Source organism: Trichosurus vulpecula, chromosome 7, assembly GCF_011100635.1.
Source record: "Trichosurus vulpecula isolate mTriVul1 chromosome 7, mTriVul1.pri, whole genome shotgun sequence".
Lineage (NCBI taxonomy): Eukaryota > Metazoa > Chordata > Mammalia > Diprotodontia > Phalangeridae > Trichosurus > Trichosurus vulpecula.
Genome location: NC_050579.1, coordinates 195,251,830 through 195,396,008, shown reverse-complemented (window position 1 = coordinate 195,396,008; position 144,179 = coordinate 195,251,830). Strand labels below are relative to the sequence as shown.

Sequence of the window (144,179 nt, the reverse complement as noted above, 5' to 3'; positions counted from 1 at the left end):
GGAGACATTAACATTTATATAGCATGTACTGTCTGCCAGGCACTGTGGACTTGGTGGACACAAGTCAGTTGCATTGGATTCCAAGCAACGATCTCCCTGTTTTTAAGAAGTATTGTTAGGGATACCACCAAGGAAATGCATGAGCAGGAATAAGATAGACCAGTGATGAGTGACCTACTGGTAAACACAAGTCAGGTCAAGTCAAATCAACTCAACAAGTTTTTATTAAGTGCCTTCTGTGTGCCAGGCACTGTGCTAAGTGCTGGGGATACAAAGAAAGGGGGGAAAAGTCCCTGACCCTTAAGAAGCTCACAATCTAAGGGGGAGACAATATGCAAATGACTATGTCTAAACAAGATAGCTACCAGACATATTGGAGATGATCGATCACTGAGAAAAGGCATTATTAGCATTATGGGAGTTCAGGAAAAGTTTCTGGCAGAAGGCAGAATTTTAGCTGAGACCTGAAGGAATCCAGGAGGTAGAAAATTCCAGAATCCACCCAATAAACAATAAACAGAACTGGGAGACAGAGTGTGTTGTACAAGGAACAGAACAACATGTAAAAAGACCTAGAGGATAACAGGTGACTCTTTTGTAAAAACCCAGGTATGAATATGGACAAAATCCTACACAGGATGAGAAGGCTTACATGGGGCTGCAAACTGCACTGATAGGGGGATCTATGTTAAAAGACAAGGTGGTCTAGTGGATAACATACCGTAACTTTGGGTCAGGAAGACCTATGTTGAAAGTCTGCCTCAGATGTACACTAGCTATGTGACCCTGGGCAAGTAACTTAACTTTCCTGGCCTCAGTTTCCTTATCCGTAAAATATGTAGAGTTATGACCATTTTTATAGATAATAAAATCTATTATCCCTTCCTCCCAGAGTTGTAGTGATGATAAAATGAGATAAAATCTATTGTTTTTTGCAAACCTTAAAGTACTATATAAAGCCTTAGTGTTATTATTAATGTGATTATGGATCAGATGACCTAAAAATAGGTAGGAGAATATGGAGGAGAGGATTTGTATTTAAGCAAACTTGACATTGGAATACCTCCAAAATTCAAAAGAAGAATTCTGATCTTAGAATTTTAAGTATTGTAACAGACAGTGAGAGGTTATTTGGTCAGAGGTCAGGCCCTGTATTCTTTAAATAAGGTCATGTAAGGTGACAGTAATGAAACTTGTCCTGCTTGGGAATAATTTAGCTTAACTTAAGGTGACAATGCATATTCTATGAATTAACCAAACCAGTATACAGTATGGAGTGAAATCTACAATTTGATTTAATTAAGTTCAAGTCAAGGAATATTTAAAAAGCACTATTCTGGGGCAACTAAGTAGTTCAGTAGAGTACAGGGCTGGGAATCAGGAAGATCTGAGTTCAAAATTGACCTCAGATACTTACTAGCTGTATGACCTTGAGCAAGTCATTTAACTCTGCCTCAGTTTCCTCATCTGTAAAATGAGCTGGAAAAAGAAATGGCAAACCGATTTAGTATCTTTGGCACGAAAACTCCAAATGGGGTCATGAAGAGTTGGATACGACTGAAAAACAACTGAATAGGATTCCATGTGCCAGGTGCTAAAGAGATAAAGACAAAAAACCCCAAAACTATTCTTGCCTTCAAGGAGCTGATTGTCCACTGGGGGATATTTACAGAGAAACAAATATAAAATATATATAAAGTAAAACAAATTAACTTCAAGAGGAGGAAAATGACTGCGTGTCCATTGTCCAGGTTAGGGTGGAGCAGAGATATGGAGTCATTGCAAGTGGTGACCTAAGTGGGGAGTGTGCCTTCTCTGTCTGCTATATCTGCACTGTCAGGTCTATTGTTGCTAATGCAATTCTGCTCCTGTTCTGTTGGGCTGAAAAAAGTTATGCCAATTCCCCCATAATACTAAGCCCCCATGATGCTAGGCATCATAGTCTAGCAACTAATGATGGGCATGTGTCCCACTGGAATGATCTCTGAACACTCTTTTTCCGAGTAGTTCTTAAATGGATACCAGGCAGGCATAAGGACTTTGGATCCTAATTATGGGGTTTTGGTTAATAAGGTAACAAAATGACCCTGTTATTAAGTGACTTTTTTAGCTATAAGATATGGACTTTAATCAATCATTCAACAGGCATGTAAGTTTCTGCTATGCGCTAGGCGTTGTGCTAGACAATAGGGACACACACAAAAGTGAATCAGTACCTACCCTCAAGGGGTTTCCATTCTACTGAGGGGATCCAACATGTTTACAAGTAAGTCAATACTGTGTATATGTAAAATAAATTGTAAGTGATTGGGGGTGGAGTGGGGTGTAGAATTAAAAACTGAGCCACGTCTATTGAGCTAAACCTTGAAAGGATCTGTGGATTTCAAGAGGTCGAGGTGAAGCTTGGGGAAAGGTACAGAGTGGGATATGGAGGCCCATGTGTGGAGCACAGATCAATCTGATTGATGCATAGAATGCATGAAAGATGGTCATGGATCTGTCTAGGAAAGATTGTGTGGATCCAGATTGTAAAGTGCTCTAAATACCAAACCAAGGAGTTTCTACTAGCAATAGATTTTAGTGAGGCTAGGGGGAGCTAGGTGGTGTAGTAGATAGAGAGCCAGGCTTGGAGCTAGGAAGACTCATCTGCCAGAGTTCAAATCCTGCCTCAGACACTAGCTGCATGACCCTGGGCAAGTCACTTAACCCTGTTTGCCTCTGTTGCTTCATCTGTAAAATGAGCCAGAGAAGAAAATGGCAAACCACTCCAGTATCTTTGCCAAGAAATTCCCAACTGGGGTGTAACAACAATGTTGCTTGCAGCTGCTGTGGGAGTATAAGACTAATAATACCAGCACACAGGAGGGCTGCTAGCACAGGTTCTTTGATCTGATTTTCTAAAGGAAAGCAACTTTTAAAGGGGTCAACAATCTTACTTTAATCAAATACATATGTGTATATATGTATGTAAGTATGTATTTGTGTGTATATCTATATCTATATCTCTATATCTCTAGGGAGATATAGAGATATAGACTTATATCATTCACTTAGATCAGGGGAAAAATCAGCACCCTGAACTTCAGAGAAAATACAAACAGAAATTACAGGCAGAAATTACAAACAGAGAAATAAAGACCAACAGATAGGGCTTCTGTCTGACCAAAAGCAATATATACATAGGTACCAGAGAGAGAAGCACCAACATCTGGGTTTTTCAAAGCTGGGGGCTCCTTAACGGCTACCCAGAGTCTCGTCTGGCTACATCACACAAACAGTCTTCCCATGAATGAGCCCCAAAGCAAAATGCTAACCTCAGCATATACATACACTTCTTCAAGGCCAGAGGGCATCACAACCCTAGTGACCCAGGCTCATGTGACTTAGGCTTCCATGTAACTTAAGCAGGTCACATGGGCCTATGAATGGATGGGAAAGATCTTCCCTTTAAGCAAAAATACATTAACAATACATGCGGTCACGAGGAGTCAGACACGACTGAAATAACTGAACAACAACAAATTAATGAGGCTCCATACACAGATCTTTTCAGCTGCTAAAAGTGATGATCACAGCAACATTTAACTCAGAGAGGAACAATGTCAACACAAGTTTGTTGAAGGAAGACTTTTCAGTTTTTATTGGGAAAGGATAAACAGGGATAATAAGGTAATAAGTGTCCTGCAGAAACCCTTTCATATCCACAAACCCACCCAACCTATTGCCAACCACAAACTCATTTAAAAAAAAAGAGTTGGGATTACCTCCAAGGTTAGTAATTCTGGAAGCCTCCAGAAAGGAAGCTGAGTATTTCAATGGGAAAGAGGGCTGACTGCCTTTGCATTCTAGAAGATGTGGGTCAAAACCTTGGTTGTAACCCTTAACATCTGTGTGACTGGGAACAAACTAATCAATCAAGCTCTCAGTTTCCTCTTCTGTAAAATGAGGGAGTTGGACTAGATGACCTCCAAGTTCCCTAAATCTATGATCCTAAAACATTGTTATATTATAAAGAAAAAGTAGGTAACAGAGAAGGGAATTAAATAACAATGCTCATGCTCTTTCAAGTCTAAAATTCCCCATTCACTTTCTTATTTCCTGAGGCTAATGTGAATTGACCAAGCATAATTAGTGAGCTAACTCCCTCTCGTTAGTCTTGTAAATAGGGTGCCTTCTAGCGAGCGACCTCCACTTCAGCTTTCAGCATTACTTAATTTCAAGTCTTTTTCGCCTCAATTTCAGCTGTTATCTCAGTCTTCCATCTCCCTCTAGTGTCTTTGCAAGGAATTTACATGAAAAACTGGCTGGAAAGACATAGTGACCAGTGGGAACTCTAGGCTGGTTAAAGAAAGGAGTCACTATAAAGGATTTCTGTAGCACTGTGGGGACAGTCACACTTGTTCATCCTTGGAACCTGCTGCCCACATGGATAAGAGCAGCATAATCTTTGACCTACTGTCTTAGGTGTGGCACAACCATGTCTATCTCTTTTGTCCTGATCTCCATCCCAACACAAAACAACCTGCTTTCTATCAGTTAAATCTGATTCTCACTTGCTTTAATTAAATATACAAGGTGGAGAATGTGTTTTCCTAAAAGAGCTCAAGGCAGAATGTATTAGTTTTCTCATGGTCAACTACTATGAGAGGTCATTTGGCTTCTCAAAATTAAGTTAATTCTTTTAACGTGAAATTCAGGTCCTAACTGATTTTTTCCTACACCTTCTCCCCTCATTGGTAATATGTTTTAAGACAAATTTATTATTTATTTTTAATACTTATTTAAAACATTTTTTTGAGTTGCAAATTCTCTCCCCCTTCTACCCATTGAGAAGACAAGCAATATAGTATCAAGTTTGCACATGAAATCACGTAAAACATATTTCCACATTAGCTATGTTGCAAAAAAGCAAGAAAAATAAAGTGAAAAAATTATGCTTAAATCTACATTCAGAGTTCATCGGTTCTCTCTCTGGAGGTAGATAGCATTTTTCATCATGAGTCCTTCAGAATCGGATTGTTAATAAACATATAACAAATGTCAAAAGGGTTCACTACAGTATTATAGAGCCTCAGTAACAGGACACAGACATATTTTCAATTCTTTCTCTTCCATTAGGGTTAGGGCTGGGAGTCAGAATTCTCTGAATTTCATTTTTTTTTAATTAAGAGGGTGGGGGAAGTATGCTTCAGATGTGGAATATTGCATTCACTTTCAGATGTAGTCACTATATTGTTATTTTGTGTAATTGTTTTATTTTGTTACAAGAGACCTCTTAAGGATTGGGGGGTAATCTGTAAATGTTTGTAAAGTAAAATAAAACTTATCAGTAAAACTTTTTATAAAAAAGGAAACCAATTAAACTGAAATGTAGTTATCAAAATATTTTTTAAAATAAATTTTCAGCTCCTAATGAAAGAACTCTTGACCTGAATTTTAATTTTAAATGCATAGAAGAGTATATCCTGAGAGACAGCTGGGGTATATGTATATAGGACTGGCCTTAGAGCCAGGAAGGTGAGGGTTCAAGTGGCACTCTGACAAATGCTACCTGTGTGAACTTGAATAAGACTGAAGTGCCTCAGGAAACTCTAGGACTACAATTACAGAGGACTTGCTGATCTGCATTGGTAGATCTGAATTTCTACACTGGTAGCTGTGCTCAGTGATGAAACCACAAGTCTAGCTGCCCTACTCTTTGCCAAAATAAAAAGATATTCTATCCCTTGGATAAGATATCCTGTTATCTCTCAGTTTTGCCACATGAATTCTGATGGAGTTCTCCCTGCCAAAAGCAGAGAAACTACTAATTTATCATTTGCTTTAAGGATAATGTTATGCTTAAAAAATAGAGGAACAAGGAGAAATTCTATACTGATCTGATCCTCATTAATAGCAAGGAACTTGTTACTTTGGTAGAAATGATGGGAACCTCGGGAAGGAAGTGATCACTCTCTCCTAGAGTGTGAGACAGAATGTAAAAGGGCATGGTCCCAGGGGTGGGGAACTTGTGGCCTCAAAGCCACATGTGACCCTCTAGGTCTTCAAGTGTGGCCCTTTGACTGAATCCAAACTTCACAGAACAAATCTTTTCATTAAATGGTCATGTCATCTACCTCAAATGTTGGGAATTCAGACTTCAGAGGTTTCAGAGGAAGGATTGATAGGATCCTTTGGACTAAAATTCTATAGAGGAACTTAGCCTGGAGGGATGGAAGATGCTCAAGAATAAAATTCAATCAATTAATCACTCAAGAATTATTTAAGAGCCAACACCTGTTAGGTACCAAGCACTATGCTAGGTGCCAGGAATATAAGTATAAGGAGTGAAACAATACTTTCTTGCAAAGAGATGACTTCCTAATGAGAGAAGTAACAAATACATGTAAAAATATACAACAAATAGAAATTTAATAAATACAAATACAAATACAAATAAAGTAGCTAAATACAAAGTAGTTTGGGGGGAAGTGCAAAAGAAGTTGGCAGGGTCAGAGGTCAGGAAAAGTCTCTTGCAGAAGATGGAGCTTGAGTTCCATCTTAAAGAAAAAGAGGGACTCTGTGAGGTCAAAGTAATGAAAGACTGCTATCTGCTCTTCACATGATCATTTATAAACATAATCTGTTTACATATATCTCTTAAGTAGAATTTAAACTCTGAGGAGAGATACTATTTTTCATTTTTTCTTCATATGCATAGTGCCTTGCCCATAGGAAATAATGGTAAAGGCTGGGCCTATGATTTTATCGGTTTGTTGTTCATCCTATGTTGTGGAAGAGGACAAATGACATCGTTGGTGATGTCTTCACTTGAACATGAATTGGATTTAAGTGAGGCAGAGTTGAACAAAGTTGTCAGCCTCACTCTCTCTTCCACAGCAGTAAAAGCCCAGGAGTAAGATAAAAATCAAGATGACTTGCAATGGCCCAGGATGCAGTGGATGACCTTAGCATCTTCAGTGTCTGACCAAGCCCTAAGTGCTCCACAGTGCCTTCAGCCACCTTCATGGCTGTTAGAACAAATTGTTCTCATCTACCCATTCCTCCAGTGGAAGTCTTCACATTCTTGGGGGAGACATTCCCCTAACTCACCAATGGATTTGAGACCTTTCAGTTATTGTCAAGCTGGTTTAGCCTCTGTGGTTAGGGAGATCAGAGAGACCGGAAATTAGGAGATGTGTAGTAATGAAGACGTGATTTAGAGGGGTGGCCTTTTGAGGGAAAACGAGGAGATAGAATCAACAAGACTCAGTAACTCAATAGATATGGGGGTTGGGGGCAGGGTGGAAGGTGGTAAGGATAAGGGAAGAGTCAAGGATGTCTCCAAGGATGCAAATATGGGTGACTAGAAGGGTGTTCAGCAGAAAGATATTAGGAAGAGGGAAGAGTTTAGAGTAAAAGATATTGAGTCATTTTGGATGCTTATGAGACATCCAGTGGGAAATGTCCACTAAGCAGTTAGTGATATAGGATTGTGAGCTCCTGTATCAGTAAGGCAATGATAACAATGTAGATGAGAATTGTCAAAATGCCTATGTAGTTCTTTATCACAAAGTATATGAGACTCTCCCCATAGAAGGTAGAAGTAAACCATTTATTCAGACATCACAAGCCATTTATTCAATCCATCAGAGCAGTAAAACATTCAATACACAGTGTCACAACATGGAGTCTCATCATCCCCAAACCTCTCCAACCCCCTGCTGGAGTCTTCACCAAGACAAACTCACAGCACAGCTAAGTCAGCCTGTTCAGTTCTAACTATCATGATGGTGGCCATTAGCAGCCATAACTGCTCTCTCTCCCTCTCCCTCCTTCTCTCTCTCTCTCTCTCGCTCCCTCCCTCCCTCCCTCTCTCTCTCTCTCTCTCTCTCTCTCTCTCTCTCTCTCTCTCTCTCTCTCTCTCTCTCTTTCCTGTGACATAACTTCCTTTCCCTGTCAGGAAGCTCCTCCCACCACATGTGTCTTAGGCTTCCTGTGACATAAGCAGGTCACATGGCCTATTGATGGGTGGGAAAGATCTTCAAATCTAAATTGCTGCTACAGCTCCTTGAAGGCAGAAATTGTCTTCTGCTTTTCTGTGTATCCCCAGCACTTAGTTCAGTACCTGGAACTTAGAAGGCACTTAATAAATGTTTGCTATTTGATTGTACAGAGATAACTGAAAAAAAAATAAAGAAAAGCACTAATGTAATAGTTGTGGAAATTTAAGGATAAATCTTAGGATCATAGATTTAGAGCTTGTAGAGACCTTAGACGTCAAGGCCAATTTACTAGTCTCTTTTTTTAGTGAAGAGGACACTGAGTCCTAGAGAGGTTAAGTGACTTGCCTAAGTTTACAAAACCAATAATTATGTGAACCCAGCCCTTCTGCCTCCAAGTCCTGGCTTCTATCCACTACACCATGATGGATCACTCAATTCAGGTCTTTACAAAGGGAAGGTTCTTGAGTCTTCAGCCCCAGAGTGACCTTGTGGCCTTTAAATACAATTTCTTCTTCTTTTGATCAAAAATGCTAAATCTTAGTGACCTTGAGGAGTCATCCTGTAACTCACCCTTGGTTTGGTTTTCATCATCATGACAATTTGTTCCTACCCTATTATCACACACTTAGAGTTGCTCGGTGTATGATTCAGAGGTGTTTACACAATCTCCATTTTGCTAAAGGCAAACCAACCCCTTAATCACAAGTCAGATATACCTGCTTGACCAAAAACTTATTCTCCTAAAATGTTGGAACAGATAACATGTTGGCATCTTGATTGGACAGTCTTGGGGAAAAGTTAGAAAGGGAAAATTCTATATTGAAATGGAGAATTTACTGAACACCAGGGAAGGTTGATTCAAGAATATAACCACATTTTTTATGAATGGGAACAAGATGAATTTAGCTGAGTCCTAATTATGGGATAACATAAGGAGAATTGAATATGTATACCTTGGCTGGGTGAGGATTTGGGAAGGAAACCATAATTACCTAAAGGAATCTGAAGGCTATAAATGCCTGAGAAAGAATGTAAAAGGTGGAACAACAGGAAAATAAAGAGGAATGACAAAAAGGCGTTGCAGCAGAAAGGAAAAGATGTTTGGCTGTGCTTTGTCTCCAACTACAAGCCCATGTGGATGAGATGACCTCTGAAGTCCTTTATAGCTCTAGAGTCATGATCTGATGATGCTGTGTGTTATAGTCTGATTCACAGTGATGCATTCTGTAGATATCATATCACTCCTTCAGACACAGCAGGAAGTGAAAATCATAGCACCTTTAACCCACATTTGAGAGTGGCCTGCCTTTGTACTCCTCTTGGCAGAGAGATTGGTACTTATCAACAATCTTGTGTAGTGTTTCCTGGCATACAGATGAAAGAAAAATTAAAAGAATTAATAAAAATTTTAAATAAAATACAGTTTTGAACATTTTGAAATATTTTATTTTATATTACCTTAGAAACCAAGGAAAATGAGAAAAGTGCTATTTTACATGATATAATGGTTAACTGCCAGTCATTTATGAAGCAGCTGTCTGAGCATTGAGATCACCAACTGCTTAGGATAACAGTCCAGATTAACACAAATTAGAAGACACGATGAAGATTATAGCAATCTGCCTTATTTAAAGAAATCTATTGACTGATGAGCTTACCTCAAAACAAAGAACACTGTTCAATAATACTGTTTTTTTTTTAAATACAGCTTTCTTTATTTCATTAAATATTTCCCAGTTACATGTAAAAGTTATTTAACAATCATTTTTTTAAAATTTGAGTTCCAAATTCTCTCCCTCCTTTCTGTCCCTCCCCTACCCCTTGAGAAGGCAAGCAATATGATATTGATTATACATGTCAAGGAAAACATATTACTATATTATCCATGTTTCAAAAGACAACATGCACATATAACCAAGAAAAATAAAAAAAGTTTTTAAAAAGTACACTTCAATCTGTACTTAGAGTTCATCAGTCCTTTCTCTAGAATTTTCATCATAGGTACTTTGGAATCTTGTATCTTTGTCTTGATCAGAGTAGCTAAGTCTTCCACAATTGAACATCCTTACAATATTCTTATGACTATGTACAGTGTTCTTCTGGTTCTGCACACTTCACTTTGCATTAGTTCACATAAGTCTTCCCAGGCTTTTCTGAAATCATCCAGCTCATCATTTTTTATGGCACAATAGCATTTCATCACAATCATGTACTACACTTGTTCAGTCACTCCCCTATTGCTGGGCATACCCTCATTTTCCAATTCTTTACTACAACAAAAATGTCTGCTATAAATATTTTTGTAGGAATAGATCCTTTTCCCTTTTCTTTGATATGTTTGAGATATAGACCTAGTAGTGGTATTGCTGGGTCAAAGGGTATGCACGGTTTTATAGCCCTTTGGTCGTAGTTCCAAATTGTTCTCCAGAATGATTGGACTAGTTCACAACTCTACCAACGGTTCATTAGTGCCCCTATTTTTCCACATTCCCTCCAGCATTTGTCATTTTTCTTTTCTATGAACTTAGTCAATCTGATAGATGTGAGGTGGTATCTCAGAGTTGTTTTAATTAGCATTTTCCTAATCAATAGCAATTTAGAACATTTTTTTCAGATGAATATTAATACTTTAGATTTCTTCTTCTGAAAACTGCCTATTCATATCCTTTAACTGTTTATCAATTGGGGAACGGCTCATATTTTTATAAATTTGGTTCAATTCCCTACATATTTGAGAAATGAAGCCTTTATCTGAGAGAGCTGTTGTAAATTTTCTCCCAGTTTCCTGTTTTCCTTCTAATGTTGGCTGCATCAGTTTGTTAGTGTAAAACCTTTTAAATTTCATGTAATCAAAATTATCCATTTTACTTGCTTTGATGCTTTCTACATCTTGTTTGGTATTCCTTTATCTCTTCCCTTAGTGATAGATCTGACTAGTACATTTTTTCATGTTCCTCTATTTTACTTACGATATTACCTTTTATGTCTAAATCGTCCATCTACTTTGGTCTTATGTTGGTGTACAGTGTGAGATGTTGGTCTATGTCTAGTTTTTGCTAAGCTGCTTTCTAGTTTTCCAGCAAGTTTTGTCAAACAGTCAATTTCTGCCTCCAAAACCTGGATTTGTCAAACATTAGATTACTACGGTCATTTGCTCCTGCGTATTGTATACTTAATCTATTCCACTGATCCAACACTCTATTTCTGCACCAATAACAGGTTGCTTTCATGATTACCACTTTGTAATACAGTTTGAATCTGGTACTGCTAGGCCACTTTCCTTCATGCTTTTTATTGATTCCTTTGATGTTCTTGACTTTTCATTCTTTTGGATGAATTTTGTTACTTTTATAGCATTGTAAAATAGTTCTTTGGTGGTTCAATTGGCATGACACTGCACAATAAATTAATTTAGATAAAATTGTCATTTTTATTTTATTGGCTCAGCCTACTCATGAGCAGTGTTCAGAAATAGTTTTCTCTGAAGCAAAGAGCCTCATCTTAGAGCAAAGATTACTACTCCTCTCCCTTTAACCCTCCACTTAAGAACAGACACACAAGCTTGTCACTCTTGTGTCGTTAGATAAGCTTTTTCTATTACCATCTTGTCTCATAAACATTTCCGGGCATATTGGTCACCAAAGAAATGAGTTCATCAGCATTTCTGATGGTTTTGATAGCTAAATGCCTTTAAAGAGAGTGCTTACCATACTAATAAAAGTATTTCTATCATACATAATGCATGCTTGTCAGAGGTGAAGGGAGTACAATCCCTGGGTTTGCAGGCTGATTTCCTAGCTAACTAGGTCTCAGGGACAGGCAAGGGATGATTGAGATGAGGAGGGGGAGAAAAGGAGTAAGATTACATATACATATAATGCTACATGTATATCTACATACTTATATGTATGTGTATATATGCATAAGCATCATATATGTATGTGAACATTTATATATTATATATGCGAAAGAGATTATATCATGTATTATACATAACATCTATTTATATATAAATATATAAAATTATATATATATATACTTACGTATATGTCAATTTATATATACATGTGTGTGCATATATACATACACACACAATTGTTTTCCCTTTAAGAAACTGAGTCTGGAAAATAAAGGGCAGAACACTACAAGTAGGGCTAGTTCTGCAGGAGTAAGAGGCAGGGCTTCCCACAGGGAAGCAGTGATTCCTGACTCCCCAAGCCTCTCCTTATTTCAGGATGTAGAAGGAAGAAGTATGGGGAGTCTTTCTGGAATGACACTGATGGGCAGGCTTCTGGCTGCTTGTACAGAAAGCCTGTTCCATCCACAAGGAGGTTCTAATGTGACTCTCTGAAAAGATATTTGGCCTGAGGGGAAGAGGGGAAATGTAATATTGTTCTACTGACTCTGAGAAAAACTGTAAGCAAGCAACCTGAGCTTTTTTTTTTTTTTTGGAGTGGGGAAGGCAGGGCAATTGGGGTTAAGTGACTTGCCCAAGGTCACACAGCTAGTAAATGTATTGAGTGTCTGAGGCTGGATTTGAACTCAGGTCTTCCTGACTCCAGGGCCAGTGCTGTACTTACTGCACCACCTAGCTGCCCCACCTGAGTTTTTTTTTGGACCATTCCTGCCCCTTTACGACTCTTTGCCCTGCTCCTCACCAGTCTCAGGCACCCAATTCCCTTGTTTTCTCATCCTCTCAAACTCTTTATCAAAACCTAATTTCAGCCCTTTCTATCATAATAAGGTATAAAAAAACTACTCACATTCATCTAATAAGATTAACTCTCACTTATTTAGTGCCTTAAGGTTTGTGAGGCAGTATACAAACAGCATTCATCTCATTTGAACCTTGTGCTATAACCTGTGAGGGAAGCACTATAGTTTCATCAATCTAGAACCGATAGGGAACCTTAGAGATCATCTAGATCATGGCAACCTTGGCATTTGGTGAAAGTACTCTCCCACCCAGATACAAAGGACATGATTATCCCTAGAGGAAGGATTTGAAAGATGATGTTGGGGAGATGTCAATTCTGATTTAGGAAGGTTTTGGAGTACCAAGGTCCAGTATAAGTAAATACAGAGCAAAAAAGATGATAGGAAAGCATGTCAGCTTTATTGAAGAGACTTATAATTTGAAAGGCAGTCAAAGAAGAGAGTGGAAACAGGTCAGATCCATTAGACATTAGATGGAATTGAGTATCCTGCTAGGGCTTCAGATAAAGGAGGGTATCCCAACCAGTAAAGTCTGATGTTTTTTATACATTTCTTGTCTAGGTCTAGTGGGAATAGGCAGTAAGGGCAAGGAGTGAGGAAGGACTTGGGGACTAGTGCTCATCCATGCTCATTGGGAGTTGAGGAGAGTTGGAAGACTCCTGGGGAATTGGACCAGTAATGCTAGTCTTACTCTGCTTGAGTGACTCAAGAGTTTGAGCATCTGTTGATCTTCATTTAACAGGGTGGGGGATTACTGGAGTCATTGCAGGAAGAGTGTATCAGGAAAACAGTATATGCACTCCCCTACTCCCACCCCCTCTATCCAAGTTTCCAACTGAACTATTGCCCAACCCAGATGGGTGAATTATCTCCATGGCTTTCTATTCAGATAAACCAATGAGGGAAGAGACGGAGGGTGGAAGAGAGAGAAACTGATGATATATTTCAGAACATTTATTAGGCATCTACTGTGTGCCAGGTACTGTGCTAAGGTTAAAGTCTACTCAATTCAAAGCAAGTGCCACCATATAGAAGACATTTTACTAGACCTGGGGATACAAAGATGAATATAAGATATAGGCATGCCTTCAAGTAACTCATAGTCCATTAGGGGAGATAAACCAGAGACATACATGAACATGATGCAAATTGAAATATGCAATGGAGAAATATGACCAAAATGCTATTTAAAAATAGAGACAGGGATCGCTTTCAGGTAGGAGGTTGGCCACAGGATTCTTTCGAATAGGATCAATTCAGTTCAACAAGCATTAAGTATCTCTTATGTGCAAGGCACAAAGACAAAAATGAAACAGTCCCTTCTTTTGAGGTGCTCTCATCAGTACCCTAAGCTTCCTATCTGAGCTGGGAAGTTAAACTCCGAAGATTCTTTGGGCGTAAGAAATTTTAATCCAACACTAGATTAGGACGTCAAGGCCAAGAGGCAGTTTATTCAGTAACTCTTCTCCAGATCTCTGGTGCTTTCTTGGTTTTGTTTCTTAATGTTCAAACACATTTCAGCTTGTTTGCCTCTAAAATAAATTCTTAAGGGGAAGTGGGAGGTCATCCATTCTGCTATGCATTCTACAAGATGTTATATCTCTAACTCTCCTCAAATCTCACTTTCCCAATTCTACCAGGTACCATAATTAGGCACAGACTATATCTGTGATTTCATTGGTATAGAGAACCAGCAAATGAAGAAACTCTTTCTATCAGTGTCGTCTGGCATGTTCCTCTGCAACTTATAGTCTTAGAGGGTTGACTAGAACGCTGAGAAGTTAAATGACATGACCAGTGTCACACAGCCAGTGTGTATCAGAATCGGGATGTGAACTCAGGTCTTCCTGGCTCCAAAGCCAAACCCATTACATCATGATGTCTCTCTTACCATTACACTTTGATGTCCGTATTAGGGTGGTGTTGTTTTGTTTTAATATCTAATTGTCTTAAAAAACTTAGGTCTTACTCAAGTGGCTCTGAAAGATGCACATTCCATGTTGCATTTTTCTTTTTTATCTTATAGATAATGTTATCCAAATATACAAACTAGAAATACAGATCTGAACACTCCCTTTTGGATGGAGAGGTACCACCCTGTCCCGGAATGAAGCTAAGACTTGCAAGGCTGAGAGTAGAAAATTCAAGGATGATCCTTGTGACTCCTCATGAAGAATTGACTCTGTGGCCCATACTGGATACTGGAGTGACTTGCTACTTCTCAGAGGTTAAATTACTTGCCCAGGGTCACATAGTTAGTAAATATCTGAGGCCAGATTTGAACTCAGGGCTTCCTTAATCTAGGCTCAGCACTCTATCCATTGAGCCACTTGGGTGCCTCCTTAGCAAAAATAAATTCAGTAACCTGCCTCAGGTCACACAGCTAGTAAATGTTTGAGGCTGGATTTGAACTCAGCATTCTACCCACTGAGCTATATAGTTGCCCCTGGGTTGTGGTACATGTTCCAAAAAGAACATTATCAGCAGTATCTCCCATGTCTACAGAGGTTTCCCCATCACAATCCTGCAAGGCAGATAGTGAGAGTATTAGAAGATTGCTAAACTTAGCGTTATAATACCTGAGTTCAAATCTCTGCTCTGCCACTTACTACCTGTAGGATCTTTTTTGTTGGAGCATACCTCTTTGGGCCTTGGTTTCCTCATCCACGAAATAAGGGGCTTGTACTGGATGACCTCTAAGGTCCTTTCCAGTACTAGTTTTATGATCTGATGAGCCTATAAGGTTAATGTCAGCAGAACGAACAATTTCACTGATCAGCACACTACTTCCATGATTTTTAATAAATGGTAATACTTTTAGGAAGAAAAGAGATAAGAATAATGAGCAAAAGGAAAAAGGTGGTTTAATTTCCTTTTAGAAATTCAAATTTTTGTAATCATGATGATGTCTGAATAGATCACTGGATCATGGACACCTTAGAGACAATCTAGACCATCCTCCTTATTTCAGAGATGAGCAGACTGAGGCCCAGGGATGTTAAGTCATTTGCCTAAGTTACAGATAGTAAGTAGAAGAAGCAGAATTCAAACCTGGCATCTCTGATTCCAAAGTTAATATTTTTTTCACTGTACCATTAATGTTTCATGATTTATCCCTTTATATGGTAATGAATCTTCATTATTAACCTAAATACTGGAATTTCTCTACTTATATAAATTTCTTTTCTGTTCTTGGCTTGTTGTTATAAAATAACACACTGAATGACATTTATAGTACTTTTAGTGTGGAAAAGCTGATGAGTCAATCCTAGTCATGAGGAATTGGGTGGATCTTCGCTATGTTTTGTGTTTCTCTAGAATTAAAGCTTTCGCAAGGAAGTTGTTTCAGCTAAATAAAATAGATCCCAAAATACCTTAGGATAACAAAATTTCCACATTATTTTAAACGTATATAGTTTTCTTCAGAGATGTTACTTGTAAATTTAGGTAGCTATTAGCTGTTGTCACACTGTGTTTTTTGTTGTTTTTTTTTGCATTTCTCCCCCAACTTGTTGTCTATGTGATCACCAGCAAATCTAGCTGGGAGTGAAAAACCTGATCAGTCCAATTCACTGCAGTTTGACTGTGTGACCACACCTTATGATGAAAACCTGGAAATTCCAGTCTTACTGGTTCAAGCCCAATTCATCCGCAGTTCAGACATAATAGATATTAATTCCACAAGTATTTCCTCTCTTGCTTCATATCTCACATCTATTGTCCCCTTTCACTAAAGTCATTCTTAGGCTCGCATTTCCCTAGAAGAGATGGGTACTACTTGTACTCTACATGTGTATGTCTTATGACACATCCCTTGTTCCTTTAATGATTCTTTTCATTAGGCAGGAGATATTTATTTGTTTTTACACTTTGCTGACCTGCAGCACTGTTGATCCACAGAGCAGACCATGATAGGCAATCTAGTCAACATTTATTTAACAACTATTTCTTCTGTTTACTACATGTAGGATGCCACTGAGACAATTGTGTATAACATTCCACAACTACTGAGCACATAGGTGGTTGTTTTTCTCTTCTTTCTTCTTTCCTCCTTCCTTCTTTCCTTTCTCCCTCCCTCCCACCATTCTTTGTTTCTTTTGTTCTGTGTATCTCTAGAACCTAACGTATGACCTTATTTAGGAACTAATTAAGGAATTAGGAATTCTTGTTTCTGGGGCAAATTCAGTTGGAGGCCTGGGGCAGAGAAGAGCGCAACTGGTGGACCAGAGGAGAGTTTCTCCTTTTCCCCAGAGATTCAAGCCCCCACCACATTGGTGGTGATAGAGTCCTAGGAGAGGGGCACCAAAGCAATTGATGCCCTAGAAGTAGTTGTACCAGATGGTAGAGGACCACGAGGGTAGATTGTTTGGGAAGGAAGCGATATACCCTAGATGGGGATGCCCATCTTGTAGATACTTGTTTTTCCCATGCTACTTATGGCCCTGATTCCAGTGTTCTCAAATATTTTTGCTCATGGGATGATATTTTTTGTTGTAAGGAATGGAGTCACGTCAAATGTTTAAACTGGCTATACTACTGGAGAGTCAGGAAACCCCTACACATTGCTACTTACCTTGAGCGATAGTAGTTATTTCTGCTGAGTTTTTTTTTTACAAGTTCAAGGTGTTGAAGCTAATTTGTATTTGTAATAAGCAATTTTTGGTGATTTTCAAATGCTGTATTTACAATGAGAGATGATATTGCATAGTAAATATAGAACTGGCCTCAGAACCAAGAAGACCTAGATTTAAGTCCCATCTCTCATTCATACTGGTTGTATAACCATGAGCAAACCACTTCAATTCTCAGTGCTCTAGACCAGGCATCTACAAACTATTAGTCAGTCAATAAATATTTATTAAGTACCTTCTATGTGCCAGAAACTATGATAAACACTGCAGATACAAAAAGAGGCAAAAGTCATTCCCTGCCTTCAAAAAATTTATAATCTAATGGAAGAGACAACCAGCAAACAAATATGTGCAAATGAGCCATATACAGAATAATCAGGAAGTAAGTAAGAGAGGGAAGACACTAGAACTAAGAGGACTTGGGAAAGACTTTTTATAGATGATGAGATTTTAGTTGGGACTAAATATGTCAGGAAAGACAATAGGTGGAAATGAAGTGGGAAAAATTCCAGGCATAGGAGACAGGCAGAGAAAATGTCTGGAGCTGAGAGATGGAGTGGCTTGTTTATGAGACAGCAAGGAGGATCATCGCTGAATCAAAGAGCACATGGCAAGGAATAAGGTACAAGAAAACTGAAAAGATAGGAGGGGGCTAGCTTATGAAGGGCTTTGAATGTCAAACAGAAGATTTTATATTTGGTCCTGGAGGCAATAGGGAACCACTGGAGTTTATTGCATGAGGGGAGGGGAGAAGATGACATGGTCTAACCTATACTTTAGGAAAATCACAAGAAGAAGGATTGTAGTGGAAAGAAACTTGAGGTGGGTAGACCCACCAGCAGGCTATTGCAATAGTTCAGCTATTAGGTGATAAGGGCCTCTATTAGAGTGGTGACAGTGTCAGAGGAAAGAAGGGGACATATTTGAAAGATGCTACAAAAAATGAAATTGACTGGCCTCAGCAACAGATTGGACATAAGGGGCAAGAGATATGATGAATCAAGGATGACATCTAGGTTGTGAGGAGGAGGGAATGGAAGGATGGTGTTGCCCTCTACAATAATAGCTAAGGTGAGTGTATATGGAATGGAGGATGGGTTCAGGGGGAAAGAAAAGGAATTCAGATTTTGCCATGTTGAATTTAAGATATCTAGTGGACATCCAGTTGGAGATGCAAGATTGGAGGTCACCAAAGAGGTTAGAGCAAGATAGGTGGATTCAAGAATTGCCAGCATAGAGATGGCAACTAAATACATGGAAGCTGAAATAGGATGAAGGGAGGAGAGAAGAAGGCCTAGACAGAACCCCGAAGGACACCTACACTTTGATGGTATGATCTGAATGAGGATCTAGCAAAGGGGACTAGAAAGAATGGTCAGAAAGGTAGGAGGAGAACAGAGAGGAGTATTCCCAAAACCTAGATGAAAGAGAGTATTAAGAAAGAGAGGAAGATCAACATGTCAAAGATCAAAGAAAGGTAAAGGAGAATGAGGGAAGAGGCCATTGGATTTGCCAATTAAGAGACAACTGGTGGCTTAGAGAGAACAGTTTCAGTGGAATGATGAGGTCAAATGCCATATTGTAAGGGGGGTTAAGAGGAGAGTGAGAGCAGAGAAAGTGGAGACATCTACTGTAGATGGTCTCTTCAAGGAGTTTAGCCACAAAGGGCAGAAGAGACCGAGTGATAGCAGGGATGGAACCAAATCCGACCCTCTGCCTGTTTTTGTGTTGTAGTTTGCTGATCCCTGCTCTAGACAACTCTACTAAGACTAAGTTGCTAACATGCCTTAGTGTAGGGAGTTTCCTCATCCACAAGTTCCCTATATCTGTGATATCTCAGATTTACCTCCTATCAAATCAATAGGTTTAACTCCCATTTTAGGTGAAAACCATCATTTCATTAAAAGAGACTTTTGGAATCAAATAACCCATTTTCACTCATTTCTGGAATTAAATATACTATGGTTCAAACTTCAGGGGTGTTGTGGCTCATTCATTCATCTTATTTATCCCAACCCCACATTTTCTACCTATTAGACACTTCAGACTATGTCTTATAGGCATCTCAAACTCAATATGTCCAAAATTGAATTCATTATTTTTCCCCTCCCTCCCCTTTCCTCTTCTGAACTTCCTTAATTCCTTTCAAAGGCACCACCATATTTCCAATCACCCAGATCCATAGTGTTAGTATAAACCTTGAGTCATCCCTCTGCCTCCCTCTATATGTCCAATCTGTTGTCGTCTTGCCAGTTTCCACAACATTCCTCATGTATATCCCCTTCTCCCTACCCATAGCCACCACCCTAATTTCAGAACTCACCATCTTTCAACTGGACTATTATAATAGTCTTCTAACTGGTCTTCCTGCCCCAAGCATCATTCTACTTAAATCTATCTTCCACAAAGCTACCAAAGAGATTTCCTCAAGTACAGGTCTAGCTCCCTATTACCTCTACAAATGAAGATGAACTTTTTAGTTTATCATTTAAAGTTCTTCACAATCTGGCCCCCTTCTACTTCTAGGTTTGTTTGTTGTTGTTTTTGTTCGTTTGTTTTTTGCATTACTCTTATCTGTGTACTCAATAGTCTAACCAAACTGTCCTTCTTCCTCTTTATATACTCCAGTCTCCCGTTTCTGTGTTTTGGGTTGTCACCCAAGCATGGAATGAAATCCTTTCTTGCTTCTTCCTCTTGGAATATCTGTTTTCCTTCAAGATTCAGCTCAAGCATTACTTTTTTGCATGAGGCCTTTTCCAGGTCCCTGCCTTCCCAAGCTTACTTATTTATGTGTTTTGTCTATGCCTATAGAGATATACATGCATGTTCTCTCCCCCATTAGAAAGCTAGTTCCTTGAGAATAGGCACAGTTTCACATTTGTCTTTTTCTGTCCAGAAGTTAACACAGTGCCTGGTAAGTAGCAGCTGCTTAATAAATTCTTATTGATTGATTCATGGAATGTAAGAGGAGAAAGATACTTCACATATCATCTGGTACAACCTTTTATTTTCCGCATAACAAAACCAGGTCCCCAAGACAGGAGGTCACAGCCATCACTGTGGAAAGAGGACTCTAGTGCCCCAGGATACTACAATTTAAAGGGTATAATCAATGCACAATTGCTGTAGTAATCTCCTGACCAGCTGAATTATCCTTAATTACTCTTTATGTTATTTTCACATTTTGAGTTACAAAGTTGATTGAAGAGTGCTTTAGGGTGTGTTGTTGCCCTGAATACTGAACTTGCTGAGGTAAATCTCCATACACCCATTTAATGGCAGAGCCGCACAACCCATTCCTCTGGACTCCGGAATAATCACCTTTCCCACTACACCCTGGGGCCTCAGAGAAGAAAATTCTTTAGGATCTTTGTCATGATTGACACTAACATTGCTGCTGCCACAATGAAGGGACAAATTTACAGCTCACCAACACAAGAACAGTGTCTTGATCAACTTGAGTTCATTTCTACTTGTGTGTTTTTGCTGTATTATTCTTAAAAAATGAAATATGAATCTGTAAGCATTTTCATTTGAATATGATAGTAGCAAAATACCAATATCAAGTCTGCTCAATAAGAAGTAACGTAAATGCCATAGGTAAACATAGCAAAGAGCTTGTCATGTTCATTCAGACGACCAGTCCTTTGCAGGATTTCCAGTGTAAAGATGGCATTTTTCATTATACCCTGTTCTCTAGCAGAGGAGATTTGTGTTCAGGAGGGTGGGGAAACCTAGTTTTCCCTGGGATGGGGAAACCTGATTAGAATGAGGTCAAGGGTCATTGTGGGGTTGACGGATCAGGGCAAGACACATGCCTTTCCAGAGGATGTCTGAACTTGATATGCTATGAAGAACCACCAGATAGACATTTTAAAAATCAGACCTGTTATTTCAATCAACAAACATTTAATAAGTGCTTACTATGTACTGGGAACTTCCCAGTGAAGAAACACCCTACCAATTCAGGTCTATACCTGTGATGCAACTTTTAGTCTTCCTCTGAGAACTGCATGCATGCATATATGTAAGTACACATGTGTATATATATGTGTGTATAGATACATATATCACACACACATGCACGTGTGTGTGTGTGTGTGTGTGTGTGTGTGTGTGTGTATTCAGAACTGGGACGTGAATGGCAAGTCAGTCTTCCTAACTCCAAGGCTAGATTTCTATCTGCCATACTATGTTATCATTGGTTTTTAAGATAATTTTTTTTTAGTTCAAAGACTCAAAAGATCTATTTATGTAAAACAACTTCTATTTATGGTTTCGAAGTACCATACTTGGGAGTGGGGCTGACCTTAGAATAACTTGTAAAGTGGGGGAAGGGTTCAGATCCCTCTTAGCCTTTCTATCCCGTCCTTCCATTCCCTCAATGGCACTTCCTTCTACCTTTCCATTTCAATCAGATACCCAGCACCATCTAGGTCTCTCTCTTATCAAAACTGTTCTCAGAAAATGATCTGAATGTTATTCATATTAATGTGCAAATGATAATTCTATTTGTAGAGCTTTAAGGTTTACAAAGATTTTTTATGTACTTTCATCTTATTTGATCCTCTCAATAACTCTCTGAGACAAACAAGACCAAAAAAAAAAAGATAACCTTCTTTCCCAAGGATACTGGAACTCTTTAGAACTGAGACCTTAAATTGGAAGAATGGTGATAGCATTTCAGACACCTCTGGGACTCCTGAAATCCAAACCCACGGGCAGTTACTTCAGTGTTGGATCAGTCAACATGGAACTAACTCCCCTGCCTCAAACTAGAGACACAGACTAGATTTTGGATTAGAGGAACCTTTGATATTTTACATTTTCTAATTCTGTGCTTAAAAGTCTGGTGTTTTGAGATATTTGAGATGACTATCTGAGACTTTGCCTAGCATAGTATATGGCATTTAAAAGACACTTAATAAATGCTAGTTGCCTCAACTTCTCAAATGGACCTAGCATCCCAACAATTTGGAGGTCCTCCAGTGATGCAGACTGCCTGCCCATGCACTCTTTCTATGTCTTGCCATACCCAATGTGCAGGAGGTCTACCTTAATTTCTCTGGACATAATAAGCATACGAGTAAAGGACACTGGCTGTCCACCTGTCATCCATATCCCTTGCCATGTGACCAGATGATTGTCTGTCTTTGTTTTTCTAAATCAAATCAATAGGTTTAACTCCCATTTTAGGTGAAAACCATCATTTCATTAAAAGAGACTTTTGGAATCAAATAACCCATTTTCACTCATATCTGGAATTAAATATACTATGGTTCAAACTTCAGGGGTGTTGTGGCTCATTCATTCATCTTACTTATCCCAATTCCTTTGAAACTTGGGACTTCTAAAGCCACTCAGATCTTGATCACCAACTGTATAACAGGACCCAGGCAAAAGACAACACCAAGTTAATAAAAATTTCATGGGAACTGAAATACATAGTAAAATAACAGACAAGTGGTTCACACGCATTCTCAAACGGGAGCAACATCTTCCTCATTTTTTCCCAGACTGGTAGGAAAACAAGCACCTCTAAAATTCATGGTGGCAGGGAAGAGGAAGATTAAGCCTTTGCTATAGTGAACCTGGCTGTTGCTGTTTGAAAACTGCTTCTCACTATTCTCTCTTGCCACCTTTCTTCTAATGTCTCCATGGAATTTTTGATTTGGCTGGTCTGAGAACATTTACCCTAGTGGCAAGTCATCTCCGGGCTGCTCTGAATCATCTTGTCATCCTGTATGGACATAAATCTCCAGCCCCAGTAGCAGCATCCTTGCTCATCCTCTTGATACACAGTTTCTCAGGAACTAGGACGCTTTGGAAAATGTAGCATTTTTCATACTTGAACAAGTTTGCAGCCATTGCAACAATCTATTAACATTGCAGTGTACCAGGATACAAAAAAGAAATACCACTTCAACAAACTGAACTGCTCTGTGTGCATGTGAACACACATAGACAATTTAAACAATGTTTTAGTCCCTTTAAAGTATCTTCTAAGCATTTAAAATTTATTCAGTAAACATCCATTAAGTGTTTATTATGTTTACTACTAGGTTCTGGGCTATAAAGTGTTTGTTTTTTTTTAATGAAGCAGTCTCTTTTCTGAAGGAGCTTACATTTTACTGGGGATTACAAGATCATAGATTTAGTAGAATAGTGACTGGGACACTGGACCAGAGATCAGGAGATCTGGGTTCAACTCACTTGGATAAATCGCTTAACCTCTCTTTACTGCAGTTTCTTCACCTGTAAAATGAGGAGATTGGACTTAATGACTATGACGTCCCTTCTAACTCTAATCCTATGATCCCATGATCTGGAAGGCCTTCATAGAATATCTGGTACCTGCCCTGAAGCTTGAAAGAAGAGAAGGACTCCAGTTCTTTGTGACCATAAATGTAATAAAAATGGTTTTATGCTGTAAGAAATGAAGAGACAGTTTCAGAGAAATCCAGGAAGACTTGTATAAACTGATGCAGAGTGAACAGAACCAGAACAAATAACACGAGGAATATTTTAAAAATGAACAATTCTGAAAGAATTAAGAACTCTGATCAATGCAATGATTAATCATGATTCCAGAAAACTTCTGATGACAAAGGCTACCCAATTCCTGACAGAGAGATGATGAACTACTATGAAGCATGAAAAACACATCTTTGGCTGTGGTCAATGTGGGAATTTATTTTGCTTAACTCTGCTTGTATGATGCAAGTATTTTCTTTCTTTTTGTGGGGAGGGAGAAAATATAAATGCTTCATAACTTAAAAATACTTTAAAAATAAAAATGAATTTTAAAATACAGAGGAGAGAACAGAAGGAAAACCAGGAAGAAGCACAAGATGTAGAGCAGTTTTAAAAACTAAAAGTGGAAATTATCAATTATCTAAAAAGAAAAGTCATCTGTACATATTCAAAATCTGTAGCTTCATATATAGTACTCTTTTTCTGGTCTACTATGCATATGGAAATGCCCATTTTATTATATTTATTAAGTTTTTTTTTAAAAAAAGGAAGGACTTTAAGAGGCAGAGGTAAGGAAGGAGAGCATTCTAGCCATCGGGGACAGCCTGTAACAATGCAGGAAAAAGATGACGTGTCAAATCTGGGGGTTATGGATCATGTAAAAATGAATGATGTGAAATAAGGCTGAGAAGACCCAAATCTGTCAGTGTCTTAAATGCCAGGACTTGGCTTTTTTTCCTACAAGATAAAAGAAGGTATTAAAGATTTTTGTCTAAGGAAGTGACAGGGATCGTGGTTTCTCACATGTGTGACTTAGGAAGGCATAAGTGTGAAGTGTTATGAAGAGGAGACAACCTGGATGCAGGTAGACTAAAGGGAGAACTGAGAAGCAGCTCCAGGTGAGAATCAATTATGGTTAGAACTAGAGTAAAAACTACAAATGAAGGAGTAGGGTGTTTGCAAAAAATAAGGTAAAAATAAAAGGAAGTCTTGTATAGCTCAATTTCTGGATGTTTAGAAGAATAAACAAATGAAAAAATCATGAAATCTTTTAATTTTCCTGTATCATTTACTGTACATTGTGATTACAGCATAGAACTCATTAAGGAAAACTTAGAATACCAAAAAAAATGTATTTCATTCCTTGGAATCACAAAGTTGGAGAATATTCTTTCCTTTCTTATTGACAATCTTAACAAATATAAAATTTCTTAATTTATATCTCATTTTTTATTTTGAGGAAAGACTATGACAAAATAGATTGAAATAAATTCAAGTGTAGTCGTTTCTTCTAGTGGTAAGCCATAATTTTATCATGGTCAATACTATTGCTTTGCTACAGTAACTTGTTGGAAGTGGGGGAGGGGGGGGTGGGAATAAGCATTTATATAACACCTACTATGTACCATACATGGAACCATCAGTTAAATGGAGAACTTTTGAATACTGTGGATAAGTTCATTTACCTTGTTGGTATACTTTCCAGAGATGTACACATTGATAATGAGGTTGATACATACATTGCCCTAGCTAGCTCAGTGTTTAGAAGGCTCTGAAGGAAAACATGGGAGAGAAGAGCATTAGACTAACTACTAAACTGAAGGTCTTCAGAGCTGTTGTGTTCACCTCATTGTTGTATGCCTGTGAAACCTGGACACTGTACCAGTGCCATGCCAGGAAACTGAACCATTTCTATTTGAATTGTCTTAGGAAGATGTAATTGCAATGTGAATTTGAAGATCTTTCCCACCCATTAATAGGCCCATGTGACCTGCTTATGTCACAGGAAGCCTGTGGTGGGAGGAGCTTGTTGAATGAGAGGAACAGGAAAGTGCGGTGCAGGAAATGTTCAGAGCAGTTCGAGCTGAGGGAGAGCAAGGAGGTGTAATAGCTGTGCTGTGAGTGTGTTTGTGTGAGGGTTATAGCATGGTGAGGTTCCCTGCTGTGATACTGTGTTTTAAGTTCTTTGCTGTTATGATAACATGGGCTTACTGGTTTGGGGAGTTGGTTGCTGCTTGGATGGGTTGGACTTATTAGTTTGGGGATCTGGTTCTCTGGTGTCTGAATAAATGTTTTACTTCTTCTACCTTCTATATGGAGGGTCTCTTATATTTTGCAATATAGAACTACATAGGGATATTCACAATTATCATCGATGTTGTGACTATTGCCCTGCTGATACAGAAGATTCTGAAGATCATCTGGCAGGATGAAGTACCTGACACTGATGTCCTTTCTTGAGCAAAACTGCCAAGCATCCAAACTCTTCTTCAGAGAACACAACTCCAATGGGCTGGCCACATTGTTCAAATGCCTAATTATGTACCAGGCACTATGCTAAATGATTTGCAAATATTATCCCATTTGATCTTTATACTAATCCTGAAAAGTAGGTACTGTTATTATCCCCATTTTATAGTTGAGGAAACTGAGGCAAACAGAGGTTAAGAGACTTGCCCAGGGTCACACAGCTAGTAAGTATCTGAGGCTGGATTTCAACTCAGATCTTTCTGACTACAGGCCTGGTGCTCTATTCACTGTGCCACTTAGCTGACTCTAGGAAGATGAATGAATATTAAGAATTATTAGCACTATTAGCATATTAAGGTGAATTCTTAACATTAAGAATCACTAATTAAGAATCAAAATGACCAATATCAATAATTATTCTTTGAGGCAATATGCTATAGGAGAAAATTCCTTGACCTGGTAGTCAGGAGATCTAGGTTCCAGTCTTAGCTCTTCTATTCACTAGCTGTGAATCTACAAGTCTAGTATTTGTTCTTTTTATTTAATTTTTTAAAATGAACTAAAAAAACCCTATTTTTTCTTCCTCCCATATCCCCAGCCCATATTTGAAAAACCAATATGCATAGTCAAACAAAAAAAAATTACCACATGGGCAAAGTCTAAAAAAATATGTCTCATTCTCAACCCTCAGTCTATCACTTCTCTGTCAGGAGATAGGCAGCATGCTCTATAGCCCTCGGGAATCATTGGTTATTGAGTTTATCAGGAAGGAAGGAAGGAAGGAAGGAAGGAAGGAAGGAAGGAAGGAAGACAGGAAGGAAGGAAAGGGCGGAGGGAGGGAGAGAGGACAAAAGAGGGATGAAGGGAGAGAGGGAGGAAGGAGGGAGGAAGAAGGAGAAGAAGGAAGAAGGAAGGATTCATTCATCAATGTTTTACAAAATATCTCATTGATCCTCACAGCAACCTTGGGAAGAAGGTGATATTTAAATCTGAGGTAGACAGAGGTTATGACTTGCTCGGGGTCACAGAACTAATAAATATCTAGCAGGTTCCCCACCAGTCGATTTGAACTCAGGTCTTCCCGACTCTAGTTTTAATACTCTATCCATTGAGCAATCTAGCTGGCTATGCTAGCTATCAGAGCCTTAAGCTAAGACACTTCAACTCTCAGGGCATCAGTGCCCTTATGTGTCAGGGGATGTGCTACATGATCTCTGAAGTCCTTTCCACTTCTAACATTCTATGAAAATAACTAGACATTTTATATACCTTAATAGATCTATTTTCTCAAGGGAGCTTAAAAAGAAAGTACCGAAAGCTTTAGTAATTCAAATACAGTATTTCATACTCTGTGAATGGATAGTCAAGTGGCTAAATTGTCCTCTTAGCATTTTTGAATGAAGAACTGCAGCTCCCTAAGCCACTTTTAAAAGATTAATAATTAAACGGAGAAAAATTTTATCTATGCAGCAAATGGAAGACATTATTGCAGACAAAATAGATGGATTTGATTATATAAAATTAAACCATGCAGTACAACAAGAAGCAATATATTGAAAATAAGAAATAAAACAGATTAAGAAAAAAAATCTTAGCACATATCAAGAATATCACTGCTGAAAGCAGATAAATGCAACAGACTTTCCCAGACAATTTTCTATGTCAATCTAGCCCACATCTTCATAGTTACAAAATTGCTTGAGTGATTCAGGGAATAAAGATTCTAGCAGTGTTTCTTATTTGCTGAATTTCTGGAAAGAGGAATAATGTGAAACATTTGATTTGAAAAAGCAATATATTGCTGGAAAAGTCCTTCTTGAACAAGGTGTTTCTGATGGACACCATACAATCAAGGAAGATACCATTCCAGATATGGCCATAGAGTTGTTTGTCCAATGATCTATCGAATATTTACATCTAGGAACTGTAATAGTAATTAAGGTGGGACTTTTTTTTTTTTACTGTTTTCTCTTTTAGAATGCTAAAGTAATCAAAAGCCTTTGATTAAGTTTTGCCAGGTGCAAAGCCCCAAGCCCACACCTTTTTGCTGATTAGGTTTGAAGCCTTCAGGGCCCTAAGAAAGGTATATAAAACTCAGAGGTTAGCATTTTGTTTGGGGCTCTCACTCACCGGAAGAGTGTCATGTGATTTGATCAGACACGACTCTAGGGAGCCACTGGAGCCCCCAGCTTTGAAAATCCAGATGTTGGTGCCTCTCTCTCTGGTAACTATTGTGATTTGGTCAGACAGATAAGAGGCCTGCCTGTCTGTTGATAACTGTGTGTATCCACTCTCTTTATATTGTCTCTGTTTGTAATTTCTGTTTGTATTTGCTCTAAAGTTCAGGGTGCTGACTTTTTTCCCCTGAACTAAGTGAATAATATATGTATGTTTGATTAAAGTGAGATTGTAAACCCCTTTAAGTTGCTTTCCTTAGAAAAGCAGATCAAAGAATCTGTGCTAGCAGCCTTCCTGTGTGCTGGTGTTATTAGTCTTTCATCCCCACAGCAGCTGTTAGCAGCATTGTTGTTATAGGAACACATAAAAGTAGAAGCTAAATGTTCACCAAAGATATTAATTTGTGGCACACTTGAACAAAGTTCAAATAGAAGAGGAATTTGTTATTAATAGAAAGTTTATACAGATACTGTGCAGCATCAATTGCTTTATCCTCTTCACCATGCTGTCTCCAACTTGCTATCTTTCATGCTAATTCTCCTACATAATCTTTGCTGGTAACATATTGTAATGGGCTTATGCCTACCATGTACCTTCTTTAATGCTCTTTGAGAGACTAATAATAGTAATTCTTCGACTAATATGAAACTCTGCCCTGGTCTCTCTTCTTTCTCTGCACTCTTTTTTTCAGCGACCTCGTAAGCTGATGAGGTCAATTATCAACTCTACACAAAGAACTCCCAGATCTAGCCACATAGTTCTGGTCTCTGTCCTGAGTTCCAGTTATGCTTATTGGACATTTCAAACTCTATGTCCTGTGGTTCGATCAAACTCAATTATACAAAATTCAACTCATGATCTTTTCCCAAAAACCCTGCAATCTTTTCTTCCCTATCTCTGTTGAGAGACTCAGAATTCTTCTAGTCATTCAGGTATAAAACTTCAGAGTCTTCCTTAACTTCCTATATCCCTCCTTGTCCTTCCTATACCCAATCATCTGCTAAGTCTTGTCAACTCCTCCTCAATCGTCAACCTTGTTCAGGTCCTCATCACCTCTTGACTGGACTGTTGCAATAACCTTCAAATTAGTTTCTCAGCCTGCAGTCTCCTCTCTCTCCAATACATCCTCCACCCAGCTGCCAAAGGTATATTTCTGAAGCACAGGTATGGCCGTGTCACTCCACTTCTTAACAACAACAGCAATAACAATAATAACTAGCATTTATATATTTTATGGGGTATTTGGGGAGTGCTGGCACCTCTGGTGTGAGGGCTTACCAAGCCCTTTTCAGAGCTGCTCATCCACCTTTGGTGTCCTCCTTCACCCAACTCTCACCTGGGGCTCCAAGTAGCTGTAACAGCAAGTACCCTAGCATCCCCAGGATGACCTGCTAGCACAGGGTCTTTAATCTGCTTTTAAAGGAAAGCAACTTTAAAGGGGTCAACAATCTTCTTTAATTACACTCATTACTTCAGGGGAAAAGTCAGCCCCCTGAATGTCAGAGAAAATACAAACAGAGAAAGCAGACCAACAGACAGGGCTCCGACTGCTTGAGTCAAAGCAGTATTGCTATACGCTTCACATACAAAACTGCATCGAGAGAGCCTTTATATCTGAGCAGTCGAGAGGTCTGAATAGATGGCTACTCAGAGTCTCAACCAGGGAATCAAAAGATCCTTCTCATAAGCAAACCCCACCCTCCCAAAGCAAAATACCAACTCAGAGTATATATGCCTTTCTCAGAGTCAGAAGGCATCACAACCCTCATGACTCAGTGCCTAATTACAAATTAGCAAAAGGTGTGAAAGCCTTCCTACAAGCAAGCCTCCCCTAAGCAAGCTCCTCCCCCAATGGGCTTTGTGACTCAGGATATATCACAGCTGCGAGCTGGGCCAGAGCTCAAAGCAGGTCACATAGGCCTATTAATGCTTGGGGAAGATCTTCCTATCCATTAACATTACAGTAGCTATAGTATGTGCAGGGTCTACACCCTGGGTAACCATCTCAGCAGATGGGCTAAGCCAGGTTGAGGGCAACTGATAGGTCTCAAACCCGTTGGTGAGTTAGGAGAATGTCTACCCCAAGCCAATGACTCTCCCTAGTGAAATGGGTGAATGAGCACAATTTGTTCCAATGACCAGAAAGGCAGCTGAAGCAGACGCTGTGGAGTCCTTAGCGTTTGGTCAGACATTGAAGGTACCAAGATCATCCGCTGAATCCTGGGCCATCACCAGTCATCTTGACTTTTGGGCTTCAATGACTCTGGAAGAGAGAGTGAGGCTAAGGGCTCTGTGCAACTCTGCCTCACCTAAATCCAATTCATGAGCGCTGATGTCATCGGTCCTTTTTGAAAACAAAGGACAAACAACAACTATGTGCCACGTACTGTGCTAAGTGCTTTATAAATATTGTCTCATTTTATCCTTACAAAAACTCAGGGAAGTAGGTGCTTTTATGATCCCCATTTTGTTATTGAGAAAACTAAGACAAAAGGAAGTTAAGTGACTTGCCCAGGATCACACATTTAGTAAGTGTGTGGGGCTAAATTTGAGCTCAGGTTCCTCATCTATTAGCTTTTACTGTTCAGGTGATCTATAATCTATTCTAATGTCAAAACTACTTCTGTTTCTTTGTTCACTGACCTTCACCAGAAATATCCTTTATCTTGCTTTTTTTCATTTCTGGACTTCCTCACATAAATATATCTTTTTTAATTAAAAATACGATTCCATCCAACCTGTCTTTTGCCTGTCCTATTGTTTTTGAATAAGGCATGTCCATTCAAGAACATGGTCCAGTTGGTCCCAACAAGTCTCAGTGATACCTATAAGTCAAATTTACCTCCCTGCATCAGCACTTCTACTTCCTCTTAATTGTTGCCTGAACCTTAGGCATATGAACATTTGAAACTGTGGGGTTTACCAGATTCTTTCTTGGATTTTGTCTCTTCTGAACTTCTAGGTGTTTCTTCCTTTTTGGCAGATAATCTCTATAGTATCCAAGTTGGGGTATAGAAACAAGTTATTTTCCTCTACTGCCTTCTTTGATTTTAGTTTGAAAGTTTTGATTATATTTGCAAGATGCACAGCAAATCATTTTTATGAGCCTTTATTAGATGTCTAATCTCTGACCAGTAAAGTCATTTCTTTTTAAAGGCATAATCCAAAAGTCCAAATACCATTCTCAAATACCTACTTATTAGCCAGCTTACATCTCCTCAAGAAGCTTTCAGTGTGCCTACAATGAGCCTACATCCTGACACTTTTATTCAACTATAACAAACAGTTATTTCATGTACCTGTACAACGGTCTATAGAAAATGCAATATGAAGTAGTAGTAGCAGGATGTCAGCTTGTTCCAGAACCCTTTCTATCTGAGTTTCACTGATGAAAATGAGGAGAATTAAATAATTGTAAGCATATTAGCTGACATATAAGGCAGCTTGGTAGTGCAGGGGATTGGAGTACCAGGCCTCAAGGCAGGAAGATTTGAGTTCAAATCCAGCCTTAGATACTTTCTGGCTGTATGACCCTGCACAAGTCACTTAACCCTGTTTGCTCCAGTTTACTGATCTGGATGAGCTGGAGATCAATGGAGGAGCTAGAGAAGGAAATGGCAAATTACTTCAGTATCTTTGCCAAGAAAACTCCAAATGGGGTCATGGAGTGTCAGATATGACTGAAAACAACAATAAAGGCTTTTATATTCCCAAAGTCCTTTATACATGCTCATGATTTGAGTTGCATAAAATCCTACAATTATTGTTATCCTTATCTTACAAACGAAAGAATGAAATAAATTTCTGGGAGGTTAAGTGCTTTAAAACATGGTCATACTGATGAGGCTAAATTCTTTAGCAACAGTGGCATCTGAAGCAAAGAAAAAGCCCAAAATCTCTTTCAGGCCTGGTTGGCCCCTCCTGCTTATGCAGTGATGGTGGGACAGCTGTGGAGTAAGAAGTTAGATATGCTAAGAACCACACAGGTTTTAGACTGTCTAAAAACATTCTTTTAATTGTTGGTATTTTAAATGTGAGGCTGTTATCCAAAAAACAACGAACAGACATAGTATTAGAACCACTGAACCGTACCAATAAAGACGCTACAAATGAAAATCCACCAGTATTTGCAAGTGTAATAGTGGTGGATGTCCTTAACTGAAATATTCCAGTACAATTTTTGGCCCACAGTTATGAGGTGGGGGATGTGCTTTCCTTTGGAGAAATATTCAGGAAGAGGACTCTCATGAGGCCTTATTTACAGATTCAGGGGTCACCCTTGGCTTCCTGAATTTGAAAAAGATAGATGGGAGTATCAGAGAAAAAGAAGGGAAAGGCAAGTCAGAGCAAGGAAATATGACTAGGCTCAGCATCTGGGGGAGTCCTGAAGTATTCTTGAACTTCGGAGAGATAGAGCTGTATTCTTTAAATTATAGTAAAAGCGAAGCGACAGAAGAGGGAGCTGATATGGAGCAGAATTACCCCTAAATTCAAGAGTTTGGGGAAACCAAGAGCCAGATTCCAGCCTATCCCAAGAAATTAACTTACAGCCCTTGTGATCACTGAGAGCACTGTGACAAAAGAATGTGAATGACTGACAGTTTCTCAATTTTATTCTTCTGGAAGGCTTTTATTTCATTAGCCATTTTGAGAGACCTTGAGACTGTGGGCATTTGTGCGCCCAGCAGAAAATGATCATGCCTCTTGATTTTCTTTCATTATTTTAATGTCTTAATTAAATGGAGTTCCTATCAGGCTTACGATTCTTAAATTTGCGTCACGGTGTTGTTAGAATGAGAGCCCAGGTCATAATTTTCATTAATAATTACCTCGAATAGCCACATTGTACCTGAGCAAAACAAAAAGGGCCTTCAGAGCCAAAGGCCTCCGAGCCTATAGAGTCCCAGTTGCTGAGCAAGAAGTAGCATAAAAAAATGTTCAAGGGATGCATAATTGGAAAAGAGGCGATCTTGAATGAATCAGTTAATGGATGGGCATTTGTTAAACACCGTGCACCAGGCCCTATAACACATATACAAAAACAAACAAGTAGGATAGTCCTTATCCTAAAGAAGCTTACATTCTGTATTGTTAATGTATTGTTAATGGAATGGGAAGATCTTTCCCATCCCATGGCCAGTGTGACCTGAGTCACATGGAGCCTGTGGTAGGAGGAGATTGCTAAAGGGTGGAGCGTGAGTCAGAGCTGGGAGAGAGAGGAGGCAGGTAGAGAGACACAGAGCAGCAGCATGGGTGAGAGAGGGAGGGATTTTGCTTAAGGGAGTTTATCTTGTGGGGAGGCCCGATGAGGGAAGGCTTGGGGATGGCAGTGCTCTCTGCACTGGTAGTGTGTATAGATTTCTTGGTTACTATGATGGATTTGGCTTCCTGGTGTTTGAATAAATGTCTTAGTTCCATCTTCAATGAAGAGAGTCTGTTATATCTTATGATTCAAACCTGGATATTCGCTGGCACAGTCACAGCAGCCGCTGTGGGTAGGAAATGCCCTGGCACAGTCATAGCAGCTGCTGTGGGTAGGGCATTGGTAATATACATTTCTCAAAAGAGAAGAAAACATGAAAAGGGTGTTATAAAGGGTGGCAAGAGAAGGTATACTTACAAATAAAACTGGCATGTAAATCTGGTCCTGGGCTAGGTAGGGTGAATGGTCACCTATCAGAGCCTGTGGTCACAACGGCTGATTCTGAGTTCCAGGGCAGGCAGCATAAAAGATGAATAGTGTAAGTCTCACACTTAACTTGTGGCTCCTGCTTATAAAACACCCATAATTCTCCCATCCTTAAACAACCCTCCCTCACCTGTACAACTCTCTATAGCTCCGTTGCTCTTCCTAATCATAGCCAGACTCCTAGAAAGAGCTGTCTATACTTATCTACCTCCACTTTTTCAACTTCTGTGCACCTCTCAGCTCATCGAATACTGACTTTCATCTCCACCACTCAACTGAAACTGTTCCTTTTAGGGACATCAGTGATTTCTTTGTTCCTAAATTCAATGGCATTTCCTCAGTCTTCATCCTTCTTGACCCTCCTTCTGGAGACATGCTGGGTTTTTTATGACGTTGCTCTTACTACTTGTATGATCAATATTACTCATTCACTTTTCTGGGATCACCATCCATGTTCTGTCCCTTCTGTGTTGTTGTGCTCTGAGCTTCTTGCTCCTTCATTCTTCCTAACCTCCCGATTGCTCAACTTGCTTAAATCCTACAGCCTACTCCATCACTCCTCTTAAGCCACCCATAGGGATTATCATACACAAGATTTCACCATTACCCATTTCTCTGATTAGAAACTCTGATATTCCCCTCTCTGTGACCAATTATTTCACGTTTCCTTTATGCCTACACCTGTTCTATGCCCTCATCAGACTTCCAATCTCTCCACCCTTCAGTATTTTCTTAGGACATTACCGTTGCTCTGACTTCACTTTTTTCTCACTCCAAATTCAACCTGAGTCAGCCATTTCAACTTTATGTTGTCTCCTGCTCTTGAGTTTCTTCCTTGACCTATAAGTACTTTTTTTTTTTGCTAAATCTCAGCCCTGAAATACTCTCACCATTTGCCTTCTCTGTTACTCATGAGCTAGTGAATGCAACTAGAGGAAGTCCTACAATTATGTTGACTGGGTACATTACAAATTCAAGTTATCTGACCTTAACTGGGCCTCCACAGTGGCAAGATTGTCCTTTATTCCTACCAAACTGATTCCCCATAGAAGCTATTCCAAGCTTTATCCTCCCTTCTCAGAAGTCTCACTCCCTTTCCCTCTTCCCTTTTAGCTGAACCCCTTGCCTCCTACTTTACTCAGGCAATTGTGGCCTTTCAACATAAGTTCTCACTTCTATTATCTATTATCATCTCAAAATCCCTTAACATAATCTCCTACTCTCTCTTCTTTTTCCCTATACACTGATAAAGATTTTGTCCTTCTGTTGCCAATGCCAGCCCCTCTCCATATGTACTTGATCCCATCCCCTTCCATGTTCTCCATCAGATTTAATACTCAATCATTTCTCTCTCTCTCTCTCTCTCTCAATCCAACATTCCCCTATCAACTATGTCCTTCCCTACTGACTTCAAATATGTCCACATCTTCTCCAGACTTAAAAAAAACCTTCTCTAGACTATACTACCTTCTCAAGGTATTGTTCTACAGTCCTGATGGTTGTCCAAAATAGCATGCAGCCCACAATGCAATTTTATGTGGTCCACCTGTGGGTTTCAATTTTCACAAGCGAAAAAATAAAATAATAATTTGCATGGCATGGTTATTAGATTTTTAATCCCATCACTAATAAATAATCTTGTTAATTTTCTTTGGTGTTTTTAAGCAGTATTACAGTCAGAGCACATCGCATGGAATTTTCAGTCTGTGGGATGTGTTCCATCCGTACAACACTGACTAGTCAGTATGCACCTACTTTTATACTGCTGTGTTGTCGCTTTGTCATTTTGTGTTTGCTTTCATGCTTTGTGCCTTTGCCTATCATATTGATGATGTGTGTTCCCCCCCCCTTTCTATTAGTGTACTGTATTTTTTATTCTGGGTGCAGCCCTCAAATAATTATTTTATTTTAATGTGGTCTTAAGAGAACCTAAGGTTAGACAGTCCTGTTCTACATCTCTTTCTCAATCAAATTCCTTGAAAAAGCTGTCTATACTAACAACCTCCACTTCCCCTCTGCTTACTAAGTCCTCAATCCTTTGCAATCTGGCTTTTGACCTCATCAATCAAACGAAACTGTTCTTTCCACAGTTATCAATGATGTTTTAATTCCCAAATTTTGTGGCATTTTTCAGTCCTAATCTTTCTCAACTTATCTGCTGCATTTGATAACTTTCACTAGACCCTACCAACTTGTCAAGCTATTATCCTACATCTCTCCTCCCTGTTTCATCCAAATTCCTTGAAAAATCTGTCCGTACTCACTGCCTCTACCTCCTCTCCTCTTCCAATCAGTTGCCAAATCTTGCCATTTTTACCTTTGTAACGTCTGACCCCATCTCTCCACTCACATCACTACCACCTTCGGTTAATCTCTCATCACATCTGGATTATTCTAACAGTCTCCTAATTGCACTCCCTGACTTATGTCTCTCACTATTCCCTACACAATGATGCCAAAGTCATTTTCCTAGGTATTACTTCCTTTCCGTCTGTACTCTGTGATCCAGCCAAACTGGCATTCCCTTTCTTCCTCACACACTACACTCTGTTTTCCAGCTGTATGCCTTGGCAGCATAGAATCCCTTTGGCTCTTTAAGGTGAAGCATAGATACTGTTTTCTTCATAAAGTCTTTTCTGAGTCTCCCCAATTTCTAGTTTAGCCCCTCCCAAATTACCTTGTATTTAACTACTTTGTAGGTGACTATATTTATTAATTTCATATGTATGGTTTTATATATGTTTGTTGTCTTCCCCATTAAAATTAATCTTGCAAGTAGGAACTGCTTCATTCTCTGTACTTGCAACTCCAAACCTAGCATAGAGCCTGGCATATAGAAGACACTTATTGATTGATTTGACTTATTCTGTCTAGTGCCTTGTCTCTTCTCTGTCTACAATTTGTCCCTTAATGACATCATCAACTCCCACATTTCAACTATCATCTCTAGGCAATTAACTCCTAATTATTATATGTATGTACACATATCCAACTACTATTTCTCTCCTGAGCTGGAGCCCTGAAACTCCAACTACCTTTGGGAATTTCTGCCTGTGCATCCCATAGGCATCTCAAACTCAATATATCTAAAACAGAACTTACTATTTGCATCCAAATTCTACCTTTCCTACTATCTTCTTTACTCTATTAAGGGTGCCATAGCTCTTCTGGTTTGGGCAGCTAGGTGGTGCAGTGGATAGAGTGCCAACCAGGGAGTGGATAGTACTGAAGTTCAAATCCAGCCTCAGTCACTAGCTATGTGACCCTGGGCAAGTCACTTAACCCAGTTTACCTCAGTTCCTCATCTGTAAAATGAACTGGAGAAGGACATGGCAAACCACTCTAGTATCTTTGCCAAGAAAGCCCCAAATGGGGTCACAGGTAGTTGGACTTGACTGAAATGACTCAACAACAAAAAGCTCTTTCAGTTACCCATGTACACAACATAGGAATCACCTGCAACTCCATACTCTCACTCACCTTCCCCTTTTTAATCATTGCAGAGTCACGTTGACTTTATATAAATCCTACATCATCCCTTCTTCCCTAAAATCAAGAAGACCTGAGTTCAAATCCTACCTTGGACATTTACTAGTTGTATAACCTTGAGTAAATTGGCACATCTTGCTCAGTCTCAGTGTTCTCATCTCTAAATTGGGATAATAGCACTAACTTTACTTGCCTTGTGGTGAGGATCAGATAAGATAACACAGATAAAGTACTTTGCAAATCTTAAAGCACTGAATAAATATCAGCTAATATTATTGTTAATAGTTCCAACCCTTATCACTTGTTGCAATAACCTCCTAATTAGATTATCTGTTTCTAGTCTCTCCACTTTCTAATCTGTCCTCCAAAAATTGCCAAATCAATATACCTAAAACACAGTTCTGATCTGTGCCACTCCCGTGCTCAAAAAACACTCCCTTTTGCCTTTAGTATAAAATATAAGCTTCTCTGCTTGGCCTTTAAATCCCTTCATAAACTTACTCCACCTACTTTTCCAGGCAGATCATGCATTACTCCATCTCGTACATTCTGCATTCCAGCCAAAGAAGCCTACTAAATGTGCCGCATAGGTGCCATTCCATCTCTGATGTTTATGCCTTGGCATAGGCAGTCCCCCTTGTCTGGAATATGCTCTTTGGTATCTTCCTCTTGGAACCATTAGCTCCCTTCCTGAGACCTTTCCTGGTCATTCCCCAGTGATTAGTGCTCCTCCACCCCCAAATAGCTCTTTGTAGATGTCCTGTGTTTTCTTATCTGTGAATGTTTCCTGAGTCCAGACACTGTTTCACTTTGTTCTAGCATCTCTGATTTAGCATCATGCCTGGTACCTAGAACATGGTTGATAAATGCTTACTCATTGGATTGAACTGAATTGGAAGAAGCTATTTGTCACATCAGAGCTGTACTTCTCATTACATAATACCACAATATGCCCAGTGTATACTCCCATAGTTTTTATCTAAACTAGTAACAATGAATCCAAACTTGTTGATCAAGGAAAAAAACAACCATGTCAACATTCTATTTGATTAACAAATACCTAGTTAAATGCATATATTAATAATTTCAACACCTATTCAGTTCACTTCTGTCTTAACAAGTTCTTCATTTCATCATGCTTAAAAATAAAAGATCTTCCAAGGAACCATTGTCAGGGCTATGTTGGACACTAGCCCCTTTTCTTGTATTATGAGGTCATTATGGGTATGCTATTAAGAAACCAATCTGCCCTCCCTAGTATTGCATACTTTTCAAAAATAGCTGTTTAGTGACTTTATTTTCCTTCAGTATTAACTCTAGATGTTCATAGTCAAAGGTAAGAGGCCACTGTGCAATTAAAAAACTTTTTAAATAAAAAACATCATCCCCTTGTTATAGAATTCATAGCCTCTCCTTTCTTTTATTCAAAGAGACTCAGCTGACACACAGAAGGCTTCCGCCAGTCAGGCATTGGATCTGAACACTGAATATATGCTAATGATTTGGAAATTACAGAATGAAAAAGTTAGGTGGTGAGAATATAGCAATGGAGTAAGAGATGTGAAATAACGAAGAAGAAAGAGTACTGAGTTTGCCATTATAGTACCAGGGTTTAAATCCTGCCTCTTGTTACTGATTACCTGCATGACCTTGAGCTGGTGGTTTTCAAACTTTGTTGTCTTAGGATACCTTTATACTCTTAAAAATTATTGAGGTCACCTCAAAAAGATCTTGTTTATGTAGATTATATCTATTATGCCATTTAAAAAGTTTGAGAGACATAATCTGGGTAATTAAATCATTTTATTAATAATGCCAGCACGTATATTAATAAAAGGAGGGTTATTTGGCTATCTCTCTCTTAGATCAAAGACAATCATGGGGGAGGGCTCACAGCTTATATGTCCATTAGGAGAGGGGCTGCAATCAACTCTGATAGGTTAACAATTAATGAGAGAATGAATATTATGATGAGGGGCTGAACCGATTCAAATGAACTTTGATTATGTCATTTACTTCTAAGTTACCCTAGCCCAGCCTGGGCAACCCATTCAAAGAATTCATCCCCACCCAAACCTATGAAGAGCGAAATGGCTTCCCCACCTGGGTGGGGTCTGAACAAGAAAGTTAGTCCTACCTCATTATCAGTAATGTCCTTCAAGAGACTAAACTTTAAAAACCAGAACTTTAGAATGATGGGAGCTCTGTATATCCTCAAATCATTGGTTATTAATAATAATTTTTCTCATCAATATTTGTATTAGAAGTGAAAACATCTTAGTGCTCTTATAAAAATAGTTTTGACCTTGAGGACAGGGACCCATGGCCACACTTTGAGAACCACTGGTTTAGGGAAACTTTCTGGGCCCTGTTTCCCTTCCATAAATTAAGAGTGTTGGACTAGATGACTTATGGTACCTTTTATCTCCAAGGCTCTGATTCTTTGGCACAGGAGACCTAGGGTCAAGTGCTGGTTTTGCCAACAACTTGGTTGCCTGATTTTGTCCAAGTTATATCCTCTCTGGGCTTCAATTTTTTTTCAATTACCAAATATGGGGATTGAAAGCTCTCTGAGGTTCCTTTCAGCCCTGTTGCTGTGTTAATTAGTACTTTAATGTGGTTCTGAATATAGTTAGGTAATCTGTGGATCCTATGATTGGGCAATTATAATGTTGTCATAGCCATGACTGAGAGAATACTTTTCTTCATATTATAAAAAGTGTTAATGTAAATATCCCTTTGCCCTCTCTTTAAGAGTTATATTTATGGATTAGGAGACAAAATAAAGTTTTCTTGTGAAATAAATCTGCCATTTTCCCTTAAAAGCATAGATTGCAAAACTGTATTATTTTGCTTTTAAGGCATAGAATATGTTTACAATATTTTGGTTTAAACCTATCTTTGCTTATTTGTAATCAGCAGTGAGTCATGTTTTTGCAATTTCAAGAGATTTTAGTAATCTAGTTAAAGGAATTGCATAGAAGAAATACTCCGCAGGTTATAAAATAAGATAATCTTGTTTTACAGTATTTTATTAAAGCATCTGTTTAGTATTCATCTAAGGAAAAGACATCATTTTAGTTATTCATTTCAAGAAGAAAAAAAATAATATTTGTATCCTACTTTAAATATCCTACTTTAAATAATCCTGAAATAAAAAAAATCTGATTTGCCAAAGTAGGGAGTTGCTACTCATTTTACAAAAGGACTTTTTGTAAATCTCTATGTTGCTCTATGAAAGGTCTCATTCAGTATAAGGTTCATTTTTTTATTTTAAAAATTGATTTATGTTTGTATACAAATCTATTTATTCATACCACCTTCATTTCTTTTCTTGAATTCATTTTTTTTTTGGTTCCAGATTCTCTCCTTTAGTCATTGAGAAAGCAAGTAAAACAAAACCTACTACAGGCATTATAGTCAAGCAAATTAAATGCCTGCATCAGCCATGACCAAAAAGAAAATGTTTTAATCTATACTCCAAATTTATCATCTCTCTATCAGGAGGCAGATAGCATATTTTGTCATGAGTTCTTAGGGGTAATTTAAATAGAAAACTTTAATGGTGTGTTTTAAATGGTTCATTCTGCAGAAATTCAATTCGCCACCTTTGCAAAATCAGGTACATCTATATGGAAAATGCCAGGAAAAGCAGAAGTAAAGTCTTATGGTCCACTAAGAGATAAATATTGTGTGCTTCTAAAATTCCAAAAGTAATCTAATATTTACAAAAAAGTTCAGCATAGTATTTGTTATCATCTGCTACCAAAAAAATTTTTGACCAAAAATGTTCTCTGAAGTATTTAAAGCAAATACAGGTATATCGTAAGGTGACAGTATTTAAAACTGAAGGAAGGTTTAGCTTATAGTTTACATCTTAGGATCGTAGATTTAAAGATGAGACCTCAGATGCCATATGATCCAATCTTCTCATTTTATAGATAACAAACCAGAAGACTAAAGATATAAGTGGCTTGTACAAGGTGACACAAGTAGTAAGTGGTGGCTCTCTAACCCAGCACTCTTTTGACTTCATCACCTAGAACCTGCCCTACTATCTTGATCCTCAGTGAGAAATTAGGTTAATAATTCTTAGGAGAAGTAGCTGAGCTAAGGAATGGAAAGGCTGCCTCAGAGTCAGAGAGACTTGGTTGAACACAAGGCTGGCAAATGAAACATACTGTGCCGATAATCTAACTTCTCTTTGCTTCAGGTAACTCTCTAAGACTATAAATTGCTGAACAAGTACAAACAGCCATTGGTGGAAGGAGAGCAGAATTAGAATTTAGATGTTGTAAAGGACCGTAGAGGCCATATAGTCCAACACCCACATTTTACAGATGAGCTATCAGAAGGTCAAAGTGAGTTGTTTATGTTTGTATAGTAATGAATGTTAGAGACAAGATTCGAACTTTAGTCTTTCAGACTCCAGATCCAAATTTTAGTTCCCTCAATTGGAAGATCCCTTACACTAATGAAGTCACAAATCTGATATAAAAAAATGAACTACATTAATAATAGCTAAATTTCAGTAGCTATATTTATACTATGCAGCAGACATTAATACATGATTAATTAATAGAATGGTTTTACTTATATATACATATTTGTGTCTAATGGTAGGCATTTCCAGGACAGGGAGGGGAGAAGGAAGAAAAAAAGGGAAAAAAAAAAAGAAAATTACATGATAACTTTATTATATATTTAAAAGGAATAGCAAGTTGTACATGATAGATTTGTAGTTTCATGTACAACCATCTTTTTTTTTCTATTCTACTATATTATGGAGATGCTTGTTTTATTTCTTAAGGTCAGAATAAAATAAATAAAATTAAAAATAAAACAATATAACCATATACCAAAAAAAAAAAACTCCCTGAAAATTGGAATAGTCCAAACAGAAATTAATGATTTTGAAACCAATAAATAAATAAATAAATTCACAGTTTCAAAAAATAAGCATTTACTGAATACTGTTAAAAGGTGAATTTTTTGCCTTACTAAATAGTCTTTCCTGTTTCACATTTCTATAAGTGAGTATTTCAGGTCTATAGAGACATCCATCAGTATGTTGGGAGAGACACAAATCAATATTGTAGGAATAGTGCTATTTCCAAAGTAGTGCTATATCTAAGAACTGCCCTCTACACCATAAACATTACATGCAAATCTCTGCATGTCTATGCAGGAAAGAATTATCTGATTATAATTTGAGAAACATGCTTGATATACAGATTTTTATGGAACAAAAATAGGTCCACCCATTAAGTTTGAGAGTAACTATCATCATAGCATCCAGGTTTTTTAATGCCTTGCCAAGAAGCATGCCTATCCAAAGAGAGCATCTTATCTTCAATTACAATAAACACTATACCTTTCCCACATAATGTATATTTAAAAGTCAGTCTTCTCATCGTGTGGAAAAAAAGATCAACTTCCTTAAAAAAAAATCTGGATAAGAGAGGCTTTAGCACACAAATGAATTATAACTTTCCTTCTCAAGTCTTCCCATGGTATTTTGTCTGTATTTTACCTTTAATTTCATTCTACCTCTTTTCATCCTTATGTGTATATAAGTCAACAAGCATTGACTAGGCACTTCTATGTTCCAGGCACTGTGCTAAGCACTGGGGATGCAAAGAAAGGTCAAAGACAGTCCTTGCTCACAAGAAGTTCACAGTCTGATGGGAGAGACAACATGTAAACAATTAGGTGCAAACAAGCTATATACAAGATAAATTGTGGATAATCTCAGAGGGATGGAATCAGGAGTGGCCTGAAACTAGATCAAACTAGCTCTCACAAGTCAATGACTCAATTTTCAGGGTGAACATTTTCCCCATTGAAAATCTTTAAATGTCACCAATCAAGGCTTTATTTATTATACTGTTGATTGTTTAGACTTAAGTGATGAAAAAAATGTTAATAATGTAGTTTAAACTTTAAAATGTATCCCCTATACATTTTTTTGGGGGGGTGATAGTTGTTAAACTTTTACTAGCACACTCCTGGAAGGCACTCACATTAGGAAAGAACAGGAAAAGCTTCTTAGTAAAGGTGAGGACATTAGCTGAAACTTGAAGGAAGCCCTGAAGACCAGCAGGCAGAGATGAGGAGGGAGCGATTTCCAGGCATGGATTATAAACTCCTAGAGCACAGCAATTGAATAACATTACCACATTTGTATTCCTAGCATCTAGCACAAGACCTTGCACATATAAGGTGTTCAATAAGTGTCTATTGAGACTTATTCAACTTCCATTAGGCATAAATGACCACTTATAAAACTTGACCTGAAAATATGGTGAATTATGAAACATAATTTAGCACACAGTCACCACACATTACGTAAATATCCCTACATGTATATTTTCCCAGTAGCACTGGAAAAGAATCCTATTTTGTGTAATTAGGGTTTAGTATTCAAGTGAAATCACACAATTTTACTAGCACTCACAGAACTTGGAGTGAGTGGGGTGAGTGGTGGGGGGAAGTGTGGATTAAATACCTCAAATTTTTAAACTGAGAGGCACCTAATTCCCCTCTTCTACTTCCCAGTTCCATCCATTCACCTTTCCTAAGATAATAATTACTGTCCCACAGCCATAGATAAGTACAATAAAGTCATGGCAATTAGTTCTGGTCTCACAAAGAAAATCTGGGGCTGGTCTCAGTGTTCATAAATAGGAAAAAAAAAATCAGCACTTTCTTGGAGACATGTGAGCTGTCCGTTAATTGTCCCTGAGGCTGCAACCTAAAATAGACAGGCTGTAACCTATTGCACACTACTGGTCACACCTCTCTTGGGCAGACCTACCTACATGCTATTTGTAGGTGCCAATGATGGGTGAGTACCTATTTCCATGGTTGTTGGTATTTCTAAATCAAAGTCCTACAAGTCATAGAGTTACTCATCGAGTCAAAGAGGCAGCCTGGCCTCTTTGAATGGAGAGCCAGACTTGGAGTCAGACAGATGGTACTTCAAATCTCTCTGTGCTGAATTGGAAGTAAGGAAGGCAGAGGTTCAAATTTCACTGTGACACATGCTAGCTGTGATACCTTGGCCAAGTCACTGAAACGCTCTGAGCCTGGGTTTCTTCTTCTATAAAATGGGCATAAGAATAGCACCCACCTCACAGGATCATGGTGAGGATCAAGTTAGATAATGTAGGTGAAGCATCTTGTACATCTGAGATACACACACACACATGTATATATGCACACACATATATGCACATACATGTATATCTGTACTTATATGTGTGCATATATGTAAATATATACACGTGTACACATATATGTAAACATATACATATAATTATTGGGGTACATAAATGCCCCAGAAACCACAGAGTAAAAAAAATTAGAAATGTTAGTAATGATAATGACATGCACTGTTACTCATCCTTCCACATGCTAGTCATTGATTAACTACTGTGTAAAAGACAGCTAAGAGGTAAATGCCTAACAATCACATTGCCCTGCCAATCCCTTCAACAATTAAATGACCAACTAATTAATAGTTTGTCTATGGAAAGCAAAGGAATGTTGATTTAATTGGTGGCATAGTTGCTACAAAATACTGTGTCAGGAAGTAGTGTGGTACAGATAGATAGATAGATAGATAGATAGATAGATAGATAGATAGATAGATAGAACATTTGGAGTCAGAGGACCTATGTTCAAATCCCAGCTCTGCCACTTACTATATGACCTTGGGCAAGGCCCTAATGCTCTTTCTGAGTACATTATAGTCCTGATGGATGGTCTTGAATCAATAAAATTGGGAGATTTGGGTTGGATTTGTCAATTTCAGGGAAGTTTAAATAATATCACAATTATTACAGTCCTATAGAAAATATATTAAAATTTAAGAATATTCTAAAATAATAAGAATCTAAGATTTCTGTTAGATTATGTATATATTTTTAATATGCAGTATTGCATTGTATAATCATGTCATATTTATAAAATATAAGAGATTGTGAAAATTTGAGAGCATTGATGGTATAATATTCTCAAGACAGCTAAAAGAGATGAAGATTGAAAAAGGCTTAGAAAAAATTTTGGAGGCTATTACCTAATATTATTATCAAAATAAGTGAATGATCGATAATTATGTACCCACCATGCCTACTTTCTCATCTATACTAAATTTTTGTGAGAATAATCTACATATGCATGAAGGTTATTGTTGATCAAGGTTTGGAAAGAGAATAGATAGGCTTTGAAAAACAACATCTTAAGACGGATAACATCATTTTACTCATTAAATTGAGTGAAAGTTTCTAATAATCAAGAACCTATTGTGCTTATTGGCCATTGATTGTAAAACGTTTGATTTAGTGAGACAAAAATATCACCTCCAATAAGGTGTCTTACATGAGTATATAGCATGCCCTCTGGAAGGGGCTACTCTTCTAAGCCCTACTTGCATTGGTGAAGGGGGTCCCCACAGGGTGGCTGACTGCTTCTTCTCTTAGGGTGCTAGGGGGTACGTCTGAGGTGTTGTGGTTTCTAATAATCTCCTCATGAGTCCCTATTTGATGTGCTCCTCCAACAGCTGATACCAATTAGCTTTTATTAAGGGATAGTTCCTGAGAAAACATATAAGGACAGAAGTTATAAAATATCCTCCAAACCAGGGGCACACTCTTCCCCTGAATATACTTGTTTCCATGGGAGAAGTAGCATTAAACTTAAAGCATAAACATTCAGAGGCACACATATAGTGAGCACATTCCTTTTCCTCCCTATTAGGATCCCTACCAAGTTTGCTTTTGGGCACGGCATTATCTAAGTCCTCCTTTCTTCAGCTGAACTAACTCTTTGTAAGATACTGTGTCTCAGCTGACAGGACAATCCGCCGCCGGGCTGGATCAAGCAGGCTAACTCCTCAACAGAGCCAGATACTGAGATGACTACCTCTACTAGTCTTTGCTGGGATCTCTGGTTGTTGAAGAGACTTCTGACGGGGACCCTTCCAACCTTTCAAAGTTCACAGGGTTGTAACCTGGTCCATTCTATTTCCAGATGCTCATTCACCTAAGATCAGGAAAGGAGAAACATAACACAAATAAAGATGCCATATACTCAGGGACACATGGTGACCAGATGCAAAATAGAACAGCTGGCTTTTCCCTCACCTGATGGTTCACGATAATCCTCCTCACATGAAAGCTGCCAGAGAAAAGAGTGAGAGATCATCTGCTCAAACTTTGGTATGCACACTAGGTCCTGTCTCAGCCTCCATTAAGTCATTAGTCTTTCAAGCTCCTCAGGTAATTGGAAGACATTCATCAGCACATAGCACTAAACTCCTTGTCACTCATGGCCACAGGCTGGCTCATTCCATGGGCTATATTGGCAGTAGGAAGAGACAATTAAACATACCCTGTACTGTGACATATAAAAAGACTGAGAGACATAATTTCTGGGCAATTAATCATTTAATAATAATGCTAGTTATTATGTAACATTATCATATTATATATAATATGCATATTATATATAACAAATATTTATATAATATCAATATCTTATGTATTATATATAATATAATGTTAATACAATATGTATTATATATATAATATTATATAATAAAAGCATGGTCATTTGGTAGTCTCTCTTAGACCAAAAATAAGTCATGAAACCCATTCTAGGCTTATATGCCCTTGGAAAAGTGGATGTTCCTGAGGGTGGAAATCAACTCTAATTAACATGAATATTATAATGAGAGGCTAACCTATTTCAATGAGGGTCTGGGGTACTTGACTACAATCACATTTACTTCCAAACCACCCCCAACTTTATTGAGCATTCTAATCAAAGAATTTATCCCCACCCAAACCTGAGTTGAACACAATGGGCCTCCCTACCTGGATGGAGTCTGAACAATACTGAAGAGAGAGTTAATTCAATCTCATAATCAGCAATGTCCTTTAGATGCTGGCTTGGCCTAATAAGGTTTCAGAAAGGAAAAAATCCTGTCTCCCCAATATTAACAATTAATTATTTAATAATTAATTCTCTCAGGATGGAAGGATAAATCTGTGAATGCTCTATGGACTTGGCCCTCATTGGCCAGTTCCTCATTACATGAATATCAAAATCAATCAATTCTTTAAAAGATGTAGCAACTTTGTTTAAATACTCTTTCATTACTAATATCAAGGAGCAGGGGATTGGACCTATGATTTCATCAGAATAAGGAATTCCTAAATGAGGACAGCTAGATGGCACAGTGGATAGAGCACTGGGCTTGGAATCAGGAAGACTCATCTTCCTGAGTTTAACCCTGGGCAAATCACTTAACCCTGTTCGCCTCACTCTCCGCATCTGTAAAATGGGCCAGAGAAGGAAATGACAAACCACTCCAATGCTAAGAAAACCTCAAGTGGGGTCGTGAAGAGTCAAACACAGCTGAAAAAATGACTCAACAACAGAAAGTGAAGAAAATTCGCTTAATCCATGCCAGTGCCTTCTCTCCAACTTATTGTCTCAGAGACTTGCCCATGGTGTTGAAAGATTAAGTGACTGGCCCAGTATATGTCAGATACAGGACTTGAACTCAAGTCTTCCTAGCTTCAAGAACGAATGAATAAAGCACTTAAAAGGCACTGTAATAAGCCTTAGGGACACAAATAATAGAGAAGTAAGATGACACTGTCAAGAAGCTCACACTCTAATGGTGAGACCTCCCAAATGGAAGGTTTTAGCCAAAAGTCAAAAGGAAAAGCCCCGTGGTGCTTGGGGTGCAAGTAAGTCGTTAACACCTTTTCTTTAATGGGATCTTCAGTGATAAAATCATACCAGTTTCTGATGATGAACCTTTTGACAATGCCAAGGACTTTGAAGATAAGAATGTTCCTTTATTGGTCCTCAGTAGCTGTAGCTGGTAGCACCAGCAGGAGTGTATCTTTGGAATTGCTTTCCTGGATGACAGCTAAGAGGACTGGGCTGAAACAACACCATTCTCAAGGCTTTGGGATGCAAGATCTGAGGGGAGATGGCAGTCAACAGTCAACAAGTTGGCATTAACTTGCCTGCTATGTGTTGCCTTCTTTCTCTCCCTCAGGGTGCCTTGCTGCTTCAGCTGGGATGGCTTGCTTGCTTGCCCTATGCGTGGCTCTTGGTTGACAGCTGATGGGAACGGCTGGCCCCTTCTCCAGAAGAGAAGGATGGTTGCTATGAGGCCTGGGGTAAACTGCCACTGCTTCTGGGCCTGACTGTTGGCGGTACTGGGTCAGCAGTTTTTGCTGGTGGTGATGAGGAAGATTGACCTTTTCTCCACGTTTCTTCCCCTTAATGAGGGTCTGGGTCTGTAGCCTTGGGCTGGATGGATGGTTGTTCTGAAATCAGCACATGCAGGGTGACTTTTTGTTCCCTCTTCACATACACTATGCTGTGATTTCTCTCTAGTAATATTAAGCAACAATATCAATGTATAAAGCAAGGATATATGTTTACCAAAGGTGTTTTCTACTGTCATGGAGAATTTCCAGGGCAGCAAGACTGGGGAACCTGTGTCCTTCAGGCCACAAGTGGCCTTCTAGATCCTTAAATGAGCCTTTTGACTGAGTCCAAATTTTACAGTTATAGTCAAATTATAATTACAAATTTACAATTACAGTCAAAAGGCCACACTTCAGGATCTAGAAGGCCACAGGTTCCCTACCCCTGGAAAGGGAGGAAAGATTCCATATGGATAGTTATAAGAATCCTCCAGATTCTCATATTCTTGAATCAAGGCCCAGATTATTTCAGAGCCTTCAAAATGAGATCCATAATTGTTCAGAATACATTGGAATAACTATCAACACTGAGTAAAACAAGGAGCTGAAGAATGGTTACTGTCAAAATAATAATTTTTCTTATAGTTAGCATTCACATAGTGCTTTAAGGCTTGCAAACTGATTTATAAATATTTCATTTTGTCCTCATTACAACCCTGAGAGGTGTTATTATCACCTCCATTTTTAAAACAAAGGAACTGAAGCAGAGAGAAGTTATGTGATTTACCTAGGGTCACACAGTTAATGAATATCAGAGGCAGGCTTTGAACTTGTATTTTCCTCATTCTGGGTTCATCCACTGTGCCACCTAAGCGTGATAAATTACGATATTATGATATTCAGCTGGATAGGCCAAAGGGTTAATCCAACAGAATATATATACTGGACTTCAGTGAAAATATGTCTGTCTGAATGATCCTTTGCTTTTTAAAGTGGTTAATTTTGTAATGTTTCCTAAACAGTATTTCAATATTCGGGCCTAACGTGCAACTTTAGTTTGTGACTGTCATTTTAACTTGCTGTGGAAATTTGCAAGATGCTTTGCTAAAACTCTCCATGCCCTATCCTTTCCTGACAGGGTAACTGAGAGGGCACTGTCCTGGACATAGAGCCAGCATTGCCAAAGTGGGACATTGGGTGACCCTACGTTTAGGGGGAAAGGCCCCATACTTACTTCAGGGTCAAAGAGAAACTCTCCTCTCTACACTTTAAGATAAGAAGTAATGTTCCACATCCACCCAGATGGCCAAAGAGGGGAATGCTGCAATTCAGGACAAGAAAGCAAGGACTGGAAATCTTAACTTCATGCCTCAGCAATAGGGAACTGCTTTTTCCCTTTTTATCTATGAGTGCTGACCAAGGCACTAGGACCTCCAGCTAGGTCAGGGTCTGAACCACAGCTTCGCCAATAAGGAATCTTAAATATATTTCCCTACTATTCAGCTTTCTCTTTTTTTCTAAAAGAGGTATCAGGAGGTATTAGGAGAAATCATGTGATTGTCCTATCCTGGGAGCTGACAGTGACATCCCTACACTCTCTTTTGAAGTGATATTTAGGTAGTGTTAGTTATTGTATTTGACAATTAAGATCATAAAATATATTTGGTCCAACTGTAGAGAGCAGATATGTCCTATTTAGAGAAAAAAAATGAGTTCTATATTTGACCTCCAAAATTATTAATTAAAATAATAGTAATAATAGTTTTATATAATAACATTTATATATTAAACACATGATATAAATATAATGAATATTTAAAATAAATATTAGTGTTCAATTATTGGCTATTATTTATTTTTATAATTTTAAATATTTTATAAGTGAATCTTACTATAAATTCATTTATTATTTAAACAACATATTTATGCTAGTTTTATATTGCAGATAAACTAAAATGAAGAAATATTATCATTAAAATTATAAATAAATATAGTATAATAACATATTTCTATAGCTCTTTAATTTCTGTTGGTGTTCTTCAGTTGTTTAGTTGTATCAGATTCTTCATAACCCCATGGACCATAGCACACCAGTCCCTTCTGTCCTTCACTGTTTCTTGAAGTCTGTCTAAGTTCATATCCTTGTTTCTATGACACTATCTATCTCATCCCCTGTCACCCCTTTTTCCTTCAATCTTTCCCAACATCAGGGTCTTTTCCACTGAGTCCCATCTTTTTATTATGAGGTCAAAGTATTTAACCTTCAGCTTCAGTAAATAGCCTGAATTAAATTCTTTAAGTATTGATTTATTCGATCTCCTTCTGTCCAAGGGACTCTCAAAAGTCTTATCTGGAATGACAATTCGAAAGCATCAATTCTGTGGTGCTCAGCTTTCCTTGTAATTCTCACAGCCATACATTGCTACTGGAAAAATCATAGCTTTGACTATACGGACCTTTGTCGGCAAAGTGATGTCTCCTCTTTTTAGCAGTATGTTGTCCAGACTTGCCATAGCTTTCTTTCCAAGGAGCAATTTAATTTCATAGCTGCAGTTGCCGTCTGCAGTGATCTTTGAGCCCAAGATTATAAAATCTGACACTGCTTGCGTTTCTTCTCCCTCTATTTTGCCAGGAATCACCAAGGTCTTAGTTTTTTCAATGTTAAGCTTCCAGCCAGCTTTTACACTCTCCTCTTTCTTCCTTAACAAGAGGCTTCTTAATTCTTCTTCACTTCCTGCCTCAGAGTGGTATCATCTGCACATCTGAGATTGTTGATATTTCTCCCAACAACCTTAGCTCTGGCTTTTGAGTCATCCAGCCTGGCATTTTGCAAGTTGTACTTGGCATATAAGATAAATACACAAAGTGAGAATATACAGCCTTTCCATACTCCTTCCCCAATTTTAAACCAATCAGTTCCATGTTGAAGTAATCTGATCTGGTACTCCTATCTCTGAGGATTTTCCACAGTTTGTTGTGATCCACACAATCAAAGGCTTTAGTGTAGTCAACAAAGCAGAAGTAGATGTTTTTCTGGAACTCCGCACTTTCTTCACAATCCAATGGCAAATTGTTGGCAATTTGGTCTTTAGTTCCTCTTTATTTCGGTCACACTTATATGGTCTGATGGTCTTCCCTACTTTCTTCAATTTAAGTCTGAATTTTGCAACAAGAAGCTCTTGATCTCAACCATAGCTCCAGTTCTTATTTTAACTAACTGTATAGAGCTTATCCACCTTAGGCTATAAAGTATATAATCAGTCTGATTTCTATATTGACCATCTGGTGAGGTCCATGCGTATAGTTGCCTTTTGGGTTGTTGAAAAAGAGTGTTTGCTATGACCAGCAAGTTATCTTGAGAAAACTCTGTTAGTCTCTGCCCTTTTTCATTTTATACTCTAAAGCCAAATTTACCTGTTGCTCTATTAATTCTTTGATTTCCTACTTAAGCACTCCAGTTCCCTATGATGAATATGATATCTTCTTTTGGTTTTATTTTTAGAAAATGTTATAGATTTTTCATAGAACTGGTAAACTTTGGCCTCTTTGGCATCAGTGGCTCCAGGGGTGGAGCTGCAGCCTCAAGGCCACATGTGATCTTCTAGGTCCTCAAGTGTATCCCTTTGACTGAATCCAAACTTCACAGAGCAAATCCCCTTAATAAAAGGATTTGTTTTGTAAAACTTGGATTCAGTCAAAAAGCCACAGCCAAGGACCTTAAGAGCCACATGTGGCCTTGAGGCAGCAGGTTCCTCACCCCTGATTAGAGCATAGACTTGCACTACTCTGATGTTGAATGGTTTGCCTTGGATTTGAACAGATATTATTCTGTCATTTTTGAGATTATACCTTAATACTAGTTTTCTCACCCTTTTATTGACTATGAGATTATATGCCACTGCTTTTCTCACCCTTCTCACCTTTCTCACCCTTTTCTTGCCCACAGTAGTATATGTAACGATCACCTGAATTAAATTTATCTTTAATTTCTATAACATGGTTAGTTCAACAATTCAATCCACCACATCTTTATTAAGTGCTTACTTTAAGTTTGGTACTGCACTAGAGGAAGGCTATACAAAAACACAATATTGTCTGCCCTCAAGGAACTTGTTTTCTACAGTCAGCAACCAAGACTTTCTTAAGAGCTTACTACAGCAGGCACTATGTATTAAGTGCTGGGGATACAAAGAGAGGCAAAAACAAGTCCCTATCCTCATGGAATTCACATTACATTAGATGAGAAACATGCAAATGACTATGTACATACAAGATACATACAAGGCAAATGGAAGGTGATCTTAGAGGGAAGGAGCACCATTAGGGGGGAAGCTTCTGGTAGAAGGTGGGATTTGAGATGCTTTTAAAGAAGCCAGGAGCTGGAGAGGGAAAAGGGAGAAAATTCTAGGCATAAGAGACAACTAATGTAAATGCAGAGTGAAGGGATAGAGGTCCCTGTGAAGAATAACCAGTAGGCCAATGAGACCAGATAATAGAATGTAAGAAGATGGAGGTCCTTGTGAAGAATAACCCGTAGGCCGATGAGACCAGATAATAGAATGTGAGGAGAGTAAACTGAAAAAGACTAGACAGGTAGGAAAGGGCCTGGTTTTGGAGGATTTTTAAAGGCAAACTTTCAACTACCCTATAAGGCAGATCCAAGAGCAAATATTATTGTCCTTATTTTATAGATAAAGAATATGAGGCTCAGAGAAACTGTAAACTGTCCAGGGTTGCTGGTCATAGGACCAATAAGTATCAGAGGTTCTTTCACTTAACCTCATAAAGAATCATCACAAAATAATGCTTTGGAGATTCTCATTCATCCCACCCTCTCATTACCAAAGGGCTAGGTAATTGCTGTTATCCTGGATAGACCTGTTTCATATTCATGTCATTGGAAGGGAGGGGAACTCAGTTTAAGCACCAGGAGACATTATGTATGACTAAGTAATAAGGAATTTTAGCTGAATTGTTTTCCCTTTTCCCTATGGAGATTTGCCAGTGAAATGGGGACCTACTGGCTTAATTCTCTGAAATTCCAGGTATGAGATTCTGGAGCACCAGAAAACTGAGAAAATAGTATATTATCTATGTGGGCAGTAATATTCTGTATCTCCATGACCTCAAGGAATTTAACCTCTCAGGACCTTAGGTTTGTTTTTTTTTTATCTATAAAATGAAATATTTGGACTAGATTGGGGTCAACAAACTTAGGCCTATGGGCCAAATCTAGTCTGCTGTTTGTATTTGTATGACTTTTGAGCTAAGATTGATTAAAATGTTTAAATGTGAAAGTCATTTTTCGCTATTAGGTACACAAAAACAGGCAACGGGCTAGATTTGGCCCATGTGCCATAGTTTTCCAACCCTTAAACCAGATGATCTCTCTTTTAGCTTTAAATCTATATTTCCTTTAAAATCTAACAGTGAAACAAGGCCCAGTGTCTTTACAACTCAGAATGTTGTTGAATTAATACAATACAATTGTTGGGCAACATCATAAGATAATAGGCCTAGGTCTGGAGGGGACTTCAGTGTCCATCTGGTCAACCTCCTGATTTTACAGATGAAGAAACAAAGTGACCAATAATTTCAAAGGTCTGATCAGGTGGGCGATGCTTCTTTGGACTGGAGCATTAGGTTAGGAATGTTTTTGGTACTAAATCCTACGGAACTTTTCCAATTTTAAAAAGTCACTTAATTTGTATATATTTTATAGACCTTTAAATAAAAGAAGACCTTAATGATAGCTATATCTAAATCATTACAATTTAGGAGGTACGTATGAAATTATATGCTTAGTCTAATTTATAGTCTGAAAACAAAGACATCTACTTAAAGAGCAAATTTGGAAGTAAGATCCTGGCCCAAGAGACAGGGAGATTACAAATACTGGGGGAATGTCTGTGGAAGATTAGGCTGTTTTTCAGAAAGGCAATGCAAGAATACTTGCCTTCAGATACTGCCACACCTTTTATGGTCTATCAGATACTAAAACACACCATGAATAACCAAAACAGACTAAAGTTCAATTGGGTTCTGAACACATGGGAAGAAATTTCATTTCTTAAAGGCTACTATAAAAATCAGGCCCATATAGCTGGAAGAATCTTAAGATATCATCTAGTCTTCTCCCCATGATTCTGTTAAAAGCCACGGCTTCTATGAAATTAAAATGTCATTAAACATGTCCACTCATTTACAAAATATTACAACAGCCTCATTTGGTAATGAATTTCAGTGCCTTGAACTTTCCTTTTCTGTTCATTCATTCTCCTGACTATTCTAAACCCAATTTAGGCTCATAGATCCCTTCTTGGATAAAAAAAGAATTGCTGGTCAGAACTCTATATGATAATCCTTCTTATTTTGGACAAATGTTAAATTCTTCCCTAGTAATCTATTATCCAGGCTAAATCATACAGTCTCCTTTCTTCATTTTCTCAAAGGATTAAATTCTGAATGAATGAACAAGTATTTATTAAGAGTCTGTGCATGCAGATACAAAGGTGATAAAGCCCTGACCTCAAGAGTTTGTATTCTAATCATCCCTCCCTCACTCAAAACAAAGTCAACTGCAAGTCATGTCATCATTTCCCTGATGCCACGGTCCTCTTTGAAAACAAAGGACAAAGACAATAACAGCAACAATATATAGCAGGGAATGGTGGTCAGAGAAGGGAGATTTGGTTTGGGGAAACATGAATCGTGAGTGAAGCCAAAAGACAGTCAGGCATTAGACCTTTTCCAAAAGCAATGATAATATTGATTTGATTACTTTCCCAAAGTGGCAATAGGCACATACATTCAGTTTCAGTGCACATGGCAAGATGTGTTGTTAAGGTCCAGTTCTTCTGTCCTTTCATGACATGACATTAGTCCTTCAGCTCCAGATTGATCCTCTCTTCTCCTTCTCCAGAAGAATGCTGTTAAGGAAATCTCTCTCTCTGGGAGGCTGATGCCCAACTTTCAAACTTAGAAACTCTTGAAAACAGAATCTCTCAAACTCTAGATTACACATGCGGAAATCTCTGAAGAAATATCCAATTCTGTAGTCAGTAGTCTCTAACTGTACTCAGAATAAGAAACAGAAAGACCAGAGAAGGCAGCTCCAGGTTCTAGAGGTTCGGAACCCTCCTCTGAGGCCTTCCTGGGCAAGCAGAGGTTATTGGCCATGCACTTCTCCCAAAAGTCACCATTTTCTTCTCTGGGCAGAGGGGAATGGGAGACATGAGAAGGAAAGGGAGAAATGTTCTCTCTGCTCTACTTTGTTGCATGCCAGTCTGGAAGTCTATGGGATAGAAAGTGTGGAGAAAAGCAAAGTAGAAAATAGGGAGCTGTTTCTCAGTTCAACTCAGACCATTGAGCGGAAAGAACTCTTGGAGTATATCTTTCTGGACTGAACATTAGTTAGCCAATCATAAGGAATTAGCATCAGGACTTCCGGGGGTGGAGCCAAGATGGCGGCTGGAAAGCAGGAACTTGCATGAGCTTCCCACCACGTCCCTCCAAAAACTTATAAAAAATGGCTCTGAACAAATTCTAGAACTGCAGAACCCACAAAATAGCAGAGGGGAGCAGGGATCCAGCCTAGGACAGCCTGGATGGTCGCTGGATGAGGTCTATTGCGCACAGAGTAGAGGGGAGTGGAGTTCAGTGTGGGAGGCAGCAGGACCAGCCAGACCAGGAGCCGGGCAGAACAGGCCCTAGTACCCTGAATCAGTGAGCTGTGGCAGTTACCAGACTTCTCAACCCCCAAACACCAAAGACAACAGAGAAGGTTAGTGGGAAAAGCTGCAGGGGACAGAGTTCCTGGTATGGCCACCGCCCCGGGGCAGCGGGGGAGGTGCAGCTACAGAACTACAGCTGCAGTTACTTCTGGCCCCAGGCCCACGTGGTGGGAGGAATTAAGTGGTGGATCAGAGCAGGAGTGAAGAGCCTGCTGAAGATTTGCATCAGGTCTGGGTTGGTGGTTCTTGAGGAAGGAGGAGTGCTGGGGTGGCAGAGCTGGCTATATAGAAATAGCTCTGAAATCAATAGCACATCCCCTCAAGCTTGGAACAAAGTACTCTTTGCTCTACAAGCAGTCATACCCCAACAAAAACCTCAAGTTGGCTGGGAACATGGTCAGGCAGTGAAAATGCACCAGATTCAGTCTCAGACTTTGGAATCTTTCTTTGGTGACAAAGAAGACCAAAACATATGGCCTGAACAAGTCAACAAAGTGCAAGAGCCTACACCAAAAGCCTCCAAGAAAAACATGAACTGGTCTCAGGCCATGGAAGAGCTCAAAAAGGAGTTGGAAAAGCAAGTTAAAGAAGTAGAGGAAAAATTGGGAAGAGAAATGAGAAGGATGCAAGAAAACCATGAAAAACAAGTCAATGACTTGCTAAAGGAGACCCAAAAAATACTGAAAAAAATATTGAAGAAAACAACACTTTAAAAAATAGACTAACTCAAATAGCAAAAGAGCTCCAAAAAGCCAATGAGGAGAAGAATGCCTTGAAAGGCAGAATTAGCCAAGTGGAAAAGGAGGTCCAAAAGACCACTGAAGAAAATACTACCTTAAAAATTAGATTGGAGCAAGTAGAAGCTAGTGACTTGATGAGAAATCAAGATATTATAAAACAGAACCAAAGGAATTAAAAAAATGGAAGACAATGTGAAGTATCTCATTGGAAAAACCACTGACCTAGAAAATAGATCCAGGAGAGATAATTTAAAAATTATTGGACTACCTGAACGCCATGATCAAAAAAAGAGCCTAGATATCATCTTTCAAGAAATTATCAAGGAGAATTGCCCTGATATTCTACAGCCACAGGGTAAAATAGAAATTGGAAGAATCCACAGATCGCCTCCTCAAATAGGTCCCAAAAAGAAAACTCCTAGGAACATTGTTGCCAAATCCCAGAGCTGCCAGGTCAAGGAGAAAACTCTGCAAGCAGCCAGAAAGAAAGAATTTGAATATTGTGGAAAAACAATCAGGATAATACAGGATCTGGCAGCTTCCAAATTAAGGGACTGAAGGGTTTGGAATACGATATTCCGGAGGTCAATGGAGCTAGGATTAAAACCAAGAATCACGTACCCAGCAAAACTGACTATCATGCTCCAAGGCAAAATATGGATTTTCAATAAAATAGAGGACTTTCAAACTTTCTCAGTGAAAAGACCAGAGCTGAATAGAAAATTTGACTTTCAAACACAAGAATCAAGAGAAGCATGAAAAGGTAAACAAGAAAGAGAAATCATAAGGAACTTACTAAAGTTGAACTGTTTTGTTTACATTCCTACATAGAAAGATGATGTGTATGATTCATGAGACCTCAATATCATAGTATCTGAAAGGAATATGCATATATATATATATATATGTGTGTGTGTGTGTGTGTGTGTATACATATATATATATGTGTGTGTCTATGTATGTATATATGTAGGTATATATACATATATATATACACACAAAGGGCACAGGGTGAGTTGAATATGAAGGGATGATATCTAAAAAAATAAAATCAATTTAAGGGATAAGAGAGGAATATATTGAGAGAGGGAGAAAGGGAGAGATAGAATGGGGTAAATTATCTCGCATAAAAGTGGCAAGAAAAAGTGGTTCTGTAGGAAGGGAAGAGGGGGCAGGTGAGGGGGAATGAGTAAATCTTGCTCTCATTGGATTTGACCTGAGGAGGGAATACCATACACACTCAATTGGGTATCTTACCCCACAGGAAAGAAGGAAGAAGAAGATAAAAAAGGGGGATGATAGAAGGGTGGGCAGATGGGGGGAGGAGGTAATCAAAAACAAACACTTTCGAAAAGGGACAGGGTCAAGGGAGAAAATTCAATAAAGGGGGATAGGTTAGGAAGGAGCAAAACATAGTTAATCTTTCACAACATGAGTATTGTGGAAGGGTTTTACATAATGATACGCATGTGGCCTATGTTGAATTGCTTGCCTTCTTAGGGAGGGTGAGTGGGGAAGGAAGAGGGGAGAGAATTTGGAACTCAAAGTTTTAAAAACAGACATTCAAAAACAACAACAACAAAAAAACATTTTTGCATGCAACTAGGAAATAAGATACACAGGCAATGGGGCATAGAAATTTATCTTGCCCTATAAGAGAAGAAGGGAAAGGGGATGGGAGGTGAGTGAGATGACAGATGGGAGGGCTGACTGGGGAATGGGGCAACCAGAATATGCTACCAAAATGCTAGCCATCTTGGAGTGGGGGGGAGGGTAGAAATGGGGAAAAAATTTGTAATTCAAACTTTTGTGAAAATCAATGCTGAAAACTAAATATATTAAATAAATTTTAAAAAAAGAATTTAAAATGAAAAAAAAATAGGAATTAGCATCAGTTTTGGAAGCCCAGTCAGAAAGAGGTCAATGCTCAAGTCTGGGGGGGAAGGAAGAGGGAATAAGCTTTTATTAAGCTCTAAGTACTCTGCTAAGTACTTTCCAAATACTCATTTAGTCCTCAAAACAACCCTATTATTATTCCCATTCTGCAGTTGAGGAAACTGAGGTAAACAGATAGTTACAGCTAGTAAGTATCTGAGGCTGGATTTGAATTCAGGTCTTCCTGTCTTTAGGCCCAGAATTCAACCCATTGTGTCACCTAGCTGTTTATAGCTACAGCAAAGTCCATACTCTGGAATTTCATCAAGTTTTATTGGCTGGATTCAACAAACTGACTCATCTGACTATCTCCTTTTCAACTGTTTATAGGGTGGCATGTAGTCGTCCTACGTAAGTCTTGTTATTATTCATAGATTGATGTCTATATGCCTATGTTTTCCTTTATTAACTATTTTGACATCCTTGTCCACTATGACTCTTGGATCTTTTTTTTATCATATTTACATATACCCGATACTTGCCAACTCCTATTTTTGCAATGTCTCATACTTAACCTATTCTTTAAATAATAAAATGCAGCAAACATTGATTAAATATCTACTATGTGAAAGTCACTATACCACTTATTGTTTCTATTACTCCCATTTCCTAAGATTATCTCATATTCTACCTTTTACTAGCTACTGTTATTTAGTGTCACTCATGAATGAATGTGATTTTTATGCCACCCTATATGTAGCCAATGAAAATGTTAAGTATAGCTAACTTCTTAGGAATATTTGTTTTTGTCATTTATTCAGGACTTGTTTATCTCCTGTGTCATTTGATTATGTATTCATTTTTCTTGCCTTTCTTCCTCTTTCTTCCTTTTAATATCAACTTTGGGGTAATTTCCTGTCTTCATAGCACCACCATGGTGGACAGGGGTCACAATTGCAACGATCTGATTTTTGAAAAAGCTAAAAGGAAGTTTTACAACATTTGTGGATTTCTGCAATGCTGTTTTGGAAATCTCTTATAAATGCCCAAAATAACTATAAAAGAAATATGAAGGAAAATGCTATCTACATCCAGAGAAAGAAATGATAAATAGAAGTACATAGAGAATGATTTTACACATATACATACACATATGTATATATACAGACATATATGTATATATATATATATGTATACATATACACACACATTTGTGTCTAATGGTAGCCATCTCTAGGCAAAGGGAAGGGAATGAAAAAAAGGGAAAAAAAAGAAATTTATGTGATAATTGTTTTATTATATATTTAAAAGGAATAGTAAGTTGTGCATAATAGATTTGCAGTTTCGTGTGCAATCACCTTTTTAAATTATACTGTGTTATGGAAATGCTTGTTTTATTCCATAAATTAAAAATAAAATAAATAAAAGCTTAAAAAATCTATTCCCACAATTTTGACCATCTCCTCAATCAAACAATCAAACAAGAATTATTATATACCTACTATATACCAGAACTAGGAGCTTGAGATTCAAATATAAATAATGAAACAGCCCCTTGGGGTAAATAAATTTTAAGTTCTCCAAAAAGAAAAGTCTACTCAACACAATTGTAAATTTAATCTGCATTATTAACATTTTCTCTGTCCCTTTCTTAAATCTGGACAATCAACAAAACAATAAAACAAGCTATGATTTGTAGCATTTGCTGATTTCCAAGGTGTAAATCCTCAAAGAAAATTTAACAATCAGCTTTTGAAAGCTGATTGTTCAAACTGGACCCATCACCACCATGAGGACTTTACATCCTAATGGAGAAGACAAGAAGTACATATACAGAACAGATATAAAGTCAACCAAAACAAATAAATACAAAAGTATCAAAATATAGGGTAGTTTAGGAGAGAAGGCACTGGTAGATGGAGTGGGGGGGAGTCAGGAAAAGCTTCATGGAGAAAATAATGCCTGAACTGTGTCTTGAAGGAAGTAGGGGATTTTAAGAAGTAGAGGTGAGGAGAAAGTGCATTCCAGGCATGTGAGATGGCTAACATAAAGGCAAAAAGAAACTATTTATTGAAAAGCAGTTACCAAAATATTTTTAAAAAAACATCTCCATGAGTCCCAGGTTAAGAACTCCTGTTCTAGAGAAAGTAGAGAGCTGCTCACAGCTGAGTAAGGGAGTCATATGGTCAGAACTCTGATAAAGGAAAATTACTCTAAAGTGTGTAGGATGGATTGGACTGGTGACAGACATGAGAAAGAGTGACCAATTAGGAGGCTGTTGGAATACTCTAGGCCAGAGGCAATGAGGCCCTGAACTAAAGTGGAAATTGTAGTAGGAATAAAGATAAGGGAAGGTTCTAAGAGATGTCGTGGAGGTAGAAATGATAAGATTTGACAACTGGTTGAATATGTAAGGTAAGGGAGAGTGAGGTGTAGAGGGCCAGCTCTGAGAAAGTCCATTCTGGGATAAGATACAGACCAGAGGCCTGTTCTTGCCCTTGGGCTGATAACTCAGCATGTGGGCTCTCCATCTCTCCCTCAGCACACATGTGCTGCTCAGGATGAAGGCTCTTCAAGCCTCCTCGGCACACACACGTGCTCTCTCAAAAACCCCCATGGCACACACATGATAAACACCACCTGTGGGCTATTAACACAATACTGTTTACAAAAGGGAACAAAAGCAGGAGGAAGTCATGAATTATGCAAATGCCTCGCCAGTGGCTTTGTTGATTCTGCTTGCCTAAAAAGGTGTATAAGCCCTGTCCCTCAGTTAAATAAACAGAGCTGCTCTTTACTCACCCACCTGGCCCATGATTTGTGTTTTCTTTTCACTCTCGTGGCATTGGGCCATCTCCAGCCATTTCGGCACCACAGTTGCTGGCAGCAGTGAGGGACTGAGCATAGTGTTTAGAAACTTGGAAGATTGTCTTTAACATAAATAGCCTATCTTGGGAGAGAAGGGCGTTTTGGGGAAGAAAATAATAAGTTCATTTTGGACATGTTGAGTCATCTGCCTAATTAAACCCATGGGAACTGAAGAGGTCACCAAGAGAATGTAAAGAGAGAGAAGAAGCCTAGGACAAAGGTTAGGTGAACAATTTCATGCATATAACCCATTTGTCCTTATTTCCAACCATAGCCTCTCTCCTGAGCCCTAGACCAGACATCTCCACTAGCTTACTGAGTATCTCCACTTGATTATGTGACCAGCAACTCAAATTCAATATATTAAAAACCAAACTGATTTCTTCCAGAATCCATTCCTCTTCCTAGTTTCTCCCTATTAATAATACCCAGTGTCACACAGTGATTAAGTCTGTGAGGTAGGATTTGAACCCAAGTGTTCTTGATTCCAGGCCTGGTGCTCTATCCGCTGTACTATCTATCTAGCTCCTTTCTTGTTAGAGCTTCTGAGCTACTGAATTTATTGCAAAGACCACGATAACAGATATGGTAGGCCTGGGTGTCTCACTCAGTGAGGACGTATGAAGTAGATGAGGCCCCGCAGTTCAAAGATCTTATTCCATCACTTTGAACCTAGCCAATGATGTTGCAGTTATAGTGTTGTCCGCAAGACAACTGAGACAATACAGACATTTATGCAATGCTATTATGACAATTTTTTTAATAACCAGACCTGGGATCTCATGAGTATAGGGGACTTATTCTATTAATGCAGATTGTTATCTATTCTACGGTGTAAAGTCTTAAATACTTTGTTTTCACACTCAGAAATTAAACGATTTATCTAGTCATACAAATAGTATTTGTCAGAAACAGGACTTAAACCCCAAGTCTTCCTGATTCTGAGACTGGCTCTCTAGCCATGCCATGCTATCTCACATAATAACTCTTGATATTACAATAATGATAAAATTACTTAGCTATGTTTGAATATATATTATACACTGCCAGCAGCATCATTTTATAATAGAAAAGATCATGACAGAGCCTTGGAGGAAACCTATCATTAGCAAGTGTTATCTGAATGAAGATCCAGGAGAGGAGATTGAAAAGGAGTGGTCAGCCAGGTAAAACCTGGAAAGATCAGGGTCACAAATGCCTAGAAATAAGAGAATGTCAAAAAGAGGCTCATCGATAGCATTAAAGGCTTCTGAGAGGCCAAGAAAGATGAGAATTGAGAAAAGATCATTAGATGTCTCAGTTAAGAGATCATTAGGGAATTTGGAGAGATCAGTTTCAGTCAAATGATGAGGTCAGAAGCTAGACTGCAGAGAGTTAAAAATAAAATGACAGGATAGGAAGGGGGAGGATTCAAAGAATTTAGCCACAAAAGGGAGAAGAGAAAAAGAAAAAAAGATAACAAAAGCAGTTCATAAAACCACTTATTTAGACCTAGAAAGGGTATTAGAAGTAGTCTGTATCAACTCTCTCATCTTACAGATGGGGAAACTGAGACACAGTGAAGTGAAATTACCTTCTCAACATAGGTAAGAAGTTGCAAGGTTAAGATTTGAATCCAGGCCCTTTGACTTCAAATACAAGGTTTTTTCACTATAGCACAAGCTGGCTCTCTCCTTCATTTGAATGGATGCCTGAATTGTCAACTGTAAAATGAAAATGTACCTAATAAAAATATGATAGAAAATGCCATTAGATTAATATCTTAACAGAAGTGCCATAAACACTATTAATATCTTTAAGAATCTCAAGATTAATGCTTTTAAATATTTTAATATTTTTCATGTTTTTTATTATAGAAAATTAAGGAAAACACTTCACTAATTCAACCTGTCTTTGAAAGTCCATGGTACTATCATGGCCTTATTATTGAAAAGTTAAATTATACAGATTGGAAAAATTCAACCTAATCCAAGCATTTATTGGGTGCCTACTAAGTGCAACACACCTTTTGTTAGGCACCAGGTATACAGGGACAAAGGAAAAAAGTCCCTGCTTTCAAGGAACTTAAATTCTGCTGGAGAGATTAAAAATGTATAAAAACATAATTTGAGGAGGGAGAGAGCCCTAATGATTAAGGCGATCAGAAGAGGCTCTCTATAGGAGGTGACACCTGAATTGAGCCTTGAAGAAGGCTAGTGAAGAGGCAGAGATGAGAACAAAGGACATCCTGAACAAGGTCCCATGGCAGGGGATAGAATGACACTTTGGGAGAACAGCAAATAAGCCACTTTGGCTGAAATGTAGAAGGCATGAAGGATAGTATTATGAACTAAGCCTAGAAAAGTAAGTTAGAGGCACTTTAAAGTGAAGGACTTTAAACGCTAAGCTGAAGAGTTTGTATTTTATCCAAAAGATAATAGTGAGTCACAGAAGGCTATTGAGGAGGTAGAAGATATGGTTAAACTCATGCTTTACAAATATTATTTTGGGAGCTATGTGGAGGATGGGTAAGTGAGAGCAGAGGTGAGATGCCACAAGTCAAATTAAGATGTAGTTGTTGTAATCCAGGTGAGAAGTAATGGGGGCATTGGTGGTGGCTATGTAGAGTGGAGAGAAGGGGTTAAATGTGAGAAATATTGTGGAGGTAGAATGGAAGAGGGGCAGCTAGGTGGCACAGTGGATAGAACAGGGAGACATCTTCCTGAATTGAAATCTGGCCTCAGAAACTTACTAGTTGTGTGACACTAAGCAAGTCACTTAACCCTGTTTGCCTCAATTTCCTCATCTGTAAAATGAGCTGAAGAAGGAAATGGGAAACCACTCCATTATCTTTGCCAAGAAAACCCCAAATGGAGTCACAAAGCATTGGATATGACTGAAAACATGACTGAAGAAGAATAGAAAAGGTTTAAGAAATAATTGGCTATGGAGAAAAGAGGTAAAGGAGATTAAAGAGTTAAGGATGCTGAATCTATATGACTGCATTCATCAGTTTAGAGAAGAGAGCAGTTTCCTTCGAGTGGTGATGTCAGTAGCCATATTGGGAGGGACTGACAAATGAGCAGAAGAGGAAATGAAGATACTGAGTTCATGGAACGGTTTTTCCCTGCAGTGGTTTGGATGTGGAAGGGAGGAAATAGGATAATAGCTTTACAGGATTGCACATTAAGGTGAAGGGCTTTTTTGTTTGTTTTGGGTTATATTCTTTTAAGGATAAAAGTAATCTGTAGTCTTTTGTAGGCAATAGGGAACGAATCCGTGCTCATATTGGAAGTCAAAAGACCTTTGTTCTGGTGCCTAGCCCGATAAATTTAAGCAAGTCATTTGATTTCTCTCTACCTATTTTCCCATCTGTAAAATGAGGTCCAGATATTTCTAAGGTGATCTATTTCTAAAATTCTGATCTCAGTTATAATACTTTCTGGAATGAAATGTTATGTTTACCAGATGGCTCAATCCACCAGAATATTTCCTTTTTTTGCTCTGATACTAATTTCATCTAAATTTTAAGTAGCTGGGATCGGGACATGTACAACCTGATGCTCAACCTGTCATATATAAAAAGAGAACAGGTAACTTGCAACGAAGTAAATACCCATTGCACCCTTCAAATAAGGATTTGGTAACATAGAATAATTTAACTAACCATAAAAGGGCTTCCATTCCTAAAGGATATATCACAACTTAAAATTAACATATTTCATTTGACTTAAAGAGCTTTACTAAGAGATCATCTTTGAAGTGCTTATGATTGCATAGAATTATTCAGGAAAATTCCATTTGCTTCCTTTTTAGATTTCAGCTTAATTTTGGGGATTTGAAACTCATACCTAGAATAATAGATAAAAGGCAGAGTCAAGATGGTGTTGTAGAAGAAATGAGTACAGCTTAACTCTCTCATCACACCTGCCCCACAAAGATCAAGAAAATACATCTGACTGAATTCTAATTGGAAATCCAAAGGAAAACAATCACAATAAGTCATTTTTTTCAGCCTAAGCTGTCTAAGGGGGACTTACAGATAGGTCTATAGACACTAGAGACAGGCTCTGGCCAGGTTGCATGGAGCAGTCTAGCTCTCAGGGACTGAAAGAGGGCCAAGAATGGGCACCAGGACAAGAAGTACCAAGGCAGGAAGTGGTGCTAGGGGATCCCTGAACTAGCTCAAAGTACAGGAACTAGCGCCACTTGGAAATCCTGTTGTTTAGTACCTAGTTCTGGGTAACAGAACCAGTGCAGGTGGAGGAGTGGGGCTGACTTTACATATGATGGAGAGGTTGAAGCCCTCGCTGAGCAGTAAGTGAGGAACAGGGTCAGAAGCAAATAGTCACTACTTTCCTCTGATCCTAGGAGCAGGGCAGGGACTCAGTTCTAGCTCCAAGCCCACAGTGAAACCTGAAATGCAATAACCAAGGCAAGGATCCTAAACCAAAGTGGAGTTTGCAGTTCAGTCACTCTGAACCTGCAGAGCCTTAGGCTAATTGTAGCTGAGGCCAGAAGAAGTTTACTGAAACTTCCAGTCAGGTCTAAGCCAACAGTGGTCTTGGTCAGACCCAAACCTGGGTTGGGAACTTGCAGAGCTCATATGGTACGAGAGCAGTGAGCAAACTTCACCTTAAGTCACATCACTGTAGGAACACTAAAAGCTTGTGGTTCCCAAGACTAATCTGCCCTGATATCTTGGAATAACATCACACTCCATAGCCCAAGAGAGATGCAGAAGTACTCAAGAGGATAGAAGGTACTCTAACATAAAGTCCAAAGTCAAGAAGAAAGCTGGAAGAATAAGGAAAAATTTTAAAGGGGACCACCATAGAGAAGTAGTATGGTGACAGAGAAACTCAAGACACAAACCCTGAAGAGAATGACATGAAAATACCTACAAGCAAAGCCTCATAGAATAGTAGATGAGGCATAAAACAGGAATAAGAGGCTATGGCACTAATTACATTTCCCATTATTTTTGATGGACAAAACAAGGAGTAAATTTATATTCTAACTTTTAGTGGACCAATATTTATTACCATGTCGTTACATTCTTCAAGAATTGTAAGGTAATGTTAGTTCTTTTTTTTCAATCAAATAAAAAAAACCTACGTCAGATAACGAATATAAAAGTATGTCTTCCAAGGACTGAAACTTTCATTAATGGGAACTGACTTTTAAAAATAAAATTATACTGACATCTTTAGTTTTTACATTCCTAAATTTGCCTCCCCTCACCCCTTTGTGGTTCCCTTTCTCTCAGACAACCATTCTATATATGTATTCTGGTAAGATGGTGGAAGAAGCCGGGAAATTACCAGGCTCTCCCAAATCCCCCCACAAACTATCTAAAATCATGCCTCAAAGTGAATAGCATGGCAGCAATAAATAAAAGTCAGGGTAAAGCAGTTGTCCAGCCTGAGACAACTTGGGAGGATGTTAAGAAAGACCTGACCATGGGGGTAGTAGTCTAGTCTGATTGAAGTGATACCACTGAATCAACAAACAATAAACCCTGGGTACAGCTGTGTAGGTGGCAGTCTCAGGTTCAGGAACTTTCACCCACAGACAGCATGGGGTTCAGATGGCTGATCACTAGCACTGGACATGGGGCCCAGGTACACTGACCAGATGCAGTCCCAGGCTGTGGCTATAGGCGAGGAGGACCAAACATACCCCCTTGATTGTGGTCACAGAGGGACAGGGACTCTGCTGGCTATGGTCACTCACAGGAGAGCAAGATTCCCTGGTTTTGGTTCCAGGGCAGAGGGATGTGTTGGAGCTTGAAGCCTACAGAGGGACTTCAGGGAGTAAGGGCATTTGCAGTGACAGTGTTGCTGGGGGGCCTGGTCATGACTCAGGAGTGGAGAGGAGTGGGCTCTCAGAAAGAGCTTGAAAAACAACATGAAAAACCTGAAGCTTGAGACAGTGTCCCCCATACCTTGGGACTAGAGCCCAATTCTAACACAAAGTTAACAGCCAAGAAATAAACTACTAAAAAAAAAGTAAAAGAGAAAGAACCCAACCATAGATAGCTATTATGGTGATACAGAAGATCCGGGTTCAGACTTATTACATTTATCATCTTACCATATAGGAATTTAAACAGTTTAGCCTAATTAAGTCTCTTGTGATTTCTTTTTTTATTTTTTACTTTTCATGCTTCTCTTGAGTCTTGAAAGTTGTATTTTCTATTACGTTTTGGTCTTTTCATCAGGAATGCTTGAAAGTCCTCTATTTTATTAAATATCAATTTTCCCGTTTGTTGGTTTTACATTTTTCTTTGAGGCTTTGTGGCTGTTTTGACATCATTATCTTCTTCTGAGTTTGTGTCTTGATCTTTTCTGTCACCATAAGAAATTTTTATGGTCAGGTTTTTTTTGTTGTTGTTTGTTCATTTTTCCAGCCCGTTTCTTGACGCTGAACTTTGTGTTAAAGTTGGGCTCTGTTCTTGAAGTTGGGGAGGGGCACAGCCCTAAGCTTAAGGCTTTTTTGCATTGCTGTTTTCAGAGTTAGTTTGGGGTGGGAGGGTGGGGTTGCGCTGGAAGTTTTGAGTACTTTTGAGGTCGTGTGATCCAGGGAGAATTATTATCACTGTTCCCCTGCAACTGGAAGTGATGCTGCTCCTCAGAGCCCCTGCTCCCTTGTGACTGAACGTGATATTGCTCCTCAGGGTCCCTTGAGACAGGAAATGCTTTTCTCCACACTGAAACCATAACCCAGAGATGGGTATGGACAATGGAGATTGCAAACAGCATCCCATCCTGCACTCCAGGGCTGGAATAGGAGGTCCCCTGTAGCCTTTCTGACCAGTTACCTGATCCCCTTACCATCTCTTGTTTGAGAGCTCTTGAAGCTGCTGTTGCCACCTCCAAGGCTCACCACAGATGTTACCACCACATGGCCTCTGGGCCAGCCCCCACCCCAGGGTCACAGACCAGTCCTTCTGACTTTTGACTTCTAGGACATTTGTCTTGGCCTAGAAAAAATACCACTTTGATCTTTTGTTGCCTCTGGTACTCCAGATTTTGATATGAGGTGTTATTTTAAAGTTGTTTGGAGGGGAATATTGGGAAAGAGACCTTGGCTGCTTCCTCTACTCTGCCATCTTGGCTCCTCCCCTACCCCCCCAAAGTCCTCCTATTATCATTGTCTTTTATATAATTAGTGTTTCTATGAAATTTTTTACCTTCTCATTATTTACAATTTCATGATTAATTCTCCATTTTGGTTTCTTTTGCTTTTGCTCCCCAAACTGATTAATATTTTTATTATATTGTGGTCTGTAAAGGATGTTTATAATTTCTGCCTTTTGTACATGCAATAACTCTGTGCTCTAATAAATGGTCAATTTTTATAAAAATTCCTTGTGGTGTTGTGAAATATGTACATCCCTTAGTGGGTCTCATTTAGAAGACACCATAAAATCTTTATTTCTAGCTCCAGCAATTTGTTCAATTCTATATTTTCCCTCTTATTTATGTTTGTTAGATTTGTCAAAAATCTGAGAGAGAAACATTAGAGACTCCCATTCTTGTAATTAATTTTTTTTCATGAAACTAGATGCTTTGGCATTTGGAGTATATAAATTTAATGTTGATATTGGTTTGTTGTCCATAGTACCTTTAATATAATTTATTTTCCTTCTTTATATGGCTTTATATTTGGAACATTTGTTTTTCTTTGACAAAATGATTATAGCTCCTGCTCTTTTGAACTACCCTGAGACATAGTAAATTTTGTTCCATCCCCTCATTTTTATTCAATGAATGTCTTTGCCTTTTAGGTTTATTTCTTATAAATAAAAGATGGTAGGTTTTGTTTTCTTATTCAATCATTCAGTTTCATTTTATTAATTTGTTGTACCTAATCAAATTTTTAAAAGTTCAAATAACAAAAATATATTCTTTTGCCCCCACTGCCCTCTACTATTACAAAGAAAAAGAAAAACAAAGCCCTTGTAACAAGTATAAATAGCAAAACAAAATGATTTTCCACGTTGACCATATAAAATGTGTTTTCATTCACCTCTGAGTTCATCGCCTCTCTGCCAGAAGGTAGTACGTTCATTGTGAGTCCTCTAGAATTACTGTCGGTCTTTGCGTCAATCAGACTTCGCAAGTCTTTCAAAGTTGTTTGACTTTGCAATGTTGTTATTATTGAATAAATTGTTCTTGATCTGCTCACATCCCAGGTTTCTCTGCAACTCAATTTCCTTCATCATTTCTTACAACATAATCATATTCTATTACATTTATATACCATGATTTGGTTAGCCACTCAATCGATGGGCGCCTTCTTCATTTTCCGCTCTGTGTCACTACGATAAGCTGATATAAATATTTTTATATTTATGGATATAGATATGGATTTTCCTCTTTCTTTGATCTCTTTGGGATATAGGCCTAGTAGCGGCACCAGTGGGTCAGAGGGTATGCACAGCTGAATAACTTTTTAGTCATAATTTCAAATTGCTTTCCAGAATAGCTGGGCCAAGTCATAGCTCCACTAACAGTGCATTAGTGTGCCCATTTCCCCCATAACCCCTCTAACATTTGTCTAACTTTTGGTCAATTTTGCCAGTCTGATAATTGTGAGGCAATCATTCACATTTAAAGTTTGCAGAATGAAGTTTATATTTTCTCCATTTGTGTCTCTAGAATTGCTTATTTTCTAAATTGGGATTTCTTTCTTGTTCTTCCTCTTTTGAGACAATGTTTTGTTGCTACAATTATTTTTTTTAAATCTATTTAAGTCTATTCAAATAGTCTCTCTTCCCTTTGTTGACTTGATTCACCATCAAGCCTTAACCCCTTCCCATTGGTCACCTTTCCCTCTGATTTATAAGTTTAAGTTAATTTAATGATTCCTTTTTTCTTTCTTCTTTTCATTTACTTATCTGATTTTCTCCTATTTTTCCTTCATTTTTATCCAAGCAATTGATTGGAAATCATCCTTCCAACTTCTTCAGTTTTTTTTTCATTTTCTTCACCCTTTCCTAAGAATTATTTCTTTACCTTATTCTCTTCATTAATTCTCTTCCCTTTCTGTCCATTTTAAACTTTTCTTCTTTGCTATCTGGTCATATTTATCTATCCTTTCTTTAGTCTTTTTTATGTTCCTTACAGAATTAAAGCTTATAAAGGACTAAACTTGCATTCCCTCTTCCAACAATTTCTAGGTTATTGCTTATAAATCTCCTTTATTTCTGTTGCGCTTCATGCACAGAAGTTTCTATTCCTGTAGGAGGTAGAAATGGTAGAAATATCTCTGCATCTACTTCAAGCCCCTGACCTCCCCATGATCATTTTCTTTCTCATTTGACCTGAAATCTTGCCTCTGGGTCCTTGCCCTTTCACCCTACTGAAAACTGATTGCCCCTTAGTTACTCCAATTTTCCTTCTCCTGAGGTAGGCATTGTACATAGAGGCAAAACACTGTTAGAAGAAGTGGACTCTCTGTGCCCCATCTTCTATTACAGAATATCTCTCTTCCCCCATGGAAATGTTCTTCATTGAGATCCCATACCACAACTGAAATTTGGGTCTCCCCCTTTCTCTCTTCCCTTTTCTATTTCCCCCCTTTCTTCTGCATGCCCTCTTACTGAGAGTCTAGAGGAGTTATTTTCCCTTCATTGTTTACTATTACCTTGATTAGGGTACATCACAATTCCCCTAAATTTTCTACCTGCCTTCTCCCCTTTCATACTCCCTTCTAGTTTAGTCCCCTAAAATACACGGATTCATTTGTAGAGGGGGTTGTGAAGTTTAGTTCGTGGTGTCTCAAGCCTGTTTCTCCACCACTCCTTCTCCTATTTCTTTAAGTTTCACTTTCATCTTTGTGCCTTTTTATACTTTTAGAAAGAAATATCTTAATGGTCCTTCTGTTACTTCTTTTTTATTTAAACACCATAGTTAACTTTCTAGTTCTTTTTTCTCAAGAAATAGAATGATTATTTTGTTACTTGTGCTTTCCTTGATGACTGTATTTATTTACCTTTGTTGTACTGGGGTCTTTGAAAGTTGAATGATCTGATCGCACTTTTTAAAAAAAATTTTGGGTTGTATCTTGAGCTCCTTTGTTTCTGAGGATACGTTATTCCATTCCCTTCAGTGATTTCTGGCAAGTTCAGAATAGTCTTATGTTCTTTGAATTTCTTTTTGCTTATATATGAAGGCCATTCACAGAATCTTTGTCATTAGAATTAAATTTAACCACTGTGTGGTCTTGGAGTGTGAAGCAGAGGGATTTTTTTCTTGAGATGATTTGTGAATTCTTTCAATTAGTACTTTGTCTTCTGAATGGGGACGTTTCTTTGTATGATTCCTTGCTTCATGGTATTCAGATTTTTTGACTTGTCATGTTTTTCTAGAAAGCTTATGGTCCTTAAGTTGTCTGTATACATTCAGTCTTCTACGTCAATGTTTTGCTTATATAGAGATCTTTCAATGTCATTTCTTTTTGCGTCTTTTCTTTCAGATTTTCCTTCACATTGATATATTTGTATTCCTATCAATTAGGTCTTTTGCTTCTTTGGAGAAAAATTGCCACCAAAGATTCAAGTTTTTCAATTCAGTTTGTTATTTCAATTTATTATTATAAATTCTGCCCTTTGTTCCTTTTTAATTTCTTTCAAGATTATGATTTTTCTTTTAACCACCAAGGGACATCCTTCTCTAGTTCTGTGTTGTAGTTCCAATCCAAGAGGTTCTCTGTTTCATCAGGTATCAGCACACTTTCCTTTGTCTTGAAATATTTATTCAGAGATGTTTACAACCCTTTACATGGGTTGGTAGTCATCATCCCTTCTGTTGATTTACCTGGGTCTAATCTGGGTTTTTAACTGGGTTTTCTTTCTCCTGAGATCTTTGGTGGTTTTAGTCATTTTTTTTTCTTTATATTCCCCTACGGTTCATGTTGGGGAATTCACTTTTCAATGACCTCAGTCCCTGCTGAAAAATAAGTTCTTGGGGGATATAACTGATCCCAGTTGAATTCCAGACCCCCTTTTCTTTGGGCCGTGCATAGCCCTGCACAACACTTCTTTCCTACCACAGTTTCCTTAGTTCATTAGTTCTCTCTCTGAGAGTGGCAGCCTCAAGGAGGGAATCTATCCCTCATACACCTACTGCAACTTTTTAGGTAGATAGAGTTGAAGTCTGCTGTTTGTTGCCACAGAGTGGTAGGGTGAGAGCAGTGTCGGGTTGTGCTGGCAGAAACTGCTGCTGTAGCTGGGCTATTGTTGAGTGGGTCCCAGAACACATATCAATCATTGGACTGTGTGCCCTGCTGGAGTGTGGGAAATATTGGGAGGTAGGGGCTGTTGGCATTGCATCATCATATTGAGGATTAGGCACTTTGTTCATTCATATGGCTATTACCTTTTTAGCCTTTCTGGGAGTCATGAGCTGTAATTGCTCTACTGGTGGAGCATAATTTCACTGTGGGGAGATTTTGATGGCAGAGACTATTGAAAATGTCTAGTTCTCTATCTTGTTTGTCATGTGATTCAAAAGTCAAGGAACTAATTTTTTCGATGGAAAATATACTGCTAAAAATATAAGCTTTTATGCAAATATATAAGGTAGGTATAACTATGTTGTACTGAGGTCTTTGAAGGTCTCAACGTTAAATTAGAAAAGAAACCCATTATTTATACATATATAGCTTAAAGATAAGGAATTAAACTTCCAGCGACCAATATACATCTGAGTAAACTAATTAAGAGAAAAGATCATTTTTCCCACTGCAGCAGAATATTTATTGTGCAGAAATCAAGTGGCAGAGAATGAGGAGCTCAGAGTAACCAGTACAGATTGTTTATACAGATTACAAATCTATCATTATTACAGAACTAAGAAGCAAAAACAAACTGTGGTTAATCCTGTCAGACCATAACATTAGGATCTGTAGCAAGTACCTTACAATTCTTAAAATTGCATATGCATTAAGAAAAAAACACTGAAATGCCTAATTTTAATGCACAATAAATATCTTATGGTTTACAAAATTTTAAAAAAATATTGTCTGCCACAGTCATACAGTATATATCCTGCACATGCAGTTTTCACATGTCAATAAAATTTTTAGAACCTTGTTCATGCTTTTGTGTCAAGCATTACAGTTTTCAACTTTTTAATAGAATTATGTCCAACACTTTCCTAACAAATTAATTTATGTAAAATGTATATATTTTTTAAATGTCTGGACCTGTGATTTCTTCAGTATTGGGAACTCCCAGTGGGGAACTTCCCAGTGAGGTAACTTCCTCTACTCATGCCTCATTCATAATTTGTAGTCTTTGAAAAATTGACTGGGATACTTAAAAGTCAAATGATTTGAACATAGGTCTTTGTAACTTCTAGGCCAGCCCTCCATCCACTACACCATACTGCTTTACAAGTAATATGTATAAACAGTACATATTCTCTTCCCTAGTGAATTGGTCACATATTATGTATTGCATTTCAATGGCAAATGTAGTTTTATAGTTCTGTCCTTGTCTATTACCTTATGACATTAAGCATCATGAATTTTTTGCTTTCAGCACCAAGGAGTCAAGAATATTGCACTAGAATGGGATTGTACTACATGTTATTAATAAATAATACCTGAACTTAATCACAACAAAATTATCACTATAAAACTAAACTTGTATTTAAATGGAAAGAATGACTTTATAGAAAAACCTGAGTATACACTATTCACAAAACTAAGGAAGAGTAGTGGGTTTTGGAGTTAATATGACTAACATAACACGGGAAGACCCCTTGTGTATGTGGTATTTTTTAAATTAAAATTTATTTAATTTTAAATGTTCTTTTCAACAAAAGAGGTAGGTATATTTATACTTATGAAATCTGTAACAGACACTAAAATCAAAACAAGGAAAGCCTGATAAAATCAACATACTCTTTTCTAACAGCACATAGATGCAACTCTGCTGATATTGCTAATAAAGACAAGAGACGTTTCATGTTCCAATCAGACAATAATTATAATTTTTTATAATACATTTCTGACAGAAATAGAAATATTCAAGGCTACCTTTTCCTCACAAAAATTTGTTTCCCCAAAATCATTTGCATCACTGTTATTCCAACATTTGGATTGCTAAAACATATTATCTGCAACGTTTTCTTATATTCTTATATTTTCTTATATTCACCGACACCGGACTTCACCAAACACTTAAGAGTTTAGAGTCATTACCAGATTTTTAATACCTAATTATAACAAAAATGGCATATTCAGACCACTTCAGCAAGTAAATTGAAATCCAGAATACTTAAGATTGTTTATATTACCATTATGCTTCAACCCAGAAAATGGAAAGTGTTTCCTTTCAAATTAGGGCATGTAGCTGATAATTTAGACTTAAAGGGTTCTTTGTGAGGGCACATATGTATACACTAATGTCCTCATTAAACACAGTCACTTTGTGATATGGGTCATCTAGTTGGTTCAAAAACCAACTTCAGAAGAAACTGCACATATGCACAAAAAGATTTATGAAAACGCCATTATGTTTTGCTAGTATTCTACTAGCAAGAGTTTTTCTGTGAAGAACCTTGTGGCCTGACAGGTAATCTTCCAAATAACAGGATCATCCTTTAGTCTGGAAAAAATCAAAAGTTAACTAGGAGTCTTTATTGTCAAAACAATATTCATAAATAAACATCTGGGTGTCTTACCTAACACTTTAGTTAATCTAAAGGTTAACTGGCACAGAGAGAGAAGGCTCCTTTCTCCCTATTCCAAACCCTTATTTGCTTGTGTTTTTTCCCTGAAAATTTTATCAAATGGGAAGTTCCTCAGTGTCAACAAAAATTAAGGCCTGGATCCAGTTACTCTCCTTTTGCCTTTCCATTATGCTTCTTTTTTCCATTCATCACTAGCTGCTTTTCTGATTTGCTTACACCATTTGCTGAAACACCATTTGTTGCTGCTGTTCGAGTTTTTGGTGTCTTGGGGTCGTTGTATGTTTGAAAGTAGAAATTAAGAAACAGAAAAATAAAGCTGATGGCATAAACAATGAGAGCCCAGTGCATCCATTTGGGGAAGGGGCAATCCGTATAAAGAGACAATGCTGTATGTCCAATGGTCACAAAGAACTGAACCTAAAAGAAGAAATGCATAGGATAAGATTAAATTGAATGTGCACTATATAGTTATCTTTTGAGAGCAGCATGGTTCAATGTAAAGAGTTGAAGTCAGTGTACCTTGGGTTGAATCTTAGCTCTGCTTCTACTACTTTGGTTACCTTAGGCCAGTGGTGGGTAATCTTCGGCCTTCAGGCCACGAGTGGCCTTCTAGATCCCTAAGTGTGGACTTTTGACTGATTCAGTAATCAGTCTTAAGGATCTAGAAGGCCATGAGTGGCCTCAAGGCTGCAGGTTCTCTACCCTTGCCTTGGCAAATCAGATACAGGTTGTATAGGCCTTAGTTTTCTCAGGTGTAAAATGAAGGGATTAGACTAAGTGATCTCTGAGGTCCCTTCTAGCTCTAAATTTATGATCCTAGGTATATACCAATCTCACAAATGATCTTTAGGGGAAAAAAAAACTTATTCACCTAAATAAACACATCTTTCAGCACAATGAAAAAGTATATTACTAGTGCTATTTTTCCATTTTTATCAGATTTTTTTGTCTATAGCTCAATTATTTTAGGCTGTTCTAAGTTTGTTTTTGTTTTCCCAGAATTCAGAGCTATCTTAATCTGTATTAGAGGAATATACGATAGTGTCCTAAAAGTCTTAGTGCAGACCTAAGTTTTAATAGCTTTGGGGACTTTGGAGATAATCTGTATAACTAAAAATACAGTGAAACTCAACCTTATAGTCATTTCTTACTTAAGGGAGAGGTAAATAAACATTTAAAACTTTTTTATGAAGTAAATGGAAATTTGACAAATTTAAGTCCTGAAAAGATCTATAAAATGATCCTAAAAATTACCCCTAAACTCCAAAACCATAAATCATGAAGTTGTCATTCGAAATCATAAAATTTTTTTAAAAAGCATGCACAGCACTACTCGTATCATGAGAATTAAAACACAGGTAAACTTATTAAATAAATAAGTTTAAATTAATTATATAAGACTGACTTGTTAGGTAATTCGTAAAAAGGATTTATCTTATGCTATGTTTTGGACAAGCCAAAAGACATTATGTCCCTTCTATAGAACTGATAATAACTCTCCTTAAGTTGTGTAAGTCAAGTGTTTTTCTCTCCTTGGGGTGCTATCTTACCAAAAAACAAACAAACATCTTATGAAAAGTATATTGAGTTTGTAGTCACAGAATCTGGAGTGCGGCCCCATTCTATTTACTACATTCATGACCCTTTGGAAATCATTCAACCTGTCTGGGTCTCCTTCTTCATCTGTAAAATGATGAGGCTGAAACAGATAACCTCTATGGATGACAGAATTTAGAACTTAAAGGGACCCAAGAAAAATTAAACTATTTCAAATGATTCCATAATACAAAAAATATTTGTTAAGCATCTACTATGTGAGGCACCATGCCTAGACCCTGGATATATAGAAATGAAAATAAAATTCTTCAACTGCCAATAGCAAAAATAAAGATTTTTGATTGTCTCCAGTTTCACAATCATCTTCAGAACTCACATCACTGAAAAAAGGGTGTGTGTATAGGTGTGAGTGCTTATTTGTGCTTTCACCATGAGAAACAGGTATAGGCTATGAGAAAAGAAATAAACTCTCTACAATCTACTTATTTTTTGCCTTCATTTCTTTTTTCCCATTACAATCTCAATATACAGACAAGTATCACAAAGACACTTAGATAATAGGAAAAGTAATTTATACATCTTTGAAAGACATCTCTGACACCAAAAGCTTGAAAAATAAAAACTACCTGTAGGTTCCAAACAAGTCCTTCACACCCAGTATTCTGAAAAGGCTGTGTTTCCTGTTTGGTTAGCTCAGCTGTTTAGCAACTCACAGTAGAAATGAGTAGTATTTTCGGCTATGATTCCACTGATAAAATTTAATACAAGCTATGATTAAATCAAATTATAATAAATGCCAAGCTTTGAAAAACAGTCATTAGGTTGGTTTCTGGGTTTTTTAGTTTGATTGTGGGTAAATCCTTTGCTCTGGAAAACTAAGGCTACTCGGCCCATATCCTAAGAACAAATTAGTCCAATTCTACTGCCCTGTCAAGATCACCATCAAATGATATTGGAGCAGACACTGGCATTTTCTATGGCTAATTTACTTGTGGCATTTGTTTGTTCAACAAATATATGAAGAGTTACCATTTGTAAGAAACTGCAGGGTACTGAGGAAGATATAATGGTGAAAGTCACTCACAGTCACTAGATCAAGGAGCTAAGAAATTCTGGTAGAGGTGATAAAACATTTAAAAATTATAATACAGCAGTTATTTGGGAAGTAAGAACAAAGCATAGAGAAAAAAACAGGGACACAGATGGTGGGCAAAGATACTAAAGAATAGCCTTTATGCTAAAGTTTTTCAGTATTAAAAAAGAGAAACAACTAATATGGATTTAACATCATTCAAGAACTTAAAACACTGAGTATGTTAACCCTTCTCATTAGTAAAAAGGATAATATTATTATAGATTTAGAGTTGGAAGGGAACTCAAAGGCAATCTAGTCAAAGGATCATAGAATCATAGATCTAGAACTGGAAGGTACCGCAGTGGATATCTAGTCCAACCTCCTCATTTCATGAATGAGGAAACAGGCCCAGAGAGATTGCCTAAGAACACAAAGGGAGTAAATGGTAGAGGTATGATCTGAACATAGATCTTCTGACTCCAAATAAACTCCTATTTCTCTTATATGACATTACCTTAATCTATTACAATGTTAATGGGACTGTAAATTGATAGAAATTCCTTGGCAGGGGCAGGGGAGGATTGTAATCTAGCCACATAGATTAAGTTACAAATCTGATTATATCCTTTGACCAAGGTTTTGCATCCGCAACTGTTTTATTTTGCTTAACTAGATTACCAATATTTATAACTACTCACTTACTTGTTGGATAGCATTTCCTTTAAAAGTAATTGGTTTCTGCAACTTTGAACTTATAATCATTGGTCACAGGTTATGTGCTTTTTGAAAACATACACATTTTTAAGCAGGATGTCTACATTTTTCATCTGTATCCTAAATGCCATTACTCATGAAGAAAACAATTTTCTGGTGATTTTTATCATTATTCTACCCCTGCTTCTCCCTTGGCTTTGTGTGTCATATTTATGAAATACATCTTAGATTATCTGGTACAGTAACTTTATTTTTTAAAGACGGCATTTACCTGTCAGATTAGCTAACATGACAAAACAGGAAAATGATAAATGCTGAAGAGGATGTGAGAAAATTGAAACACTGCTACATTATTGGTGGAGTTGTGAACTGATCTAGCCATTCTAGAGAGCAATTTGGAACTATGCCCAAAGGGCTATAAAAATGGGCATACCCTTTGACCCAGCAATACCACTTCTAGGGCTATATTCAAAAGAGATCAGACAAGTGGGAAAGGAACCTGTATGTACAAAAATATTTATAGTAGGCTCTTTTTGTGGTGGCAAAGAACTAAAGGAATGTCTATCAATTGGAAAATGGCTAAACAAATTATGGCATATGAATGTAACAGAACACTATTGTGTTATTAGAAATAATGAAAGTATTGTTTATACTACACTACACTATACTATACCAAACTATACTATACTATACCAATGTTAAGGCATTGTTTCAGAGAAGCCTGGGAATACTTGTATGTACTATTTCAGAGTTTAATAAGCAGAACCAGGGGAACAATTTATGTAACAACAACAACAACATTGTAAAGATAAATAGCTTTGAAAGACTCAAGAACTTTGATAAACATAATAGCCAATCACAATTCCAGAGGACCAAATGAAGCATGCTGACTAATTCCTAATATATGAGACTCATGGTACAAAATGAGACAATGTTTTTGGACATGAAGAATTTTTTTTTGCTTGACCCTGAATATTCGTTACAAAAGTTTTGCTTTTCTTATTTATTTTTCAATGGGAGGAGAAGTAAGAGAAAGAGAATATATATATTTATTCATTGAAAAAAATTTGATTTGAAAACTAATCTAATTCAACCTTCTCCTTGGACTTCAGTTTCCTCAATTTTAAACAGGTAAGTTATTTGTCTGTGGTCACACAGATAACAAAAGAACTAGAACTAAAGCTCAAATCTTTTAACTTCTACTCTTGGGTCTTTCCATTATGTCACTAGGGAAAAACAAAAGGAAAAGTAAACTAAGGGTTTAAAATAAGGCCACATCTGATTTAAACATGGAAGACAAAAACAATTTAGTTAGGAAGGTAAAACAGATTTGATCAGAGACTTAAAATTTAAAACAAATACAATTACACCTATACATATGCTTATATACACAATGTTTTCTCAAGGCAAAAGTTTTTATTTTAAAAATCCCAAACACCAGTTTTGATTCTATCCTAACACACGCCTTTCAGATAAAAGTAAAAGGGAGAACTGGCCCCTAACCAACTGATTGTTTCCACCAGGATATAATCTGTTTATGTGTTAAGAAAGTGTTAAAATTCAGCAGTTATATTATTAAATGTTAACAATTTTTTCTCTGATGGAATTAGAGAAATAGCTTGGTATTAGCCAGCTGAAAATTGACTATGCCTCTAGAAGGTCTTTAAAATGCTGAGTTCTCCAACTCTGGACCTAGTGCAAGCTAGAACAAGGCTTATGGAAGAGGTTCTCTTGCCTATACCTGAGGGAAGCAGAAGAAAAGAGGATTTTTCTGCCTGCTCTCCTCTTACTGGCCATGGCACTTTGAAGTTGGGCTTTTTAAGCAGAAGAAGGCCTTGCATCCAGCAATGAACAAACACCTTCCACACAGAGAAGTAGCATTCAAATAGCATTCAAGAAGTAGGATCTCTGGCAGAAAAGAAAAGAGCCAGTGATGGACTCAAGAAAGAGTTAACTCTGGCAATTAAGAATTGAACTCTGAAGAAGTACAGATTCTAGACGCCCAGAAAAGCAATCCCCTTAACATATAAACTGATGAGAGAGGGAGGCAGGGCTCATAAGAATTATGCAAGCAGAGAAGAACATCATGGCCCTAGAGCTGTGGAGGCATGATTTACACATGTGAGACTTGCCATCATTGTACTCCAACTTTGTACTCATTCTTGCCACGTGCATTGTGTATATTTGTGGGAGAGTGTGCCCCAGGTTTATGGGGGAACTCTTTTTAGCTATGGTTTTTATTGGGGACTTATGTCCTAAAGTTGCTGGATTGCAGATTCAAAGGGACCTGTTAGTGACATAACTGCTTTTCTATGAAGACTCAGACTGTGAATATGAATGCAAGTAGGGAAAATAGGTCAGAGGGGATGTTAAATAAGAATAAAATGACTTTGCATGTTTAGTAAATGTTTCTTGACTGAAGTTGGAGAAAGGTGATTATCCTAGTTAACTCTCTGAACTACAGCCTTTCTCATTTTTTTCGATAGCATTTACTTTATAGTGCTTGTCAATTTTCCAGTGTTTTCAAAATACCTGAGGCTCTAATGTAATTGATAAGCAACATAAAATAAGTGGTATTGAAAGAAATAAGAGAAAGATTGTAGTTATGAAAATTAGTTAGTATAATCACCTTTTTCCAAATTCAGTCAAGAAACATTTACTAAATACACAAAGAGCCTTGTGCTTTGCACTGGGAATCAAAAAAGATGCAACACAAACCCTGCTCTAGAGAAGCTTATGGTCTAATGGAGTGAACAAGACATATAAAAGCAACTGTTATCAAAAGCATGAGAAATGCAAAGGAGAAATTCCTGTAAAGTGCTATGAAAATGCCTTACACTTAATATTAATTCATTTAGCTAGCTAAAAATTATGCTATTGATTTTTAAGATCTGTCACTTAACAGTTTCTATTATAGCTTAATGAACAAATCTGTTTTCATGTTTATTTCATGAAATACTTTGTTTTTGTTTAGAGAGGAAAGTATTATTTCCAATAGTTCAGAAGACATTAAAATTAAAGTGAACATGACTATTTTGTCCAATGGATCTATAATAGGGAAGTAATTTCTAAAGAATCTCAACTGCTGAGGCTAAAGAGATGAAAGGAGTTCTATTTTTAAAAAACAACCTAAATCTAATTCAAACACTTTCTATTAAATAATATTCTCATTTGGTTTCCAGAAGAAATTTAACAAATATTTTACTTACCAGCTGCAACATGGTCAAGTATCGTTTCCACCACAAATATTTCTGAATCCACGGGCCAAATGCAGCTAAGCCATAATATGAATACATAATCACATGGATAAAAGAATTAAGCTGAGCTCCAAAAAATGCTGTTGAAAAACAGAAGTGATAATTATAATATTAAAATGGTTTGTTTGGTTTTTGCTACTTCTCAATCTTAAATGTTATAATAGCAACTCAATCAGAACCTCAAACTGAAATTTTGTTGTTATTAGATTTTTATAAGAAAGAAGCATATTATTTTAAACTCGTGCCTGGAAGCTTTATATATGAATTTATTCCAAATTTTAGGGTATGTTCTGGGACAATACAAATCCAGCCTTATCTCCTAAGCCTTCTATGCACATAAAATTGTAAAATGGTAATTATCAGACTAATGCTAAAATAAATCACTCTAATAGCTTCAAATCATCAAAGATTAAATAAAGTTCATTATATTTATCTAAAGAAGGAAAGTGCAAAAAGAGAGGTAGTCTAGAGTAGTAGAAATAACACAGGACCAGTTATAAAGAGTGGTAAGTGGTAGGGACCATCATCCTACAGGTGGACCTGGTGAAGACCCAATGTGGGGGTACAAATGGCTCCAGTAGAAGCAGCCCAGGGTGAAGTGGGCCGATGGGTCCCCCTTCCTTCCCAAGGAAGAAGAAGAGAAAGAGGGAGAGTGACAGTGATTTTCCCTTCTCAGCAGCTAACCCAATTAATGTCTTAATTGTTAAATTTGATGGCCTTTTCTCAGTCTTTATCCTCATTGACCTTTCCACAGAACTATCCTGTCTTCCTAGATATTCTCTCTTTTCTGGGTTTTCATGACACTCAAACAGTTCTCCTTCTACCTGTCTGACTACTCCTCAGCCTCCTTTGCTGGGTCATCATCCCTATCACGCCCCTAACTATGGGTGTAATAATAATATCTCGCATTTGTACAGGCCTTTAAGGATTGCAAACTGCTTCCCATTCATTCTTTCATTCAATTCTTACAGCAATCTTGTGATGTAGGTGCTGTTAGTATCTACATTTTATAGAAGAGGAAACAGAGCTCCAGTCCCACATCACCAACTGCTTCCTGGACATTTTGAACTAGACGTCCAAAAGACATCTTGTCCAAACATGTCCAAAACAGAACTCATTTTCTCCCTTTCCCCAAAATCCACCTCTCTTCCAAATGTCTCTATTTTTGTCAAGGACACCATCATCCTTCCAGGCTCCTAGGTGGTTAATTTCAGTGTCATACTTGAATTGCCAAGTCTTGCCAATTTTACCCCTACAATTTCTATCCTACCCACTCTCTTCTCTTTATTCACACAGGCACCACTCTAACTGAAGCCCTCATTAACCTTTGCCTAAATTATTGCAATAGCCGCCAAACTGGTTGTCCTACCTCAAGTCTATCCCTTCTCCAATTCACTTCCACAGAGCTGGTGAAGTAATTTACTTAAAGCACAGGTCTGACTATGTCACTGCCCTATATCACTGCCTTATTCAGTAAACTTTGGTGACTCCCTATTACCTATAAAAATCAAATATAAACTCCCCTGTTTAGCTAGGTGAAATGAGATGAAAGGAAACTGCAGATGACCTGGTCAGAATAGCACGTGTCTTCCTCTAAACTGCATTTCCGCAGCAGATGAAGGCAGATCGAGGGAATAACAACAAATTTGGGTTTGACAAGGTGCAAGTGGTGATAGGATCAGGGTACAAGAGACTCAGAGGAAAGGGCGGTGTATAGAGTCAAGAATATAAAGGGCAGGATATAAGTCCTCAACAGGAGTGACGGACTGGTAGAATAGGGATGAACAGAGAGATTAGTGGTCATGATGGAGTTTCAATGTTTAGGCAGACAAGAGTAAGGCAGAGAGGGAGAGGTGGAAAGACAGGAAGTTTTCAATAAAGGAGGGAATTTCAGAGTTCATAAACATGGAGTAAATGGATCTATAGCTTATGACGAGAGCTAAGAAATTATTGTCCTTTGTGACTGTCTGAGGTGAAGAGAAGGAGCATCTGGTACTGGATCAAGTAGCCAAGGATGTGGTTCTTTTTTGAGAAGAAAGCACAAGAGGAGATATAGGATCTAAGAGAGATTGTTAACAACAATATAGGGAGTCTAAAGAGTATAAAGATAATGAAAGATAGGGAAAATAAACCCAGAGAGGGCTAAAGTACATGGGAATGAGTTTGCACAATAACAGAAGCTTTCACCTCAGCAGAATGCAACTTTGAATCACCGGAACAAGGAGAGTAGGTGGCAGAAGAACCTGGAGCCTTCTTCACACTTGACCTTGAATACTTATTAGAAAACATTTGAAAAGATAATGCTAATACAAAAGCCTCCCCCAAGAAGAAGTTTTAACATTTGAAATCTGATAGCAGACAAAATAGGTGGTTACTAGCTATTTTAAATAAGAATGGTCTAATTTCCTAATGGAGATGTGGATGTTTTTCAAATGTTGTAAAGCAAATTTTTTTTGTTGTTTTTGTTGTTGTTGTTCTTCTTCTTGTCCTCCTCCTGCTCTTCCTCCTTCTCCTTCTGTTCCTCTTCCTCCTCCTTCTAAATCAGACACATGACTTCATTGGTATAGAGAACTCTCTAGGAGGAAACTTCACCTAACAATGCAGATTTGCACCTGCCCTATAACATTATTAGAAAGTTGCCTGGGGACTCTGTAAGGTCTAGGGATCTGTCTAGGGTCACGCAACCAGTATGTGACAGAAGTTAGACTTAAATATGGTTTTTTCTCATTCCAATACTATCTATCCACCATTCCACATTCCCTCGCACATTTTATTATTTGGTAGTGAGATAGTAAAGGTATAATATTTTAATCAAAATGTGAATTTGTAAATGGTGTAAGGTCTCCATCAAAAACTAAAACACCAGGAAATAGACTAGTAAAATGTAGGTAGATAGATTTGGTTAAATGTTCTATTTTAATACCACTAGGTTTAAAATTGCCAGAGTGGAGTACTTTTAGCAGCAAGGAAGTTTTATAAATATTCTATAGCTTCTCCTTAGTAAATACTTGAAATTAGAATGCAGACACAATCTAAAATATCTAATTTGGGCATTTATGTAAATGAGGAAATGGACTTGGACTCTCAATTCCATATAAAAAATATTTTAAGTCATGCCATTTTTGTGTTAGTGTAGAAAAAAAAATTGTTCAATAATATTCATGGCCTTACCACTTGAACTCCAAGGAATAATGCTAATGTTATATGAAACATTGCTTGTTTAAATGGAATCAATGCATTTATTTTAAATAAAACTTTTCAAAAATAATTCATGTGTGAATTAAGTTCATTCTCTCACCAATTATAATAGGATGACAAGAAAAAAGTAGAAATAACTACACTATTTACTCAGTACTTTATGTTCTGAAAACTATACTGCTTCAGGCCTACATACCTTCATGCAAACCAAGAAAGGCTTATAGACTGCAGTCTTTCACAATCCCAGATAGTCTGGTCTTTCTCTGAAACATTCTCGATTCATCTGATCCTCAGAAGACTAGAGCACTTCTTAGGGTCATATTAAAATTTCAGAAGCTCTCTAGTATTGGTTTACATGACTTAACACTCTGGATAATGTCTTGTTTCCAGATATTCAGGGTAATCCCAAACCACTTTAAGAAAAGATATGAACTTACACAGCTGACCTGGGGGACTTCAGACTGAGGATATATATCTTGGTGACCTTTTGAGACTGAGGCACTGGAAGGGCACCAGAACAGAAGGTTTTTAGAACAGAAGAACCAGAACAGATTATCCTTAGGATTATCTTGCTCTGAGTCTGTAAAATGGGATACAAATTTCCAATGGCTAGAGAAAGGGGCACAGGTCAAACAGTTCTCCACCATGTGGTTTTTCTCTTTGGTGTTGAACTAGTCATAAATGTGACCCTCTTAGCGTTAACTGACATGTCTATAAGGTAATAAGTGCCACATTCAGACAAAACTCCAATTCTCCATTATTTTCCTTAAGAAAATTTATACATATTTATACATATTTCATGCAAATATGTTGATTTTCTCCATTCACTGAAAATTCTTAAAAATGCCCACCTTGTCCTCCTGCCACCCACTTAATGCCGATCCACCATAATGTAAACATGGTACAGTGATGATACACATGCAGGAAAGATACTTGGTTGTTTTTCTTCCTCAGGATGAAGAACACTGTATCCAAATACTCAACTCCTTTCGACACAAAGTACCACCACAGAGCCGCAGCTATCTGCAAAAGGAGGAAGATAAACATGTTGGTAAACACAAAACACCATAGTGTAACTATGCTTATTTCAAATAATTCCATGAATATTACAGGATATGTTACATGATATAGATGCTTTAAGGATTATACAAAACACAAAGCTTATTTCCCCCAAAAGATTTGCTGTCAAAATATTTATAGCATGATACAAAGATTAATAATCATGTCTAAAGCTGGATGAACCCAATGTTAAAAGAACATTTCATTCTGCCAGATATCTGGATGTTTTCTCTATACAGTGCTAAATGAATATAAAACAAACCAAAACCAATACAATTTTCTCAAGCTCTTTGGCCACACTTTTCAACAATTATTATAGAAATTTATCTTAAATTACTACAGAAATTTAAACCTTAATTTTCTTTGTAAATATATAATTTGGGTACATATGCCTAGTATACATCATAATGTAGATACTTTATATACATATACTTTATCATAATATAGATACTATATCATATAATATACAATAAAATATAATATAGTTGCTATATCATAATATCGATACTTTAGCTAAATGTATTTTAGCACAATATATGGTCTCTTCTTAAAAAAATTCAGCAATTAAGAATGAAATGGTTTGTATAAATTGAAACCAGAGGCAATAATCACCAGCAACAACATCCTGAGTGCTTTATAGTCTACTTTATATGTATTTTATATACATTATTTTATTTGATTCTTACAATAACCCTCTGAGGTAAACAATGTAAGTAGTAGCCTGATTTTGTACATAGAGATAACACAGATAAAAACATCTGAGCTAGAACTCAATCCCATGCTCTTTTTCCAATATAGCTGCCATCAAAAGCTCATAGTATATATTTCTTTGATAATTAGATAGGTCTGTGATTTCATTGATGTGCATATTCCCTTCAAACATATAGTCATAACATTCATAACAGATTTTCCAATAAATCTGCCACAGAAGTCTAGCCAATGTTCTGGAGAGCTTCATCTATAGCCCTTAACTTTGTACAGATACCAATAAAGACAACAATTTTTTTTCAATCACTATGCACCTAGACCATCTTCCTTCTCTGCACCCATCTTACATTCTCTGATGATATACTTTATATTGCCTTTTCCCCACAATCTTCATTTGTAATGTATTTCAGTCTGCTCATGCCCACAATTTTCCTCCAATGCCTTTAGGTAATCCTAAAATTTAATTTTTCAGAGACTATTGTATTCTACAATTTGTATCTATAAAATAGCACTATGAGAATTTAAATGTAAAAACTATGAACCTTTGTTTCAAGGACAATCTCTGAGTCATTGAAATAACTACATAATTTCCTAAGGGCCATGCAGTCCATTCTCTTTATTTATTTATTTTTGATGTTTAAGGGGAATTGATTGATTAGGTTGATTAGACTGACTGATTAGAATTATCACCATAGACAACACTTGGTTTTGACCAGGACTTCTTTCCTGAATATATATTTTTTGGTTTTGGGAGGGGGGGTTTGGAGGGCGGAAGGCAAGGCAATTGGGGTTAAGTGACTTGCCCAAGGTCACACAGCTAGTAAGTGTGTCAAGTGGCAGAGGCTGGATTTGAACTCAGGTCCTCTTGACTCCAGGGCCAGTGCTCTACTCGCTGCGCCACTTAGCTGCCTCTTTGAATATATTTTTAAATGAGCTTTCAAGGTCATGATCTCTAAATAAATTTTTTTTTCACAAAGGTGACATTTAACTAGTTTCTCTCAGTTCTTCCTTTTCTGGACACAAATATTTAAACTCTGACTAATGATTTTCTTGGGTTTGTCTTCTATGTAAGGTTTCATGAAAGTAAATCATGGGATGAATTTTGAGCCTTATTCTCCTTTGCAAAGTCTTTGTGATAGTCATATGAATCATATAAGTTCTCTCTTGCACATTTTCTGATTTCTCTAAAAAAAAAGAATGTTGGCTTAATTGTCTGCTATCTCTCTCTCTCTCTCTCTCTCTCTCGCACACACACACACACACACACACACACACACACACACACACTTTTTTTTCCCTTCTACATGGGCTGTAATCAGGGCTGTTCTCTGAATGAAACGCTGCCATGTGATTCACATTTATAGGGTTTTTTCCCTATGTAAAGCCTCTGTTGCATAATGAGATGAACTATACCGCAATGATACATTTATAGAGTTTTTCTCTCTCTGTAGTCTACAGATATGTATAAAAACTTATAGATACACATAAAACTGTAGATGCATTTAAAAATTTGGTTGGCATCTGAATTCTCTTCCATATTAATATGTTTATAACATCTCTCCTATATGCATCCTCTTATACTTAGATAAACTTGATATATATTTTAAATCTTGTCCAGTGATCACATTTATAGGAATTTTCTCAGACAATGGATTCATAAGACTCAATTTACTCAATACCTTAAAATTGTATTGTTTCTAGTAAGGAACTTGGTTTAGTCTAGCTGCTTTCTCTAAGGCTATATGCATTTCCTCATATAGTAAATCCAAGATTGTGATATTAAAGTCCAAATGTAATGTTTCTACTGTCACTTATGGCAAAAAGAGTATGTCATGAAAATCTTTAAAGATATTTTATATTTTTCATCTGTTGTGCTCTTTCCAATTTTTCCTTAAATGCCCTTAGAGAATTCTCTAAACTTGTTTTCTCCTTTACTTCTTTTTTGTTGTTTTATGAAGTGATATTATGATTTTGCACAATTTGCCTTTAAGTTTATATTCTAAACTGGTGTTGTTTTTGGCTGATATCTCTCTCTATTTGACAAGGAGATCAAGTGTTTACTAGCTCTTTTGGCTCTTCCTCCTTATGGTAAATGATTTGCATTGTTTAAATTTCCTTAGGAAATTGTTAAAATCTGTGTCCATATCTGTTCATTAATTTTCTATTTTTCAGTACCAATAGCCTATTTAAATAGGTCAGCTTGGAGTTGTTTAATTATACATTATATCTTTTGCTCATTTCTATTCTTTCTTCTTTGTATACTTTTTTTTGCTCTAACAACTAAGTGGTCTACTCAGGAATGACTCCCACTTCAATAAAGGCTCATTTCCTGTATGTTAAATATAATTTCGTTTTTTGTCATTGCAATCTAGTATTCATCATAACCAGCACCTACCAACTCTGTTTCCTCAGGAATAATGTGTAATAGTCAGTTAGTCAATAAACATTTATTAAGTGCCTACTACATGCCAAACACTGTGCTAAGAGCTGGGGATACAAAAAAAGGAAAAGATACAAAAAAAACTCCTTTCAGGAGTTTACAATCTAATGGGTGAAGGCAACACTCAAAAGGAAGATGAAAAGCTGGAGGGGATGGGTCAGGGAGAGACAGCAGTACCAAGTGTTGGGTCATAAAGAAATCCAGAGAAGTATAGCCTGGTGGGAAATGAGATGGCTAGCCTGAGTACTCTTCTTAAATGGAGGTTCTCTGAGAGGCTCTCCACTTTCTCCAATCAGAGGGATGGAGGAGCTATAGGGGTAAGGCGTACTGAAGCAGTGTGAGTTCCAGGGTTGATATAATCTTGCAGGATGATAAAGCAGATAAACATGAAGCTCTATGTAGTCTAAAGGACTTTGGCTTCTCTCATTTTTTTATTCTCAATCACAATTTCAACATCTTTTTTATTTTTGCCATTTTCTTCTATGCCTACCTTTGCATTAAAACTCTTAAGTAACAAAGAACATGCTAATTTAATTTGGATGACTTTACCTAGTTTCTCATAGAATTTCTCTACCTCATAATCTTTTTAAGGAGATGTAAGTACATAAGTTGCTATTATTTTCATAGTAATGTTCTGCCAGTGCATATTACAAGCCTTACAATAGGAGGTAATCTAATATTCCATGAAATTATGTTATTTGTTGCCTCTATGTGGAATAAAACCAATTCTACTGGCTCTCATTTTCTTCTCTAAAGTGCATCTGTGAGCTCTTTCCCTTTAGCTGCAACTTTCTTTTGTCTTCTGGTTTCACTGATGGTGAGAACACCAAAATTAATAGCATTTCATTTATTCCAGTAGTGTGTCAACTGTTCACTGAACAAGTATCTCACATTTAGAGAACCAACAGTTAAGTTAATGGTTACATATAGTAAAAATATTATGATTCTCAACAGCCTTTGCCCCCTTTTGCACCACAATGCCACAATCATTAGGAAAACAAAACAAAAAAGGAGGAAGTAGTTGCATAGAAATGAAGGTCATTTTATATTTTTCCTTGGTTCATGGGATGCCATGGTCAAAGAATTTAGGTAAGCTGTAATTCAATAGTCTCATCCTAGTATACTACCGTAAATATTTTCCAAGTTGTGGATATGATCCTTGTTAAATAATGTAGGGTGTTTTTTTTTCTCCATCTTGCATTAAGCCCTATTAAGACACCAGATGGTACAGAAAGATTACATTATAGTCTAAGATTAAGGGTCTGTGAGAGGTGACCTCTGTAATATTTTTAAGTTTTTAAATGAAACAAAATATAATCTTTTCTGAAAGAAAACATTGTAATCTAATATTATTTTTCCTGTTAAGTGCTTATATCTTTCTTTAAGTAGATGATGCAATATGGAAAGAACATGAAGTAAACATTAAGAGATTTTAAACTAGTACGTAAGTAAAATCTGTTTTTATCCTTTGGCTATTTAGGAGCTTGACACAGATTCTTTCACATTCAGGCTTAAGTGTTTAAATTTGTAAGGTCCCGTGTATTATGCCTACACTTGTTCTATGTAAATGTGATCATTCTTTGTTTGAAAACAGTTAAAATTTAAAGTTAAAAAAAGATAAGTCAATGTATAAAATCAGAGAAAATACCTATTCAAGGCTCAGGATTACTTACTGTAGAGTTTAAGTGCTTGAAACATGCATGAAAATGGCTGGGGTGGGGAGAAAGGTTTAAACAAATTAATTACAGTAAATCTATACTTTAAAAATTCCCAACATCACATTATTTAAAGATGTTTGAACATGATTATTTGTCGTAAGTAAGTATTATCCAGATGGTAACATGTCTCCTGATCTACTGTTATACTCTTGTATGATACTGGACTATTTGCATCTAAAATGTATAATTCCTATATTTGTTTGTACACTACTCTCAGAATCACCAAATAGGCTGAGGGAGTAAAAACTATTTGATTGGTCACAGTTATAGAAATGATTTCCAAAATTATTCTCTGAGTAAAATTAATTCCATTTTGTCTAAGTAAGTAAATTGCAATCACTATATATCTTTGAATAACCAACATTTATATTTTAAAGAATTCATTATGGTATGATAATAGTCTTCTTTTAAGACTTTTAATGTAAAATACTTTTAAAGAATTAAATGGTATCAATGCTTTGCTAGTATATTTATGGCTAGCAGTATGTAAATTTGGTTTGAGGTAACTCTAATCTCTATGAATGTCAGACAACCCAATAATCCTATTAAATCAGTAATCTTCCTCCTTGGGAAGTTTCAAGTGCAACATGAGAGTTAAAAAAAGAAATGGTTTCTGACATATAATATGATGTCTACCATGCATCTGGTTTCAGGGGTAAGTGTAATACAAGGAAAATTACGAACCCCTGAGAAACCCCTAGCTACTGACAAGCACCCCCAGAAAGAATGGACTCGGATATCTTTGGCATTTAGCAAACCCCTTGGGACTCCATGACTCCACCAAGGAATGTCAGTAGATAGGACCATCCCACTGAAGGATAACCTAGCAGACCCTGTCTAGCAGATATCCCTGGGGCTCCGTGACTCCACCAAGGAATGTAAATGAGATTATCCCACTAGTATGATAACCTGACTGAATCTTTTGATCAGCCAGGACCTTTGTTCCTCTTTTCCCCCCCACTATGTACCCCCATATCCTATATAAGGCAAGCCATCACCCCAACACATTTGCCATTGATTTGTAGTACCGTACCCCAATGGCTGCCGGCTAATAAATTCTCCACTTAAAACTTATACTCTGTGGTGTGTCTCGCTCGCTTCTGGTACAACATAAGGAATCTGTGGCTTCTAGGCCACATGTGGCCTTCTAGGTCCTTGGGTATGGCCTTTTGACTGAGTCTAAGTTTTACAGAACAAATCCTTTTATTAAGGGGATTTGTTCTGTGAAATTTGGATTCAGTCAAAGGGTAACACTTGAGGACCTAGAGGGCCACATGTGGCCTTGAGGCCATGGATTCTCCACCCCTGGTTTGGTGCTCAGTAGCTTAAAAGATGATGCTAATCTAAAGTGTCTCTAAGTTTTCATATTTGTGCATGCACTCATTCAATTAATATTTACTTCGAGTTTACTACTGTCAGATTGCTTAACATCATGGGGGATATAAAAAAAATGGAGGAGTTTATGACTTAGTTAAGTTTACAGTCTAGTAGATCTAAGCTACACCATAAATTCATATATTTAATATGATATTAATCAAATAATGATTAATGACACTAAATAATTAAATTTAATATGATAGGCATATAACTTCTATGTTTGTCTCCTAAACTTTCTTCTCCTCACTTGTGTATATTTTAAAATTATTTCATTGTTCTTTTCTTTCTTTTCTATTTTTTCTATCATTATCTATCAACTCTTCCCCACTCCAACATAAAAGCCCTCTCTTGCAACAAATAAGAGTAGTCAAGCAAAACATATCCTCAGCTTGGTCATATCTGGAAGTAGCTCACTCTAGAGCTCTAGTCTATCACCTCTCTGCCAAGAGATGGCAAGAGATTTCATTACTAGTCTTTTGAAGTCATGATTGCTCACTACACTGATCAGTGTTAAATACTTCGAAGTTGCTTTCCTTTATGTTATTGTAGTCACCGCGTAAGTTGTACTCCTGGTTTTGGTCACTTCACTATATATCAGTTCACTTAAGGCTTTCCTAGGTTTTTCTGAATTCATCTTGTTTGTCATTTCTTATAGCACAATATTCTATTATATTCATTTATCAAAATTTGCCTAGTCATTCCCTAATATAAAAATATAAACTTTCCCCCAGTTATTTGTTAAAACAACAAAAGTACAATAAATATTTTTTATGTACCTTGGCCTGTTTTTTACGTCTTCGGGGTAATAGGGTATATACAGATTAGTGACTTTTAGAGCATCATCGTATCTTGCTATTCAGAACAGTTTGACCATTTTACAGCTTCACCAACAGTGAATTAGGGTGCCTGCCCTATCATTAGGAGCCTCCTTCCTCTACCGAACAAATGCTATTTTCCTGTTTTGTTATTTTGGCCAATCTAATGAGTATGAGATTGAAAGTTAGAGTTGTTTAAAATTGCATTTAAAATCACTCATTTGGAGCTAGATGGAAATTGCTTTTATTATTGTTGACATTAAGCAGTTTTTTTTTCATTTGAAAACAGTATGTTTCTATCCTTTGACCAACTGTCTACTGATCTTTTCAGAAAAGACTCTCATTCTCATTACTTGCAATACTTTTTCTATAGCTCTTGGATATCAGATGTTTATCAGAGAAATTTGCTACAAATATTTTCCCAGTTAATTGTTTCTCTTCTAATCATAAGTGTATTAATTGTTCTTGTGAAAAAAGCTTTTCAATTTTATACACAAAAAATTGTCCATTTTATAATGCTCTCCACCCTCCGGTTTTATTAACTATTCTTCTCTTATCCATAGTTGTGAAAGCTTTCTCCTGCCCTTCTCCTCCAATTTGTTTATGATGCAATTTTTTGTGTGTATTTAGAACATATATCTATTTTGAGCTGATTGTGGTACATGGTGTGAAACACTGGTCCAAACCTAATCTTTGCCAGAGTGCTTTCTAGTTTTCCCAGCAATTTTTGTTGAATATAGAATCCTTATCTCAGGAGTTGGAATCCTTGAATTCACATACACTATGTTAAAGATATTTAATTGCTCCTGGGTCTTGCTTTCCTATGAACAGTTAGGTGGCACAGTGGATAAAGTTCCAGGCCTAGAGTCAGGAAGACCTGAGTTCAAATCTGACCTTGGACAAGTCATATCTGTGCAGCCTTGGGCAAGTCACTTAACCCTGTTTGTGTCAGTTTCCTCATCTGTGAAATAAGCAAGAGAAGGAAATTGCAAACCACTTACAAAAAGTGGGACATTACTGAAATAACTCATAAATTTGCTTTCCTAGTCTGTAATGCTGAGTAACTTTTTCATTTTCTTATGTGCTCTTCCACTTTATTTTTTTTATTTAATAGTATTTTATTTTTTCCTCAATTACATATCAAGAGAATATTTAGCATTCATTTTTATCAGATTTTGAGTTCCAAATTTTTCTCCCTCCCTTCTTCCCCTCCCCTCTTCCTAAAATGGTAGGTAATTTGATGTAGTTTATACATGTGCTATCACATAAAACATATTTCCATATTCATCACAATTGTGAAAGAAGAAACAGATCAAAAGGAAAAAGACTATGAAAAAGAATCAAATACGTGAAAAAAACATCTTAGATCTGCACTCAGAGCCCATCAGTTCTTTTTCTGGATGTGGATAGCATTTTCCATCCCGAGTCCTTTGTATTTGTCTTAGATCATTGTGTTGCTAAGAGCTGAGTCATTCATAGTTGATTGTCACACAATATTGTTGATACTGTGTACAATGTTTTCCCGGTTCTGCTCATTTCACTTTGCGTCAACTCATATAAGTCTTTCCAGGTTTTTCTGAAATCTGCCTTTCATCATTTCTTATAGCACAATAGTATTCCACTACATTCATATACCATAGCCTGTTCATTCATTCTCCAATTGATGGGCATCCTCTCAATTTCCAGTATTTTGCCATCAGGAAAAAAGCTGCTATTATTATTTTTTGCACATGTAGGTCCTTTTCCCTTTTTCATGAACCCCTGGGATACAGACCTAGTAGTATTATTGCTGGATTAAAGGGAATGCACAGTTTGGTTGCCCTTTGGGTATAGTTCCAAATTGTTCTCCAGAATGTTTGGATCAGTTCACAACTCCATTAACAGCGCATTAGTGTCCAAATTTTCCTACATTCTCTCCAACATGTATCATTTTCCTTTTTCTTTTGTCACATTGGCCAATCTGATTAGTGTGAGGTGGTACCTCAGAGTTGTTTTTATTTGCATTTCTCTAATCAAAAGTGATTTAGGGCACTTCTTCATATGCCTCTATAGATAGCTTTGATTTCTTCACTGGAAAATTGACTGTTCATATTTTTTGACCATTTATCAATTGGGAAATGACTTGTATTCTTATAAATTTTACTCAAATCCTTCTATATTTGAGAAATAGGCCTTTATCAGAGACACTTGATACAAAGATTGTTTCCCACCTTTCTGCTTTCCTTCTAATCTTGGTTCCACTGGTTTTGTTTGTACAAAAGTTTTTAATTTAATATCATCAAAATTATCTATTTTACATTTCACAATGCTTTCTATCTCTTGTTTGGTCATGAACCTGTAAATCACTTAATTTCTCCTTTAAGAATTTGGATGCTATACTACTTAGTGCATATATGTTTAGTACTGATATTACTTCATCATCTATCATACCTTTTAGCAAGATGTAGTGTCCTTCCTTATCTTCTTTTAATTAGGTTTATTTTTGCTTTTACTTTGTGTGAGATCCAGATTGCTATTTCTGCTTTTTTTTAACTTCAGCTGAAGCTTAAGAGATTCTGCTCCAGCCCCTTACCTTTACTCTGTTTGCGTCTCTCTGTTTCAAGTGTGCTTCTTTTAAACAACATATTGTAGGATTCTGGTTTTTCATCCATTCTGCTATCCATTTCCTTTTTTATGAGAGATTTCATCTTATTCACATTCACAGTTATGATTACCATGTGTTTCTCTCCATCCTATTTTTCTTCCTGTTTGTTCACTCTCTCCTTTCACCCTTTCCCTCCTTGACAATGTTTTGTTCCTATCATCCAACCTTTACTTAATCTCCTCCCCTCCTTTCCCTTTTAGGTAAGATAGATTTCTATATTCAATTGATTGTGTATATTATTCCCTTGTTGAGCCTATGCTGATGAGAATAAGTTCAAGCAATGTCCATTGCCCACCCTCCCATCTTTCCTTCCACAGTAACAGATTTTTAGCCCCTCTTCACGTGAGATAATTTACCCCATTTTACCTCTCTCTCCCTTCCTTTTGCACCCGGTGTACTCTTCTTTCTCATCTCTTAATTTTTATGACATTCCCTCAAATTCACCTTATACCCATACCCTTTGTCTATGTATATTCCTTTAGACTGTACTATTAGTAGTACAATTTTTAAGAATTACAAGTATCATCTTCCCATGTAGGGATGTAAACAGTTCAGCCCCATTGAATCCATTATGTTTTCTTTTTGCTTTCTTCCTTTTTTCACCTTCTCTTGGGTCTTAATATTGGAGATCAATTTTTTTTGTTCAATTATGGTCTTATGAGAGCCTGAAATCTTTCTCTTTCACTGAATGACCATTTTTCCCCTTGGAGGGTTATGCTTAATTTCACCAGGTAGATGATTCTTGGTTGTAGCCCTAGCTCCTCTGCCTTCTGGAATATCGTGTTCCATGATCTCTGATCCTTTAAGGTTGTAGCTGCTAAGTCCTGTGTAATCCTGGATATGGCTCCCTGATATTTGAATTGATTTTTTTCTGGACACTTGAAATACTTTTTCCTTGCCCTTATAGTCCTGTGACTTGGCTATTATGTTCCTTGGAGTTTCTATTTTGGGATCTCTTTCCTGAGGTTCTGAGCTAGGGGTGCTAGTGTTAGTGTGTGGCATGTGCTGAGGGTAGTGGGGTGTTTTTATGTTTCCCTGGGGCTACACTGAAGCATGTGGAGGTCTGACAGCTGGAGGATGCCTCTTGGCCTGGGACTACACTGGAGCATGTGGTGATTTTTGGAGGTAGAGTCTGCTGGTTCTCCTGGCTATGCTGAGGCATGTGGGGGATTCTGGTGTTGGCATTTTCCTGCTCTACTACACTGGGGCTCAGGATCTCCTCCTGTTTTGATGAGGTGGGGCTTGCTGCTGGCTTCCTGGGATGCTTCCTGTCCTAGCCTGTGTTCTCTTTTTACTTGAGTGAGACAGACCTTTCTTGCTGATCTTCCAAGTTTCTTGGACTCAAAGATTGTTTTGCCCCATCTTTTTGCTGGTTCTGCTGTTCTGGGATTTATTTTGAGGTCCTATTTTATGGTTTTTTGAAGGTGAATATCGGACAGTTACAGCAATTTACTGCTTACTCCACCATCTTGGCTCCATGCAGTCTGCCCAACATTTCCATTTAAAAAAAAAACAGTACCAAATGGTTTTGCTGATTACTGTTTTGCTGTAAGTTTGAGATCTAGTCAGTCTAGGTCTCCTTCCTTCCTATTTCCCCCCATTATTTCCTTTGAGATTCTTTACTCCTCCCTTCCACCCAAAGAATTTATTATTATTTTGTTCTTTAAAGAATCATTTGGTTGTCTGGAATGGCAACAAATCTGTTAATTAACTTTGGTGGTAGTATAATTTTAATTACATTATCACAACTCAACCATGAGCAGTTAACTTCTCTCCCATTACTTATGTCTTCTGTTATTTCTGTTTTGTACTTGTATTCATTTAAATCCTGGATATATTTTGGTTGTTAGACCCACAAATATTTTATACATCCTGTAGCTATTTTAACCAAAATTTCTTTTTTAATGTCTTCATCCTGTGTTTTCTTAGTAATATAGATGAGGCTAATAATTTTTTCAGATTTATTTTGTCTTGCTAGTTTATTGAATTTATTATTTAAATTAATTTTAGTAGAATCTCTAGGATTCCATAAATAAACCACCATAACATTTGCAAAGGCAATGTTTTTGTTTCTTTTCTGCCTATATTCATTTCTTCATTTTTTCTTTTCTTATTGCAATAATTAGCATTTCTATAACTATATTAAATAATAATGATGATTACTTATCCTTACCTCATTCTTATTGGAAAGACCTTTAATTTTTCTCCATTATAGAGAAACCTAATTTTTCACATTTGCTATTATTTGCCTAATTAAAGAAAGGTCAGTTTATTTCTATGATTTTTACTCTTTTAACATAAATAAATGCTACATTTTGCCAAAAGTTCTTTTCTTCCATCTATTGAAATAATTGGGTGTTTTAAAAAATGTCTTTGTTATCAATGTCATTAATTTATAATTTTCCTAATATTTAACCAAGCCTTCATTTCTGGCTCCAATCTGACTTGGTCATGGTGTATAATATTTTAAATATGTCACAGTCACCTCATTAATTCTTTATTCATTAGTTATTGGTCAATAATCTCATTTTTTTCTCTTCTATTTCTTCCATGTCAGAATGTCAGAGCCATATTTGACTTAAAGAAGAAATTTAGTAGGATTCCCTTTTTGTCTATTTTTACAAGCAATTTATGTAATATTTAGAATGAATTGCTGTTTGAATAGAATGTACTTATAAATCTATTTGGGCCTGGGAGATTTTTCTTTGGGAGTTAATTTGTTTTATTCAATTTCTTTTGCTAAAATTGGGCTTTTAAAATTATTTCATGTTCTATTAATCTGAGTATATTTCTGTAACTATTCATCCACTTTCTTTAAATTGTCAACATTGTTGGCATACAATTGGGCAAAATAGTTTCTAACAACTTCCTTCACTTCTGGTCATCTGTTATGAAACTTCCTTTTTCATTTTTGATTTTGGTAATTTGGTTTTATTTGCCTTTGTAAAATCAAATTATCTAACACTTTGCCTACTTCATTAATTTTCCCCCCCAAAAAAACTAGCTTCTGCCTTTATTTGTAAATTAAATGGTTTTCTTTTTGCTTTCAATTCTATTAACCTCTTCTTTAACTGTCAAAATTTCTATTTTTGTTTTTAGTTTTGATTTGTTACATTTCTAGTTTGATTATTTGCATTCCAATTCATTTATCTAATTTTATTTTGTTATTTGGAAATATATTTTTCACTGACTGCTTTGACTGTATCCCAAAAGTTGTGGTATGTTTCATTGTTGTCATTTTCTTTGATAAAATTATTTACCATTATTGTGAGTTCTTCTTTGATCTCTACGTTCATTAGAACTATGTTATTTAGTCTTCATTTAATTTTAAATCTTTTTCATAAATACTCATTATAATTTTTATTACATTGAAGTCAGTAAAAGACTTATTGACTATTTCTCCATTTAGGTATACCAAAGACAGAAATGACACAGTCTCTCCCTTCAAGAGGCAGGTAGGTGTCACCATAGATAAGAGTACTGGAACTCAAGTTAGGAAGACCTGTATTTAAATCCTGCCTCTGACACCTACTAGCTGTGTGACCCTGGGCAAGTCACCTAACTGTTGTCTACTACAGCTGCATCATCTGTAAAATGGAGATAATAACAGCACTTTCCTTACAATGTTGTTGTGAAGATAAACTGAAATGACATGGTAAAGCATTTTTCAAACTGTAAAGTGCTACACAAATGCTAGATATTATTATTATTATTATTATATAATAGAAAAAAATCACTTCGTGCTTTACATTATTATCTCTGTAGGAAGATACACTCCCATTTGAGGGTGGAGGAAGTATGGATAGGGGATTTGGCCTTAAAAGATAAAATTTGACAGCAAAACAGTAACTTTCCAGTAAAACACAAGCAACGCTTTGAGTCATCCAAATAACTTCACTGAAAGCAGGATACTAGGCATTTCAGTAATTGCCAGTAAGATGTTGTGGGGTATAAGCCTAATCCAAGGGTTCTTGTTGGGGATGGGGAGGGGGATGTTGGAAGAAGAGGTGCATTTTATGATTGTTGTTTTGAACAATACCCCTCCATATAAAATTCTCCACTTTGGTCCCTTTCATTTAAGAATTTTTTTTAAAGTATTTTTTTGTTTAAGTATATGTTTTGGGAAAAACACAATGCTGTGCACAAATGCTGACAGTAAAGGTTGACTTTCCCTCAGAAATGGAAGTAGGGGCAAGGAAGGCTCCCATCAGGCTGTAAGTTTCTCTCCACTGCTAGAATTACGGTGCAGAGTTCTTGTCTTTCCAATAGTGACTTAAACAAGAAATAATCTATGCCTACCAGAAGATTATAATAGAAACTTAGTGTTGTTTGTTGTTGCTGTTATTTTTATCTCAGGGAGGATTGTTTGCTTGTTTAACAATGCAACTACAGAAAAGACAAGAAGCTAAAAAATGAATTGAGATGTAAGCAAGAAGGCCACAAAAAAACAAGATCACAGAAGGTCTAAAGAAAGTTTTCTTAATAAGCCTGCCTACCAAAGGGAAGTTTATTCATACATCAACATTATCCAATGTGAACACAAACAGGGACTGCTTTTAAAATGTACCTAAAAAATCATTCATTGTATGCATCAACTCCTTGATTTTATGCATTTAATACTCCAAGTGAGGCTGACCTATCAATTGAAACATAAAACTAAGATTGTGAGGAGTCCTCCCCATTGCTCTACGACAGTATTGCCCTCCACTCCCCAAAGAAACAAAGCATTAAACTCCTCAAGGAAGAACACACTTACTCTACTTATTTAGGTATAACCCAGATTTCTACCACCACAGTGTTGGGGATAGGGTAGGTTGTCAGGTAAGTGTTTGTTGACTTTTAGAGGTCACTAAAACCTTATTTTAGAAGACAAAACTTACAGAATTACTTCTAGTGTAGGGTTATACTAATTGTTTAATTCAATTAATATCATTGTTTTGGATGTATTTCTTTTTCAGACATATACTTATGTGAAGCAATATTTTTTTGGTTAGGTAATAATAAAAACAAAGAAATTACCTGCCTGATCCTATTCTAGGCTTAGTAATAACATTTTTAATGGCACAGATATAAAAATTAGTAAATAAAAAAGGAACAATTCTGCTAAATCACTTCAATTTCTACCACTTTTTATTATAGGTATTTTAGAGAATCAGCATTGAATAGAGGGCTAGACCCAAAGTGAGAATAAGAAACTATGTTAAAGCACTGCTTCTGACCTTTACTAGCTGTGTGACCATAGTCAGATCACTTAATCTCTTAGTGGCCCAGGCAACTCTACAGCACTGTAAATTACAGATGAACTATGGATCAGTGATAGAAGTTCCATAAACCAATGAAATCACAGGTCTGGACCCAAAACACATATAATTTATGAACATGAATATGCCTGAATAATTTTAAATGGTTTGTAGCAAAGAATTTAACTATTTTATCAATACGTTTTAGGTTGGAGAATGCTGATTTCTTTTCAATTGTACGTACTTAGTAACGACTGTATAACCAGTTAGCTCATTATATGTTATAATTCTCTCATGGATTACTATATTTTCTTTAGACTTTACCAGACACAAGATCCACTAATAATGCTTAAGTCATACCTTTCCATTAAAACTTTACTTAACTGTCCCTTCCAATACTTCCAAATCTTTTTCTGATCAATAAAACAAGTACAAATGGTTCAAAAGATGATGAAAATCAACACTTCACAAGTGATAAACTCCAGTCATAAATACACCTTTTGGTATATCCTTAGAACCATATGTGTACACATACACACATGTATATATGTATATATACACACACATATATGCATACATATGACTATGTTTAAGAGGAATATAGACTGTTGAAATAGAAATTCACTATAACATTAAAATGTGTTTTCATAGATTGCTGACTATAAATTTAGATCTTTTACTTAAGACTATTACTGATCAATAATACTTTAAATATACTTACCCTGACTTCATTCACGTCATCTGAATAATCCACACTCTGGCAAATATAGCTATATCGTGCAGCAGTTGATGCCAAAAATAGCTAGAAAAAAGGATGTATTTTTAGGTTAAAGTTTTAACAGTAAAGCATGTTTATATGTGTAATAATTTTTAAATGTTTGTATTTAAAATATAGATAATTACTTTGAGGGATAAAGATACAAAATATTTAAATATACAAACACACAAATTTTAAAGTAAAGAAAGAAGGCAGACAGACATAAAGCAAACTTTTATTCTAGCTTCTAGAAGGTAAAAAGAAAATGCTTTAAGGTCAGGAATACAGAGGAGAAAGTTCTAGGCTATTTTCAATAAATTCCACAGTGGGCCAGGAAATGCAAACCTGATAGGAAATAACAAATCATGGCAGTAGAAAGTGAAGTAAATGTGTCTAATTTATTTTTGTGTCTCCATCAGGGACTAACACAGTGTCCTACATACAGTAGGTGCTTAATAAGAGTTTAGTTTGTAGACTTTGAAGGTCAGTCTCTTGGATTGCAAATGACTCATAAATTTATATATTTACCACTCACCACTCTCCTGACCCCAAGTCTTACTTCTCTAACTGCTAGCTAAATATTTTCATTTCAAACTCAAAATGTCCAAATACAACTCATTTCCTTTCCCCCCTCCCATTTTCAACCCACTCCTCCTCCTAAATTTTCTGTTTCTAGGGCACAACTATTCTTTCAGTAACCAAGCTTACAACCTAAGAATCATCCTCAATCTGTCTCCCTCTCACTTATACCCCATATCCAATCAGTTGCCAAATCTTGCCAATTCTACCTCCACAACATTTCTTAATCTGTCCCCTGCCTTTCTCACACATAGGGCTACCACCCTCATTCAGACTTCTCACCAAAGGCAGCTAGGTGGAATAGTAGCTTGGAATCAGGACAGATGTGAGTTCAGATCTAGCCTCAGATAAGCTGTGTGGCCCTGGCTAAGTCAATTAACCTATTTGCCTCAGTTTCCTCATTTGTGTAATGGGGAAAACAATAGCAACCACCTCCCAGGGTTGTAGTGAGGACCAACTGAGCACTTGGCACAGTGCCTGGCGCATAGCAAATGCTATATAAGTTTTACTATTAATTTTATTACACTACTGCAATAACTTCTGAATTGGTCCTCTCGCTCCCAGTCTCGTCCTTTTCCAATTCCAAATCCACTCAACTGCAAATTGATATTCTTTGTTCAAGGCTCAGCTCATGGGTTGCTTCCTAAAAGAGAGTGTTTCTTAATAATAAGTATGATGCTAACAATGATAACACTTTGTGATACGAGCAGAGGTAAATCACTTAAGCTTTCTGAGCATTGGTTTAGTCTTATAAAATGGGCGTGGTTAAACTAGATGAACTCCTAAAGTTCTTCCTTCCTGCTTACAATCTGTGATTCTACGAACATGATACAAACTCTCCTTGATTCCTAGACTTTTTGTACTATTACCATAACCATATCAATCATACAATCATTCAATCAACAAGCACCTACTATGTGCTGTGTCTGGAATCAGGCAATACAAGTCAAATATGATCCCTCCCTGAAAAGCACTTAAAATGTAAACTTTCTTAGTATTTAATTTGTGAAGGGGTTCATATCCAATTTTATCACATTACATTAAAGCTTAAGTATTTATATTTGTGAAAAATTGTTTTTGTTTCCTTGACTAGTGAGACCAAACAATTTTAGAATGCCATTATCTAAAAATAATTAAAAACCTTCAGCTACTACTTCATTTTTGATAGACAAGGAAACTCACAAGAAATTCTGAGTACACACACTGATTGCAATTATTTGTGGTCCCTCCACCCAAATTACTGTGTGATTATTTTGTTTATGTTGTACGTTTGAATATTACTTCCCCCCACCCCAGTAGACTGTAAGGTCATGGAGGGCAAAGATCATTTCATTTTTTTCTTTGTTATCCCCAGCACCTAGCTTAATAAGTGCTTGTGGAATTAGTCAACTGAATTGAAGGCAGATCAATTCTCTGAGATCCTTTTTAATTTTGAGGTTCTATGATCCTGTGTAAACAGAACACTGTGCTAGGAGAGTGATATAAAAGTTAAATAAAACATGTCCCTTCTTTCATGACACTTATAATCTAGTAGGGGGTAGAGATGCCAACGTGGGTCATCAGAATACCCAATATTATTTAATGTATTAGGGAGATATAAAACAAAATACTATATAAGGTCATTATTGACTAGGGGAGATCAGGGAAGAGCTAAAATTGTCCAGGACGTTAGATTAATTTTAACAGTAGATATCAATTATTCTCAGATTACAAGGAAGTAACTAATTGGAGTTTTAACACAAACATACCTCTCTGAAGATAAACATGTTAAGTAAAACCATTCCAAAATTATAGACAATCAACACTAAACGCATCTGGAAAGGTTCTCTGTTCTTCATCCATTTGGGTCCCAGCCACACAAAGAGGAGATAAAGAGTACTTATACATAATGTAGGCAATGGAGACTGCATGAGAGGCCAGTTTTCAACACGTTTATCTAGGAAAAGAACAAAATTAAAAATTTGTTTAAAACTTTGTAAAATTCCATTGTTATTACAAAGTCTCAATGAAGCCAAATAAAATCATTTTGTTACTAAACTATAGTGATTTTTAGTAAAGTACTGTACAATATTTGAAGTCCGCATCTAAAAATGTCTTAATTCTAAAGTGATAAGGCTTTCTAGTCATTTGTGGGTGTGAGATTTCTATATTAAAATTTATCCTGTCTTCCCATATGATCAAAATCACTTGAGATCTCGGGGAGAGTGACAAAGCTCACTAAAGATTTTGGAGCTAAGGACTAGATGAAAAGATAAAGTGCTATAGGCATGAATTTTTCAAGGGGAGATAACTGTGATTATTAAGTATATGAAGTGCTATCATCTAAGGGATCATTGGAAGCTAGTCTCTGAGTTCATGATTAGAGAAAACTGGGTGTAACTAAAACAAGAATGAGTTTAGGAAGAACCTGTTGACTATGAGTTTTCAAATAATGGAGGCCATTAAAAAGAAAAATTACTGAATTTTTCACTTGACACTTGAAAGGATGGTAGACAACTATATTTTTAGGATGAGTTATAGATAAAGAAAGGTAAGTAGGTAAGATATTATCTCAAGATCCATTCCGGGCCTACGTCCTATAGTTTTATAGAAACTGTAATTATTATGCCCCATTATTTTGAACATTTTTCTTCTAAAACATTAAAGAATGCCCTTTTAAAAGGTTCTAGAAAGGAATCCCAAAGCTCAGGGTTTCTATTTATCACCAAAGCCTGGGTCCTGCAAGAAAATAAGTGAATAAAAAGATTGATTCAGATAGAGACAATCTTTTTAAAAAACAGATTTTTAACAGCCTGAATTAGTCCATTAAGCATAACCATCTCAGACAGAAGCTGAAGATGAGCCATAAACTGGGCCCAGAACAGAAAAGGAGTAAGAGAATGATGAATTACATTTAGAAAAATGTGTAGTGTTTTCAGGTATATCCATATTTCCTCCTGAAGTGGAAACTTAAGTTTTTATCACCAGTATTTTTTTAATGATACCACATGGCTGGAACTCATGGAATATCACAATCTCTGAAGAAATAAGATTATAGTTGACCCAAAGGGGAACAGAGAAAGAACTTATAGAAGCAAATATACTACAACCTATTACCAATAACTTCTGTACAAGAAGCGTTGTAAAGTGTATCATCTAGTAGATATCATGATTAGAAAAAGAGGTAGGTGGGGGGGCGGAGCAAAGATGGTGGCTGGAAAGCAGGGACTAGCATGACCTCCCTGCCGAGTCCCTCCAAAAACCTATAAAAAATGGCTCTGAACCAATTCTAGAAAGGCAGAACCCACAAAACAGCAGAGGGAAGCAGGGCTCCAGCCCAGGACAGCCTGGATGGTCTCTGGGTGAGGTCTATCCCACACGGAGCTGGGAGCTGGGAGCTGGGAACGGAGTGGAGCAGAGCCCAGCCTGAGCGGCGTGGACCAACCAGACCAGCAACCAGGCAGAGCATGCCCTAGCGCCCTGAATCAGTGAGCTGCGGCAGTTATGAGACTTCTCAACCCACAAACACCAAAGATTGCGGAGAAGGTTAGTGGGAAAAGCTGCGGGAGTGGGAGTTCGCGGTTCGGCTTCCAGCTCCGGGGGCAGCGGAGGTGGGGCAGCTACAGTTGCTGCTGCTTCCGGCCCCAGGCCCACCTGGTGGGAGGAATTAAGTGGCAGATCAGAGCAGGAGTGCACAGCCTGCTGAAGATCTAAGCCCAGTTCGGGTTGGGGGTTTTTGGGGAAGGAGCCGTGCTGGTGTGGCAGAGCTGGCACCTCCGCCCCAAACGTGGAACATAGAACTCTGTAGTCCACAAGCAGTCATACCCCACTGAAAAACTCAAAGGTCAAGTTAGTTGGCCGGGAATATGGCCAGGCAGCGAAAACGCACCCAGATTCAGTCTCAGACTTTGCATTCTTTCTTTGCTGACAAAGAAGACCAAAACATACAGACAGAAGAAATTAATAAAGTCAAAGAGCCTACAACAGAAACCTCCAAGAAAAACAGGAACTGGTCCCAGGCCATGGAAGAGCTCAAAAAGGATTTGGAAAAGCAAGTTAGAGAAGTAGAGGAAAAATTGGGAAGAGAAATGAGAAGGATGCGAGAAAACCATGAAAAACAAGTCAATGACTTGCTAAAGGAGACCCAGAAAAATACTGAAAAATACACTGAAGAAAACAACACCTTAAAAACAGACTAACTCAAATGGCAAAGGAGCTCCAAAAAGCCAATGAGGACAAGAATGCCTTGAAAGGCAGAATGAGCCAAATGGAAAAGGAGGTCCAAAAGACCACTGAAGAAAATAGTACTTTAAAAATGAGATTGGAGCAAGTGGAAGCTAGTGACTTTATGAGAAATCAAGATATTATAAAACAGAACCAAAGAATGAAAAAATTGAAGACAATATGAAATATCTCATTGGAAAAACCACTGACCTGGAAAATAGATCCAGGAGAGATAATTTAAAAATTATTGGACTACCTGAAAGCCATGATCAAAAAAAGAGCCTAGATATCATCTTTCAAGAAATTATCAAGGAGAACTGCCCTGATATTCTAGAGCCACAGGGCAAAATAGAAATTGAAAGAATCCATTGATCGCCTCCTCAAATAGATCCCCAAAAGAAATCTCCTTGGAATATTGTCGCCAAATTCCAGAGCTCCCAGATGAAGGAGAAAATACTGCAAGCAGCCAGAAAGAAACAATTTGAGTATTGTGGAAACCCAATCAGAATAACCCAAGATCTGGCAGCCTCTACATTAAGAGATCGAAGGGCTTGGGATATGATATTCTGGAGATCAATGGAGCTAGGATTAAAACCTAGAATCACATACCCAGCAAAACTGAGTATCATGCTCCAAGGCAAAATATGGATTTTCAATAAAATAGAGGACTTTCAAGCTTTCTCAGTGAAAAGACCAGAACTGAATAGAAAATTTGACTTTGAAACACAAGAATCAAGAGAAGCATGAAAAGGTAATCAAAAAAAAGAACAAGAAAAAGAAATTTCAAGGAACTTACTAAAGGTGAACTGTTTTGTTGACATTCCTACATGGAAAGATGACAAGTATGATTCATGAGACCTCAGTATTAGGGTAGCTGAAGGGAATATGCATACATATATGTTTATGTATATATATATATATGGGTGAATGTGTATGTATGTATATATCTATGTGTGTGTGTGTATGTATGTATATATATATATATACATACACACACACACAGAGAGAGAGAGAGAGAGAGAGAGAGAGAGGACACAGGGTGAGTTGAAGATGAAGGGAAGATATCTAAAAGAAATAAAATCAAATTAAGGGATGAGAGAGGAACATACTGAGAGAGGGAGATAAGGAGAGATAGAACAGGGTGGATTATCTCGCATAAAGGAGGCAAGAGCAAGCAGTTCTGTGGGAGGAGGGGAGAGGGCAGGTGAGGGGGGAATGAGTAAACATTGCTCTCAACAGAGTTGGCCTAAGGAGGGAATACCATACATACCCAATTGGGAATCTTACCCCACAGGAAAGAAGAGGGAATAAGATAAAAATAAATGGGGGGGGATGATGGAGGGGAGGGCTGATGGGGGTGGAGGTAGTCAAAAACAAACACTTTCGAAAGGGGACAGGGTTAAGGGAGAAAATTCAATAAAGGGTGATGGGTTGGGAAGGAGCAAAATATAGTTAGTCTTTCACAACATGAGTATTGTGGAAGGGTTATACATAATGATACACATGTGGCCTATGTTGAATTGCTTGACTTCTTGGGAAGGGTGGGTGGGAAGGGAAGAGGGGAGAGAATTTGGAACTCAAAGTTTTAAAAACAGATGTTCAAAAACAAACAAAAATGTTTTTGCATGCAACTAGAAAATAAGATACACAGACAATGGGGTGTAGAAATTTATCTTGCCCTACAAGAAAGGAAGGGAAAAGGGGATAGGAGGGGAGTGGGGTGACACAGGGGAGCGCTGACTGGGGAACAGGGCAACCAGAATATACGCCATCTTGGAGTGGGTGGGAGGGTAGAAATGGGGAGAAAATTTGTAATTCAAACTATTGTGAAAATCAATGCTGAAAACTAAATATGTTAAATAAATTAAAAAAAATAAAATAAAAAAGAGGTAGGTTAATCATATGTAATGGGCAATCTAAGTACTGCACTGATACACACAAAATGTCAAAAGATCAAAAGCTTAACTTCCCAAAGTTATTGTGAAAATCAAGTCAAATGAGATAATAGGTGTAAAGCATTTTGCAAATCTTAAATAAATGATATCTATTTATTATTATCTAGAGCAGTGCTTTTAAACCTTTTTTGAATCATGGACCCATTTGGCAATGAGCTGAAGCCTACAATGTATGAAATGCCTAGGATTATGAAAGAAACCAATTATGCAATTATAAATCAAAATATATCTTTCTCTCTTCCCTTTCTCAACTAAATTTCTTGGAAAATCCATCTACAATTGGTGCTTCCATTTCCACTCCTCTCATTTGACTCTAAACCTGCCATCTGTCTTTGATTGTATCATTCAACTGAAACTTCTATTTCCAAATTCATTGATGATCTCTTAATGCCAAATTTAATGGCCTCTTCTCAATTCTCATCTTTTTAAAAAATTCTCTGAAATATTAAAGATTGTTGGCCATCTCCTGAGATACTTTCTCCTGTCTAGGTTTTCATGACGGCTTTCTCTTGGTTCTCCTTTGCTCCTCAGTTTCTTTTGTTGGATTTTTATCCATGTCATGTCCACTAACATTAGGTTTATCCCAAGACTCTGCCATGGGCCCTCTTCTTCTTTTTCTCTAGATTCTCTCAGTGGTGATTTCATCAGCTCTAATAAGTTCAATAACCATATCTACGTAGATGATACCCAGACCTATTTATCTAGTTCTAGTCTCCCTCCTGAACTCCATCTTTATAATACCAACTACCTATTAGGCATTTTGAATTGGCTGTCCCAGAAATATCTCAAACTGAATATGTACAGAAGTCATTATCTTTCCCTCCTTATTCCATCATTCTTCTGAAGATCCTTATTGCTTTCAAGGGCATTAGTATCTTCCCAGTGATCTACCAGTGATCTACGTTCAAAACCTCTGTGTCATCCTCAATTCTTCATTCTATCACACCCCACGTACCTAATCAGTTGCTAAATCTCATAGTTCTTTTCTGTACCACATCTCTTACATATGCCCCCTTCTCTCTACTAAACACAGCCTTTACCCTAGTTCAGGTTCTCATTACGTTTCATTTGAAAAATTTCAATAGCCTTCTAATTGGTCTCCCTTATTCGTTTCTCCTTGCTCCAAACCATCCTACACATAGGTGCCATGATTCTCCTAAGTCATAAATCTTACCAGGTCCCTCTTTCTCTTACTCAATAAAACCCAATTGTTCCTTATTACCTCCAGGATCCAATATCAAGTCCTTTATTTGGGAATTAAAACTCTTTACAACCTGGCTTTCTCCTATCTTTCCGGATTCTGTTCTACAACCTTTTACATGCCTCTGAACTGACTATTCTGCATACCTTGAATGCTCTTCCCCTCTACTTCTAACTCTTAGAATCCCTTGGCTTTCTTTAAAGTTCATCTCAAACATTATCTACTACAAGAGACTTTTCCAGGTCTGCCAGATGCTAATGACATCCCCTCTAAAGTTATCTTCCAATTATTCTGTATTTATCTTAAAGGTACTTACTTATATAGTCTCATTAGAATATAAGCTTTTTGAGGGTGGGGGCTCTTTTTGCTCTGTCTTTGTATCTCCAGAGCTTAGTATAGTGCTTGAAACATAGTAAATGCTTAATAAATGCTCATTGCTTGACTACGTTGTACATTGTCACTTTGGTCTTTTGCACGTAAAAGTATTTCACAAGATACTACTTTAGTCTTTTTTTGGTAGGGGCAGGAAAAAAACAGTTGTAGTACAAACGGCATATTTTTTATGATTTATGCAGAAAATTCATAACAAGAGACTATTTCTGCATTGTACCTGAAACTGAAAAAGTAAAACGGTCCTTACACATTCCTACTGCTATGATGTCTATTTTGGCAAACGTTCTTTTTTTATATAATTCTGAACATTCGAGAGGTAGCATGCCATAATAAACAGAACCAAGAAGACCTTGATTCAAGTCTTATTTCTGACATATATTTCTGGTAAAAGATTCATGCTGTAGATTTTATTTTGCACAAGCCAACTCCCTAAGCTTATAAGTTAGACAGAATATGTCAACCTGTATTGGTAGAAAGAATTTTCTTCATTTGGGAGTTCCTTATACCATTAAAATCACAAGTCTGGTCCCTATCCTTAATGCCCAATGAAAAGCTTATGAAATTGTGCTACTAAGAGCTTACAATTATCAATTTTGTTTAGCTTTTCCGATTTCAGTCAGTTTTCATAAAATTTATTTTTGCTGCTTTTTATACTATTTGCTATCAGGATTAGATATAATTTTCAAGAAATGCTCTGGTTTTATTTTTGTCTTTTTTTACAAAAGGCCTTAAGATGAGCTTATACTATACTTGGAAGAGATGGGAAAATGTCTAAAACTTCCACTGTTACATTAATTTTGCCACTTTGTACAATGTGCCAAGAACTCCAATTATGCCATTCTACAATATTGTACATGGCATATTTCTATACTCCCTACCAATCATTAATAATTTGCATATTTGGGAGTTTTTAATTAAGCAGGTATATGGGTCACTGTTCTAGACCTAACATCAAGAGTGATCATACCAGTGTCTCTCTTTGCCTTCTATTCACTTTCTAAGAATAGATTTTTAGATTTAGAGCTATGAGTCCAGCTTCCTCATTTTTAGATGAGGCAATTGAGACCTCAAGAGGTTAAGGACCTTGCCTAAGATTAAACAGGTAGTAAGATGGCCAAAATTTGAATTCAGGTCCTCAGATTGCAAATACAGTCTGCTTCTCACTGTGCCACACTGTCAGATCCTAGGGGAATGCTGTACAACACTTGAGGTTAGTGCAGAATAGATTCTTAGTCAACTTAAACTAGTTCAACTCTGAGGGCCCTTATGACTCATATTATGTCACCTTTAAATTACAGAAAGTAAGAAAATTCTATTTCTTAGCCTTTTCTTAGAATCTGGCCTACATGAAATTAATTTTAATAACTATTTAAAATTTAAGACAGGAGCATGATTTTCTGGCATATTTTATTACTGAGGCAATATTTTCAAAATACATTGGGATTTAGTTCCTTAAGTCAGAATATTTTAAACCTCCCTCTTTCCCTATACACTGTGCTTACCACAGTGCCTTACTCATAGTAGAAACTCATTTTCTGAATGAATGAGAAATATTAACTCCTTTTAAATACTTTGAGGTATATTAATGCTGTCAATATATGAAATTAAATGGAAAATAAGCCATGGGGTAATTTGATGGTATGAAATGAAAACAGAAGATATAGGTTTCAGGCAAAGTTAATAAAAGTAAAAAAAGTTTCTACAGTGACAGTGTCCAAAACATAATCAAGGTGGGACAGAGATTTTTAAAAGAATAGCAAATAATAAGAGGGAACATAATTTCACTATTAAAATCATAAGTTTATCTTCCAGTCAATTTGGGGTAATCAAGATCAAAATTCTACAAATAAATAACAAATACAGGAATTCACACTTATGAAGATATATAATTCTCTTGTTCATTTGGGGCATTAAAATAGGTGGTTGTGTGATGACATTTCAGGAAAGAAAAAATAGGGGGAAAGGAGGAGAATGTGTAACTCTTCTTTATTTTTCTTATTTTTGCAGTGGTGGTTAATTTAATTTCATTGCATTTTCTTCTTCAGAGCCAATTATTCTCTGATTTAAATAACACAATTTAAAAAACAAAAACAATCTTTACAACATGAAAATATTGAAGATGTAAACCCACAAACAACTGAAGAGCTGCCCTACATCAGAGGTGCTAAGCTATCCTATTCTTGTTTGTAAACCATAGGGCAAGGAGTATTTTTTACATGTGTTTGATACAGGTAATAATATAACAATTTACTGACATAAATAATCTATGCAACAGATAGAAAAGTTTGTGATCTCAAGCAAGATTCTAATTTCTGTACATGTGTATTACTTTCTTGCTACTAGATGCAGAGTTCCAACTGACAGCTTCCACTTCCACTTTCCAAGCTCACTTTAACTGCTTAAAAAGTTCGTCAAAACCTATCTCCTCCAATTAATGGAAAGCAAGGTGAAGAAAATAATGCAATCCAAATTTTTAAATAAAAAAATGTACTTGCAAAGTGGAGAATAATTAAGAATTTTCATCCTACTATGTATGATTTATAATCCTGACACAGACTAAAATACTCCTGAATTCTTTCAGATTATAGAGGCTAAAAAAATGGACTATCACATAGCGAAGGAAAGAAGTAAGAGAAATTCAAGACAGAAGTATAGATAAAAAGAAGCGGAAGGAAAGGTTTGTAAAAAAGGAAAAGAAGGACAAGGGGGTGCTGGGACAAAGCGGAAAGAGTATTCAAGTAGGATCTAACTAGGTGATCTTGGGCAGGTCACAACCTTTCTAAGATTCAGTTTCTCTTACTGTGTCTAATGAGGGTGGTTAGACTAGATTCGAGATTCTTCCAGGTCTATGATCCTATGACTGAATAGTTTGCAATGTACAGGAGAATGAATAGATAAGAGGTGAGAAAACAGGGTAAAGAAAACAGTTTTAAAAGGATTATAACTCATCTTTCACATCAGTCTTTTCCAACAAATACTTGTGGCCCTCCTTGGCACAGTGGAAAAGAAAACTGCATTTGAAGCCAAAGAAACTGGGGTCCTAGCTCTGCCTTTTACTACTATTGTAACCTTAGTCACGTCACAATGTCTTCAGTCTTAGTTTCCTCATCTGAAAAATGAGAAGGCTGGAGCTTTTCGGCACTTTCCAGCTTGAAATCTATGAGCCTCTCCCTCTCTGATCTCTTAAGTGCTCTGTTACAACTTTCTTATATCCGACGTCCAGCAACATTACATTGTAATCGAACCTATAAACATCCTCTCCATATACTGCTAGCAACCTGAGTTTTAAATCCAGCTGGCAAATATTTATGGAGTACCTTCTGTGAGCCCAAGGGGTTCTATATTCTTTTGCCTTAAACAATATAAATATATTCATTGTTCCTGCTCCCCCCAGGAAAAAGCACTCATGAATAAGTGAATTTTTAAAACAAATAAATAAGTGCTTACTAGGTACCAAGCACCAAGCTAAGTATTGAGGATAGAAATAGAGAAGCAAAGACAGCTTTCAAGGACCTTACATTCTACTAGGGAAATACAATTCATATAGGGCAATCTGGCATGAGAGGCATATTTTGGTTTAGAAAGTTACACAGATAAGTAAGTGGAGATTTAAAGGGAGAAGATCGACATATGGGTCCCTTTGTCAGGCTGTCATATACTCAATTTATTTATATATTCAACATTCATTCAGCATGTACACAACTGAAGCACTATGATGTTCACAGCACCATATTCACATAATCTAAATCTAAAACATCTTATACTTCCTCCAATTTAGTGGTTCTTAAACATTTTTTGTGTTATAGACCCCTTTCACAGTCTGGTGAAGCTTCTGCAGCTCTGCCTGGGATGTTTTTAAATACATAAGATAAGGAAAATAAAGCTATGACTTTTTCTCATCCAAGTTCACAGGGGCCCCTTGAAATCTACTCACTTACCCCCAAGGGGTCTATTCACCCCAGGTAAAGAACCCCTGTTTCAATCAATAAAGAGTTCTTGAAATCTCACCCTTTCAATTAATTGAAAGTAAGGTGATGATCATTTCCTCCCAAATCACCATCATCTGCTTGGACATAGATTAAGTTTCATTATATAGAAACTTCTGCACACAATTTCTCTATACCTCTTTAGGGTCTTTGTCCTTTATAGGTTTATTTAAAATAGTGTTTCCATTTAGAATATAAATTCCATGAGGGAGAAGATCATGTCTCTTCACCTCACTGAATATAATAGTCTCACTGAGCTTCGTGTATATATGGGCACTTAGAAACTAATTTTAGGGATTGCAGAGTAGTTCATGATGACTTATGACCACTCTTCAGAGTTGGTCAGTGGTTTTCAACCTTTGAGATATGATCTTGAATCAACATCAAAAAATTTTTATCATACTTCCACATGAAAGCAGATTTACTATTATTATTAGTCCCTGGTTAAGAAAAGATATAATGAAAAAGAACAATAATAAATTAAGGAATGCCTTAAAGTGAATATATTTTATTAATGAAAATATCTATATAGACTTGAAAATGGCAATAAATATGTACATGCATTTCTATTTAGTCAGTGTACAAGATGGTTATGCTAAATATTTTGTTAGGGTTAAATAAAATTCAAAGACACAGTAGAGTTGTGAACAGAGAGATGACTTTGGAGGTGGGAAGGCCTGAGATCAAGCCCAGTCTCCGATTCACTTTGGCTATATGACCCTGGGCAAGTCACTTAACCTCTCAATGTTCTAGGCAACTCTCCAAGATTCCAAGTTGCATGGGTAGAGGGAGTTTCCTCATCTGGAAATTCCCTATACCAATAAATCATGGATCCAGTCCCTATTCCTATATAAAAAAAAATCAAAGTGACAGTGTTTAGTGTGCATATGGATTCTTCAGCAGTTTCATAGCTACTGAGAGGTCTGCAACCCTCAAATTGGGAACTGCTGGATCAGATTTAAACCAATAACTACCAAAACAATTATTTACTCACTAGAAAGGCAGTAGGCACCGACATGGGATCGAGTGACCCGTATTCTTGATCTGTCACTTACTAGCTTTGTGAGTAAGCAAGTTGCTTAATCTCTTTATGCCCCAGTTCTCTTATCCATAAAGAGGTAAATAATAATTACTCCAGAGAGTCATGGGGACCAAAGTAAGAGTGCATGCATATACATGTTCTGGCAAATATTATAACTACCATTATTAGTTCACAATATTCCAGTAGACAATTAAAATATTGCTACCTCTTTATATGACATTATAGCTTAATATTTTAACCAACTGTTAACTTCAGCATATGTTAAAAGTTAAATAAAATCTTTTTAATGCAAGAAAATTAAATAATATTTTTTAAAGTTTAAATAAAATATAACTCAAAGCAAAGCTTTAAAATGATTTGTAGTACTTCATATAATGGGTAATATATACTTGGGCCATTTAAAGTAGTTTCAGGATATACATTCCTAAAGGAATTTTTCAATATCTCAATTTCAGAGCATTAAGAAGAAAAATGTCCTAAAGATAAATTTTGAATAAAGATGATGAATTAAATGTTGTCCATTGTAAATCTCACAAATTCAAATTCTTTTACCACAGACTGTGGGATTTATATCTAAATATTAAGGAAATCCATCTAGGATATGTCTCCCAAAAATTCTTTTACATGATAACCAATTTAAACATGAAAAGCTAATTAATCATAGATTTCCCATCTGTTTTTATAAATTATAACTCTGCCACTTATTTAGATTTGACATAACATTTCTTAAAGTCTTTTACTTTTCTGCTAGCATTGAATCTGTATGATACAAATCTTCACAATTATTACATTATAATAAGTGTATACTTTCATATACAGGGTATCCCAAAAGTGTTATTATGGTCTAAAACTCTTAAGGCTTAAAATTGCAATAAGGTTTTTGGTGTACCCTGCATAGGCATATGTACATATGCACACAATGCTCAAATGCTGCCTTCGCTGTGATTAAAAACAATCATTAAAAAAAATTCTTACAGATATCCTGTGTGACACTGAATCATGGAAAACCAATAATCTCTGAAGAAAGAATTAGAGTTGACCTAAAGGTCAATGAAAAGATACATGGTGGGGAGGGCATAAATAAACTTCAACATATTACTAATGATGTATGTGCTCAAAAATTGTCATAAAATGTTTTTGTAACAGCAAAAACCTGGCAACAAAGTAGAGATGCCTATAAATTCATTTCAAGTTCCATTAGCATTGATTGTTTGAGGAATATCTGAATAAATTGTGGCATATAAATATGACAGAAAGTTTTGTCACAAAAAGGACAACCATGAGAATATAAGACTAATACAGGATGAAAGTAAACAGAAACAAAAGAACTATGCGCATGACTATGATAATGTAAGTGAAATCAGCATTAAAAGGTACAGAAAATATGATCCAGAAAAAGTGTGGAAATAGGCCAATCATAAGAGATAAGGAATGAACACTTCTTCCCTCATATCCATGTAGCAAGCTAGTAACAAACCCAGAAATAAAACCCTAGATGTCATAATTCCCAATCCAGTTCTTTTCACATGCTTCTTCTACCATGATAAGAACTGATGTTGATGCAACATATAAGGGTTAACAAAGCATTTTTCGTATGTTATCTAATCATATCCTCACAACTTTGGTTCAGAGAAGATAAAGGACTTCTAGCATGAGAGGCAGGATTCAAACCCAGGAATCATTTGACTCTCAAGTTATAACAGCTCTCATACTCCCCTGCCTCTATATTACATAGATACTATGATATAACCTGTTTTAAAGGAAAAGAAAATTCACATTAATTTCTTTATGACTGCCAAGTACCTTGACTGAAATTATGCTCAGTATTTTCACAAATTATTTTAATGACAACTATTAGTCATGCTCCTTCAAGGTGAGTGCAAAGGAAGAGATGCACTAATGCTATAATGGATGAGAGAACCTGGCATCAGAAGGTTTGGGCTCAAAACATACTGTTGTTACTTTTAGCAGTGTTATCACAAACAAATCTCTTAATTTCTCTATTCTTTAGTTTCTTCATCTGTAAAAAAGGAATAATAATAGCTGATATATATAGCCGTAACTCCTCTCTTATACTCCACCACTACATCTTCAACCTTGATGTCCATTTAATCATTCAATCTCAACATGCTATAAAACTGAACTCATTCCTCCTACAAATATTTTTTATCTGTTGAAGGCAACATTACTTTCAATCATTCAAATTTTTAACCTTAGAGCCAAATTTATAATTCTTCCCTATCCTTCATCCCCACAACTTCCAGCTATTACTGTTCTCTCCTTCCTCAAATACTCATGGAGCTTTATCTGATTTTTTCTTTACTTCACTCTTCTATCCTGTAGTATTGTTCATGTATACTTCACAATGAATGTTAAGTTTACTGAAGAGAGACTCTTCCTTTTTATCTTTGTATTCCTACTGCCCGGTCTTTTGTAAATATTTAACTGGATTGAAGCTACAGTAGCTCATTCAACTTACAGGAAATAATGAAGGTGAAGTCTTTTGTAAATCATAAAGCATTATGTAAATGTTATTTTTATTATTATAATTAGAAATAGAGACATTACCTAAAAATAAGGTATAATTGAATAATTTTTTAAAATCTAGCCACTTATTCTCTCTGAATTTGAACAATTACAAGATAAAATATCAACCACTCATGACTTGCTTTATTAAAACATCCGTCAGTAATTGCAAAATAAATGTTTCCATAAGCAAACTACATGTTACCACACATTTCTTTCTCAAAGGATTTTATTTATCATTTTTCTTTATTACTCTTTTTTCCCAAATACACAGTTTGAAGATCTCTATAAATGAGTGCTATTCAAGATGTATCTTGTAGGCTATAACCAAATGAATGTGAGAAAGAAAAGCCATTCATCCTGAGTTAAACAAGAAAGTAGGAGTTAAGCAAAATCGAATTAGAAAGTAAATTGAGATTCCAGTTATACACAGAAACCAAATTTTCATTCTTACCTCAGTTACTGAGTGAACACTGACAAAGGAGGAAGAGGAGCTAGAGAAAATGGCTCTGAGATTGCTAGTACCTTGTCCAGATATACCATAGAGGTCCTTAAGCACTTGGAACCTCAAAGATCCAAGGCAGACTAGTGACCCACTATGAGATGAAGCAGGACAGACCTTTCCATCCAATCTGGGTAGAATCAGACTCTGGCACAAAGTCCTAATTAAGGAATTGGGAGGGATGGAGTAAAATAAAGAAGACACTATTATTGAAAATTTTTATATACCTAGAGTTGCCCAAAAAGAAAGAGACAACCACTTTGTAATAACTGCAAACAGAGACTCAAAGGGGAAAAATGGATTTTCCACAATGACTACATGACCGGCTAGAAGAAATAAAGCAGGGAATAAAAAAAAAAAAGAAGTAAAAGTTCTGAAGTGAAGAAATGGATGGAAATAGTTTAGAAAAAAAAAGTGGTAAATCATATCCAAGAAACAGATTCCCTGAAAACTGGAACAGACTATACAAATCAATGATTCCATGAGGTGGCAAGAAATATTTGAACAAAATCAAAAGACTGAAAACTTAAAAAAAGTAAGATATCTGATATCAAAAACAACTGATTCAGAGAACAAGTCAAGGAAAGATTTTTTAAGAATCACTGGACTCCCTGAAAACCATTTTTTTGTGATTTTAAGCCTGCAACTATATTTCAAGAAATTATAAATAGGGGCAGTTAGGTGGTACAGTGGAAGTGCTGGCCCTGGAGTTGGGAGGACCTAAGTTCAAATCTGGTTGTAGACACTTACTAGCTCTATGATCCTGGCTAAGTCACTTAGCCACGCCCCCCAAATAGAAATCACAAATAAAAACTGCCTGAATCTCTTAGAACCAAATGACAAAATAAAGACAGGAAGAATCTTCCAATCATCTCTCTTTTTTTAAAAAAAGGAAAAGTTCTAGGAATATAATAGCCAAAATGTAAACCTCCCAGGTCAAAGAAAAAAAATTGTAAAAAGAAAGAAACAGCTCAAGTGCCAATGAGCTATAATCAAGATGACATAAGACCTGGCACCTTCACTAAAAATGAAAAGACATCTTAGATATAAAATTCCAAAAGATAGGTTTACAAGCCAAAATAGTGTAGGCTGCAAAAATGAATATAATTCCAAATGAGGGTGGAAGAGAGGACTTTGAAGTATTTCTGATGAAAAGACAAAAATTGAGTAGAAACTTTGATGGTCAATATTAAAATTATATTGATTATATACTGTGTAGCCAAAGGTAGGTAAGCTCTATACAGTCAGTTACAAAACCTGATGTTGATTATGGCTTATTGCAAAATGCAACTTAAAAAAAGTAGGGAAACCATTAGACATTATTGGTATGACCTAAATAATGTTCTTTATGAATATGAAGTGGAAGTGAAGGATAGATTTAAGGGGTTAGATCTGGTAGATAGAGTGTGTCGAGAACTATGGACAGAGGCAACAAAAAACATCCCAAAGGAAAAGAAGAGCAAGAAAGCAAAATAGCTGTCTGATGAGGCTTTACAAACAGCTGAGGAAAGAAGGAAAGCAAAAGGGAAAAGAAAAAGGGAAAGACATAGCCAAGTGAATATAGAATTCCAGAAAATAACAAATAGAGACAAGAAGGTTTTCTTAGAAAAGCAATGCAAAGAAATAGAAGAAAACAACAGAATGGGAAAGACAAGCGATCTCTTCAAGAAAATTAGAGATATCAAGGGAATATTTCATGCAAAAATAGGCATGATAAAAAACCACAATGATAAAGACTTAACAGAAGCATAAGAAATTAAAAACAGGTGGTAAAAATACACAAAATAACTATACAAGAAAGATTTTAACATCATCAATAACCACAATGATGTGGTTATTAATTTAAAGCCATACATCCTAGAGAATGAAGTTACATGGGCCTTAGGAAGCATTGCTGACAATAAGGCTAGTGGAAGTGATGGGATTTCAAAACCCAAAAGATAATGCTGCTAAAGTACTGCACTAAATATTCCAGCAAATTTGTAAAACTCAACAGTGACCACTGCATTGGAAGTAATCAGTTTACATTCCAGTCCTAAAGAAGGACTATGTCAAAGAATGTTCAAATTACCAAACAACTGCACTCATGTCATATGCCAACAAGATTATTCTTAAGATTCTGCAAGCTAGGCTTCAGCAATGTGTGAAGCAAGAATTACCAGAAGAGCAGGTCGGTTTTCAAAGAGGCAGAGGAACTAGAGACCAAATTGCCAACATTCATTGGATTATGGAAAAAGCAAGGAAGTTCCAGAAAAACATATACTTCTGCTTCAGTGACTACACTAAAGCCTTTGACTGTATGGATCACAATAAAATCTGGCAAATCCTCCAAGAGATGACAGTACCGGATCAATTTACCTGTCTCCTGAGGAACCTGTATACAAATCAAGAAGCAATATTTAGAACAAAACATGGAACAACTGATTGGTTTAAGAGTGGGAAAGATATATGACAGAGCTATATATTGTCACCTTATTTATTTAACTTACAAGCAGAGTATAACATTTGAAATGCCAGGCTGGATGAATCAAAAATCATAATTGCTGGGAGAAATATGAACAATTTCAGATATGCAGAGGATAGCACGCTGATGGTAGAAAGTGAAAAAGAATTAAGAAGCCTCCTGATGAAGGTAAAAGAGGAGATTATAAAAAATGACTTGAAGCTTGACCTTAAAAAAATTAAGATTGTGGCAACTGGTCCCATCACTTCCTGGCAAACAGAGGGAGAAAAAATGGAAAAAGTGTCAGATTTTATATTCTTAAGCTCAAAGATCACTGCAGACAGCAACTGCAGCCATGAAATTCAAAGATGCTTGCTCCTTGGAAGAAAAGCTATAGCAAATCTACACAGCATACTAAAAAACAGAGATATCACCTGCTGACAAAATGTCTATATAGTCAAAGCTATGGTTTTTCCAGTAGCAATGTATGACAGTGAGAGTTGGACTACAAGTAAAGCTGAACACCTCACAATTGATGCTTTCAAACTGTGGTGCTGGAGAAGGCTTTTGAGAGTCCCTTGGACACCAAGGAGATCAAATCAGCCAATTCTTAAAGAAATTAATTCAGCTTAATCATCGAATGGATAAATTTTGAAGTTGAAGCTTAAATACTTTGGCCACATAATGAGAAGACAGCACCCATTGAAAAAGACCCTAATGTTGGGAAAGACTGAATGCAAAAGAAAAAGGGGATGGCAGAGGATGAGATGGATAGTGTCATGGAAGCGATGAACATGAGCTTGGACAAATGTTGGGAGATTGTAAAAGACAGAAGGGCTTGGCATGCTATGGTCTATGGGGTCATGAACAATAGCAACAGGAACTTGGAAATGCACACACAAGAGTCAAAAGAAATCCTGAAAAATTCATTTATTTGTGCTATTTTAAAAAGCTGTATGCTGATGCAATGCTAACATTCTAACAGGGAAAGAAGAAACAAGCATCCCTTCAGAAACTTAATATTCAAAGGGTGTTAAGGGAGTTAAATGGGTATTGAGGGAGTTAGGAAAGGAAAACAGACGTCATAGGGTTGGACTGGTTCTTCCCTGAATGTTTTAAGGTGTGTAGTAAGGAGGAAGAAGAGGTGAAACTTACTATTTCTCATAATTGTGGTGCATGAGAAGAGAATATGAACATGAAGGAAGAAGTAAGGGGAGTGGGCATCACAGGAACCTCACTCATCTGAAATGGGACAAAGAAAAGTTGGATATTCATATATACACAAATGGTTTGATGTAGAAATTCATTAGACTTAGTAGGAAAACAAACAAAGTGGGGATGTGATTAAGAGACAGGATGATACCAGAAGATGAACAGTCTCAATCAAAACAAACTTTGTGATCCTGAAGTCAGGATAAAAAGGGGGAGGGAGGGGAAGAAGGAAATAGCTAAACAAATTTTGTCTCATAAATGTAACAGAAAATTGTTGTCCAGTCGGAAACAGCAAAAGAAAGGACTTTGTAGAATCCTGGTTTGTATGAACTGATGCAGAATGAATTGATTAGAAGCAGGAGATAATTTCTGTAAGTATAATAAAACCGTAAATATTAGGGTTAGAGGACAGAGGAAGTTACCAATAGTGATAAAAAAAGAAGACAAAACATTTTTAAATACACAGGAGAGAACTGGAAAAAGATGAGAAGGAAATACAGATAAGCAGAACAGTTTTGAAAGTAATCTGCAGAGCGGAGCCAAGATGGCGGCAGGAAAGTAGGGACTACAGTGAGCTCCCCCACCGAGCCTCTCCAAAAACCTATAAAAAATGGCTCCGAACCAATTCTAGAACTGCAGAACCCACAAAACAGCAGAGGGAAGCAGGGCTCCAGCCCAGGACAGCCTGGATGATCTCTGAGTGAGGTCTATCCCGCATGGAGCTGGGAGCAGAGCAGAGCCCAGCTTGAGCGGGACGCGGACCATCCAGACCAGAAGCCGGGCAGAGGGGGCCCTATCGCCCTGAATATGTGAGCTGTAGCAGTTACCAGACCCCTCCACCCACAAACACCAAAGACTGCGGAGAAGGTTAGAGGGAAAAGCTGCGGGAGTGGAAGGAGTTCGCGGTTCGGCTTCCAGCCCCGGGGGCATCGGAGGTGAGGCAGCTACAGCTGTTGTTACTTCCGGCTCCAGACCCACCTGGTGGAAGGAATTAAGTGGCGGATCAGAGCAGGAGTGCACAGCCTGCTGAAGATCTAAGCCCAGTCCGGTTGGGGGTTCTTGGGGAAGGAGGAGTGCTGGTGTGGCAGAGCTGGAGCATCCCCCCAAGCTTGGAACATAGAACTCTTCACTCTACAAGTAGTCATACCCCACTGAAAAACTCAAGGGTCGAGTAAGATGGCTGGGAACATGGCCAGGCAGAGAAAACGCACCCAGATTCAGATTCAGTCTCAGACTTTGGATTCTTTCTTTGGTGACAAAGAAGACCAAAACATACAGACAGAAGAAGTTAACACAGTCAAAGAGCCTACAATAGAAGCCTCCAAGAAAAACATGAACTGGTCCCAGGCCATGGAAGAGCTCAAAAAGGAGTTGGAAAAGCAAGTTAGAGAAGTAGAGGAAAAATTGGGAAGAGAAATGAGAAGGATGCGAGAAAACCATAAAAAACAAGTCAATGACTTGCTAAAGGAGACCCAAAAAAATACTGAACAATACACTGAAGAAAACAACACCTTAAAAACAGACTAACTCAAATGGCAAAAGAGCTCCAAAAAGCCAATGAGGACAAGAATGCCCTGAAAGGCAGAATTAGCCAAATGGAAAAGGAGGTCCAATGGACCACTGAAGAAAATACTACTTTAAAAATTAGATTGGAGCAAGTGGAAGCTAGTGACTTGGTGAGAAATCAAGATATTATAAAACAGAACCAAAAGAATGAAAAAAATGGAAGACAATGTGAAATATCTCATTGGAAAAACCACTGACCTGGAAAATAGATCCAGAAGAGATCATTTAAAAATTATTGGACTACCTGAAAGCCATGATCAAAAAAAGAGCCTAGATATCATCTTTCAAGAAATTATCAAGGAGAACTGTCCTGATATTCTAGAGCCACAGGGCAAAATAGAAATTGAAAGAATCCATTGATCGCCTCCTCAAATAGATCCCCAAAAGAAATCTCCTAGAAATATTGTCACCAAATTCCAGAGCTCCCAGGTCAAGGAGAAAATACTGCAAGCAGCCAGAAAGAAACAATTTGAGCATTGTGGAAACCAAATCAGAATAACCCAAGATCTGGCAGCTTCTACATTAAGAGATCGAGGGGCTTGGAATATGATATTCCGGAGGTCAATGGAGCTAGGATTAAAACCAAGAATCACCTACCCAGCAAAACTGAGTATCATGCTCCAAGGCAAAATATGGATTTGCAATAAAATAGAGGACTTTCAAGCTTTCTCAGTGAAAAGACCAGAGCTGAATAGAAAATGTGACTTTCAAACACAAGAATCAAGAGAAGCATGAAAAGGTAATCAAGAAAAAGAAATTGCAAGGGACTTACTAAAGTTGAACTGTTTTGTTGACATTCCTACATGGAAAGATGACGTGTCTGATTCATGAGACCTCAGTATTAGGGTAGCTGAAGGGACTAAGTGAATGTGTATGTATGTATGTATGTGTGTATGTGTGTATATATATGTATATACATGCACATATATATATGTATATATATATGTAGAGAGAGAGAGAGGGAGAGAGAGAAAGAGAAAGAGAGAGAGAGAGAGAGAGCAGACACAGGGTGAGTTGAAGATGAAGGGAAGATATCTAAAAGAAATAAAATCAAATTAAGGGATGAGAGAGGAATATATTGAGAGAGGGAGATAGGGAGAGATAGAAGGGGATGGATTATCTCGCATAAAGGTGGCAAGAGGAAGCAGTTCTGTGGGAGGAGGGGAGAGGGCAGGTGAGGGGGGAATGAGTGAATCTTGCTCTCATCAGATTTGGTCTGAGGAGGGAATACCATACATACTCAATTGGATATCTTACCCCACAGGAAAGAAGAGGTAAGAAGATTAAAAAAAAGGGTGGGATGATGGAGGGGAGGGCAGATGGGGGTGGAGGCAATCAAAAACAAACACTTTTGAAAGGGGACAGGGTTAAGGGAGAAAATTCAATAAAGGGGGATGGGTTGGGAAGGAGCAAAATATAGTGAGTCTTTCACAACATGAGTATTATGGAAGGGTTATACATAAGGATACGCATGTGGCCTGTGTTGAATTGCTTGACTTCTTAGGGAGGGTGGGTGGGAAGGGAGGAGGGGGGAGAATTTGGAACTCAAAGTTTTAAAAACAGATGTTCAAAAAGAAAAAAAAAGTTTTTGCATGCAACTAGAAAATAAGATACACAGGCAATGGGGTGCAGAAATTTATCTTGCCCTACAAGAAAGGAAGGGAAAAGGGGATGGGAGGAGAGTGGGGTGACAGAAGGGAGGACTGACTGGGGAACAGGGCAACCAGAATATATGCCATCTTGGAGTGGGGGGGGAGGGTAGAAATGGAGAGAAAATTTGTAATTCAAACTCTTGTGAAAACCAATGCTGAAAACTAAATATGTTAAATAAATTTAAAAAAAGAAAGTAATCTGCAGAATTTATTATACTCCTTTTTAAAAGCATGAAGTATGAAATAGAGATTCATAGTTTCACATACAATTCTCTTCTTATATTCTGCTGTGTATTGGGGGAAATTTAGAAAATAAATATCATGTAATTGTCCTTTAAAATTTGTAAAGCATATTATATGTTATCTCATTTGATACAACAACTCTGGGAGGCAGGTGCTATTACTATCCTCCTTTTCCAGATAATGAAACTGAGGCTGAGAGAGGTTAAAAGACACACATCTAAGTAAATATCTAAGGCAGGATTTGAACTTAATATACTTGTCCAAATCACTAGATTCTCTCAAGTATATATTTTAAATTTTCTTTAGGATAAAGGGTCAATATACCATAGATTAAATTTTTAAGTATCTAGAGTTTATAGAATCACAGCTTAACAGAAGTAGAAAAGATTAAGAAGAGGTGGCAAAAGTATACAGAAGAACTATACAAAAAAGAGCTTAATATCACTGATAACCACAATGGTATGGTTACTGATCTAGAGCCATACTAAACTAATTACTATCCATCTATGCTAGAAAACTAGAGACAGAAAAATGAGAGAGGAAAAAGAGAACTGCATCTGAAGTTAGTTGGTAGAATACACAAATGGACAAAATATAATTTATTTTTATTCCTATATAAGTCACTCTAGTATAGGTTAAGATGGCTGTGAATAGGAGGATTCTTCTGTTTCAATTGATGGAGGCATGGCAAAATTGGGAAGAAGTGGATGCAGGTTGTTTGAGAAGTGTGGAACTACTGGAGTAAGAATTTGAAGTAACCCTTCCTACTCTATTTTCTTGGTTATAAATGATAGAATGCCACATTTTCAGATGAATAAAATTGTAAAGTGGCTCAGAGAGGCAATGGAAAGACACAAAGTATTAATCTCAATGATTTTCATGCAAGAAGACCTCCAATATAATTATAAATCTTCTGTAGAATCCTATTTTAGCATTTCACCATGGCAAAAAAGTAACTCTGAGTTCTCAAGGATTTAGCACCAAAGTACATGTTTTCACATGTCCTGCCACAATGGAAGTATAGGTATAGTGTCTATATATTTATTGTCTGAATACCAATTTAAGTAGAAAAAGCTCTTCATCAGGCTAGTCCCAGGGTAATGAAAATTTAGGCCACAGCAATTCTCCAAAACTATATAATAATTCATAGAAAGGTCACAATCTGCCATTCATGGAGAGGGTACCCACACTGATGAAGTCATAGATACTTCTAGTATCTAAGTACTACTAACTTAACATCTGATACACTTGTTCAGGGAACTAAATACATTTTAGCAAATGACAGAATAATGGTTTGTATCTAAAATGATTTAAATATTGCTGACAATTGTAGAAAGATATGTTCACTTTTCTGTATCTACTATATAAAAACAGAACATTTGCCAAATTGGGTCACATCTATCATTTAAATTAAAGCATATCTTTCATGGACCAATATCTTGATTCTAAATTAACATTATCACAATCTCTTTGTGATAAAAATATAGGTTCAAATTTGTCAAAATCGTATTTTCTACCATAATTGGCTCTAATATACATTTTCAGTTATTTGGCTTTTTATTATGAGTCCCATACATCTTAAATATTTATTTTAAAATATATATTTAGATGATACTTGATATTTAGTATAACTGAAGAACTCAAGTAAGATGCCTAAGGTTTAATTTGAAGCTACTAATTTATCAGAGATTAAATTATATAGGAAAAACTTTCACCTATAATATTTGATATTAAACATTGGATTCAATTGTACATGTGGGGAGGAAAAGAAAGCTTAGCCAGATATGATTCTTCATTTCAATTTTAAAAGTAAGAACAGATAATCTAGATTATATTTTATAGTGTGAATTTTAACTACTAAAATGTAATTTAATTATTAAATTTTAAAGGAAATCTAAGAACAAACTGATGGACTAAAATAATTCACAAAACAAAAAAATTGTGTACTTGTCTTTTCATTAAGTCCATTTTTTTGAAGGCAAGCACTACATTTAAGATTAATTTTAATGAGACATTATTTTAATTTATAATTATTAATGCTAATGATTTTCTATTTCATTTAAAAAATACGATTTCTTGTTATAGCTGTTTACTACTCAAAAAAATGCTTATTAACCCGGGAAATATTTCCGAGTATTAATAGCTAAGGTTACTAATCTCAGGACTAAGGTACTTAAAGTTGTAATCCAGCACACACGTCTTCCCAATTAGAGTCACTTTCATAAATATGTTTAGTAGCTATATTTTAGGAACTAACTTTATATAACTTGTAATATGCATGTTATTTATGTTACCACTGTTTTTTCTAATATTGTTAGGTTATTCAGAAAATATCCAGGGGGTGCATACAGTACTATAGCACCTTGAAAAATGCTATATATAGTGCTGTACTCAGCAGGCATACAAATATTTGTTGAAAATAAATGAAATAGGTAGGGCTTATTTGTGTAGGGGTGTGTGTATGATTATTGACCTGCTTTAGAAAATCAAAGGCAATCACTAATTTGAGAACATGTCTAAAAATGTCCTTTTAAGATTGTTTGGAATTCTCCTAGAGATATGCTAAAAATTATTATTTATTTCCTAAGCTATTCCATAAAAATCATTTTACCCATAATATTGACGGACTCACTTCTTACTTTATTGAAAAGACTAAATCAACCTTCTTCTAAATGTATCTTTATCTCGGATACTTAAGAAGTTACTAAGTCTCCCCAGGCCTCAATTTTTTCATCTGTAAAGTGAAAGAGTTTGACTAGACAAATGTTTGAGGTCCTTTTCTGCTTTAAATCTATGATCCGGTAGATAATCACTCTCTGCCTACTCTTTCTTGGAGATCTCATTCATTACCATGGCTTTACTTATCACCCCTTTGCAAAGGAGTCTCAAATATCTCCCAAAGGCTTTCTGATCTCTTGTTTCCAACTGGATCTCTTGCCCTTTCAAGTTCAACTTAACATGAAATTGAACTCATCTTTTCAAAATTTGTCCCTCCTTCAACCTCTCTATTTCCATTGATGGGATCATAAGCTCCTCAACTCTGAGATCTCACTTTTCCCCTGTTTTTAACCCCAGTTACTGCCTCCTCCCTGGTCCCAACTTATAACATTAAATCTCTTGCAAAGTTCTGGAATTTCTTTCTTTCCATTCATTTCCTCTTTTCCACTTCCACTGAAACTATCCTAGTTAGCACCTTATATATTCTATTACAAACTATTGTAGTAATCTCAGTAAATGGTCTTCTTGCCTCCAGTCATTACATCTCTGATCCATTCATCACACTGCTGCATGAATAATTTGAACTGCTGTCTGACCTTGTCACTCAAAAACTTTCAGTTTTTCCCTACTGCCTACTAAATAAATTATAAACTCCTTACCCTGGTATTCAAATCCAAATCCACCTTTATTTTATATTATTTCTTTCGAGATACTCTACATTCCAACAACTCTCCATCTGTCCCAGTTTTATTTTGTCCTTTGGTCTTGTGCCTTTGTTCATAGCATCTACCATATCATTTCTAATCTACTGAAATCCTTACATTTCTTCAAAGGCCCACCTCAGGTTCCTCTGATGGAGCTCTGGATAACACTCCCCCTTTCTCCTGGCAAAAACGATCTTTCCCTCTTCAAAATATCTCCACCCTAGCCTTCCCTATTACACTTTTCACACTCCCTCTTTGATCATAGCTATTTTCAACATCTCTCTCCCCTGAAACATACACACATATATACCCACAAAACCTCTGTAATCTCATGGAGAGCAGGATCTGGGTCATATCAATTTTTGCATCTTCGTTATCTAGCAGTTTGCCTTGCACATGGAATATCTTTGAGAGACATGCATACAGCAATCAGTCGAACTCAACAAATAGCTACAATAGAAGTTTTACCTATCCTAAACTCCCTTTACTGGCACATGCACTAAAATTGTAACTATATAGAGATTATCTAATTTTTTTCTAGTCCACAATGGATTAACAAAGTATAGGAAAGGAAAATTTTAAGAGGAAAAACAAATTATTGATAATCATTTGGGGAAATGTTCCATTTCACTGAAAATCAAAGAAATATAAATTAAAGCATCTTTTACCTACTAACACACACCCATCAACTTGTCCGAAATAATGAAAAACAATGAAACAATGCTGGCAAGACTGCACTCATTCATTGCTGACAAAATTGAAACCACATAGAATCTTTTTGGATTAGCAATCTGGAAGTCCGCAGTAAAAGTTACAAAATAATTATACCCTTTTATCCATTAATTCTATTGCTGAGAATATACATGGATGCTCCATTGTTTGGTTTATAAAGCCCTTGAAAACCTATCTCCAAGCCTACTTTTCCAAACATACTGCACATTACTCCCCTCCACACATGCTATGTTCCTGCCAAACTGACCAATTTGCTTTTCACCCTGCACATGACATTCTATCTTAAGGGCCCATGCCTAGAATGCACTCCCTTTTTACCTCTGGCTCATAAAAGCCCCAACTTCCTTCAAAGTTCAGCACCATAAAGGTTAGGACCATAAAGTACCAGCTTAAGAAACCTATTTTGATCTTTTCCTGTCCTGTCACTCACCTAATAGTTAATCCTCCCACTCCAGGGAAATAATTTTCTATTTATGTTTGTTTTCCCTCAATATAATATAAGCTACTTGAGGTCCATATTGTTTCGTTTTTGTCTTTCTATCACTAGCACCTAGCACAGTGCCTTGGCATAGTACTCACTTTCTAAATTCATCTTGGGGAACTAGGTAATATACTAGATTGAGTACTGGAGTCAGGAAGACGCACCCTGAATTTAAATCTGGCCTCAGATGCTTACTAGCTGTGTGATCCTAGGCAACTCACTTAACCCTGTTTTGCCTCAGTTTCCTATCTGTAAAATGAGTTAGAGAAGGAATAGCAAACCACTCAAGTATCTTTACCTAGAAAACCCAAATGGAGTCAGGAAGTCAGATATGACTAAAACAACTGAACAACAATAGTGTCTTGTATATTGCTATGTTATCAGAAACACCATAAAAGAGCCAACTCAAGAATAAATGAAACAGCAAAAAAAAAAAAACACTTCAGACGTCAAATAACAGTAATGGTTAAACAAAGTATAGTACACAAATATAATAAAATGATCTAATATAAGCAACCATGCACAATGGCAAAGAATACAAAGTAATCTAGGGGGGAAAATGATCCAGAAGAATGTAGCACACATAATCATACAAAAAGTGTTTGTGAATAAATGGGGATAGGGACTTAAGACAGTGGAGCTATTAAAGTGGTATTATTCTTCATGCATTGAAATTAACATACTAAGCCAATCATTCAAACAAGAAGTTACTAAGCACCTACTATGTGTCAGACTCTGTGGTAAGTGCTGAGGATATAAGCACAAAAAAATGAAACATTCCCTAATCAAAAGGAACTTATATTCTAATGGAGGAGACAATGAACATATACATACAGCACAAATACAAAGTGAATAAATAAAACACTTAGTATATATACCTAAATATAAGATGGTTTGGGAAAGACAGCCCTAGCATTTGGGTAAGGAAGGGGCTCATGAAGAAGATGGCTTTTAAGATAAAAGAAGAAAGGGACTTTATGGAGGGGGAGGTAAGGAGGGCATGTATTCCATACATAGGGGATAGCCAGTGCAAAGGAATGGAGACAGAAGATAGAATATCATGTGTGAGCAACACGTAGAAGGCTAGTTGGGCTACCCTGCATAGTATGGCAGTAGGAGCGACATCTAATGAAGCTGGAAAGCTAGTTTGAGGTAAGATTGTTAAAGACTTTGGAAGCTAAACAGAGAAATTTATATTTGATCCTAGGAGCAACAGGAAATCATTGGAGTACACTGAACAAAAGTCACAGATCAACAATTAAGGAAAATTACTCTGACAACAGTATTCAGGATAGACTACAATGCTGAAAGACTCGGAGGCACCAAGACCAATTAGCCGCATATTGTAATAATCTAGGTCAGAGGAGATGGGAGTTGGAACTAAGACCGTAGCTATGTGAGACTGGGTCACAAGTGAGAGATGTGGAGGTAGAAATGACAAGATTTGACATCAGAATGGATTTGTGGGGTGAGAGAAAGTAAGGAGTTAAGGGTAACATTAAGGTAAAATTTTGTAAGAAGGGAGAATTAAGAAGGAGGTGGGTAGGTGATGAGTTCAATTATGGGCATGCTGAGTTTGAGAAGTCTGTGAATCATCTGCATACAGATCAAAGTGGATGAAGATCCTGAGATAGAGTGCTTGGCACAAGAGGGCCTTGGACAGAACCTTGGGGAACACCCACACTTGGGCATGATGTGAATGATAAGCCAGCAAAAAAAGATTGAGGAACATAAATACAGTTGTTTGTATTAATGTTTAATGTTGTTTCTGATAAAACATTTAATTTTTTAAAAAATCCTACCTACCCTTAAAGGCCAAACTCAAAATTTTCTCCTCTTTCTATTAGAAGTACTGCATGATCCCACAGGCATGTAAAGAACTGCCTACAACTCTGAATGTAGCAATCATTGTCACTCAGAGAATGGGATGTGGTCATCCTGGTAACACTTTTTTGCTATTCAAGAAGGATCGTCCACGTCATAGAAAGGGGCAGTTATTTGCAAGTACAGAAGGTTTCTTAGGGCAAAACAGTCTGGTGATGATAGTAATAATAACTCACATTTCTATAGCAATTTTAGTTTTGCAAAGAACTTTCTCTACAATCTCATTACAAGCTAACTGGCAAAATGATGATTATCCCACTTTAATTGATAAATATGGTTAAATTATTTTTCCAGAACCAGAGCCAGGAGTCAATGAGGTCATCTGACTATAAAATCATTGTTCTTACCCACTAGGGAACACTACTCTCATTACAGTTAGCGTGGCCAGCCTAAAAATCTTTTGTGGTACAATCACAGTTTATAAGCTTTTTGGAAAAGTAACATATCATGGGGCAACTAGGCGGCGCAGTGAGTAGAGCATTGGCCCTGGAGTCAGGAGGACCTGAGTTCAAATGAGGCCTCAGACACTTGACACATTTACTAGCTGTGTGACCAAGGCCAAGTCCCTTAACTCCAATTGTCCTGCCTTCCCCCCTCCAAAAAAAAGTAACATATGATAATGTTAATTAAGAATTTATGTTTTAAATATACATGAATTTTAAAATGTTTATAGAAAGATGACTTTCAAAAGGTATATTTCTAGGAAAATAATTGAACAGAAAAAATCCAAAAGATTTAAAAGGTCAACATAGACTATATTTTAAAGTTTCTATACACACAGTTCCTAGAGGAAACTTTCTTTCAAGAAGTATTTTGGATATGATCTATTAATACATAAAAGGTTTTTAATGCTGAAGATTCCTATTTTCTTTAGGACAGAATTTCTTAGCTAGGGAGAAATTTTCTACTCCTGGTACTTAGGAAAGAAAGAGGATGGAACTTCCTTAAGTGTGAATAGAAATTTGAGAAAGATTTGGAAATTCCAGTAGGAAAAGTATTGTAAGGGTGAATAAAGATTTTTTTTTAAAAAAATACAAATTATGACAATTTAAATTTAAAGTACTTCAATGCCATGGAGACTACCTTGGATACCTGGATTTTTCTGAAAGTATTTTAAATTCTTGTCGTCTCATACATTTCTTCTAGTATCTTTGAGATATTAAAAGGTCTTTAAGGTATTAAAGGTCTTTAAAGACTTTTTATTCTGACCATTTTTATTATTTCCAAATTGCTAACTCACCATCTTTTTTCAGCCCCCTTGCCTCACAATCCAACATTTGGCTTTCTTCCTTTTGACCCCCTCTAACTCAATGAAGTTATGTCCAGGTCTGATCTTCTTGGAATAGGTACAATGTGAATGGGACTAGCCGATGAGTAGAGCATAGGTTAAATGGGGCGGGGGGCGGAGCGAGGTGCAGGGAGGGAAGTAATAAAGAATTAGAAATAGGAGATTAAAAAAAAGTATATGAAACCCCATGTATTCCATAAAGTCTTCTAGCTGACCCTGGAAAACACCTTTCTTAGTACAGGAGGGTAAAATAGAATGCATCTATCTAGAAAGTATAGCCCTAAGTATCTACTTCAATTCAGAAACCCCATCTTGACTACTGGTAGGTAATTGATTCCAAGAAGTAAGCATGTCTCAGGTTTTGTAAGTAGATAGCCTAAGCACCAGGGAGTACCTTCAACTCCTATTAGATAAGAAAGAATGAAAATCTCACCATTTATTCCAACAGAGGACTATCACTTTTAAGGTGTAAGCAATGGTTCCATATAAGAACAGCATATGCATAACATTTATGGTAGAGAAGGATTCCTTCAATGAAAGTCATTTGTACAGAAAACATGTAGTCTTATGTACAAATTCAACGAGGCAGATGACCGAGACCAGGAATTCTTAAGCTTTTTTGTGTCATGGACCCTTTGTTAAAACAATGCTTTTAAATTCATTAAAATAAAATATATTGAGTTACAAAGGAAACCAATTACATTGAAGTATAGTCATCAAAATATTTTTTTCTAAAAAAACAAATTCACAGACCACAGGTTAAGAATCCTGGACTAGATTTTCCCTAGACTCCCCATCCCATCTTTTTTCCTACCCCTTAAATTCAGCCTAAACTGTCTAGATGAGAATCCAGAGTTAGAAAACATCTTAAAGGCTTTCTAGTTTAACTTGTCTAAGACTGCCCTTTATAATATCCCCAAACTTTGGGTAATCTAGTCTTCTCTTGAAGAGCCTTAGTTAGTAGAAATCCACTAGCTCCTCGGGCAGTCCTATGATTGAAAAGGGAAGGAAAGATGAAGCCAGACATACAGGCGTGGCTGCTGTAGATATTAGGACTTGAGGAGTGCCCTGTATACCTGGTTAATTCATAACTCCCAAATATGCAAATCATAAATTATTGCATTACTTGCTAAAGAATATGCCATGAACAATATTGCAAAACTGCATGAGAGAACCTGATGCAATCTACACAAGGGCAACAACGGAGGTTTTAAATATTTTCCCACTTCCCCCAAGTACAATATGAGGTCAGTGTAGTGCAGTGTTACATTAAAAATACAGCTAAAAGAAAACTAAACCATTTTGTCAAAACATTGCTTGTTTTTTTTAAAAAAATATCTAATCCTGAAAGTAGTGAAAATGAATGCAATGAAAATTGTCCTTGAGGGAAAACAGAACTAAACCCAGCTAACAAATAAGTTTTTACAATAGCAAATTGTTTTAAATTTTTACTTAAACATTAAGACCTATATAAAAAAGAATATTTTTCTTCTAAAACAGTCATAGTAGAATGAATTACTCATCCAGTTCCACAGAAATAGTCCCCTATCATAGATCTTCTGTACAAATCTCCTATATCACATCCAGCTTATTATACTACTTGTCTTGCAACTGTCATTTTCTCTGCCTCTACAAATAGGTTGCAGAAATATCTTAATGCAAAAGACCAAATGACAGGGTACAGCTTACATCTCCCCTACTGGCTAACGTAGTACTTTGCATTTGATGAGTATTTAATTGAATTTATGTAATTTTTCTCAATGTATTAATGACATTATATTACAAAAATACTAGGAAACTTTGAGGACTTCTAAAACAAACTTAAATTTTAAGAAAGCTTTTAAAATTTGAGATTTTTAAAAAATTTTAGATATGATTCATCAGAGAAAAATCATTACAGGTGCCAATGTAAAATTACCGCTTTTTTCTTTCAAAGAAGTGTAAATTACAAACATGACAGCCTTGACAAAGCAACAACACAGCTAGGAAAAGTTTGTGTCAGCAAAAAGGGATAACCTTTCAAGATTTCCTCTTTCTCACTGCACATTCCTGCACCGCAGTGCCCATAGAAATCAACATTCAATTCAAGAACATTTACCACGGAAAAATCTTCAGAAAATAACAATCCTCAAAGTTCAAAGTCTAAATGGGCTGTTTTCTTTTTCTTTTCAACTTATAATGGCATAGATTAACTAGAGGATAAAGCCCACTAAAAGCATACAAGTGACTCTAAAGAAAGCTGGGAACGACAAGAGTCTTTTCTAGGTACCAAATTTTCTTTTTTCTGATGTGACTGTCAGGAAAGGTTGTGAGTTTTTTTTTTTTTTCATTTAAATACTAAATTAAGCCTGTCCACAAAGTAGACTTGTCAGATGAAATCAGAAGGTTTGGGAGTGAAGGGTGGGGCAGTTAATGCAATGAGCACTTAGGACCTGTAATTCTAGGGGACACTGCATACAAAACCTTCATCTAATATTTCTGACAAGAGCAGACAGGGTGATAGAAGCTTAATGTCAGAAGCTACTGGGATACGGGACGCGGTATCTCGTGTGTGTGTGTGTGTGTGTGTGTGTGTGTGTGTGTGTGTGTGAGAGAGAGAGAGAGAGAGAGAGAGAGACAGAGAGACAGAGAGAGACAGAGAGACAAGAGACAGAATCATAGTGACGCACAGAAGAATAGATTACCCATTTTAAGTGACTGCAGTAAACCCGAGTTGGGCACCCACTAGGTCATTTAAAAAAAAAAAAACGTAGAGCCAAGAGAGGAATAAGTATAGAGCGGATCGCCCGAGAAGGGGGAAAGGGAAAAGGGGAATGGGGAAAGGGAAAAGGGGAATGGGGAAAGGAGGGAGGAGGGGCTCGGCCACTTCTGCAATGACTGGTGGAGGCAGGGGATTCTGAGGCCATTTTGATGGTGTTCTCAATGCAGAAGGTGGATGGGGAGGGCCAGACGAGGGAAGATGGAGCAGCAATTCGAGACCAAGAGAAGGAGAGATACACCGCCTCCTCCCTCCTCTCTCGGCTTTCTCTCGGCTGCAGGTTCGTGGGGGATGGGGGTGGAGGGGGGCGGGGGGATGAGCATGCCGGGGACAGCAGGCGGCCGCGGCTCGCGGGGAAGGGACTGCGCGCTTACCTACGATGGACCAGGTCCATCGGTAGAACTCTATGGTATCGTTGACCGCGGTGGACACAACATCCAGCATGCGCGCCGGTTCCGAGTCCAGGAGCCCCATCGTGGCGATGGCGGGGCAGAGGCAGCAACCGCGGCGGTGGTGGTGGTGACGGTGGTGGCGGAGACTCTGGCAGCGGCAGGGAGGGTAGAGGCTGGCGGCTACCCAGACTCTGGCTACCCAGAGGGAGCAGAACCGGAGGTGACTGGCAGCTGCCGCCTGGCTCCTTTCTCCTCCCGGTCCTTGCTTCGGCTTCTCCTCCCTCCGGAGCCGCGGCGGTGATGGGGATGCTGATGGAGATGCGGCCGCAGCGGTGGCGCGGCGGGAGCCGGGCTGAGGGAGAAGCTGCTGTCAGCAGCGTGGAGGACGAGCAGGACCCACGAGCAGTCCTGAGGGAGAGGCAACTGCTGCACTCTGACAGCCTGGGAGCCCGCCCCGCGGCTCCAATCGTCTGTACTGGCGTCACGTGACCCGGGGGCGACACTCCCCCCTCCCACGCACTACTTACACTGCTCAGTCCCGGGAGAAAGAGAGAGGGCAAGCGTGGGGAGAAGGAAGAGGAGGGAGTAGGAGGGAGCACAGCGAAGGGAAAGGGAGGGAAGGAAAACATGGGCATACGCATGCGCATGAACCGCCCGTGGAAGGCTGGACAATCCACCCTGCATCTGGCGCCAGACGCAGGGTCTTCTGAGCCTTCCCACGGGGCAAAACCTAAGGCCTCTCAAGTAGCCCTGAAAGGCAGGGATAGGGGAGATAGGACCTGTGATGGTGAGAAAAAAGCCAAAGTCTCTCCACGAATCTCACCTCCCATTATTTCTCCCCCGCAGCCTCATCACGAACTCCCGCCAAGCATAGGCTAGTGTAAGTCCTGAGTGGCGAGAACTTGGGAAGAAGAATTAGAGACTGGGTCGTCCCTCTTACAGATGTCGCTTCAACAGCTTCCCCAGACGGAGCTCAGGCACTCTGGCCAAGGGCAGACCAGCGCTGTCTGACCTGAATAAAAGAGGGAACACCGGGCCACTTACATCCCCCCTGTAGACCTGGGGGAAGGCTCTGGTTCCCACACATTAGGAATGTCCCACATCACTTAAATACTTAATCATAACACTGGCGCCTCAAAGGGTCTAGGACCCTTTGGTTAAGGCATTTCTTTACACAAGAGTCTGCAGTTTCAATAGCCCTATATTAAGTATCACTCTGCCCTAGGCAGGAGGGCTGTGAAGACAAATCACAAACAACCCATGACCTCAAGGAGCTTACATTTGATGAAGGGTAGGGGCTGTAATATTCATTTTTTTTTTAAATAATTTTTTTAAAAGAGAGACAAAGTAATTGGGGGCAGCCAAATTGGGCTGATTTTAAAGTTAAAACAACAGCAAACAACAAGAAACTGATAAATTCAGAACACTCAAGAGCATGAAGCTCTGGAGCAGTCAGAGAAAGTTTTATGGAAGAGATGGAAGCTGAGCTGTACATTCAGAGATATGGATAGAGAGAGGGGAGGATATTCTAGGGAGGATCGTTACATGTGGGATATATCAGCAGCAACTGTTGGTTACTTTAAAATGTACTGAGATTGTGGAAAGGAGAACTAGAATATACTGTGGGAAGAGATGCATCCTTGGGAAGGGAGCAAAAGTATGTATGTGGAAATCCCCTAGCCCTCGAATCAAGCTAAACTATCTTTCTTTTGATTCCTTACACACTACCTTCTATCTTCCATATCCAAACCTTTACAGTCTGACCCCCTTTCTGGGAATGCACTCACTCCTTATCGGCACTTCTTGGTCTCTAGTTTCCTTCAAAGTACATACAGCTCAAATGCCATCTCTTAGGTGAGGCCTCTCCTGAAACTCCCAGGTGCTAGCAAAATTTACCTAAAAAATTCATCCCTAGAAAATTTACCTTGTATTAATTTGATGTATAATTACGTGTGTACATGTTGTCTCCCCTAAAGAATATAAGCTCCTTAAGGTTAGGAGCTTTCATTTGTGTGTGTGTGTGTGTGTGTGTGTGTGCACCCAGGACAGTGCTTGATATATAACAGATGCTTAATAAATACTCATTGAATGATTAGCTGATTTTTTTGTCACTTGGCATAAAGCTAATTTTTACAACAGGGTCTAGTAACTTTTTTACTGACTGCTTTATAGATTGTTTGAGATGCTTTTCTAAAGGTCATTTGGCAAAACACTTTGACATAGTTGACAATATCAAGATTGCATTTCAATATTTACCTTTTGCATGTATTCAAAGGTTTACTCAGCTGTATATTTTTTTCTTCTGCGGCAGGTACAATGAGTGTGAACATACTCTCAAAACCATAACAAACCAAAATTTGGGGCATTGTGTGTCTTTGATGGATGATGTCCACACCCATCAAGGGAAGCACAATCAAAGTAGTATGTTTCTTTATGCTTTCGCCTCGTTAGGCTGACCGGGCTCCCCCAAGTCATGTCCTCTATTCATGTCTACACGTACTTTAGACTCAAAGTGACTATAGGATGGAAATTGTGTTTGGTTTTCTTTATGAAGGACTTACCACCATGCTGCACTTATATACTACATAAATGTATTTAATAATGGTGAAATGAAGAGGCAAGGGGTACTGTAACTCCATTTTAAATGGCAAATGCTAAGGAAAAGAAAAGTAACTAAAAGAAATTTCTAGTGCAGTGACATCTATTATTTTGTATGAATTTTGCTTTCCTAGTATTAATTAAATGAATTATCTACAAAAGTATCAGTTACATTCTCATGTTATACTATAGTTTCTTAGGTTTATTTGGTCAAAACAAGGAACTACCAACCAACCATGCTTATTGTTTAAACAAGTGGGATCTAGTAGCCCAAAAGAATCCCTGTCACACGCTTCCTATTTGTATCAGATAAGGTATTCTGCTCCATACATTCACTTTGATTCTATAGAGAAAGTGAGAGCCCCCAATGCACACCTAACCCTCACGAGAGAAAATTGGCTCTCATTCCTGTATTATGGAGTCCTAACATTCATTTTAGGAACTGCGGAAGCAAGGTCTTTAATGAAGTGTGAAACTATTAGAATTATTAGCATTCCAGAGTGAAGGACATTTTTTTCCTGTAGCTAATTCCCTGCCCCACCCCAATCTTACTTAGTCTCATCCAAAAAAAAATTTGGATTTGACCACTAGGAGGCCCCAGTCACATATAAGACCTAAGTCATAAGTGCAACCTTTTACTTCAGAGGTGGGAGTTACACCTATTTTTCTTCTCCCACACATCTTCCCTACCACAGAAAAGGAGTAAGGGATAGCATCAATTACTATTTGTCTGTAAAGGAATCTGACACATCCTTGAGTCACCCATGTTATGAAAGAGCCTATGGAATCTGGAGTGATTGTACACAGAATATAGGAATGGGTCACAGAACTTCAAGGTAATCAGAATTTAGTATACAATGTAGTTATTTATAATGCTGTCTTGTTCATTAATTGTTTCATGTGTTCTATCTTCACAATAAGGTGAGAAACTCTTTGTGTGTGTGGATTGGGTCTTATCAGTGGAAATAGTGTGGGGTGCTGAAAGAGAAGAAAACCAGATTTGTAGTCAGAGAAACTGAGTTTGAAGGACACTCTGTTACTTGGTACCCATGCATGCAATGTAGGTCACTTAACTTCCCTAAGTCTCAGTTTTCTCAATCTGTAAATGATATCTAAAGCCTCTTCCAGTTCTAAATTCTCTAATCCTATATTTTCTTTGTACCTCATACTGTTTAGCACCGTGCCAGGCACATAAAAGTATTTCTTGATTAATAGATGAGATAATATTACATACAAGAATGTATGACTATGACCAAAACGCAATATATTCCAAATGTTAACACTAAGAAAGTCATGGATTTGGAGTTAAAAAGGAATTTAGAAATTATTTTCAAAATTAGGAAACTGAGGATGAGAAAAATTGAATGACTTGCCCAAGGTGGTAAATAGCAACACTAGGGTTTAAATCTAGATTCTCTCATTCCAAATCCAATACTTCTTTCACTGTATCTGTTCTACAACCTTCAAGAGCTGGCAAGACTGGTAAGAGGAAGTGAGCTTAAGGGGAAAGGGCTGGAACATGACTAGGAGGAGAGAGGGAAAGGTATTATAGCCAGAAGGAAAGATAGTATAGGAATGAGAAATCATATGAAAGCACTGAAGTGTGAAGAACAAAAATTATGAAGGACATAACCCAATTCTCACCCATATGCTACTCAACCCTGGATTCACGTAGACTTAAGTTCAGTGTGGAGGTATTTCAGACAAGTTTAAGTATCTTGGAAAGTATATGCTACATGGTGGATAGGGCAGTAGACTTGGAATCAGGAAGATTATGGTTCAAATCCTGCCTCAGATACTTACTATCTATGCCAGCCAGGGCAAGTAACGTACCCTTTCTGTAACTCCTTCATCAGTAAAATGAGGGAATTGCATTAAATGGCCTCAGATTCCTTCTAGCTCTAAATCTATATTCCTATGATCCTGTCTATGATACTTTGGCTTAAGTTCCCACACAACTTAAAAATCTGAATTATTAGTGTCAGATTCAGTCTAAATATCCAGTGGCCACAGGACTAACAGATAAGGCAAAAACTATATTTCAAAATAGTAAAATATTTAATTGTGACAAAACTATAAAGTAAAGAAATAGGAACATATTTCGCCAGACATTCCTGAGCAAGCAGGATAATCTTCCTTTCCCTCCCTCTAGAGTATTTGAGAAATAGTTTCCAAAATTTGTGATACAGTATAGGGAAGTTAAGATTTCAGTACAGTCAGTTGGAATGAGGAGATTCTAAAGCTTCTAAAGCAGACATTTGCTGTTTCATTGCTTGGATACTGTTCTAGAAGCCCTCTTCTACTCTACTGAGATTAAATATCTTCCTGCCATGCTCTGTGGCATTTTGGGAATATGCAAGAATTCCATATTTCCTGGACACTATCATTGCATTTCCAGATGTCCCATGCATCTCACTTTTAAACTTCCACCTTCTTAGGAATCTATTTGAACTTCCAGAGTCTGTACCTTTTCACACAATTATCTATACACACAATCTTGTGGAAATTGGAATACTGAGAACTTAAGTCACACTTGTCTTTGAGAACCAGAATTCCATGGAGAATGTTCTGTCCTACCTTGAGATCATAATCAGTACTCCTTCCCCTGCTACATGCACAGAAAAGAAGGGTGGAAACACAAGTTAAGTTAACCTGTTTGATGCAATCTCCCAAGAAAAAAAAATTGTAGTGCCTGCAAATGACACTAGGGAGAGATGCAAAATTTAGATAGTATATAGTCAACGTCCTCAAGGAGCTTACAACTTAGTAGGGAACATAAAAAATCAGTGGGATAGGAAAGCAGGCTATGATGTAGCCTGCTTTAAGTGCTTTTTTCAAAGTATTAAGTTGAGAGGAAGAGTCTAAAGACTTATAATTTTAAGTATTAACTTGATTTGCAAAGTAGTTGGGAGGGTTATAGGCATTTAAGAACTTAAGTGCAGTGATAACAACAACATAGGAAAGATAATTCAGGACATTGTAGGAAAGAAAAGCCAGGGAAGAAGATAGAGGGAAGAAAAGTCAGATACTCTTGTAGTTATCTCAGTAAAATAAGTTGATTTGTTTAATGCCACAAAGGGTAAGTACCCATAGAAGAAATATCATTTAAAGGAAAGAGCACTTCCATAACTTCATAGAATGAAGAGACCTTGGAGGTCTTCCCTAACAATTTATACTCAAGCAAGAAACCTTTCTATGACATCTCTAGCAAGTAGTAATAGAACCTTTCCTTGAAGACTTCCAGTAAGGGGGAACCAACTAAGAAGCCATGCCCCCACCCATCCATTGCCCTTTATCTGGACAAATTTATTCTACTTTTGACCTAAGCATTAGGAAGTTTTTCCTTATGTCACCTGACTCCCAAAGCCCATCAGTATGGGACTCCCTCCACAGTGATAGAGATCAATGCCCTGGGTTGCCATGGGATGGGGTGGAATTGACCCACAGTTGAAGAGGTGCTGAAGGGGTTGCAAGTGGAAAAGGTTTAAGAAAGCCTGGACTAAAGTGGCAGAGAGGAGACCTTCAATCTAGAGTCTCTTCAGGTTTTTGGACTTCAGGTACTTCTAGCTTCCAATTTTGAGAGATGATGGAAGATGCCAAACCTGCTTTAGGTTGTTGAAGAAAAAGACTCTGGGAAGATGATATGAAAAGAGCTGGCAGTCTCCATTATGACCCCATCCCCAGCTTGCTACACTAGAGGCTGTAAGGAACTTCTCCTTGGGTAAGACCTGGGACTCTCTCAGTCAAGCTGAGTTACTTCACTGCCAATGCAAAAGTTCCTTTGTTCTATTATACTCTAGTATATATTCTCCTATGTGTACTTTCTCAGATTTCTGTTTTTGTCAGACTTGTATAAATGGATTTCTTGGCAACCTGGTATGTATGTCCATTGTAGAACTAGTATTCGGTGGGAAGGGAGTCAAGTCTTGGATATAAAGCTTGGGTCCTGCTTCATCTGCATCCCCAATTAATAAAATTCTGATTAGAAGTTAGCTTGAACCTGAAAATCACATCCCCTAGATTAACAATATTTAATGGATCAGATATAATTCTAATCTAGTATACCCTCTGTCTGAAGAGAGTAGAATTGGCAAGCTTCTGGCTCCAACCTCCTGCTTCCTTTTCTGGAAGGATGTAAAGTCTCCCTTGGAGAAGGGTGGAGGCTAGAGATGTCTATTCTGCCTGTCTTCAAGACATATAGTAACACCTCCATGTGGGAGAGAGTCCTCATGTCATTTATATCAATCAACAAACATGTAAGTGCCTACTTGGCACTTACTTGGGGTGTGTTTAGAGAAGACTAGTATCTCTAGTGTGAGGGCTGCCAAGCTTTTTTCAGGGCTGCTTTCCACCTTTGGTGTCTACCTGATCCATCTAACTCTCACCTGTGGCTCCAACAAGCTGTAGCATTCACAGCTGCCACATCTCAGTAAACCACTTTGGCTAAACCAGGTTGAGGGTAGAGGGGTCTCAAACCCACTGGTGAGTTAGGGAGGTGTCTACCCCAAGCATATGAAGAGTTCTGGTGGAATAGGTGGATGAGAACAATTTGTTCCAATGGCCGTGAAGATAGCTGAAGCAGGTACCGTGGAGTTCTTAGAGCTTGGTTAGACATCGAAGATGCCAAGGTCAAGTAAAGGCAATCAGTGAATGGGAAGAAATTCCCGGCCCATTTGAGTGGGCTTCGGGGGTGGGGCTCTCAGGGTCCTGGGGGGAGTGGCTAGGACTGGAGCCAATGGAAACCTGTGATAGGAGGAGCTTGCTGAACCATTGGAGCAGAGCTAAGAGGCAGCTGGAGAGTTAAGAGCTGAAGGAGAGAAGAAGCGGTCAGCTAGTTGGAATGCAGCTTGGAGACTGCGGCGGAAGCAGCAGGGACGGCGGCAGGCGCTACGAAAAGGTAGGACTGACCCTCGTGGAGACCAGAGAGTGCTGAGCAGGGGCTTGAGGCCAGTGAGTGGTCTTCTTGCTGGAGGGACCCGGCATTGGCAGGGGAAGCACCAGTATGGCTTGGC

The 144,179-nt window shown here is 37.3% G+C and overlaps 1 protein-coding gene across 1 annotated transcript; it reads right to left on the bottom strand.

Annotated features, from left to right (window-relative positions):
- Nucleotides 1-73,589: 73,589 nt before the first annotated feature.
- On the bottom strand, nucleotides 73,590-139,136 carry ELOVL4 (ELOVL fatty acid elongase 4). The gene is given in 9 exon segments (XM_036768282.1): nucleotides 73,590-75,967; nucleotides 82,106-82,233; nucleotides 86,203-86,374; nucleotides 102,074-102,154; nucleotides 104,437-104,624; nucleotides 136,552-136,767; nucleotides 136,770-136,848; nucleotides 136,850-136,936; nucleotides 139,131-139,136. Coding segments are annotated over 9 exon segments (1,230 nt in total). The 3' UTR covers nucleotides 73,590-75,694.
- Between the last annotated feature and the right edge of the window lie 5,043 nt (nucleotides 139,137-144,179).